General features: G+C 35.8%; 2 protein-coding genes across 7 annotated transcripts in view; both read left to right on the forward strand.

Moving 5' to 3' along the window:
• The first annotated feature begins 6,193 nt into the window (after positions 1-6,193).
• On the forward strand, positions 6,194-92,286 carry Hsf (Heat shock factor). Of its 6 annotated transcripts, none has more exons than XM_081761700.1 (11): positions 6,194-6,443; positions 15,205-15,313; positions 29,007-29,131; positions 35,685-35,885; positions 37,116-37,262; positions 41,772-42,019; positions 61,601-62,167; positions 63,185-63,344; positions 76,518-76,605; positions 81,039-81,298; positions 90,911-92,286. In XM_081761700.1, the coding sequence occupies exons 1-10, from the start codon at positions 6,339-6,341 to the stop codon at positions 81,272-81,274; spliced, it is 1,986 nt and encodes a 661-aa protein (XP_081617826.1). In that variant the 5' UTR covers positions 6,194-6,338; the 3' UTR covers positions 81,275-81,298; positions 90,911-92,286. The 6 variants fall into 6 exon arrangements, with proteins under 6 accessions (XP_081617826.1, XP_081617845.1, XP_081617855.1 ...); XM_081761719.1 differs by having other exon boundaries at positions 6,195-6,443; positions 81,054-81,298; XM_081761729.1 differs by having other exon boundaries at positions 6,195-6,443; positions 63,185-63,302.
• A 26,482-nt stretch (positions 92,287-118,768) lies between these two features.
• Positions 118,769-144,179, forward strand: part of LOC145688048 (intraflagellar transport protein 74 homolog) — a 46,081-nt gene continuing 20,670 nt past the window's right edge. The window contains exons 1-7 of the mRNA XM_081761757.1: positions 118,769-118,950; positions 123,735-123,896; positions 127,026-127,217; positions 138,028-138,268; positions 140,981-141,177; positions 141,466-141,642; positions 143,872-144,099. Coding sequence (XP_081617883.1) covers positions 123,819-123,896; positions 127,026-127,217; positions 138,028-138,268; positions 140,981-141,177; positions 141,466-141,642; positions 143,872-144,099 — 1,113 coding nt within the window. The 5' untranslated portion in view covers positions 118,769-118,950; positions 123,735-123,818. The remainder of the gene's footprint in view (positions 118,951-123,734; positions 123,897-127,025; positions 127,218-138,027; positions 138,269-140,980; positions 141,178-141,465; positions 141,643-143,871; positions 144,100-144,179) is intronic.

A 144,179-nucleotide genomic window follows, 5' to 3' on the forward strand; every position in this document is an offset into this window, starting at 1 on the left:
AATTCTCGTATTGACTGACCAACATGAATGTTTAAATATTTCTTTGTTCTTCAGAAATAAACCAACACAATAGCAGTAGTTTGTGTATATGTGTATGTGTTCAAAGTAGCATAATTTGCACCCATTTGTTGTCTGAGTGTATTTGTGTATATTTTGTTGTTGTTGTTGTTAAAAATAAGAATCGTTCAGTTTTACGTCCCACGATTATGCTGCTTAGGCTAAACGAGACGGCAATGACGAGAAATGAATGCAATAGTGGAATGAATAAAATGGTAAGAAATGGGAGAACCCCATGAAAACCCAACAACACGTTGTTTATCCACCACAAGGTCCAGTTAGCGCGAACTGGGATCGAACCAGGGAGTAGCGATGAACGCTCTATCACTGAGCCACCGTGCCCCTTGTTAAAAATAAGGGAAGGAAAAAGCAAAAAGAAGAAGAAGAAGAAGAAGAAGAAGAAGAAGAAGGAAAAACCAAATGAATAAAACATATGGTTGGTACTTCCTTTAATATAGCTAAATTAATCTTATCACATAACTTCTCTCATAGAAATTGTACACTCAACGAACTAGGGAAAATTTGAAAAAGGAAAATTTTGTGTCAGAAGAGAGAAATTTTCTTACGGAAACCTACGAACACTGTTCAGCAGTTGGCTAGTATGTCTCCAGAGTGAAATACATGCAAGTACATTTATTTGATACCCAGAAAATTAAAAACAATTAGGTTTAGTATGGGAAACTGCAAGGTATCTATAAATAGTTACTTCGTGTCCCAAGCCTTATTTTAAGGTATTAGTTACTTCGTATCCTAAAGGGTAAACACAAAACAACTCATTTTGCTTGAAGAAAATTTATAAACGATTCATTTATCAACATCACGCGATACATTTTCCTTCTGTAAAATTTTAAACTTACCAAACATGTAATAAATATCTTGAATAATGGCTCTGTAAGATACTCCCAATGTGATGTTTCCGTAAAAATACATGAAATTGCTTCAAAGATTCTCCTCTTATTTTTTCCGAAGAAACTACCGAAACAGCTTTTATTATTATTATTATTATTATTATTATTATTATTATTATTATTATTATTATTATTATTATTATTATTATTATTATTATCAAACAGGTTTCCACTTGATAGGTAAGTACGAATTGGCTGGCTTCTCAGAATACTATTTATAAACATCCAGGTCTACATATAATGTAAAAAAGTAACTATATTTTTCCGACCAAAGGGTTCCTTATCTACTATGCATGCACATGTAGACCCTTACATATAGTGCGTGTGTGGGTAGGGATAGTTTGCAAAACAAACTAATTTATTTTATAAAATACTTCCTACCAAATAGTCCGGTAAAGGAAAAAGAGAATTGGGTTTAGAGAAGGGAAAATCTTTTCCAGATTTTTCAGCTTTTCGTGAAATTCCCTTACTTTTCCAAGATATTTTACGAATAAGCTGAATTCCGTCATTTTTCCACATTTTCCAGGTCAGTGGGAACCTGTCACATTCATTTTGTTGTCATTGTGACCAAGTAAGAAAGCGAAATTTAATTCACTTTCAGTTGAAAATTACTCCATATAGCCTTCTCAGGATAAAAGGCTGAGCCAGCAGTTTAACCCTTTCCGGATCCTGGCTTTTTGGGCTATTTTTAGACTTTCAGTCAAGCAGCTACTGTATCGTCACTATTTATCCTAGGATCATGGTTCATACCTCATTCTCTTCAGAATAGAGTTGGCTTTCGAATGGTACCACTTGCATGCTCATACCATATACCAGAAGCGGGAAAAAATCTCAAAGTGAAAATTTCGGAGGGAAAAAATTTTTTCTCGAACTTTGGCCCCCCCTGGACCCCTCCTGTGTGATCGTAGCCATCAAAAAAATCTGATAAATAGTACTTGGTATACTGAATGTGTGTGCCAAATTTCAAGTTTCTATCTTGAATAGTAAGGGCGGGATAATTTTTATCAAAAATTCCTACAATGCCCCAAAGTACCATAAAACACTATGATCTCAGGGAAAAAAATTCCTGAGACATCCCTAATTACCCTAGGACTATAATCCGCCAATCATTCTCTTCAGAATAGAACTGTCTTTCAGGCGCTACCATTCACATGTCTCCATCATGTATCTAAGGCGGGAAATTCCTGAAAAAAGGTATTTTTTGGGGCAAATTTTCCCTTTTTTCAACTTTTGCCCCTCTGGACCCCCCCTGTTTTTACGAAGAAATCAGAAAAAAACTTCTGGTAAATACTACTCGGTGGACTGAATGTTTGTGCAAAATTTCAATCTTCTACGTGAAAAAATAGGCCCGCCAGAAAAAATTTCCCTACCATGCCCCACTTTTACCCTATACAGAAGTATATTTGGATAAAAATTCACTGAGACGGCCCTAATTACCCTAGAATAATAATTCGACCGTCGTTCTCTTCAGAATGGAACTGCCTTTCAGACGGTATGACTCACGTGGTCCTATCATGTATGTAAGGCGGGAAAATGACGAAAAACGGGATTTTTGGGGTAAAAATCCCTATTTTTACCCTTTTGGCCCTCTGGTTCCCCCCTGTTTTAGCATTGACATCGGAACAAAAAATCTGGTACATACTACTCCGTGGACTGAATGTTTGTGCAAAATTTCAATCTTCTACGTAGAAAAATAAGCCCGCCAAAAAATAATGAACATACGCTTAGAAAATGAGAAAAGAAATTTTTGACTTATGACGTCATCACCTCCTATGTCTGGACGCAGGACGGTCTGAAACCATACGTAATGTCTTCTGCAAGACCTCTGGACTTGAAAAAAAAAACCGGACGAAAAAGCTCAAATAGAAGAGAAATAACGCAATGTACCATGAAAAGTGAATATGGTACAAATTGTACCATAGGATCCCGAAGGGGTTAAACCTCCGTAGCTCGGTTTCTAATTAACGCAGAGAGATTATTTAGGTGTATATCTCTTCAGGAAGAATGAAACTTTCCAACGGTGTGCATTTCATCTACCTTAGTTGTCCCTCAGCGGAAAGGTAGGGGGAAAGTTAGATATTTATAGTTCCCCCTCTTCCTCAACATTAGGGATAGCAAACTTCCCCAAAGGAGCTAAAACATAAAAGTGGTATCAATAGAGATAAATGAACATATTAACTAGTGATACTCTGTGTATGGCTGTTGGGCTTGCTAGAGGTGATTGGAAGGGGTATTGAGTTTACCCTTTACTTGCAAATTGTGAGACGCTGGCAACACTGTTATTTGCCGTATGCCGAAAACAACAATGTCACATGCACGCCAGACATTCGGAACAAACATATAAAAAATGAAAGGCGAACAATAGCAAGGTAGAAAAATTCGGTACATACGAGAAAATTATTCTGTATATATATCAGGGATGCAAATAAGCAACAAAATTTCACTAGCTCAAGAAAAAAAGCCACTAACCCACATCCCATAATAGAAATCATTTACTTACCTTTAGGGATGCGCACGAAACAAGATTTGTGGTTGTCTCGTCTCGAAAATGTGCTGTAAAAGTGATGTCTCGACTCGTCTCGTGCGCATCCCTACTTACCTTCGGTATGATATTAAATACTCGCCCGCACCGATGAACCACTTGCCATGGGTGAGTGGTTATTTGCATCCCTGATATATATATATATATATATATATATATATATATATATATATATATATATATATATATATATATATATATATATATATATATATATATATATATATATATATATATATATATATATATATATATATATAGTCGTTTGCCCTGACGCTGGAAGCCCTAGCGACGCCCATAATTGTCACAAAGACATGAACTATATCTCGTTAAAAAGCTTATGAGACACAGATTTCAACAAGGTACCTTTTGTGCCACCGGTATCCAACCCGTAAAAGAAGAAAGCCAAAAAGTCGGGAAAAAATAACACTTTTTCGAAGGTTGTGGGGCTCTGGAAACACTGTTATTTCTCGTACGCATGGGAGGCGCAAAAGCTACCTCTTCGGAATCTCTGCTTCATAAGCTTTCCAACGAGGTATAGCTTATATCTCTGTGCCAATTAGGGACGACGCTAGAGCTGCCAACTTCAGAGTAGATCAAAATATTTCGAAAAATATGTACAGGGTGATTCTCTTAGGAACCACGTTGGGAATTTTTTCTCACTCGGTATTGAACTTTGGCCCTTCATGTTTTACATGATTGCACCTAATGTCTGGCGTACACGTGAAAATATATATTTTTTTTCGTGCGTACGACAAGTAATAGTATTGCCAGCCTGTCACCCCCCCCCCAAATCTCAATTTAAAAAAAAAACCTTCTTCTTCTTCTACGAGTTCGGCAGGGGGCACAAAATTTAGCTTGTAGGAATCTGTGTTTCATAGGCTTTACAACGAGGTATCGTTAAAGTCTCTCTGACAATTAGGGGCGTCGGTAGGGCTTCCAACGTCAGTGCAAACGACATTATAGTATATGTACAGGATAATTTTCGTATTATGACCCTGTCGGTCCTGAAAAAGGATAGTAAAATCCTTTATGTTTATTATTCCAGCCAGTAAGGAGAAGGCGCATCAGCGATTGTGAGTATGCGCGTAAGCGAGGGTACTGAAAAGAAATGGGTTTTGACAATGATACGAGTTTTAATAGGACTTATCATGGTTTCAAACTAGTAAAGCTCAGGGTCGGATTTCCATATTTTGCACCCATGGGTCCTAGCGAAATTGCCTCACCGATCGCATCACTCTGCAAAACTTCCATTCCACTTCTTAAAATATTGCTTTTACGTTTGCTACTAAATTGTAGTTATTACTATTCGTATTTTTTATATTACTCATTTAATGTAATACATTTTAATTCCTATATCTGATGAGCATTTATAATACATTCATTAAAACTCACTTGTCTTCTGCCTAACCTATTCAACATAACATGGTGTGAAAGATGGCAAAATATAAAATAATTTTGAATGACGTAAAGAGTTAAATCATTGTACCTAAAAATTTTCCAAACGATATTTCTGATATTTTTGTGTATCAAAACTGCTTACGTCTTGCTTTGAGATCGGCAAAATCATTAATAACGTCATCAAAATGAAGTTTAACAGTCAAGTCATCTTAGATGGTTTAAACAGGTTGATGAACCAGTCTCTTCTGAGGAAAAGTACACATCAAATAGTTTTTTTCCTTTTTTTAATTCTTGACAATTAAAATGATTTTTCCAGCGCACAGTTAGTTGCTGGTGTACATAAAAACACTTTAAGGCAAATACTTATGATAGAATATAAGTCTTCGATTTTTTTCGATATGAGAAATTGGTTAAGTTGCGATAGTGACATTTCTTCAGCACTTCCCAACTTCCCTTGAGCTAAAAGTCTTTTAAATGAAGGCACTCAACAACAAGTGAAGATTCCTAGATGCCAACTGTATACACTTCTTGCAGAGAAGTCGCTGCTGTGGTGATTTCTTTGTCACTCAAGTTGCATAGATTTGTTAAGAAGGAAAATCTGTTCAGAAATTCATTGTAGACTGAGATTCTCTTGTTCAATTCGGAGAGAAGGCTGTTAATGACTACTACAAGGCTTCTTGAAGACGATGATCTGGCTTTTCCATCTCCTTTTCCTCTTCTGATGCAAATGATTTTGATTCATCAAAGAATTTCTTTCTTTATCTCAATCTTTTAGGCTTGTGTTCTATGCATATTTTTTCTCACCGGCAATCTTATGACCTTAAATACACGTTTCAGTTCATTCACAAATGTAATGAGAGATGTGTATAGACACAACTGTAGCTGCAGTCATATTATGATATTGTATCTGTTTACTCCCAGAATTAAATCTACTGAGAATGTCTCCCCTCTCCCCATAAGGCTGCCATAAACGAAGTTTCAGGAGAAACAAGTTTTCTTAAATATTTACCGCCCTAGTAATTTTTACTAAATGTGGTGCGCCAAATTACACCCGTACCGAAATTAATATTTGTTTGCTGTTTTGGATATTCGTGAGTCCAATTGCATTATATATTCCAAACCTTTTACTTTCAAACCTACCACTATCAAATGTATGTGCTCTAATTTTGACGAACAAAGATGGCGCATATATTTACGCGCAGAATTTCCTAGTTAATGCTAGAAAATAAAATGTTGCTTTCGATTCTGCCCCTATCGATATCTCGAAAGATATAACAGAGACATGTGAGTCATCTATAGGTACCATTGCGCATGATTGTAACGCATTTACTACATCGTCATGGCTGCTTGTAACTTGCCATGTATGGCATTTTGATAACGAGTTTAGTTATTTGTGTTTGAGATATTGTTTATAATTTCACTGTTCAAAAATGCATTCTGTTGCGGAAATTGGGGCAAATGTCCCTGCTTTTCTTGCCAAGCTATGGAAGATGGTCACGGATCCTACAACAAATGACCTAATTTGTTGGAGTCCGGTACGTACAAATAAATCATGATAAGCGATATTAGTGTATTTGTAGAGGTTAATACATTTTGTATGCCAAATTGTGGCAATACTATATAGATATTTAGAAGATCGTATTTTATCTATCATTTGTGTACCGTTTCGTAGTATACATTATTGCATATTACACAAATTCAGGAGTTCTGAGTATTTGAAATATCCGTTCACTTTAGAATGACATTGAGATATAAAATATTTAAGGTCAGTGGCTTGTGTGATCAGGCAACTGACAAATTTCAGAGGTCAATATTATAGTATTTGATGTCGATGTGAAAGTAAACATTCAGTGAAAATGTCAAAATAAAATCAAATGCTTTATACTAGTTTGCTTGCTCATTTATTAAATACAAAGGTAAATGAATATATTGATTACAGTACATGACTAGCTCAGCACTTAAAGTAATTTAACACTGTACAAGTGTATGAGGAGTTGGCTTTGTTTGAATTTGTTTTAAGTGTGAAGTCTAGATCCAAAATTAAAGTGCAGACTGACACTACACCAGCATACATATTGCTTACCGTATGTATGTGGTATAGCTTTCATCGGGGGTTGTGTCCTAATTTTAAAATCTCCCTTGTTAATAAGGGTGAACTGTACAATGCCAGGGTTAAGTTTAGAGTTACCCCTCCGCTTTGTATAAAAATCAGGAAAATTTACAGGAGGAATGAGTTAAGAAATTATAATTTGAAGTTTTTATTTGATGTTTAGGAATGTAAGTTCAGCATGAGAGTTATATTTAATACGAGAAAAGATAGGTGGAAGTTAGTACTATTTGCCGGATGCGGAAGCAGCATGGTAGTTGTAAAATATGGCGAATATGGCGAACAGGTGTAACGGATGCTCAAAAATAATGAAGAAAACCTTTTAAATTTTTGTGTAGCCCACGGAGTACTAAAATTAAGTGAAATGTAACAATTTTTAATACTTTAAGCACTTTTTTTTTTGTATGTTGCAAAGTCCAAGGGCACCTTCAGACTGGAGGGGCAACTCTAAACTTAAGCCCAATGCCAGCTTGTGTTTGTATCCGTACGTAGACACTAAAAATTACAATCGATTAATTTTAACAAAATTACTTAAACTTCCTAAACTAGCTTGCCCTATCGTACCCTATTCTCCTATACTATTTTAAAGCGGGTGTACTTACCGATGTTCAAGTTTAGCGTGTATTTTGAAGTTTACCCCTTTGTACTTTTAATTGAGTATGCTTGCGTAACAGGCATAGAAATCCTAACTCACTGGAGAATGTTGAGTCCGAAACGATCAGCGAGTATCATAGAGATTTAAAGCACCAGGGGGTAATTGTTTACAAAGCTGGTGTGGCTATTCTATCATATGTGGAGATCCCATATCGTTGTGGTATATGTATTATCGGTACCTTATTATGAAAAAGTGGTAACATGACATGTTGGCAATCAACAATGTACCAAGTTACCCCCTTCCACAAAATAAAGAACCAAGAATACAAATAGTACAACGATATAGTATCTCCATACATACATAATCATACTACTACTACTACTACTATTACTCATACTTATGTCGAGAACAGAACCCAAGCAACCCCTGCGGGGCTTATAACCCGTTCCTACTACTGCTACTACTACTACTACTACTACTACTAATGTTGAGAACAGAACCCTACCAACCCCTGCGGGGCTTCTAACCCGTTCCTACTACTACTATTACTACTACTTACACTAAAGCAACCTTACTCTACACTAAGCATTATAATGCTTAACTTACCTTACATTGTATGTAGGTATAGTCTACCGACCTCCACAAGACTATACTCACTGATTTCGCCCGCCACCAACTGGAATACGCATAAGAATCCTGCGTGCAATTTTCGATCTCAATCTAACCACGCCTACTCGTCACACTAAATAGTTCTCGAATGTTCTTTCCTAGTTAAAACACTTCGGGTTAATACACTGATAAGCTCGATCAGTGGCCATATATACATATAACAGGGCCACTCCCAAGTATTGAATGTAATTACACTTTAAAAATCATTTTAATGAAATAAGGATCTCATACTTCACAACACGCACTACCATTTAATATTTAAAAATTGAACGAAAAATAATCAATGAATTATAATTTTCTGCATGAAGCAACGAACTACTTACCAGTTTAAGTGTTCCGCCACACTCCAGAAATAAAACTTCTGCTACATGCGCGCGCACCCCCCCTCTACAATGTAAACAATCAACATGGCTTCCAGCCGTCAAATTTTATTACACAACATCTTTTATAATTTTTAAATTAAATTTAAAGCTACTTATAGATAATCTGCAATCTTTGTTACCACCCATATTAAATCGACAAAAGATCTACATAAAAATAAAGCAGAAAGTGCACTTCTACCTACTCGGGAAGTACCACACCAGCGTCGTAATATATTAATCACCAGTGGCTCCTGCTAATACACTGTTAGAGTAGAGTAAGCAGTTTCAGAGTGGTGGATGACTCTTTCATAAACATTGTTTGGTTCTATCCTATTTTAGGGTACCATAGGTTCTCGAAGTTTACAGAAGAAATATCTAATGTTACTTCAAAAGAGGAATCGGAATATAGAATAGAATATTTATTGTCATTAAACAACATTTGTTGCAATAGACAAGTTAAGATTCCCTGTTGTAAAGTAATAATATCAAACTATAACATATTACAGGGTATCTATCGGTCACGAAAAAGTTACGAAATCAGAAAACGGTCATGAAAGTCACGAAAAAGTCACGAAGTTTAGCTTTTGGGTCACGATTTTTTTTAACTGCAAATGTAAGTACAGATTGGAAAATTTTGTTCTATAAAACGTCAAAATTCACCATCAAAAATGTCTATGGCCGGCTTTAGACGCCACCAAATCGCAAGTAAAATACGTTTCTATAGCATGGATGAAAATTCGGCCTAATTCGCACCCAAATTCGTTCTTGAAAATATTAGGAAATCTTATGATTTGGTAAAGAAAAGGTTACGAAATTTTATTTTGGAATTTTAGTAGACACCCTGTATTAAGAAAGCAGGTAACCGTAAGTTTCGATAACATTTACGCATTATTCTTAAATTAAAATAAAATTTGATGAGAAAAGATTTAAACCATTGCATGACTGAAGATGAGTGGCCGAGTTACACTCGAAATATTGGACGAAAAATTGACTTAGTAGTAACATTACTAGAAGAGTTAATTTAAAATGCTTGTTTCTTATGAAACTAATAGCTTCACATTGCTGTTTTAAGAGGTTTATCAAAAGTTTGGAGTTGGTTTTCCTCGCACAATTTTGGCAACACGACATTATAAATATTTGGCGATGTAGTTACTTCTAAATCCTTAATTTGTGAGGATCTTTCACTGGTACCCAAGTTCGATTATCTGTAGATTTATCAAGGATATTCGAAATTAGTCAATGTAGAGAAGTTTGTTTATAACTTTTGAAGCACATTGAACACATCTTAATATAATAAATTACTCACAGACTTGCTTCTTATGTCAATTACATCCAATATTTCGAATGCTTAATTTGATCACTCGCCGTGAGGAACAACCACAGGCTGAAGCCGTTTTTTACAATTTCATGTGCAATACATGGGTGTATCAGCACAGTGGAAATTTACTACATAAATATCAATACGTGGTAGCAGTTCACAACTTCCAGTAAAATTGAAAGTAAATGCTGTTTTCTGGCTAATTCTTTAATAATTTCTAATGTCTGAAAATCTTCAAGGGTAAAAGATAACATATGATTGAACATGCACATTAGAGCCACAGATCTCACAGAAGAATTTGAGGGAAATGTCGATATACGTCTCGCTAATCGTTACGGTTTAATGACTGAATATGTGGGAACAACATGCCCACCATATTTTTAGAAGTTAATTATTGGGGAACCCAGAAATTATAGTCAGATAATGTGTACCAGTGGGTATCCTATCCCAATATCCATGTTTATCGCTTAGGCTTCTAAAAATAGGGGGTCAGCCTTAAAAACCCTCCGAATATGAAAAAGTTATAGAATATGAGTTAAAGGAATAATAGTACTAGGTTAAAAGATCATCTCCGAGTCCCGACAGGGCAGAAGCCATTTCGGGTCTACCAAAACACCTTCAGTCAAGCAGATCACATATGAGTGTTCTACATTGAGGTACCTCTAATATTAAAACAAACGTGTTTCAGGCATATTAATTAAGGAAAAAAAAACTAAGCACTGAAATGAGACTTAGAGGGATATTGTTAGGTCATAATTACAATTTCACCAACAAAAATCAGTTATCAGCTTAACGATCTTTAATACATTTTACTTTCGACACTATAGTTTATGGGAACGTTCACTTTAACTCAAACAGAAGAAGAAAGTATCGTTGTACCATCATCATCTCCGATTTTGTTCAGACTTTTTTTTAATGAACACTATTCGTTCTTTTAAGGGGCCCATATTTTTGTTTTGTAGAAAAACAGTTCAGCGAAACAATTGGTCATCAAAGGCGGTAAGTATAATCAGGGTTTGCCCAAGTGGGCCCAGCCCGAAAAAACTTTTTTTTTAATCTTTTTGTTAGTATATTATTGGTATAACTAAAGTGATCACATTGAGAGTTATTTTTATCAGGTTTTGAACTTTCTTTGGGCGAATTATATGCTTTCACGTTAAGGTAGACAACAACATTCAACATAACACCTTTAAAGTTCTGAATGCACTGAATGAATGGATAGAAGAAAAAAAACTCAGCTTGAGATAATTATAGAACAAACTAATGTGGATTATGCGTATAGCCTATTTGAAGTAAAATAAGCAATTTTATATTTTAGAAAATACTTTCCGTGAACAGTGTGCTTCCTTACTCGGCGCCGCCGAGGGACGTTATGACTCATATGTTGACGGGTTTAAGGTCATAGGTGCCGGTACTAACAGTAAATATGTAAATACATTAGTATTATTTCTTACCTTTGATGGTAACAAAAGTGTTCAGTAAAATTTGGTTTTCCAACAATACCAGTTTACTTCAGTCATTTGTTGCTACCCTTCAAATAAGCATTCTGTAGAATCAAGACCAGCAATAGCGTAAAAATTCTTGTCAAAATTAAGAAGCTTAATGCTCGGAGCTTCCAAGACTACGTAACGCCTACTATTTTTAGTGTTGAATTCAAACTTTAGTATTAATGAAAGTTTCGATATACAGTAAAGCAAGCTGCATTTTCAGGGAAAACCCGTCGTGAAAGAACTGTTCGGGAAGTTCCCACAAAGCATCGGAACTGAATACTTCAACAGTAATACTAATTATTACGCTGGAAGATATTTAATTTCATATATGACACCTTGAAACATTTACTTTATAAAATATGAATGAAAATATCTTTGTTAATTGTTTTAATTTTCAAAAAAGAACCGTCTTGCAACAAGTGCTCGGGAAATTCCCGTAATTGAACGCACAAAGCTTCGAAAGTGAACTTCAGCAATAAAACCATTTATTTTACGTTGAAAAATATTTATTTCACATAAGACATTTTGATGAAATTATGTCTTTGTTTTAAATTAATATAGCTATTTGCTGTTCATATTTGGCGAACGTCACTGTGGCTCCTGGGAGGACTCGATCTACATTTGTTTGTTTGTCTACCTATACCACACAGTGTTCAACTTTCGGTCTTATAAATTTTCAGGATACAAGCTGGAGACACTCTAAATTTTCTGTGTAGATTTTGGTGGCATACCAACGAAAAATGACAAAATGGCGTCTTTTTTTTTTTTTTTTTTTCCAAAGTAGCGGATATCCACGCTACAAAGGACAGTTTTTGGTCTTTCAAGTTGAAATTTTCAGAGTAGAAACACGAGAGACTAAATTAGCTGTATATATTTTGACGGCATAAAATAGCGGGTATCAATGCTGCAGGGTGCAATTTTCGGATTTTTTAAGTTGAAATTTTGAGGGTAGAAACACAGGGCATTCTGAATTTGCTGTGTAGATTTTCTCGGCTTTCCAATGTAAAATTTCAAAATACTGCCCATTTTTTCAAAACTGCAGTAAATAGAAAATTGTTGCAAGTTGTGACAGTGACAATCTTGAAATGTAAATCAAATTTTAACATTTTTACCCCAAAGACATTGAAATATTTAGGGAAAAAAAAACTGAAAATACCCGAAAAAACCCACTGGGCCCAGGTGGGTTGGGGGTTTTCAAAAATACCGGGGTTTTTTCAAAGCCTGAGTATAATACTACTTACCATCTTTACTATCTCTACTAGTTTCTACACTGAATGGTGATCCGAAGTTGACCATCAGGAATTTTCACAATGATGAAATGATCTACATTGTAACAGGGTGTATTATATACAAGGCCAAAATTTGACATACTCCCAAAGACAGGAAGCAGAATTTCATATTAGGTTCCACACAAGAAATAAATTTCCTCTAAATTTAATCCAGCTCACATAAAATGAAATAAAAAGCAGCAAATATTTGTGTAGAATAAACTTAATTCTAAGAGTTAGTGATTGATATTTAGAGTGATAATGTACTTCGATAATTACATTTTATTTACTAGTCTCTATTACATATATACAGTGCAAACAGATGCTACCGTTACAAATTTTTATTGTTTACAAAATTATGTGTGCTGAACCAGGTGTTGCTGTGTATACTATGAAAAATAAGTGTGTTACTTAAGGGAAGTCGAAAACGATAAAACTATTTATTAACTTCAGAACTAATTGTTTTTAACCAGTAAGTAGGAGAAAATAATGACAAAGTCAGGTCTTGTGGGTTTCTTCCATAGTATTTTCTTCTGAATCGAAACATCTATCTCGTTTGGTATTCAAATTACAGGTCTGCTATCCTGTCCATGGGCGCCCGAAGGAGGAGGGTAGGATGGGACCTCTCTGGCTCACGAAAATGTATATTAAATACCAGACGTAATATAGCAACCATGGAATGGGCTCTCCTAGAAAATATTCTTCGGGCGCCCATGATCCTGACTGGGGACCTTTGGCTTTTCTTCACCACTATTTTGACATCGAGGGACTAAGAATGTCAGTTAAGTAGGAGTAGTGCAAATCAAAGGCGTACGCATGCATAAAGAAATCAGTTGTACAATTTAGGTCAACTTTAAGTCCAAAAGAAACCGTTGAAATATAAATGTCACTGTTAATATTAAACAAATTGAAAATAGTTCGGAAAATGTATCGGTGTCCAAATATTGGTGTCCATTTGCCGACACCGATACTCCCAGAAGTAGCCGATATCACCAATGGCGATATATCGGTACATCCCTAGCTTATTCTTGTAAACTCCCAGCCACTTTAGTCTGTGAATTGTGTGATCACTTAAATGACGTCTCAGGGTGAGGAGAGCACACAAACTTGGCGCTTTCGCACAACTGTAGGTTTGAGATTTCTAATTCGGAGTTATCTAAGGGAGTCTATGTGGCAGTGCATAAGTATTGCCTCTTTCAAAACAAGAAAGTCATATCCCACATCACTGTTTCTAGCTCAGTCTTCATTAAGAAGGGAAGTGTAGAAAGTTCATAAACCAATAAAAGCCGCCTCGGATTTCGCACAACTTAGAATGAGTGGGAAGGCAGTGTGGGTGTTACAAGAATTTCCCTGTATAAAAACACCTATGATTTTTATTATATACATCTATGTAATATTAAGAAACTGCACATATCTGTAAACGATCATAGTATAGAGTTATAATTTTCATGCTGTAGAATTTATCAGGGAAAGTTCATCCTATATTTAAATATAGGAAGGACTGTAGTAATGTACTATAATTGAGTTTCCAATTTATTAAAAAAAACATTCCGCTTTAAAAATTTATTCAAGATACATAATTGACTGATGGTGCCGATCTCCATTATTTTCCGATGTTTCTGCACATTTTAAACGGTCATACTCTGTTCTCCATGGAATATACAAATTTAGTTTTTCCTTATTTGTATCTGCTATATTGAGCTTAAAACAGTATGAGTTTAAATTTTTATTATTCTTTCTTATCTCGGAGGTCAGCTTGGCGAGTTGTGGTTCAGTTCATACGCTTTGAATTGCTAAGCATCGACCTCAAGTGTGGAAACTGGTCAGGGAGGGAGCTTACTGGGTAGTATAATGGTTAGTACATTGGCATGGAAGGTCAGAGACCCAAGATGAGTAGTGTAGCCATACTTTTGCATACTTTGAATTTTTACGGAATTCGCAGGTACAAAGCATGCACACCCTGTAAATAAAACCCGATTAATTCGTATTTCAGAGTATATACGCAGTTCAAACCTAATGGTTTCTCGTTAATATTGTACGCTATATTATGCAAACACAAGACGAGTTCATGTGATATAAATAGCTGTACAGTCCTCAAGAGTGGAAATATAGGCTGGTGAGGGAACTGACTGGGTACCATTCAGTTAGTGCACCGGCAGAGTAAACCAGCTGGGGTTCGATTTCTAGTGAGCATTGAATTTTCATCGAATTCCCACCTTTACATAATAAATTATCAAGTTCGATAGTATATCAAGTTTCTTAAAAGAGCTGAAGATTTATTATGTAAGATTACAAATCAATACTCCTCAATAACCACGTGCAGATAGTGTTGATAAGCAGTTAGCGGAAGGTATACAAATATATTAATAAATACGAGTGCTTAAATGTAGTTCAAAATTAGTGCTGCGTTCAAAATCAGCCATCATATTCGTAACGTTTACTGTTTTACACAACAGGGTATTAATGAACATTAATTTCATTTTTCAGACTGGCACCAGCTTCCTAATACGAAACCAGTCACAATTCGCCAGGGAACTACTTCCATTATATTACAAACACAATAATATGGCAAGTTTTGTGCGTCAACTGAATATGTGTAAGTATTGTTTTCTTCTTTTATTATTTAACATAGCGGGTTATATTCATTTTGATTAAACATTAAAGGGTCATTCCATACGAATTCAGCAGATGCATGTTGCTTCATAGTCACAGATTTTTTTTTTTTTAAATATAGAAAGGTAGTGTGGTCTAGGTAGCAGAAATGCAATATGAGAGTTTTTTAATAGTTACTGCAGAAAATACAGGATGTTCAAAAAGTGAATTTCCATATCTCAAAAACTATTTGACCAATTGTAATGATTTTGGCCTTGTTTGCAAGTGGAAGGTCTGTACAAACTGAAAATGTCATTTTTGCATGTGTAACCCCAAAAAATCTCAGAAAAAAATCTTGTGAAATAGACAAAAATACTAACCAAAATAACACCCGAAATGACAGTTTTTTAAATGGTGAATTCCAGCTGGTAAATCAAAATAATTTGGTATATCACATTATCATCACATACACAATAACATAAAAAATTAAAAGTGTATTATTTCTGACAATAAAATTATCAGCTTTATTATACCCTTACCTGGTTGCTGTCTCACGCTTTAGAAGAGTCCGTATTTCTGCTAACAACACATTTGTCACAAATTGAACAGTTGTAGCACACCAGAAGATATGTAGAAGTACGTCAATACTGTGTAAGAATTAACATTCACATAATAGAAGGCAAATGTTCCAATTATACATCGTTATTAACAAGAATATAATATGGTAATCACAGTATGTCCAAAAAAGACGATGGTATAAAGGTACAGCATGTAGAAGCTCCCACCGAGAAATACTTACAAATACTGATTCTGAAAGAGGGACAGGATATTGTTAGTATCTTCTGCACTGATGTAATATGTTTGTCTTGTTGATGTGATGGGAACATTGAGGATCTTCAAGACATGGCCTGTGAGGATCCAGCATATGTCAGGAGTTAAAGGCCAGATGTAAGACGGATAGACCATTAGGATGCATGAACTGTACTTTTAAATCACCATTTTCTTGTGAAACATCAATGATCTATCCCAACCACCATTTTCCACAATAAACACAAGCTATGTACTGCTCTGCTTGTAACTCATTAACTTGTGGCTGTACATGTTCCCTTTTACCCAAGTGTACATTGTGTGAATGAAGAGAACCAGAAACTCTGCGCACTTGAATTGTTTGAATTCGGTATGGGGATGAAACTATGATAGTACCTGATACCACGAATTGGCTGTGTATTAGTGTACCTTTTCTCCAGAGCAATGGAAGAAGCAGATATTTCTAACGATAAACATACAACACTTTGATGCCTGCCAGTGATATTTTTGTCTGCATAATTCAAGAGATCTTCAGGATTAATATCATATTATCTTTTGGGTGTTTAAGACTGTTGTGAGTAGCCATTCGTTTCACAGTTGCACTAATACCATCACATGCCGTTTTACGATGGCTTGTGCCAAAGAAATGCCACTCCGCCATTGTGCCATGATTTTCCAGATGGTAGCACATTTTTGTGAGGTTTTTGTAATTTTTAAACTGTGCAGCTGAGCAATCACTGAAATACAAAATATGGGCCACTTCCGGATCAACATTTCTAATATGAATAACAATGTGTTTCTGAAATGACCAAAATGTATTTGTATCATGCTGCAAGCAGTCACATTACACACATACAGAGGTGACAGACCGACCCAGAAGCATCTCTGAAATAGTCCAGAAACGGATGAACCGTAGCTTGACAAGTACTCCAATGGAAACTCTGAATGGCATCCTGAATTACAACGGAGTAATTTTCAGAGAAATCAGCAATAATGATAATTGTTTCTTGCGTTATGTTCCCCCTTGATATTTGAAAAAAAAAAAAAAAAAAAAAAAAGTGCTCTGGCATTTAAAATTGAAGTGATGAGCTGTAAGTTTTGAAAGATTGGTAACCAGTTTGTCAATAAAGTCATCCCATGGCTGTTCTGTGCATGCAGTAGTTGATCTGTCCGTTTCTTCCCACTGGTAGTACTTTATAGTATCTACAAGGATAAACATTTCAAATTGCAGCAGTTCTGACTTGACAAACTCTTCAGGTGGATGCAGCGATGAATCGTGCATTCCTCATTCTCTGATGTACAAACCAATTTTTGGAGCATACCCTTATAATCTAGTATGGCTTGTAGCATCAGCTTTACATTTTGATGATACATGCACAGACAGAATGTATTCCACAGCTTACAGTGGTCACACTCCTTGGGACGTAACTGGCAAAATTTAGAAAATTCAGCTTTTTTCTGTTGGATGTTTTTTCTTAAAATATGTAAAGATTTCCTTCAAGTTGAATAATAACCTCTTCTGCTTCAACTCCCTCCCATTCTCAGTCGACACAGAGACACAATCCTTTTTACCAGCACAAACTCGACTTACATAATCATATAGGTAAAATTCTTGAAAACATTTTATAGTATCGTTGCTTATACTTGCACCTTTTCTTTTGCCAGGTTTGGATAGAATACTTTTGTGTCTGATCGTACGTGCTTGTCTAACCATGTACTCATGTGTTTGAAAATATTCCATAGTCTGTGGTATAGTCATGAGTTAGGAACTAGCCAGTATTTGCACCTTATCTGGGATGGTATTTGGTCTAGGAATTAATTCGTGCGGGTGGACAAGAGATGGCGCAACGAACGGAGCGTCCCACAGTTCCGTGTATCCACACATGTGTTGCAAACCCCTGTCATCGCGTATCGTTCGTAGTATAGGGCAGTGGATTAAAGCGTCAACAACACCAGTTTGTAGTTAAGTGAACATGGCGCAATTTGTGCCTGATAAAGTGTTTTTGCGGGGTGTCCTGCTGCATTACTTTAACATGCAGAAAAGTGCGACTGAAAGTCATCGTATTTTGGTGGAAGTGTATGGTGACCATGCTCTAGCTGAGCGAACGTGTCAGAAGTGGTTTGCACGGTTTAGAAGTGGTGATTTCGGCTTGGCAGACCAAGAGCGAGCTGGACAGCCAAAAAAATTTCAAGACGAAGAATTGACAGCATTGCTCGAGCAGGATTCGTGTCAAACGCAGGAACAACTTGCAGCAGCATTAGGCGTTGATCAAACAACAGTCTCCAAACGCTTGAAAGCCATGGGAATGATTCAAAAGATGTCACATTGGGTTCCACATGAATTGAAAGACAGAGACGTTGAAAGACGAAAAACCATTTGCGAATTGCTGCTTCAACGACAGAGCAGAAAGGGGTTTCTGCATCGTATTATTACGGGTGATGAGAAGTGGATCCATTACGAGAACCCTAAACGAAAAAAGGCCTGGGTGAAACCAGGTGAACCAGGTCCATCACAACCAAAACGAGATATTCACTGTGCAAAGGTTATGCTGTGCATATGGTGGGATATGAAAGGTGTGGTGTACTATGAGCTGCTGCAACCGTGTGAAACTATGAATGGAGAACATTATCGACGACAGTTAATGCGTTTGAAGCAAGCTCTGGCCAGAACACGACCAGAATGGGAGAACAGACATGATAAACTTATTGTTCAACATGATAACGCTCGCCCACATGTCGCAAAACCGGTCAAAACCTATTTAGAAAATGTCGGATGGGAAGTTTTACCCCACCCGCCGTATTCACCAGACGTTGCTCCTTCGGACTACTACTTGTTCGATTGCATGAACAACGATTTGATTGGACAGCGGTTTACTTCTTCAGAAGATATCGAAACATGGGTCTCTGACTGGATCGCTTCCAAGGATGAGGACTTCTTTCGCCACGGAATCCGTACATTGCCTGACAGATGGGCGAAAGTGGTGGCTAGCGATGGACAATATTTTTCTTAAGGTATTTATGTATTTTGTGTTTGTACTACAGCTTCAATGTGTGCGTACCAACCGCACGAATAATAATGAAAACGAAGGATAACCAGTTCTCCACTCTTTATTTTTTTGGAATGTTTTGCTCAATGAACACCATATATCACTGACATTATAATTACTTGTGTATGTAGTATGTTTGCTTGCAAGAAGAAAGAAAACACTGATCATACATGAATTAAAAAACTCCAACCGGAAGTAGGCTCAAATCTTGCAAACGGTGCGAGATTTGAAAAAGTAATCGAAAAAAATCTCCCCTTTATGGTATCTCTTGCCAATTTTTATCAAGAATTCTTTCACTTGTGTTTGTAAAGGGACACTCACAGATGTGAGGAATAACAAGGAGATTCATGCTCATATGTGAATGATGCGCTGCGTAGAGAGCGCAGGTTCAGCTAGTCTATAAATTAAAATGCTAGGATTATATGTTTGTCTCCAATCCTTTCGACAGTGAGATCTCGAAAACCACAAGTACTAGAAACGTGCTGTTTTAACTGGTCGATTCCAAATTTTATGTAGATTGTCCAGTTCTCATTCAAATTTTCAAAATTCGTGTCGTTATTGTTTTATTTAACATTTTAGGGGCCCGTTTTGAACCCATAAGATTAACATTGTTTCAGGCCAAAACTACGATATTAGGCAACCATTAGAGAAGTTACGTATGGTGGGTTGACGGACATTGCAGGAACTTTGCTCAAATCTGAATGTCAAAACCTATTTATTGCATGCTGGCAACTTCAAAGGCTTCAAAAGACGCAATGAGGCGTACTCGGACGGATATGGATTTACTAGAAAAAAATATTTCCACTTTATATCATGTTACTTCTACAAATTTGCTACAAACTCACTCCCAACATCTATACATAGCAATTTACTTTCTTTGAGAGTCTTCTATCCTTTACTTGTATGAGTAAGGAGAGATGCACAGTGGGAAGTAGATCATGGTCATAACAGAATTATGCGCTGAGTAGATAGCGCAGGTTCAGCTACTTGTTTATTGTTTAAGAGTAATCCCTTTTAAAAAAATAAGATGCTTAGGAAAAAAAGTGTTCAGGAAGTTTCTTGTATCCATTGCCGTTGATATTACCATGAATATAAAAAAAAGACCAGCGAAAGTTACTTAGGGTATCTACTGATGCTTGAATACTGCAAATTTCAAGAAATGTTTGTATCGATACTGGAAATACTGAAAGAAATGTAAAAATTTTCTGAGACCACTCGAGATGGCAGCCTCATCATCTGGGTGAATGTTGTGATAGAGTTAACTGGCCAACCACTGGAGTTTGAAATTTTATATGTAGTTCGTTTGTTTATTTTAAATGTAGTTTGTATTCATTTAATATTTGTCAAGTGTCAAGTCAATACCATTTCTATGTAAGCTTAAACATTAAACGTGTTACCTTTTGATATTTGTAATTAATTTGTCTTCTACAATAGGAATGTTAAAAAAAAAAATAATACAGTGAATGAGGCGAGGAAAGGGTTAGCTGTGAGGAATAAGTGAAGAAAAATAATAATAATAGCGTACTTATTCTCTCTGTGTTAGGACATGGATTCTGTGAGAAATAATGTCCAAAAAACGCTTTTTTTTTTTTCCTGTTTTCTTTCGTTCTTCCTTGGATTTTAATCCGCCAGTTTCTGTGCCTTCTTGCCATTAGATTATTGAAGAAGACTTTGCTTTTTCAGGTTGTTAAAATATCACAGCATACAGTTGTATGTGGCACCCACCTTTTTCTTTCAGTTCACTGGAATATAGTGGAAATTTTTCTGGCAAGACAGGAAATATTCAAGTCAATTCCAGTAGACATCCTCTTGTTGCTTATGTGCCACGTAAAATTTACTATAATATTGATAATTTAATCTTGCAGTTTACGTCCCACTTTTATGCCGACTAGGATTAAGGAGATGATGATAATGATGATAAACGAATGCAATGGAGGAATTAATACAGTAGAAGGGAATGGGAGAACCTCAAGAAAACTCACGCACAGGATATTTGTCCACCAAGTCCACGTGGCGCGAACCGGGATTGAACCAGGAACCTCACGCACCATAAGTAAACGCTCTACCTCTGAGCCACCGCAGCCGACTTGGTAATTTAAAATTGGAAAAGCTTGGTCCTGGTCGATGCGACTATGCTTCATTCGTGCTCATTCACAGAAATCTAGGTAATAGTACAGGTGTTTCAACATCTGAATAATATACGAGGGCTATCCAGAAAGTAGATTACGTTTTGGAATAAAAAATCAACAAAGTATAGGAAACAAATTTTATTATATACAGATGAAAGCCACACACAAATACTACTTTTCGACATAGTCACCATTCAAATTAAGGCATTTATCGTAGCAATGTACGAGCTTGGAAATTCCTTCGTCGAAAAATTCGGCCGCCTGCGACTTCAACCACTTCGTTACCTCTTCTTGCAGCTGTTCGTCGTCATCAAAACGCTGCATAGCCAGCCACTTCTTCATTGCTGGGAATAGGTGGAAGTCGCTCGGTGCCAGGTCGGGACTGTACGGCGGATGAGGAAACAACTCCCACTGAAAAGATTCAAGAACTTCACGCGTGACATTTGCCGTGTGGGGCCGGGCGTTGTCGTGAATCAACAAGATCTTAGAGCTCAACATTCCTCTGCGCTTGTTTTGAATTGCTCTTCTGAGGTTTTGCAGAGTTTGGCAATACCTTTGAGCGTTTATTGTAGTGCCTCTTTCCAGGAAGTCCACCAAAATCACACCTTTTCTGTCCCAAAAAACAGTCGCAATCATCTTCCTTGCCGACATTGTTTGCATGCATTTCTTGGGTTTTTGGGGAGAACCTGTGTGCCCCCACTGCATTGATTGCAATTTCGTTTCACAGTTCACGTGTTTCACCCATGTTTCGTCACCAGTAACGATGCGATCGAGTAAAGAGTCACCATCCTTATTGTAGGCGTCCAAAAAGTGCAACGCTGCAGCCATTCGCTGATTTTTGTGGTCCTCTGTCAAGATTTTTGGAATCCATCTTGCACAAAACTTGTGGTAACCAAGCTTTTCGCTGATGATTTCGTGCAACAAACTTCGCGAAATTTGTGGAAAACTCAAAGAAAGTTCCGTTATTGTGAACTTTCGATTTTCACGGACTTTAACATCGACTTTTTCGACAAGTTCGGCAGTCACTTTGCTGGGTCTCCCACTTCGATCTTCGTCGTGAACATTGGTTCGGCCATTTTTAAATCTTATGACCCACTGTCGCACTCCACCTTCAGTGATAATGTTGTCCCCATACACTTCACACAGCTGCCGATAGATTTCTATCGGTTTACAGTTTTTTGCTGTCAGAAACCTTATTACTGCACGCACCTCGCAGCTCGCGGGATTTTCAATTAACGCAGACATTTCAAACCATCACAGTATCTTAACGGAGCACAGCACGAACCTCTCACTAGCACGGCTAGATGCCGACTGAGCTGCGCAACGCTCTGACCCCAAGATGGCCGCGCTAGCCCCGCCCCTAGCGGACACAGACGAAAACGTAATCTACTTTCTGGATAGCCCTCGTATAAATGCTAACGGTAGAAGGTTATCCTTAAGTTCCGCAGTGCGAATGGTATGTAAAAGATAGAGCAATGTAATTTTTTCGTATTAGATGTAAGAGCCATATAAAACTGTAGATAAGGAGGAATCAAGCCATAATTCCGTTATTTCTTCAAGCTATGAGTGTTACGTAATGGAGGGTCCTTTAGTTATGGCATGGAGTTTTTACTAGAAGCATTTCAAGTTTTGAATGGTTTTTCGTGTTTGTTTGGGTGACAAAGATTGCTATACGTGGTTGCGGTGAACCGTCGGCTATAATACACGTGTAGAGATTTTGGTAGTAGAATGAATTTCCACGGAGACAAATATTTCAATGAGATTGAAGCGTGTGAAGAAAGATGAACCGTGTGTAACAACGTCGAATAATGTTCTGTGTAACAAAATGTGGTTTCCAGAGATTGAAGATTTATTTATGTGATGATAAAAGAAGCATTAGGAGCTCCCTCGTGGTTGTATGGATAGCGTACGGATCTTTGGCATGGGAGACCCGGTTCAATTCTCGACGGAAGCTCACGTGGTTTGGGTCCCATGTTAAGCTGTGGATCCATGTCTCATATAACCTTGCTGCTCAATGGGACACTAAAGTCAAATCCAATCCAAGAGGCATTAGATATTGGATCCTTGTCAGTTTATGCAGTATTACAGGAACTAAAATTGAAGATGGTTTTGTCATGGGAACCCCATTAGTAATAGTCAGTTTAAAATTATTTGTGAAACCTTAAACATGCTGAACGAAGGTAAATAATATATAATTTCGAAGATCGTTTCTGGTGATGATACTACAGACAGTTTTATGACTTACCTGCTCCCCATTGCAACTATGTATGGAATCATGAAAATGATCAAACACCACTATATATTTCCTGCATTTTAGAAAATTCTAGGTTTATTTTTCAATCAGCGATACTGAAAAGGAAAGAATAGAGTTTCTAGAGGCTAACAACAGACTGTCTCTAATATAACCTGTTTGCGTGCGTGACTTTTGTCTGCTTTTTAACCTTACATGCATTTGAGAAGAAATCAGTTTCATTCAGAAGACTAAATTAAAACTACAATGATTCAAATGTTCAACTTCACTTCGAGAAAGATTGGTGTTGGGTTTTGACTTGTGGAAAGAAAAGTTACGCAGGTGTATTGTTGCTGAAAATACTTAACTTTGAATACTTATAAAAAAAGACGGTAAAAAAAATGTTTTCAAGAGACCCATAGGTACTTAATATTGTAAAACGTTTGGAGTGACAGCCCTCACATAGTGCAGCTGATTCTGGAGAAATTTAGAATGTTGAAATCTGGAACTCCGTCCTCCGTAGCTTTAGATGTTTGAACAGCTATAATCTTTTCATGTTCTCGGATAATCATATGAGGAACAGACTATTCAAAAACAAGAACGATCTGGAGAACGACACATCTGCCTTCTAGCCTTCCTTCTATCGGAAGGAATTGAAATGCATGTTTCGTTGATAGTAGATTGTAAACTGCAAAGCCAATTACTTACAGTAAATAAATCCTTGAAACATTTTAGAATAGATTAGATTTTTCTTAAGAATTTTAACAATATCTGCATGTTTGTATCAGGAGGTGTTTTTTTTTTTTTATTTTTTTGGGGGGGAGGGAGGGTTGAACCAGGTTTCACTTGGTTTAAATAATTTGCTCTATGTATTTATATTACATTTGGACAGAAATAGGTTTGTTTCGCCTTGGTGTTATTATGCAACAACGGAGTTATGCTGGAAGTAGTCACATAAACTTAAAGAGGATCCAAACCGCTTCTCGGCTTACATCCGAAAGAAATTGTCCTCCATTTGGACTCGAAACCGGGACTAATTGGCCACAAATGCGATGAGTCTGCCGACTCACTCACGAAGGAATCCTGATAAAAATACGTTGTACTGATCTGTACATACTTGTTAATATAATTGTCAAGAGTCATTTCAGAGTGAAACCATTATACAGAATTATATATAAATCGGGAAGCTCTCGCCATGGTGAAAATCCTGTTATTACTTGAAATGCAAAGCAATAACGGGATATGTAAAAATTTTAAGGTCAACGTATCATAATCAGTACTCTAAAACTGAGGTATTAAATTACAAATTTAATATGTAGATATTATTCAATAAAATTAAAACAAAATCCAATCCAAGCTAATGTTGGAAACTACATAGGACAATAAATTTTGCCAGTTTCTATCAATATGTTGAAGCAGCCTTCGCTACTTTATAAAACAGGCATTCAGACAAGCAGAAATATAGAAATATACAATTTGGTTTAGTTTCATATATTTAGGCTTAACATCCTTATGTAATACCGAGGTTATCAAGAAGAAGACTTGCTTAAAATTACATCCGAACCGCTACTTTGTTTACACTTGAAAGGGAAGTTGTGGTTCGAACAAGAATTGAACATGGGACGACTTTATTAAAATGTGAAAAGGAGATAAAACTAATGCAGATGGTTTGATATGTGGAAATGTCAGCATGAAATTCACACGATTTAAAGCTTTTTGCTCAAACCAGCCAACCCTGGTTTGTATATAGTAGTGAACTTAACCGTTCGTACCATTTGGCACCTATATATTATGGTTTTTATGTACCGTATGTGTATTTGTACTTTTGTCTGGACATAGTTTGAAAAATGATTAATTCGTTGTTTATTGCATATCACTAAATATTTTACGGACAATAGAATCGAGATTGTAAGATAGGCGGAATTCAGTTGACATAATATAGAAACAGGAGACTAGTTTTTTTTTGGAGTTATCGTCCTCTTTCAGTATCGCCGTTGTAAACAACGTAAACACCTTGACTCGGATAAACAAACTGAGGTAAAGAACGAAGCTGTTACGTAACTGGTAAAACGCCAGATTCTGGACGCTTACTCACCCTGACCCAGCGAGCGGTATTTATTTATTTATTTATTTATTTTTGTTTTGTAAGAGAATGTATTGTATGCGGAAGTCAGTATCGTATTTTTCTCGTTAATAACCACTCACATTTCTATAAAGTCAAAGATTTATAAATTACTGATCCACACGAACATTAATGTTAGCTGCCAAAGTGGGCGTAACTTATAGACATCATCATGATTGGTTAAAAAAAAAAAAAGAAAAAATAAAAAAAGAAACAATGACATTAAGTAAAATGTTAAGAAAGATTGTATTAGGATATTCCTGAAATAGTGAAACACATTCCGAACAGAGTACAAAATTGCAATAGATGTTTCGTGTTACTTCATACAACACGTTTCGTAAATATTATGTAATACGGTGTAATAAGATATTTTTGTTTCTAAAGTGTTCGGAAAGGAATTTTTTTCAGTGTGTCATACCGGGGAGTTGGCATTCGGTTTGTTTATTGCATATCACTAAATATTGTGAATTCGTGTCTGACTGTAATTCTGTTAGACGGAATTTATTATTCTTTTTTAGAATATTTATGTATATGAGTCATCAGTTCGTAAACTTAAAGACTTTCTTTATCATAGTTGAAGGCTTAGCAGTGTGATTGATTACTAACGTATGGTGAAAAAAAAAAAGTTGCAACACTGCAAACCCTGGCAACAGTGGACCATGGCAAACATGAGCTATGCAGGAAGATTAATGTATCTGTCGTGCATTAGCAAGCGCAGGAGATGAATGACGCACAACGAAATGAGTTTGGCGTTAAATGAGGAACAGTAAAATAATCGTGCAATATTGGAAAGACAATCCGAATGTTAAAAAGTCAGACTTTGTGAAACACTTCCAGAGTGTGGGATATTCAAGACGAACGGTGTATAATATTGTGTCGAAAGCAGAGAAGGGTATGAACGTGGAAAAGAAGGTCGGCAGAGGACGGAAATCGACTTTAAGTGATCCCAAAGTGTTGAGAACTTCGAGAAGCTACTGCAGGTAAGGTGGCAAAATCATACCGAGAACTGGGTAGGAAATTTCACTGTGATAAAAATACAGTGAAGGATGCTTTACAGAAAATGGGAATTACCAGACGTAAGCGGAAAACTATGCCGAAGGTTACGGAACAACAAATTGTGATTCAGAAACAATGTTTAAGAACTGGTCACCAAAACGTTCACCGCTACAAATGATGTACTGTGCATCATGGACGATGAGACCTATTTTACATTAGACGGTCACGAGTGGCAGCCTAAATCGTACTACGATCTAGGAACTGGTGATGTTCCTAAATCAGTGCGTTTTTCTCCTAAATCAAAATATCCACAAAAGGTGTTGCTATGACTTGCGATAAATGAAAAGGGACTCTCTAAACCGCAGCTTTTCACCATCGGTCTTGCGCTAAACACTGAACGTTATGTGAAGTTCTGTCTGCCGAAAGTTAAACAGTTTATCAACACGTATCATCGTTGAGACAATGTAGTGTTTTGGCCAGATATAGTCAGCTGCTACTACGCTACAGCAAGTCTTTCAGCCATGGCACACTATGGTATACGCTACATACCCAAAGATCAAAATCCTCCGAATGTTCCTCAACTTCGGCCTATTGAGGACGTTTGGGCAAATTTAGAGACAAGTGTATGCTAATAATTATCAGCCAACATCCGTTGCAGGTCTTATCCGGCGGATCCGTAGATGCTTGAAAGAAATTTCGCGTCATCCATGCAAAAAAAGTTCCCCGCAATTGTCGCAAGGTCAGCAGATATGGCGTAAATGTGTTTGTACATTAAAGTTAACAGATGTCATTCTTGTTTAACAATCAGAGAACACATTGCGGATGTTCCGTGTGGCAAACGGATCATAATTTTGTGCATTTTTTTCACCATACGTTATTCGTTGTTTCAACGCTGAATGTTCTAGTAGGAAACATCGGAATGTGGTGATTAGTAAAATTTTACGCTTATTATTCATTATAGTCGAAGACTAATGCATAATAAAAACAAATATTGGTTAAATACATTAGAGGAAATGGGAGAATTTCGAAGAGACATGAAAGTTGTTAAGTATGTTGAGAATCGCAAGGGATCGAACCATAAACCGTAATTACAGATAATAACTACCACTGGACAACCATGAACATTGTCATGATTAGTGGGGGCACGGTGGCTCAGTGGTAGAGTACTTACCTCTGATGCGTGGGGTCCCTGTTTAAATATACATATTCCTTTCGGTTTGACACACAAACATAGTCAACGTCTTGCGAATGAAATCAGAAAAATAAACACACTGCTGAACAAGACTGCAATTATTTAATATAAAAACACATTGACTAAAATGTAAACTAAAATGTGTTTTTATATTAAATAATTGCAGTCTTGTTCAGCAGTGTGTTTATTTTTCCTTTCGGTTTAAAATATTTTTAGCACTTCAGCTTCCTATATAGGAAATTATCAATGCAATTTCAGACGAAAAAATCTTATACTTTAAAATAGTACTTGAAAGTTTTTAATTTCACTTCTAGTAAATTGATTGGCCTTGTGACATGTCTTGGTTCTTCATTGTTGCTTACACATGCTTCTTTCGGCCGATCCCTCATACATAGCCGAAAATGTAGTATATAGTATATTATCAAATTTTTATGTTTTAATTTTATAGCCGGCAACTATTTATACATGGAGCAAGATTAAAAATGAATTGACAGTTCAAAAGCACGTGTGTTCGGAGGTTGCGTTATGGGGTTTTAAAATTACCAAGAGAGTGGTCAATGATAAACATCGTGGTGGTAGTTACTTGTGGATGATTTCTATAGGAAGGGGCAATATCAATACAATGTTGCCTCTGTGTAACACATATTTAGAAGTCTTTGACAACTGAGATGAAAGGAGCGAGCGCAGCGGGATATTCACGATGTGGCACAAGGACAAATGTACTACTCCAGATGTCAATTAGTTTCTTATTTCGATCTGAGTGTAGTTGTACACTTTGGCTTACATTAGTTTCAGTATTCATTGTTTGTTACATGTATTGTTTTATAGATAAAGGTTGATTCAGTCACCTCCTTCTCGGTATGTTCTGCATATTAAAAATAGAAGTATAAAAGAAGTTTTCTGGTACTGTTGTCCATCCATGTTGAACATTAATACAAGAAATTTTGAAGTATTGTTCCCTAACTTATACATAATAGAAGATAATTTTAAAATATAATACCACAATTTGAATTTGGGAGGGGGGGGGTTAAGAAGAAAACCATCAGTTGTGTAATTTTACAAGAGTATAGATACAGTATTCTCAAAATCTAAGTGGGAATTGTTATTTTTTTAATAATACTGAACATACGAAAGCTTTTTTGATATTACAAGATTTTTTCTATATTTTGTTTAGATGGATTTCATAAGGTTGTATCTGTTGAATCTGGCGGTTTAAAAGTTGAAAAGGATGAAATGGAATTTGCTCATCAATACTTCATTCAAGGCCATCCATATCTTCTTGATCATATTAAAAGAAAGGTAAGTGTTAGTTCCTAGTGTTATAACTTTTCATGTGTTCTTTTCTGTAGAAGAATACGTTTAAGTGTTCAAGTTTAATCTTTGTTTTAGAGTAGTAGAATCCTTGAAATTGTCATAAACTTTAAATGATCCCAAATAAATTATTTCGTCAGGTAATCTGTATTGTGGTTATTCTCATGTAGCGAAATAGTTAAAAGCGTGGTGCTCCGTTCGATTCTGATGGGGACAATTTTTCTGTACGGACCTAGGATTGTTGGGTATACTATCGATATTGTACTTAAGAAATATTGAACTCCACTTGGAAAGTCAGTAATAATGATATTGGAATTCGATACGCTGATCTTGTGGCAACGAACTGAACATACTCTCATGTGACAGGAGCTGAAGCGCTAGGGAGTTCAGTTGTTACTCATATCATACGTTTTAATTGTAAAGATTATTCTTATAGTAGAGATTTGAAATGTTTGTGGATATCTCTTCTTATCTAAATTCACAATTATGGATTTTTTTCTCGCCTCTCTTGAGTGTAATGTTGTTCCGAAAATCAATCTTGAGATGCTCCTTGTAGGTCTTTCTTCCATAGAGGCTAAATCATCACACGGCTTATATTTGACTTTTTACTACATAGACTATTCCAACGCCTGTTATGCGTTTGCTGCCTAGTATATATGATTATGTATATTAAAATAATGAAAATACTTGGAAAAAAATGCAACTTACTTGCATAATACGGCAACTGACCACTGTTAGCCTGCAGAACAATTCTGATTCGTCGTGGAATTAAGGTATGTGAATCACGGATTGTTTCGAAAGGAATATTGTACCATTCTTCGTGCAGTACAGCACTCAGCGGGAAGGTTTCACAAGTTGTCGCTCCGATCTGATTGCCACATAGCACATCTCATACAGCATCATGTGAAATGAAAATGAGTAAAATTTAAGGTGCTGTGGTCTAGTAGAACAGGACCTACGGGGCTTCAACATTTTGAATGAATATATATATATATATATATATATATATATATATATATATAGAGAGAGAGAGAGAGAGAGAGAGAGAGAGAGAGAGAGAGAGAGAGAGAGAGAGAGAGGGTGTCCGGGTAATAGGGACGAATAAAGTGCTATAAAACTAATATAAAATATATTGATTTTTTTTATGAACACATTGAGTAACTTCTCCCATTTATGTATACATACACATTAGGTAATTTTCTCACATTTATGTATGAAAAATTGTATCCGGCGTATGACCACCCAAGGCTGAACGGCAATGAGCAATGCGTTCATTGAAATTTGCGATGACGCGTTCACAAACGTCTGGTGTAATGCCATTAATACCCTCGTAATTTCATCCTTCAGTTGTTGTATTGTCTGTGGTTTGTTCACGTACACTTTAGATGTCACGAATTCCCACAAAAAAGTCACAAGGGGTAAGATCGCATGATCTGGCAGGCCATTCCTGATTTCCTCGCAAGGAGATAATTTTTTGAGGAAACTTTTCATTCAGCAGACCAATTGTTTCACGAGATGTGTGACAGGTCGCACCATCTTGCTGAAACCAAAAATCGTCATTTTCAATTTCCAATTCATCCAAAACTGGGAAAAACAATCTGAAAGCATGTATCTGTAACGGTCGCCGTTCACAGTGACGCCAGCTCCCTCATAGTCTTCTAAAAAGTACGGCCCAATCACTCCTCCTGCCCAGAATCCACACCACACAGTCGTGCGTTGAGGATGCATCTGTTCTTCCACAGTCACTTGCGGATTTTCTGTACCCCAAATTCTGCAGTTCTGCTTATTGACGTACCCACTGAGATGGAAGTGTGCCTCATCTGAGAAAATTATTCTTGTGAAGTTCTCGTTCTCCACTTGTCGAGCCAATACCCATTGAGCAAATCGATGTCGCTTTCCATGATCTGTAGGCTTCAACTCTTGTGTAAGTTAAATCTTGTATACATGCATTCTCAGATCTTTCGACAGGGTTTCATGCAGTGAACTTGGTGATAAATTCAATTGTTGAGCTCGTCGGCGAACTGATTTCATGGGGCTTACGGTCACACTGTCACACACGACAGTAATGCTTTCTTCTGTTCGAACAGAACGCGGTCTTCCAGTTTGCTTAACATTTAACACTGACCCCGTGGGCTCAAACTTCAGGACCAACTTCCGAACTGATGATTCAGTAGGAGCAATATTGCGTCCAAGTGTCACACGCAAATCTCGAACATTTGCCGTGGGACTTTTCGTGTTTTTGTAATAACTTTTAACCACTTTGATGCGTTGCTTTGTTGTCAAACGCTCCATGCCGAAATAAACACCAAGTAACAATGCTCACCACACAGGCTACTAATCGGAAGGATAGAGGATAACAAACATGGTAAAACTGCGTCTGCCAACCGTCATATGACAAAATGGTGCGAAATTCAAATTCGTTCTTATTTCCCGGCACCCTCTCTCTCTCTCTCTATATATATATAATGGAATTATATACGTTTTAAGTAAATATCTTGAAAACCGTTAAATCAATCAAAACAAAAGGTGCACAATATGAGAACAAAATGCTGTATCAAAAACCATAAATAGTGATGCCATAGATAAAGTGGTGTTGCCAACTCAGCATAAGAGTATTTTGTTTGAAATAGCACCTTATACAAATGTGCACAGATTTAAAATAAACTATTATTACTAAACATAACAGTAAAATGTAGTGGCACAGTGTTGCACACTGTTGGAGCTACGTGTGCTGAAAATGTGCAATGGAGAAGTCTGATATATGGCTACAGAGGGTAGTAAAGGAATGCATTAAAAAAGTGAGGGATCTGCATTAGCCCCGGTGAATAATCAGACATCTCGCGAAAACAAAATGTTACACGCAAGGAAACAAACCCTTGTTTTCTAAGTCTCTGTAATCTGCTTTTCCAGATTATCTTATCCAGATTTGATAAAGTACTTTCTTGGTTTATGTCCTTCGTGTTAAGTGACATATTCTTTTACTTTCTGAGATCCTCCGTGGCTAAGCGGTTAGCGTACGCGCCTTTGGCGTGGGAGGCCCGGGTTCGATTCCCGGCGGGAGCTCATGTGGTTCGGATTCCACGTTAATCAGTAGGTCCACGTCTCATATAGCCTCGTTGCTGAACGGGACGTTAAACTCAGAATCAACTCAACTCTTTTACTTTCTCCCCCACACATGATAATGATTGTTACTGTACACCATATCAGTACATTATATGATGATATACTATAATATTACCATATTCACACTGGAAATATAATTATTTCATTACTACCTCATTTCGCTTTTAATCGGCCTGAATAACCATGTGGTCTAGAAGGCTAGGCCACCGACTTTTTTGGAATCGCGGGTTCCAATCCCGCCTCAGACATGGAGGTTTTTGCTTATCACCTTTCGTCTTTCGTAATGGTTCGGATCCCACCTTACACTGTAGGTCCCTTCGTATATAGCTTCGGTGCTGACACAGGACGTAAAAATGACATCACTCAATTTCGTTTTACAATTCCGCCAAGTGAACTTTGTGGTGGACAAACACCGTGTGCGTGGGTTTTCTCGGGGTTCTCCCGTTTCCTCCCACTTTCTTCATTCCACCATTTCATTCATCACGCATCATCACCGTCTCCTTTAGCCTAACCGGCATAACCGTGGGACGTAAAACTCAAAGATTTCATTTCATTTTCATTTTTCGTTTTACAATTGCATCAATCTTTTGTGACACTGCTGACATTTTGCTGTGTTATCCTATCGGTGTTATTCTGGATTTGAATTGAATTCATAATATAAGACCCAAATTCCTTTATTACCCTTTGTTGCCACATATCATACTTCTCCACTGTACACGTAGCACACGTAGCTCAAACAGTGTTCAACACTGTACCACTAGACTTTACTTCCATGGTTAGTGATAATAGTGCATTTTAAATCTGTGCACATTTGTATATGGTGCTATTTCAAGCAAAACATTTTTATGTAGAGTTGACAACACTGCTTCATCTATGACAACATTGTTTATGATTTTCGATACGGCGTTTGTTCTCATTATATTGTGCATCTTTTGTTTTGATCGCTTTAACGGTTTTCAAGATATTTACTTAAAACGTATATAATTCCATAATATATATATTCAAAATGTTGAAGCTCCGTAGGTTCTATCCTTCCCGTTCATAGCATCTTAAATTTTACTCATGTTCATTTCTCATCAGGGTGTCTATAGGTCACGAAAGTCACGAATATTACGAAATTTAGCTTTTGGGTCACGATTATATATCTATATCTGTACAAATATAAGAAGTAGAGACTGGAAAATTTTGTTCTACATCAAAGTTCACCACAAACACCATAAAACATCAAAGTTCACCACCAAAAATGTGTATGGTCGGCTTTTGATGCTACCAAATCGCAAGCAAAGCACTCTTCTATCGCTTGCATACAAATTCGGCCTAATTCGCACCCAAATTAGCTCTCGAAAATAATACGAAATTTTATGATTTGGTTAAAAAAAAAAAAGTCACGAAATTTCATGTTGGAATTTTAGTAGACACCCTGCTCATGATGCTGTATCAGATGTGCTATGTGGCAATCAGATTTGAGCGACAACTTGTGGAACCTTCCCTTGTCAGTTCTGTTAGTGAAAATGGAGGTGTAAGCTCCAGAAGAGGTATTCAGTGTTGAGGTCTGGAGATTGTGAGAGCCAAGAAAAGCGTTGTAGTTCATCCGGATGTTCATGAACGCCTTAGCAGTTGCAGCAGTGTGAATTGGCGCTTGAAATTGTGATATTGGCAGGAAACAACATATGGATCACACTTCACAAATGATGATCTAAAATTTCTCATAATCAGTGGCAGTGATGTGTTCTGTAAGCGTAAACATAGGATCCACAGAATACAAGGAATTGCGGTCCACAGCATCTTAATCTGACGTTGTATTTACGTAGGGAAGAGACGGTTTGGAGCATAGCTTTGGGCATCCGCCATACATAAACATGGCCTGTTGTTGGAAATATAGTGCAACAGATCTCATCGGACTAGATTACACGTTTCCAATAATTGGTGGTCCATGTTCTTGGTTGCACTAAATATCAAGAATGGCATGCAATTAATTTTTTGCGCGAAAAGATTAATTGTGGTGATAATCTGTTAGCTTAAGTCGGACTGGGTTGCAATAAACTGTTCCAGGTTCTGATTGAATTCTGCCGTCATTTTTGCCGTATTAGCTCTGTGGTCTTGGTGACTCCTTTTGAATGCTTAGTGATCTCCTTTACTGAGACTTCTTTTCTGTCCGCTATTACGCTCTTCCGATGTTGTTTTTGTGAGAAGTTATATAGACAGCATCGCCTTAGACACCATTTCTCACGACACACCAAACACACTTGCAATTTTAGTCACATCTACACCAACTAATCACGCACCCATAATTTGGCTTTGTTAAAACTCAGAGGTCTTACCTGCTGCCCACTTCAGCACGTCTCTGTTCTACCTCCACCTCACTACTCAGATAACTAACGCTGGAAACGGCCTATGCCAATCCGGACGTAAACTCTGCCCCGGAGGTAAAAAATCAAGAATTGCCATACAAAGTTTTTGCAGACAGAATGTGTCGCGGATTTGCCGGCCGAGGATAAGTGAAGGAAGAGACAGTTGACCGAGGAGTCCAAGAAATTCGAATCTGTGAACTTCTTGGGAGTTACATGTGCCGCAATCATGATATTTAGAATCTTCTGGATCGAATTCACGCTAAATACAAGCTGAGGATTATGCAAAATCTGAATGAGGACGGTCAGAATATCAGTCTGGAATTCTGTGAGTTGATCTTCAACTAGCTACAGTGTGATTGATGCTGCAATACGGACGAACATCACGTTCTCAGGAGGTTCAACTTTCCACATGTTCAGGATGGTGAACTGACATAACTGTCGAGTCTGAATATCGACGATCAAGGAGAGGAATAGCTCAAAAGTGAACGTGTAAAGCCTTTTGCCTGTAGACCATCAAATCGAATCTTATTTCTTTAAAGAAAGTACGCACGCGTCTTCGACGCGGAAAGCCGGATTCGATTTCCAGCGAGAGCTCATGTGGTTCGTAACCCACGTTACGGGTAAATCTACGTCTTATATAGCCTCGGTGCTGAAAGACAGACTAATATCCAAACAACCAACATCGAAGATGATACTGGGAAGGACGTTATCTTCCTTAACATGCAGACATTCCACCTTTCCCAAATGGTTGCACTAAATATCAAGAATGGCATGCGTTTTCAGCTAATCTTGGGAAAGATAGTACATTTCTAATGTTATCATTTTTGTATAGGAATGGATGTTTTTCATTTCCTATTTTTTTTTTCTTTAAATTTAATGATTCACGACGAGACTGTCATTGTACTCCGTGGGGAAGTGCAGCGTTCTTAAACAAGGGAACTGATATTTGTCATGTAGATCACTTGACACATTGAGGAAATATAACCATGGATAATATGTTTATCGTGATTGGTAGACTTATTTGTTAATTTTGTTTTGAAGAAGAGTTTTTTTTTCTTTCTTTTTAGATTCCAACCAGCAAAATTGAAGATGGTCGTATCAAGTCCGAACTGGTGACTAAAGTCCTTTTAGATGTGAAACAAATGAAAGGACGTCAAGAAACTATGGATACAAAGCTTAGTGCCATGAAGAGAGAAAATGAAGCGTTGTGGCGGGAGTTGGCTGTTCTCAGACAGAAACATTTGAAACAACAAACAATAATTAATAAAGTAAGTAATCATTTTCTTAGGATATGTGAATTTACTGTATGAAATAATACATGTAATTAAAGGGAAACTGTTTGACAAATATGTTTCATATTATAAAAGTACTGAACCACAAGCTTGCTGTCCCATCCTATTGCTGAAATGAACGATGTAACTAAAATAATCGAATTTACGGTAATTCCAGTGTTTGCATTGTTGTCAAGAATAAAGGTAAGAATTGAGATTTAGATAAGAAAAAATCAGGTAATATTGATCTCATTAAACTTCAATTCTGTCACATTCAGTCTCCCGGGGTCAGAATTTAATAGAAAGAGAACCTTGATTTCTCTGGAAACAGGGAAAATGAGCTCGAATTTTGGTCACGTCTGCATTATTTAATTACTTAATGACGCAACGATCTTGGTGACATTGGTCTTGGTTATCCTTCCCGCTGGGCTAGTGGCCAGCGCGCGTGCCTTTGATTCAGGTATTCCCGGTAGGAGAGCATTGATCATGTTACACGATGGTTTTACCTTAAACTGTAATCCTGGTTTACTGGTGATGCTGAAAACGGACACTAACTTCAACAAATAAACAAATGATTATTTGACAAAATAACAGTTATTTCAAAATTATACAGATAACCAAATACACGTGAATACTACATATATATAGTTTCATAGTAAATTTTACAAGTAACTCACTAAAGTACAACTAACATTCGAAGTTCCATATTTTAATTAAAGATAAATCCTGTAACAAACAGTTGAGCAATATTGCAAATCCCTCGAAAATTGTAGGTGAATCCCCGAATAACTAAGAAACACAGAAAACTAGATATGTTACTGCTGACGCAGAACTCAGTATCGGTAATAGAGTACTACAGGCGTAGTGAAAGACCAGAGTCGATTTTCATCACACCTTCTTCTGAAAGACTGATAGAAATAATTAGCCAAAACTCTTAAAACAATAGCAGAACGTTTTCTTTTTTCTTTCTTTTTTTTTTCCTTTTTTTTTGTTTTTTGTCTTTTGTTTTTCTTCCTGACGGGAAATAACTTGGATACAGTTAAATGTTTATAGTAATGTAAAAGTTTTCACAGATAACTAAGGAAAAAGAAAGGGAAAAAACTGACTGATATTGTTTACATTATTTAATTTGTTCCAATACTGTATTTCGTTAACTTGAGAAAATGGAACTTTACTTTTTAAGTAAGGTATTTATATACTAAATAAGTTAATGATCTTCTCTTCCAGCTTATTCAGTTTCTTGTTAGTTTGGTGCAACCAAATCGGGGCTTAGGCTTGAAGCGTAGATATCCTTTGATGTTAAATGATTCTGCACATCAAGCATCAAAAATAGCCAAGTTAAATGAGGATGGATCTGAGCCAGTTCCAATTCCTGTAAGTACCTTTTAGCTTCAGGCTTTCTGTTGTAGTTAGTATACATATATACTTGTTCTGTAGAGAAATTCAGAAAAATAATGAATGTTGGGGAAAAGGAGGGAGAGGTGTCTTCTGTCAGCGATTCTGGTTATAAGACATTATCAAGAATATAGTAAGTATAAATTATTCTTAGAAAGTGAAATCATCATTTTGTGAATTATGATACAGTAATTCATATAATCTTTTATAAATTGAATACTTAAATCTTTCATTAATTATCCTCAGGTAATAAGAAAAGTGGCTTACTTCTGCCTCTCTGTGTGTTACGTAAAGTTGAACATTACCTTTATCCGAGTAGCTGGAGCATCCTACTTTCGATTTGTTATACAATGAAATGGGAGTCATTAGAAGTATTTACAACAGATTTTCATTTCCTACCATTTAACCCTTTAATTGGCAAGCATTGAGAGCATTACCATTATAATATTTAGTTTGCTTTTATGGTTGAACCATGTCTTCCTGATCATAATTTCGTAATTTTTAAAGTATTTTTGTACTTTGGTTACAAAATACAGGATGTTTATTTCAAAACGACATTGCCATAAAATAGTCGTGTGTGTAGCTACTGAGCAGCATTGCCCTATTATGGTCAAATATCATAAGAATACTCTCAGTAATTAGCAACAGTTTCGTTGAAATATTTCCCTACAGAACTAGAAACCACAAATAAAATAATATAATAATAATGATAATAAACAATAAAAAGAAAACAAGGGAACTTTCGTGGAACGTAGGAGATAAAGCTTCTACAATACTAAATTTACTGTCCCCTGTTGACGAAGATTAGAAGTATCTAAAGAAGCGACTCGCAAATCATGTATATGAATATTCTATGAAAACAATAATGCCAATTAAATGATCACTGAAGTTCTAATTCATGCGGATAACGCAATAGAATGCGACGTTGAGAGCAACAGTGCCAAATAAAGGGTTGAATGTTTGCAATCTTAAGGGAATCGGCAAAAAAAAAAAAAAAAAAAAAAAAAAAAAAAAAAAAAAAAAAAAAAAGTATTTTAAATCATTCCATGGTGAACTAGAGGTCAATAATGGAGTCAGTTAATTGTGATAGTACCCTGTACAGTCCGCAGCAAAAAAACCTGCACAATTGTACCTGTACAACTGTACAATTGTATATAGGATTCTGGAAATGCGTAAACATAACACAATACTAAGGCCTATCACATCAAATCACTGCATTACTATCGTACGTATTTATTATTTAAAAAAAAAAAATGCATAGTTACGCCCATTCCAATATATTGCTGAAGTAGTAAATATGCATTCTTTTTAAATAGTTCGATTCGTACAAGAACTTTTGAAACGAGGTAAAATTTGTACGGCTAATTTCTATCAGTGAAATGAAGTTGTAATACTAATAGATTTGCTTGTATTTAACACTCAGGTATGCTCCATCGTGGCTACGTGGATTATACACGTATTTTCTGTATGGTTCTGGGTTCATTTATCTGGAGGGTTTGTGTGCCTTAGATAAAACCCCGAAAAATGGTTAGTATTCCACTTTAAAATCAGTATGCCTAGTTTCTTAGCTACGGTACTGGAAAGGGACGTTAAAACTCGATTGGTTGATTTGGAATTTAGCTAGCGTCCCTTTCATCATTGAGGCTTTATGAGATGTAAACCTACAGTTTAACGTGGTATCCGAACCATGACCTTCCACTGGGAATCGAGCCTGGTCTCCCACGCTGAACACTCGTACGCTAACCATATAACCACGAGAATCAAATTATAAGACACAGTTGATCGTGTAGCAATTGATACTTTTTCCCCCTCTATAATTATTAAAAGTAAGTATAAATATGTATCAGACCCTAGAAAAATAATTTTATTTCTCACAGTACATTACCTATCCCTACATTTAAGCATTCATGTCTACGAGCTTAAGACTCTCCGCTAACATTATTGGGCACCCAAATTTATATACTATACAAAAGGTCTTGAAAAATAATTTTTAGGTCATATAATAGCGTTCTGTAAATATTGTATGACTTACTTTCTACATTCGTGATAGTCTCAATTGTCTTTGAGTTATTTACTGAGGTTCAGGAAAGTGGGGGTGAGCTTAATGAAGAGACTTAACTATCCCCATGCTTTATTTCGTTGACGCTAGTTCATTAACTCGTAATTATCATCAAAACGTTGTCTAATCATATTTGAATGAAACGCCTATAATTCGAAAGAGCCGTGGCCAGGGGAAGCCACATTGATAATTTGCAAACTGAATATTTGATGGGGGGGCGCGGTGGCTCAGTGGTAGAGCGTTCACCTCCGGTGCTTGGGGTCCCTGCTCCGATCCCAGCTTGCACCGTGTGGACTTTGTGGTGGACGAACACCGTGCTCGTGGATTTTCTTGGGGTTCTCCCGTTTCGTCCCACTTTCTTCATTTCATTCATTTCTCATAATCACCGTCTCCTTTAGCCTAACCGGCATAAGCGTGGGACGTAAAGATAAAAGATTTCATTTCATTTTGAATATTTGATGTAACTACAGTTATTTTATTTTATTTTTACATTTTGTAGCAAGTTTATTTTTAAAAAAGAAGCCAGTACATCATCGTTATGAACTTAATATATGTGTGTGAACTTTAACATTCCCTCTTTCGAACACTGGACTGTTAATTCAAATTATGGTTACCGTTTTCAAGATATAACATTTTGAAATCGGATGAAGACTTGAGATATATACCTTGTGTATCAAATATCAAGATAAAAGCATTTTGCGTAAATCCGATTCTAATCATAATGTAGCATTTAAGAGTATTAAACTGGAATTTAGTCATATATCAGTCACTCCGTCGTTCGGGTATGACAGCCAGTCAATAGGGAAGAAAAAAATGTTTACAAAACTAAAAGATCGTCGTAAATCATAAACAGTTGAAATAGTAATAACTTTGCTATAGTAACTTATAGATGCTCCAGGATGCATATTTAAATAATATCAATTCACATGTTGCTGTTGAGTACACTTCCTTACCTGTCTTGAAAATGCTGATAGCTGCACAAATTCGACATTTAATATAATTTTCTAAAGAATCTTAAAATTTGGAGGTACAGAGGGTACCTTTTGATTTTATTGATCACTTTGGCTCACCTTTCATCTGGTGCTTTTATATTCTTGTTAAAATTTAGTATTTTCTATAGTTTGACCCGCACTGAGACCATGGACTCGAACGCTACTACTGCAAAAATGGAGCATAGCATATAGAAAGTACGAAGTTTTAACAGGTATACAATAGCACCGGATGCAAGGTGAGTTCGTTCGTATGAATTACTAGGTTATTTGGAATTTCTTCATCTAATTTGAACTTTCCGGGTGTCTTTTATTCAAGAATCTTCATGCACTGCGTATTGTGAATTTTACAGGGATTGTAATGTAAAAGACTTGAAGAGCGATCTTATCAGTAAACTCAAGAGGTACTCCTGTTCCTCCAAATTATCAATCTTATTTAGAAAATTATATTAAACGTCTAATTTGCGCTGACAGCTATCAGCATTTTCGAGACATAGGTAGGAAAATGTATTCAGTAGGAAAATAAAATCGAAATTAAATGTTTGCACTTACAAACAAAAAGCATCTAGCTGCTCCATAGAACACGCCTTAAATCTTTCTGCTACTTCTTCAGTGATTGGTGATGCCGGTGAAGATATCAATGATGTTATCCTAACTTCTGTCCATGTCCAAATTTAATTTCGATCCACTCGTTTGTATGAAAAAAGTCTCATACCTATCTTTCTATAAATGAAGGTTTTTGATCTTTCACTTTATCGATTTTATGCTTTGGATCTTTTTAAGTATTTTGATAGACCCAGTGTTGGGGCATCGCTGTGTTTGGGATGATCGTCTTCAATGTAATGCGAGTGTTGCTCCTTTTCCCATGCCAATATAAGTGTCTTGGCATGTGCATGGTACTTCATAGATTTGTTCAAGCTGATTAATGAAGAAACTTTTATAACCTGTTGAGTTTTTCTGGGGCACTGGTCCAGTGTTAAAATTACACTTCCTTAGAACTTTTTGTATTTTGTTTAAAGCGAATAATATATATATATAAACCATGATATTTTGTAAGAGCAAAAACTACTATCTTTGGAGTTTATTGCACAAAGATTGGTTTTCACAACTTGCATAATCTGAACATTTTGTCTATGTTGAGAGATAACGGAATTCAAATACGACATTAAGTTCGTCATACTAACTGAGAGAAAGTAACAAAATCTGACCGAAGCTCTAAGTAACATTAATTATTATGTACTAATAATAAACTGCATTACAGTTCGAACAATTTATATTGCCTTCGTGATGGGTATACTTGATGAAGGCAATGAAAATTACCAAAACTGTAGTAGTAAGTTCTTTGCTCAGACGTTAAATTGATTTCATAGTTTTTCATAAGTTGTGCTACAGTGTTAATGTTACAAAATGTGACATTTCAAGTTTCGTATTCAATTTTAGGGCAGCCTGAGATCACCAACGGGACCTGTTATTCATGAATTAGAATCAGAAACAATTGTTCCTGACTCAGAATTTTTGCAAGACCAAGAGACGGAAACTGTCAGCAAAGAGGAAAATGCAGCGGCCAGTAATGTAATGCTAACTAGTGATCCAGCAGGTGAAGCTGTAATATTAACTAATGACCCATCAAATGGTAGTGAAATATTAACTACTGACACAGCAGATGGAAGCGAAGTACTAGCGGGAGAGTAAGTATTAAATTCATTATTTCATATATTGGTCTGAGATGAGTTATGCTAATAATTCTGTTAGTTACATGTAATGACTGGTGGTTGAATTTGGTTCAGATTCAAAGCACAAAGCCCCAGAAAAACAGGCTGCGTGTGCTGGTAGCCAGTTGTTTAAAATGGACCCCGCCAAACAGACAGTTGATATTTGAATCCCTCCAGTATAGCGTCCGAATTTTAATAGAATTATATCTTGATTGAACTTCTTATTTTTTCCGTAATATTAACATAATACTTCGAAAACTGAATAAAGCAATGAAATGAGACTAATAGTTTATAAGTCCCACGATTATGCATTAAGGCTAAAGGAGACGGTGATAATAATGTGTAAAATGGTGAAATGAAGAAAATGGTTGGAAACGACAGAACCTCCGAATAGAGATGCAAAAAAAACAGCTTTTTTGAATCGATGGTTTTATGCACATAAAAAGACGGCTTTTTTGGGAAAAAATACGAGAGTTTTGGAAATTTTTACTTTTTTTATTTTCATGATTTTTCTATTTAAATAGCTTTCTTATAGTATACTTACTCTAAAGTTAAATAAGATATCGTGACCTAAATGCTATATTTCGCTCTGGAATTCACCATCATGATGGATGGAACACATGTTTTATGAATTAAAGCAAACATAAAGTACGTAGTATTTGAGGGCAACTGTAAAGATATTTAACTTTATTTTAACTTCTGAGTTATCGACATTATTTTCTTTTCTACATCATTTCTTTTTAGTCATCCGTGTTCCTACTCTAGCTTCTAGCACATTAGTTAAACTTTTGTTTTTTAATATATGCGTCAGAGCGTACGTTTGTCAGTATGTAGCTGTGCAATGATTTAACAATAATCTTCCGAATACAAACTTGAATACCATTTTATACAAATAATCAGTAGCGGATTCAGAAAAGTATTTTGGGAGATGTTTCTCTGCTTAATGTTTGTTATTTCTAAAATTTCCTGATTTTTATTTGGGAGTTTATGAGTACAAGCATAACTAATATTTCGTTTTGTTTGTATATTCAGCAATAACCTTCCGGATACAACCTTAAAGACCATTTTATACTGATAGTCAGTGGCGGATTTAGAAAAGTATTTTGGGAGGGGTTTTTCTTATTAATGTTTAGTTTTTCTAAAAATACCTAATTTTTATTGGTTTTCTAAAAATACCTATTATACCTAAGGCATAACAAATATTTCGTTTGTTCTAGAAATTCTGTAATTTCGGTGTACAAGCTTCACCCGTAAAACATCCCCACCCTAACCCCCTTCGCAAGTGCGTCACTGCTGATAATTAGTAATAACAACGATTTAAAAACGAAAAGAAAGGAAGTCGGCCAGAACTCACAGTATACGCCTTATCTCTACATTCACAGATACAATTAAGAAACACGTTTGTCAAAATGGTCGAGTGCGCGGTTGAATCCCGGACTTCCCGATAGAAACGCAAAGCTAACCACTCACTCATGTTTGTTGTGCAGTTGTGCTTAACTTAAATATATTCTCTCTCTCTATGGCCTATGGAATCCGAAGGTTCAATGCCGCGTTCACAAAAGCTTTCCACTGACTTCAATCCTTAGCCAACTGGATCCAGTTTTTACTTTGTATTCCTATTTCTGCGAGATCCATTTTAATATTGTCCTCCCATCTGCGCCTAAGTCTTCCTAATGGACGTTGTCCGATTGGATTTCCAGTTAAAACTTTGAAAGCGTTCCTACCTTCTTCCATTCTGGCTGCATGACCTGCCCACCTGAGCCTCCTAGACTTGATGACCGTAGCGATGTTTGGTAAACCGTATAAATTATGCAGTTCTTCGTTATGAAGTTTCCCTCATTCCCGTTCCTCTTACATCCGAATATTCGTCTCAGGATTTTATTTTCAAATACTTTCAGTCTGCGTTCTTCCCTCAAGCGACCATGTTTCACAAATCTTAAAACACAACAGGCATGATTATCGTTTTATATATTTTAAGCTTTAAATTCCTCGACAGAATTCGCGACGACAAAATACTTTGGACTAAATAATAACACGAATTTCCTGATTTCAGTCGACATTTAATTTCTTTGTGGATATTGATCCCAGATATTTGAAAGTATCCACTTTGTCAAAAGTATTATTTGATATTTTAACGCATCCATAATTTTCCATTTTCCGTTGAACTTCCATGTACAGGTATTTAGTTTCCTCTGCATTTACTTCTAAACCAATGTCGCTGCAAGCGTTTAATAAGGACTCTGCATTTCTTTCTATTGTTTTCCGGTGAATACAATTCAGCTTTAGGGCCTGGTTGCTATCTTTAATCTTCCTTATAGCGTACTCCGGAACAAAGCTGAACAATAATAGCATAACGCATCTTCATGTTTCAGGCCATTCTCGACTTGGAAGCTCATAAACAAGAATTTTTCTGCTCGGACTTTACTTTGGGATTCATTTAAACACATTTTAATTAATCTAACTAGCTTTTTCGGTATTCCGAATTCTGTAAGAATGTTGTACAATGTTTCCCTCCTATCCGAGTCGTAAGCCTTTTTAAAACCAATAAACAGCTGATGTACTGGGCAATATATTCCCATTTCTTTTCGAATATTTACCGAACAGTAAATATCTGGTCGATAGTTGATCGATTTCCCTAAATCCATACTGATAATCTCCAAGTTTCATCTGCGTATGGAACCATTCTTGTTAATAGAATGTTAAGAGAAATGCCTCGATAATTATTATATTCAGTTTTGTCGCCTTTCTTGTGAATTGGAACAGTGATTGATTCTTTCCACTCTTAAATATATTCCATAGTTTTTTTCTTTTTAAGTTTCGTAATGATATGTTAAATTCCTGTCGTTAAAAATTCAGAAACCTTCAGGACCAGGTAAACCGTGATGGTAGTTATAAGTCTAGGAAACCGCATGATCAGATAAGCAGTCTATTACGCATATGATCCATCAACAGAAAATTTAGTACTTTCCTGATTCTGAACAAGCTTAAGAAACATTCAGTGCAGTATAGAATTCGGAATTTTACCGGTTTTGCAGATTCCAAGCACCTGATAGGTGGTAACATTATTACGTATGTGATCAATGAATGAAAAATTTGTTCGAAAAAATTTCAAGAATGTACAGAACCACCCAAAACCAAGCTCTTGATGTGCAGCTTTTAAGATTATCATATAAATGTATTTCTCTTACGTTTTATTTTTTGTTTCAAAAAGAGGGTGTGTGATATTTTGAAGTAAAAATACTACATAAAATTTTGCTAGTTATTTGTGTCTCTCTCTCTATTTTTTTAAAGTACTTATTTTTGTGTATAAGAAGTTAAAAAATTATTATATATATATTGGTTAATCCTTTGGAATTCATAATGTAAATATGTTAAGAATTTTAAAAAAATCTTTTCCAAATTCATGGTTTATTTTTGAGGTTCTATATTATTATCTACATCAACCACTAATCAAATGAGTTCCTGTGCTGTAGAGGAGCGAAACAAAAGTCTTCTTTATCAATTTAAAGCAAAATTTTGAAAAAAGCCCAAAATTTTCCAAGCAAAAAAGTGAAGCAGAAAAAAAAGTTTTTTTTTTTTTCAAAAAAGCATTTTTTTCCGAGCCCTTGCATCTCTACCTCCGAGTAAACCCACGCGCAGTGTTGTCCACCATAAAGCCCACTTGGCATGAGCTGGGGTCCAACCAAGGATCTTACGCACCAGAGGTGAGTACTCTACCACTGAGCCTCCGCGCCCTTCATCTGAATCAAGATTAGATAAGAAAATACATATATCATATGTAGGTGTAGTGCTTAGCAGCGTGCTGTGAAGCAGTTCCTTAAGTTGTTGGGGCATTAGTTCTCACACAGAAATTCCTACTTCATTTATGACGTTAAAATAAAGTGTTATGCAAATTATTCAGAAGTAAACATTGTTCCGAAGATACTGCTCATTATAATTCATAGTTTAGTGTAAATCAAGCATGTCAAACACGGTATCTCAAGTGGACCAAATAGTCACTTTTTGTGACTAGTCAAGTGAATAATAATCGGGCCACTTTCATACTTAATGGGTATTTAAAAAGTCCGTAAATACATAAAATCTTACCTAACACCGTTGTTCTTTATGAAATAGAAGGAACATACAAAATCTGGATAATTGAAGGATACAAGTTGTTTATTTATCGACACATTAGCACTTTTTTCCGCTTTCGAATGTCTATAGAAACGTGCTGCTTGCACCACCGATTTTCAGAACAGAGGTCAAATGACAGTCGAATAACCTGAATCTTGGTAGGGATTTTTCCTTTTCATAAATGAGAAAAGTTGTTCATACTAATACATTGTTGCATACATGAGGAATTCACCGGTTCTGTTAAATGTAATGCGCAAACGCGTTTTGTAAAATAACTGAACTTATTTTTCCTCGCAACTAAAGAGCATAAAGGTTTAATGTTGCCAGCTGTCTTATATGCCAGTTGCCAGCTGTCTTTATAACATTTATAAGCTTTTAAAGCTGCAAAAGAAAGCTGTCAGATTGTTATGTAGTCTTCCTTCTCGTAGTCACTGCAAACCTAGTTTCAAGCTGCTCAAAATAATGACTCTTCCTGCTATTTTTGTTTTTCAATGTTTAATGTATGTAAAAGAGAATAGAGATAACTTCCCTGAACATTCCAGGTATCATTCATATAACACAAGATACAAAGATAATATAATGGCAGTGTATTACAATTATACCAAAACACAAAAGAGTTTTATTGGCACGTCCGCAAAATTATTCAACTCTCTCCCAAAAGCACTGAGAGATACCGAAGTGGGTACTTTTAAAAGTAAACTCAAATCACTCTTATTAGATAATCCAATATATGATATAGAAGAGTTTTACGAAATTACAAAGCAATTAAAGTGAAAAATTGAAGAACTATGAGAGAAATAAATAGACATGTATAGTACGAGTAGTTATCTATTGTATTGTGTTGTGATCGTTATTCTTTGTATTGGAATTACAATTGATATGTATTACAGTTATATCTTTATATATTTTTTCTTTCTTTCTTTTCTGTATCCATATTTGTAAATATTATGTATCCAATTTTTTCCTTTTGTAAATATTGTATATGCATTTTAATCTGTAACTTTAAGATCTGACGATTGTAATGCTTTAGATGTCCTCTGAAGTTTCTGCAATAAAGACGATATGAATATGAATATGAATATGCATATTTCAAGACCTAAACGCGGAAAATGCAATTTATCCTGGAAAAGAAAAACACAAGAAAATATCCAATAGCTTCCACACATAACTTTCACTTATGTGCACTGCACAATTTAACCTTATCTAATAAAAAGAGTAGAAATTTCTTGAAATAATCAAAAGGACATTTAAATTTCAAACAATTTATTATCATTTATCAAAGTTATTATTTTGCAGGAGAGAAGTCTTCTAGTAAAGTAAATTATCTTAAACAAACTTTTAATGTAGTAATATATCAAATTGCAAGATGGTAAAGTTCAACTGTTGCCGTTGCTTGAAATTCCAAAAATATCAACTTTAACAATCTTTAGTTCGGAATTCATTCACTCAGTTTTTATTTTTAAGGTACATTTATAATTTAATTCATTATCACTCTCATTCAACATTCAGTGTAGTGTACATCCAACTAATATCTACAAATTTTTTTTAAAAAATCAATACTTACCAAAACTCAGCAGTTACGTCCTTACTTCCGTTTTATAGGAGAAAGGGGTTGCCGATTTGACTCAACTCTTTCACGCAATTATTTAAGTATATATTTTAAATCAGAAGTGTCAAAAGCCATTAATAAATTTTAAGGATCTATTGTGCACGACTCATTTTAATTAAAGTCAAATGAACTGGTTTTAATTCGCATAGCAATAAAGGATTTCATTTTCAATGAATTTAATTCAAGTAATTTAAAGTTTTTTCAACAAGTTCCTAAATTCTTAAACAACAAAACCTAAATTTTAATTCCCCCTTTATTTGAAGAAATTACTTCTTGTATTTTATAACCGTTTTAAGTACATTCAATTACTCCCCTTTTTACCATTTTTATCGTTTTTGAAGTTTTATCGTTCTATATTTTATATGGTTTAATCAATAAACATATTAGTTTTAAGGAATGATAATTCACTTTTAAGAATCTTAAACGGATTTTAGAAATTTCACGCACAAAAATGCAAAAAGAGAGAATTAAAACAACTAGTTTCAACAAGAAAAAACAGTTCCTCACCGTGAGTTAAATAACATTACATATGCCTTTATCTTTCTATTATCAGTTTTATATAATAGTTTATAACAACAAATTTAAGCACCAGATTTTTTAATCTTGAATATTTAAGTTGCATTATATTCACTAAGCAAGTTTAATTGTAAGACAAAATTATTATTATTATTATTATTTTAAATCTGGACAATTTAATCCCTTTGTTTAACCTATTTTAGTAAATCTTTAAGGATTATTTTTTTAAAGAAATAATTTCAACGTATTCACTTTCAAGCTAATTTAGATTTTTAGTTACGTGTTACAACTTTTATGCACTCCATTTTTCTTCTTTTCCGTTTTAATTTAACACAGCATGACGGAAGCCAAAATTGAACTTCGTGTAACCATAAACACTCAACAGAAGTCCCATCTGCTCTTATCCGATGTTACTTTCCCTTATGAACAAACAACAGGTGCGGCGCTCGACAGCCGCGGGGAAGAGAAGGCGTGGTCAAGCACACAAAGCAGTAAGACTACTACTGCTGCCATCTCTTATTGAATAAGCAAAACATTACCACTTGCAATAAGATTCACAATAAACTTTTTTTTAAATATGTGACTACACGTCACAACATACTACCAAACTCGGAAATCCTGTACGATACAAAAAAACATTTACGGATTTCCAGATTTGCGGGTTTCTGGAAATCGTGCATACAAATTTTTGTTGGTAAATTTTGAGGATACTCACATCAGTGGATTTTTGTTTGAGAGTTCAGTCGCACTGAATTTCTATTATAAAAGTAACCAAGAAAGTTCTTTCGCTTTTTCACCCACCACATTCAAACATTGATATGTCACCTAAGACGTACCTAGATCAAAAATAGTTCCCATCAGCATCGGCGATCTGTCAACGTTCTGGAAGGCCATGGATTCCATCGCGGTAGAACTTGATGGGCCGTGAAGCGAAGAAGGTATCAAGTGCATTTTGCACCTCTACTAGGGATTTGAACTGGCGTCTTCGAAAGTGATTGTCAAAGGAATGGAACAGGTGATAGTCGGACGGTGCAATGTCCTGGGAGTATGGCGGATGCAAGTGTTCTCCATCCAAGGCGTAGAATGGTGTCCCGGGTCATCCTAGCCACGTGGGGCTTAGCGTTGTCCTGTAACAGAAGGACCCTTTGCGATTCAGAAGTGCTGGCTCCAGAGTTTTGAGTTTTTGTTGAACACGGCTCAACTGTTTACAATACACAGTTTCATTATGGTGAGACTAGCTGGTAGCAGTTCCCGATGCACGATGCCGCAAGCAGGAGGACCTACTTCAAGTGCAGTGCTGATTTCAGCTGTTTTGGAACCGGTTCATGGGATGCTAACCAATGATGACGGCGCCGGGGAGCTTCGTACAGGACCCACTGCTCATCACATGTCAACACCCTGTCCATAAATGTCTCCTTCCTCAGACGAGACAGCAAAGAAAGAAAGATGCCTGCTCTCGTCGCCTTCTGGCCCGGAGTCAAATTATGTGGGACCCATCAATTCCCAAGTTTGAGATGCTGCCGAATGGTTTCTTCAATCACACTGAATTGTAGTCCCAGTTCCTCACATGTCTGGCCACTGTTTGCCTCAATTGCTGCCTGAAGATCTTCATTTTGTACACGTCTTGGACTTCCAGCACGTGGTGCGTCTTCGAGTGTTTCGTCACCGTCCTTAAACTTGTTAAACCACCGTTGCACTGTCCGCGTCGATACGGCACCCTCACCAAAGGTCTTGCATATCTTCTGCCCCGCTGCAGCAGCGTTTGACCCCAGTTTGAACTCGCCCTTATGACGCTCTGTGGAGGTCCCATGTTCACTCTGTTCTTACGCAAGTTCACGGTGTAACAGAACTGCCACAACCAGGTAGTATGTTGGATATACCCACACCAACTGACCTTTGCCTTACCCCATTGGCATTCAACTCATGGTGTGAGGGAGGGGGGACGCGGTGCCTCAGTGGTAGGGCTTTCACCTCCGGTGCTTGGGGTCCCTGGTTCGATCCCAGCTCGCGCCATGTGGACTTCGTGGTGGACAAACACCGTTTGCGTGGGTTTCCTCGGGGTTCTCTCGTTTCCTCCCACTTTCTTCATTCCGCCATTTCATTCATTCTCATCATCACCGTCTCCTTTAGTCTAACCGGCATAACCATGGGACGTTAAACAAAGATTTCATTTCATTTTTCATGGTGTGAGGGTTAATTGAACACAGACCTCCACAGAAAGCGACAGAACTTTCTTGGTTACCTTTATAATTGTATCTGTGAATGGACTGGGACTTCTTCAACGTTGGTTGAAAAAAAGTGACAGAAAACAGAAGTCATCTTCGATAGATTTAATCTCGCCGAACCTTTGTTTGGATTCAGTCGTAAAAAAGACGAAGTTTGTCGGCAAATGTTGTTTACAAAACAGGCTCCCTTAAGGTTAGTCTAAAGGGATGAAATAGTGTCGTCAGAAAGAAGTACAATTTTACGTTCGCAGGGGGCATAGCTTTCAGTTTTTACGAAATTTACAAAAATAGATGGCAGTGTTGTCGAACCCGATTTGGAAGATTGAGTTAGAAGTTTACCTCCCCTTCTTTATTTTTTTTCCTCGCGCAGGATGGGGCAGAGGGTGTGGGATGTCGTTTGTCTGCGACCTTCGTAGGAATTTTCTTTTTCGATACTTCCATCCCTCTAAGTAACCTGACACCACTGACCACTGTCTAGTAATCTGCAGCTTGTACGGAAGAGGAGTTTGAAGCTAATCGTTCCATTTCTGGTAAAGAACGCTGAATAGCGAAAATGCCGATTGCTGAGAACACTTTTTTTTTTCGGTATTTGCAGTATATTGCTTGTCTTTTTTCACGTGATACTGGACTTGCAATGAAATACATTTGCTCAGCACAGATTTAATAAAAGATTTCAGAAATGACAACTCAAATTGAACACAAGAACCCCCAGTGGCGTATACACAACGTTATAAAGAGGAGTTCAGGCACACAAGTTCATATCGTATACCTTTGATCTGTACAATGTATTAACGGGTAAAGTACAAAAATTTGAATTCTTTATCCAGCATAGGAATTTTGAAATGCGTTACTCCTTTAAACCTTCATGTACTATCGGTGTGGAGTCATAACGCTATTTAGCGATGAAGACAATATAAATTTTCCGGAAATTTTTCATCACTGATTCCACATTTCAATGCAATTATGGAAAAAACACAAAGAATTTCATTTCTCACATTAGTGATCCCACAGATTTGAGAACGTTGTTTATCAAGTGAATTCCCTTTTTTAAAAAAATGATTTTTAGTCTTGAAACTTACTGTATTTTCAATTGAAATATCCTTCACTAGGAAACAATCATGTATCTTTAGAATAAATTACTTATTGCATAAATTTTCTGAATCTTTTTCTTGTCAGTAATAATTCTAATTAGTATATTTTAATAGCATGTGAAATTTCAAATTAGCATTACAAGGGGGTCCGCAGATCACTTCCAGAATGAACAGGGGGTCCGCGTTATCGGAAAGTTTAAGATTCTGGGCTAGTGCATAAATCAACATGAAAGATCGATCCTCACAGTGTATTCCATTACCCAACATAATGTCACGTCCAGGAAATATAAGGGAAACGAGAGCCGTACTTTTTATTTCTTTTTCGGATGAAGAAAACAAGTATAGTGAGATTTCTTGCTAAGTTTATTGTTATATATAAAAACTATACTCTTACATGTTAAAGAGTATATTTTTATATATGAACTCCCTCCCTATGCGTTATGAGATGCAGAAAAAGATGAAAGGTGTAAATTCGATTTTTTTGTTTGTTTATTAAGAAAGCATGTAACGTAAATACATGCATGAAGCAACAGCGGTGGGCGTCAGTGTTGTTTTTATGGAGAAAGGAGCTGTTACAGTGTATCCATTTTTTTTCAAAGTAGTAATTTAGATACTATATGTCTACGCTATGTAAACACAAAATAGTCTATAAGCTATTGCTTATATGCTTAGCATAAGCGTCTTCGGCGCAGGAGACTCGAATTTGATTCCCGGTGGGAGCTCATATGGTTTGGATTCCACTTAAGCCGTAGATTAACGCCCCCTTAAAAAAACTATGAGAAACCTCTTCCAAAATATGTACCTACATCAACCACTGCGAGTAACTTTTGACTCAAGCATCGGTATACATCATACGATTCACCTAATTGCGTAAAATGGAGTAATTTTTCATATTACTCGCAATTTTGAATATATGTATGCACAGAATGATAATGCTGTTGCACGACTGTGTAAAAATAAATGCATCAAAAACAATATATCGGTATTTTCATATGTGTATGGAGCCTCTCCCTTTTTAAATTTCGATTCAAAACCAAAATCAATCCTTTGTTATTGACAGCTTTGAAAAAAATAGTTCGTTTCGAAACAATTCAATATATATTTACAAAATTAATTTGGCCAACTTCACACTGATCCCTCTTTTAGACTTCCAAACTATGCTGTGCATAAGGGGCGCTGTCGATCTCTTGACAAGTATCAGAGCAAAAACAGCAAGAGATATCGTGATGCGAATTTTTGCAATCCATTCAGAATACTAAGGATAGTTGCCATCTCCTCCGTTAACTCTCTATTCAAACCGGAAGTGGTTAAAATGAGACACTTCCCGTTTCAACGTTTATCGCCATAGAACGAAAACGGTAACATACCGGTATATAGAAAAGCGGTATTTTGAAAACTATTTATCGTTTTAAGAGTAAGTTCCACTTGCTTCGTTAATTCTCTTTTAGTACTGGGAGTGATTCAAATTAGCTATTTCCGGTTTAGGTTTCAACTTTTTCACCATAGAACGAAAATGGTAACAGATAGCAAGAAACAGTTTTTACAAACAATTCAGTATCTCAAGACAACATAATATGACTATCCACAACACTACCAAAACAAGAAGTGGTTCAAATTTACTATTATTTCCGGTTTCATTGTTTATGACCATTAACTTATGTCGGTAATAGATAGCCAAAAGCCTTTTTTTTTTTTTTTTTTTTTTTTTTTTTTTTTTTGTAAACGATTGAGCGTCTCAAGACGACATGTTATGACTATCCACAAACTCTACCGAAACCGAAATTGACTAAAATATACTATTACTTCCGGTTTCAGCACTGATTTCCGTAAAGCGAAAACTGTAAATGCTATCAAGATGTGGTTTTTAGCAATTAATTCAGTGTCCCCAAAATAGGTTTGATTTTCTTCCTTAGGCCTCTATTCAATCCGAAAGTGGTTGAAATAAACGATTTTTAGTTTCAACCTTTATCGACATAGAATAAAAACGATAAGTAACAGCGACTAATGGCTTTTTGATATGAATTCAGCGTCCGAGTAACAGGTTCTATCTTTGATCTTATTACTCTATTGCAACAAGTACTTACAGATGCACTACTTCATGTTTGAGTATTCAATTCACATAGTTTGGAAGTCTTAGTTCCACACTGTGAAACGATATTCACTTATTTTCAAAATTTCGATTCAAGGCCCAAGCATATCTTTATAATGTAAATATAAATAATGTGTGTGTGTGTGTATAAAGTATCTATATACATATGTATTATGTAAAAATTTATTTTTATATTTTTCAAACAAACGATGGCTTTAGATTTTGAATTCGCCGAGTCGAGACGGCATTTTCTTCATATGAGTAGAGACAGACTTAAATTTCGACTTGTCTTGTGCGCGTTCCTAGTTTTGAATCAAATTTTGAAAATTGAGGATAGGGTGAAGTATGAGCTTTATTTTTTAAATATTTCGTTTTTGTTGGTGAAATAAATTATTTCTTCAAAAGAATCAATCACAAATAGAATACAAATGATTGATTTTGGCTTTGAATCGAAATTTATTAGGGGACAATTTCACACATGTGCATCTGACGTATTTCTAATTGTTTTGAGTGCTCTAACATATTTTAATGTGTTATAAAATTTGCTAGGGATGCGCACGAGACAAGATTTCTGGCTGTTTCATCTCGAAAATGTGCTGTAAAAGCGATGTCTCGACTCGAAAAATGTATATTTGTCAATTGGAAGAGCCGTGTCTCGACTCGAATTTTGTCAGGAAAATCCTTTCTCGACTCGTCTTGTGCTCATCCCTAGAATTTGCACTGCCTGTTGATTTTTGCCAGTCATCAACCGTTGCCAAACCACTTCTGTTAACTACCGAAAGTTAGTTTCGACAATGCTGTATAACAGCGTTTCCCAACCTTTTTCAACTTGCGGCACACTACGGGTCTAACTTGAATTCTCACGGCACACTCATAGGTATTATTATTATTATTATTATTATTATTATTATTATTATTATTATTATCATTATTATTATTATTACTTGTAAATAGAAAATACCGTCGTATTTGTTTTCTTTGATTACTGACCTCCTTCTCACAAAGAATAAAGCTCAATCACTGGTTTTCCTCCATCGTAAATCATTATACTTACTTTTCATTCAAATTAAAAAAATAGAAAACAATTCCAATGAAATATAGAACTCAGTCTTTTAAAAAATACGCTTTCTTTTTCGAAGAATGTATCCAACCTGTCACAAGGATGATCACTAAATTACGAACGAACAAACAAATCTCTTGTACTTTTAAAACAGAATTGCGGTAATTTGTATGAGTGTTTGCTTTGTCGAAAGGATATAATGAGATTTTAAAATTTCAAGTTACGAAATAATCTGAAACAATAAAGAAACAATAATGATCATAACAGTGATAATTAATACTTTTTTCAACATTAAAAATGAACAGATAAGTAACACAGTGTGAAACTTATAATTTATTAACATGGTTAATATACGTCAGAATTTTAAATATTAATAAAATTCTGTTTTCGAAATACAATCTATGTAGTAATAATGTATCTATAATAATATAGTACAATTACAGTATTTTTTCATTGTAGAGGTTCATAGTAATGTGAAATTTAAATGCACATATTTCCTGTCTTGCAATTAGGTTCCTATATAATTAATAATTTTGTTTTCATTTCCTCGCGGCACACCAGCGGCCCATTCGCGGCACACTAGTGTGCCGCGGCACACCGGTTGGGAAACGCTGCTGTATAATATGGCTAGTTTCTACAATGCTGTTGTATAATCGTTATTCCAAAATGATGAATCAACTTTCTTGAAGCAGCATATGATATGAAGAAGTGTCATAATTTTAGTAAGGTCGGGAACATATAACGCACTCTAATTTTTCAGAATTGAGATGATAACAAAATGTTGGGCTTATATTACGGCCAATACGAGCCGTAATATCATAATGCGAGCTTGAGTTGTATATGATGAAAAAAGCAAAGATCAGGTAGAGAACGTCACTTGTTTTCTATATTTAATAACAAAGGTAATTATTGACAGCACACAAATTATCGCGGGTTCAGAAACCACAATAATTCTGTGGTAGAAATTCTACTTTGAAGACCAAGCCAAATAACGAGTTTGATACTAGACAGTGTATTTAAACATCGTTTGTTTGGATAATGCGAGAACGAGTCTATATGAGACGTGTGGCTACATGCTTATCTGCATCCTAACTAGTGCTGTGCGATATTTCGCTATATTGATCCATTCATAAGATATCTTCGAATATCTAAACATCAATACCGAAATATTTACGAATCGATGTTTTCGGTATTTCATATTTTCAATATTCAATTTTTTTTTTTTTTTTTTTTTTTTTTTGATATTTCAATATCTTTCCATATTTCTGTTTTTCGTTTTTCTTATAACATGTTTGATGTTGCCATATAGATAGTCTACCACTGATGGAATAAGTCACGAATTTCGTGTAACATGACTCGGAAGAGACATTGCAATCAGACCCAGAAAAACCCATGACTGAGAAACCATGACCAATCATCCGGAGTGACCCGATGATTCGATAGAACCCAGAGATGGAATGTTGTCATATACATGAGAAGTTTGTGTGAGGCTACTAATGCAGTTCTAACAAACCTGATTCTCTCCTCTTTCATCGCCTTTCCACTAAATATAATTTTATTTTACGCTTGCTTGCTTCCTTGTGTCAAGTGTTACACTGAAAGATAACTACAACGCTTATAAGGGTACCAACATTCAAAATCACAAAGAAAAGATAAGTCACATGTTTGTCATATGAGAGATCGTTAATGTTTAATCGATCTGTAAAGCTTCTTGTTTAGAACATAAAAAATACCGCTGAGGTTAATCAGTTTTTGTTAATTCTTTTTTGTATAGGCTATAATCAAAAACCACATGCTTGAATACGAATAAACATGAAATTATATTTGAAATATTCAAAACATGAAATGTTGATTAAGAAATGTCACATCAAGTATCGGGTGCCTAGCTCAAGCAGTGAACACCATTAATGAAGTATAAATAAAATTTTTGCAGTAATTCTACAGAGCTATTTCGGTTGCTTCTCAGTCACCAGGTGTATCTGAGTTTCCGGATATGATTTGGTGTCCGGGTTCGTTCAGTCACCGAATCAGACCGAGTCTGAGAAGCGAACCCGGACCCGAATGACTCGGACAAAAGTCGAGACCCAAGTGACCCATGTCCCATTCCATCACTGTTATATGCGTAATCGAATAGTCCGATTTCTCAGTACTGCTTTAATTCAACAACACTTTTGGTTGCTTTCTGGATATTTTTTACTTTCCAGTAACGATAAGAGAAGAAAACATGGTGACTGTAATGGAAGTGAATGATCATGATAGAATTGGCGGAATGAGAATGTTTTTGGAAATGAAAAAGCCCCGAGAAAACTGCGGCTACAGTGTTTCCCCCCCACAAATTTGCGTTGGCGGGATCAAACCAGGGATGCCTGAAACTAGACGTGAGCGCTCTACCAGTGACCCATCGTATCGTCCTCCAAGCGACAAAGATTGATTGAAATTGGAAGTGATTACTTATCTTATTAAAATTTTATGATCTCAGTCTCTAAGCGTCTATATAGTTGGGAAAGTGTACAGATTCTTATACGAACAATACTCGAACAAAGAAAGGGCTTGGAAATTCAAAAGTGGAGAAGAGTAAAACATTTATTTTAGTTTGTCTTTTGATAATAATTGCACAAATTTGACATGTGTCCTCAAAGGAGCACATATAGCGCACAAAGGGACTACGATAAAAAGAGACGATTTAAAAAAAGTTGATGAGGCTAAGTACACTTCGAGAAATAAATGCATTTCATTCATTGTCAATTGCGAGTAATCTTGTGAAGATTAATAAATTAACTGATGATGCTTTTGAATACAAATAATCGTGCTTGAGGAAATTTCAGAAATATAATTAATAACTTTTTTAATTAAAGATAACAAGCAAGTGTAAACAATCCTTGGTTTAGTTTTATTTATTTATTTAGTTAAATATTTTTACATAATTTCATAAGATCAGTATAGCGGTGTAAAGACAAAGTAACTCGAATGTTTTTTGCTATCAGAGGTGAGCGGTTTATCCAATCTAATCCAGTCCATTTACACGAGTTTTATGGATGCAGTAATAAGACATTGAAACAATATTGTTTCCCCTCAACAACACGCGGTGAGTTGTCATAGCATATAGCTGCATTTGCTCGCTTGAAAACCGTATTGATTGTATTTATCAAATTTGAAACCAAAATTTTCTAATCGCAGTTTCAGTTACATAATTATTCTAAATTGTTCATAAATGTTCCTGAGAAACCTTTGAGTGATTGGTATTTGTTTCCACATATAATGTGTAACAGAAAGGTGCGTGTGAATGTATAGTTATATTGTGTGTGTTTCGTGTTTTAGAGAGAAACTCACAAGCCGGTCGTGTCCAGTGTATTCAAAAGGATGTTGTCCCTCCCCTCAAGGACAGTGAAACGAATTGGAGGGAGAAACGAAATTGGACACTTGGAAAGAAAACAGATGTGAAAGAACGCGGGGGAAAACTGTGGGTTCGGTTAAACTGAACATGTACATTATTATAATACCCAGAATAACCAAAACATTTTGCATAAATTAAGTTGGTTCACAACAATGGTTGGTTTACAAACTTACAACAATGGAAAGAATAAATTGTAGTAAAATTTTTATATAAAAATTCATAGATCACTTGGTCCTGTACTAAATGACAGAATTTCAGAGACCTAGAACAAGCGATGACGCGAGAGGTATCTAATTCCTTTACAACAATTAAAAGCTTACAACAATGGAAAGAACAAAATATCGAAAAATTATTACGTTATGAATCATACACTACATTATGGTATGCCAAATGCCGAAATTTCAGAATCTATATATATAAAAGAGAACGCACAAATCCTTTGTTCCCTCATCACGCTAATACGGCTGAACCAATTTATTTCATTTTTGGGGGGTTATTAGGATTTGGACCCTAGATGGTTTTTATCATATTACTTTAATTTTTAATTACCAGTGTCTTGAGATAATTGACCATTCAAGTGTCCATAACGTACAAATCCTTTGTTAGTTCATCATAGGTAAAAATAAACGTATTTATATGCAACCCGCATGACCGTGTCACTCGGCGGGTTAACATAAATGACAGGCGATATAATGTTAACATTTACTGCAATCTACTATGGTTTTTATCATATCACTTGAAAGCGAAAACTTCCGGGATGACCGCAGCGAAGCGGGGCGGGTTAACATAAATGACAGGCGATATAATGTTAAGATTTACTGCAATCTTCTATGGTTTTTATCATATCACTTGAAAGCGAAAAAGTAAAAATTATCTAAGTAACAAAGTTTATTGCGTTCCGGGGTGACCGCAGCGAAGCGGGGTGAACGCTGCTAGTCTTAGAATAAATGATAACGGGAAAAGCATTGGATTCCTTCAACAATCAAAAGCTTACAACAATGGAAAGAACAAAATGCTGTAAAATTTTCGCCTTGAGTTTCATATATTACTTCATTTTATACTCAGTGACAGAATTTCATCGTCCTTGTGCGAACAATAACGGGAAAGGGATCAGATTTCTCCACAACAATTAAAAGGTTACAACAATGGGAACGAAAATACATAATAAAATTTTCGCCTTCATATTTATACATTACTACATTCTTTGCTAAATGCTAGAATTTCAAAGTCTTAGAACAAGCAGTAACGCGAGAAGCATTGGATTACTCTCCAACAATTAAAAGCTTACAACAATGGAAAGAACAAAATTACGAAAAAATTTCAACTTGTGATTCATATATTAGATCACGCTATACTAAATGCCAGAATTTCAGTGTCCTAGAACAAATGATAACGGGAGAAGTATAGGATTTCTCTGCAACAATTACAAGCTTGCAACAATGGAAAGAACAAAATTTCGAAAAATTGTCACCTTGGAACCTATAGACTACATCATGCTGTACTAAATACCAAAATTCCAAAGTCCTAGAACAAATGGTAAGGGGAGAGGCATTGAATTCCTCTGCAACAATTAGTTGAACTCAACAATGAACGAGTCAACAATTCGAAAATCTGCACGGAACAATTGCTGCGTATAGTCATTATCTTCAAACAGACTGACAGTGAAGAACATAGTTCAGTATTTGTAAAAGTTATTAGTCATTTTTGTGAATATTAATTAACATTGAAAAGATAGGGCGATAGCAACGCCATCTCTTATCACAGAAACAAACTTTTTGTGGCTTTAGACCATCCTTAAACTTGTTTTGTGCTTAGCATAAGTTGAGCAGTGTGTCACCTATTATTTTATTTATTTATTTATTTATTTATTTATTTTTAACTGTCCAGAACAGCAACTGACATTCGAATGTTTTAACATATCATTCATGTTCGTAGTACGTAATTATATCTTTTCCTTGCAATTTCAAATTCAAATCTGACAGTTCATAAGAAAAAGATCTTACAACCACAAACGATTCACTAGTAAACTGATTTGTTCTTTGATTTCCAAAAAAGTGTGAATTTCGTCTCCCTCAAGTTCACAATCTTAGGAAAACCGTAGATCAGGATAACCGGTGCACTCCTGTGTAATAAGAAACCAGAATACTTACTGAATCTTCCGAGAAAGAAAAAAATACTTGTTTAAATCATGAGATCTTATAAAGTAAATTATATATCTTGTTCGTTATTTCCACTGAAAGAATCAATGGTTGCAGAAAGATTAGTAAAGGGCTGCATGTTTGACATGCCTGATGTAAGTGTAATGAGTTTCTTAAACTCAAAATTGTAATTGTAAAAATTGTAACCTGTAATAAATTGTAGGGTCCGGATGACCTCTAAACGGACGCCTCTGTCTAGCGGCAATCATATAAAACTCTAGATTACACCGTGTCACGTAGTTTTTTTTTCTTTCTTTCTTTCTTTCTTTCATTTCGGATTCTTTCTTTCTCTAAAGTATGTATGTATGAAGACTGAGAACCAACATGTACTGTATCAACGAATGCCTGCGATATTTCAGAAGCACAATTTAGCAAAGAACCCTTTGTTTGTTTTCTGAATACAACACAAGAACTTGTTTCCATGATAATTCTTTTATTTATTTTTTAATATCAGTTCTATAAGAAGTCCAACCTTCGACTACGACACTTTCTCGCAAGTTAACTGATAAGCATTTAAACAATATAATAAACGTTAAAAACAAGGGAAAAAATATACAAAAGAAATTGTAGATCAACACATTGACCTGCTGTAGCCACGAGAAATCAAAACATTCACATGGCAAGAAAATAGTCTTTTGAATGAGAAGCACTTTTTGACCATTTTCTTTCTCGGGCAGATTTTTACAAAAATAAAATAAAATAAAAATAAACATGTTTAAAACAAGTCTTAAAAAATACACGTGTTTAAAAGAAAATGTTTATAACGTATATAAAATTTGTTTAAAAGAAAATCAATTGTTTAAAACAAGTTTTAATCATTTGTTTTAAACAAAACAACCCTGGTTAGAGTAACATGTTAAACTAGATCCACGTCTCGTATATTCTTGTTGTCGAAAAGCGGTTATACTACAATCAATAAAAATAATTCAGATTATGTATTCAAACGTATTTCTTTCATTGTAACCTGCACCAGCAATGTATGAAAGGATGTCATTACCTAATGAGCGTTCAGTGAAGGATGACATAGATAAGAGACTAGCTCAGATTTTTGTCTGTCAAAGTACGCATAAATTCACTTTTTATGTGTTGAATGAAGTTTGTAATGTGTGAATAGTAATTTGTATATTAATACTAACCGCATGCTAATATACCGTTATGGCATTGAAAGATAATTTTGAATGTTGTTGAGTAAAGGCGTTATTGTTGTTAGTTATTACTGGTGTAAGGTTCATAACTTAGAGGTTAAGTGTTATTTCTTTCAGATTACTCGTAACACCTCAGGTCCATAGCCCAGCAAGTCCTCAGATTCAGGTCCAGACTACGAGCTGTTTAGAAGAAGTGTGTCCTTTGAGTCCGGAGATTTTGATCACAGTTGATCCTAGTGCCGTGAATCCAGCAATTATAGTACCTAAGCTGAAAACTAAATCAGGCAGTACCAAAAAGCATGAGTCATCAGCTTCACACATAGTAACAACAGCGGCAGCACCAACAGCAACAGGTTCTGAATCGGCTTCAGCATTATCAGATACAAATGAATTAGAGAATCAAATTCTGCAAGAAATTACTATTGATCCTAGTCTGTTGAGTAAAAACGTCGAAACTTCGCTTCAAAAATCAAAAACTGTGCCGAGTACATCGCCTACTAACAGAATTTCGAGTCCTACCCTTTCGTTGTCGAAGACAGAAAATCTCACATCAGTTCCAATCTCCGATAGTAACGTAGTATCCAAAGCTAAGAAGAAACCGAAACCAGTGGCTGGAGAACCGAAAGCTTCAACCAGTGAACCAGAAAATATGTCAGTAGCAGTCATAGATGACATCAATCTAAAGTAAGTACATTGAGTTGTAAAACCAGTGCTTTTTTTCTGACTGTACGCAACGATGCTTGGTAACGATACCTTTCCTTGAAGTCCTTTAAAAAAATGAATTTCCCAAACCATTTTAATATTCTATATATATTCTACATTCTGCAGATGTGTGCATAAACATTTTCCATAATAATTTCGCATACTAAATGAAAAAAGAACGAAATAAGGTGTCGGAGGACATACCTATAAATGAGTAAGTTGCTTCATGGTGAGGACGGCAACTTTTTTCTCAGGAAAAAAGCACTGTGTAAAACTAACGTATTTTTTTCTTTCTTTTTAGATTATAGAATTAGCTGTTTTTTTTATGTATTTATATTTTTTTACGTCTTAACTAATAAAATAAGTAAATTCTATCTGTTCCAGAATCAAATTGAAGAGTGATGATATTCACCATCGTTCAGATTTGGATAATAAGTACAAATTGATTTAATTAACATAAGTATTTAGTAAATTTTCAGTGTCTAATTTAATTATATATATACATGATGATATAAAGGTGGCAGATTTTCGTGGTGATGAATCCTTAGGGTGTGTACGCAATAAATGTAATTAATACACTAAAGGTCATTTCATCAATTTGCAAACCATATACATAACCACCGGAAACAGATCCTTCTTTTTTTCTCTCTCTCTCCCTAATAGATTCTTTCATAACTGAACAACTGTTCAATTTACCAAAATATCGTGCAACTTAGTTTGCGGATCTCTTAACTTTTGTTTCCTGGAAGACTTACATCAGCCTCATCAAGTAAATATCTAAATTGTTGATTGAGTATAGCAACTTCATTTTATTTTCCGGTTAGTGTTCTTGCTCAATTCTTTCCCGTCAGTGTCAAATTAAGGCTGGAAATCTCTGATAATTTTCATCAATAATTTGAAAACAGTTATTTGCCTCTAACATTTTTTTTTTTTTTTCAGAACCATGTACACACGTGTGGTACAAATGCATATATAGCTATAACGAGCCTTTTAATGCAGTTCTTCTTTCAGAGACGAATTGGATTCTCATCTGGAGTCAATGCAAACGAACCTTGACAACCTGCGAGATGTACTTCACGGCGAAGGCTATAATTTAGATGCCAGCACACTTTTGGGGGTATGTGCACCGTTCCTTGGACTTGATGACCAATTTGCAAAGGTAGATAATTATAGTCCAGTAATACGTAAAAGGTAGTAAGTTGCCGCTCCAATCATGGTCGCTTTATCAATTTAACAACTTGTGGCAAACGTATGGAGAGAACATTAGGATAAATAAAGTTATTGAGACATTAGGTGAGGTCATGGTGGCTCAGTGATAGAGTGCTCACCTCTGATACGAGGAGTCCCTTGTTCTATTCCAGGCCATGTCAGTTTGTGGTGAGCAACATCATGTCAGGGTTCTCTCGTTTCCTCCCATATCATTCCATCAATTATTTTATAGCCATTCACTTTCATTAATCCTCTATTCGTTTTAGCCTGAAGGGCATTAAATGTAGGACGTAAAAGTAGAAATTCCATTTTTTTTATTTCATTAAGACATTAGGGGTTCTTTTAGAGTTATCCGAAACAGAAATGCGTATATAGAAGCACAGAGTTTGCATCCGCGTTGCATTGCGGATGGTTACAGATGCAGCCGAAAAACTTTTTTTTTTTTTTTGAAAAAAAGAAAAATGTGAAACATTGGAAAAAGTGCGTTGAAGTGCAGGGAGAATATGTAGAAAAATAATGTATGTTTCAGTTTTCTATTATTAGAACAAATGTACCTTTTCGCAGAAGTCTGTTTACTTTTGGCTTTCCCTCGTGTATTATATATATATATATATATATATATATATATATATATATATATCTTCACACAATCTTAGAAAAAATATTCAGTTACTCCGTCGCAATAACCTGATGGTCAACATTGTCTTTGCTGGTATAGTTAGGATGTACTACATTTTGTTACAGTAACGTTTGCAAAACTATATATACATATTCAATCGTTTTACATTGCAAATTTGATTCTCTTTTGTATTTGAAACGAAAGGCTGCAGAAATGCCCATCTTTGGACTGTTACAGGAGCTATTTTGAGAATGGAAAGTTGCCTTGTCAGCAAGATATGAACCTTGTAAAGGCACCATTCTCTACAATTTCCTAAGATTTACCCTTTAGAAGATATTTTATATTCTGTTACTTTTATATACTAGAAGTCCTACGCACTAGTTCTTAGGTAAACTGGCATAACAAACAAACAATGAGACAAACGAACAAATTTTTTTTTTGGGGGGGAGGGGGAAGAATCTATTTTCAAGGTTAACTGGTACAGTATAAAGTTTGGAAATGATAGCTAATACTATAATCACGTACTTGTTTTAACTGTCATAATATAAGCCTTGTAACAATTTTCAGTAATACCCCAATTTTTAGCTTCTTGGTTATATATATATATATAGCCAGAAAGTATTAGTATAGGACCGTTTTAATATTTTTGCCCCTCCGTTTGTTTTTAAAAGTACCGCCTCCGATTTCCCTGGGCCCAAGATAATTTTGTTTTCTTTCCCTTTGTATTTGTTAGTATTAGGCCATATAAAACAAAACCTGAAGAAAAACAGTGTGTTATAGTTTTACGCTAGTAGCCAATATGCAATACCCTCAGTTTATTCTAGCACCAGAAGCCTCAAAACGAGAACTCGGTCGCGCTGTTGTACCAACAGGGTTTTCAACATAAATCTCCCTTAAATTTCACGCTCATAGACAATCTATTTTTTTCTGCATATCATGCTTCAATCTTGATTAACCAAATTATTTTTAGATTTAGTATTTAAAATAAACATACAAACATGAAGGAAGAATCTTCAAAGCTATGAAATTTTATAAAACAATAATTTGTTGATTACTTCTGTCTTTAGTGTGTATAGTACCTTGTTTGATTCCAGATCCCGAAAACAGAACTTTCTGTTGGACGAACACGGTGAGCGTGGGTTTTCTCGGAATTGTTTCGTTTCCTCCCACTTTCATCATTCCACTGTTATCATTCGACTCGTTATCACCGTATCACCGTTTTCTTTAGCCTCAGTGTATAATCGTGGGACGTTAAACTAAAAAAAATATATTCCTCTGTTTTAGATTAGACCAAGAAAAAAACTATTTTGAGCTAAATTTAACAGCAATTTTATCTTTTACCGGGAAGGGAAATTTGAATTTTTAGAATGCAAGAATAATGCTAATTTTCTAAAAGCATTCCTTCTTAGAATTTCAATAGCTTATATGTGTTGCTTTGTGGCAGAATGAAGGGAAAATAGATTTTTCTGTAAGCACAGATCCGAGAAATGTAAGGCTCTAGGTTCATTTTTCGGACAGCCTCTGGAAGGCAGTGTAGCTTTTTGTGAACAGAAGTATTACATGAGTTCAAATAAAGTTCATTTTCTATTTAATGTAATCATTTTTTGAGCAAAATTTGTGTGCCTTTTCAATGGCAATATGTTAAAATCGTTATAAAACAAGACGTGTAAAAATATTTTGTAACTGGAGTGCAGCTTTTGAGAGATAAAAACTGTTCTACGGATCGGAGGGTGTGCCATGGATCACCCCTGCTAGCACCCCTACAGAAATAAGTAACAAAGACTCAATTTATTTATTTAGTAATCCACAATGAAATGAAAGAAAAGGGAACAGTTAGAGTTTGCGATTCAAGTTATCGTAAAATAATAATAGTTTGTTTCCAGTAGTATGAAATGATGTACAATTTCTGCTTTAATGTTATCTTCATGATTTTACTGTTATCTTGTTTTTCGCCAAAATCCTTGAATTTTGGAACTAGGGAAGCAAACAGGTTTCTTCTTGCAGATGGTTTATCACGTGCTACATTGAATGAAAGAAACGATCCAAGGGATCGAGCATGTTTCAGTATGCGAGTTTGAGACATTCTGCACGTTCATACAAAAACACAAATTCGGTAGCGTAGCCTCTAGAGCGTTCATCTTCGGTGTTAAAGTACGTGCGTTCAAATCATAGGAGCACGATATTGGTTTCATTGTAAACACCGAATAGGAGTAGTTCTCGAGATTCTCCCATTCCTTTCGTTTGTACATCATTTCTCAGTCTCGTGTGGGTGACGTTAAACTAATGACTTAATGTGAAGTGTAAACGTTAAGCAACGAGCATTTGTTTGTCAGTAATCGTAAGGTCCCTCTGGAAATTGTGAAACTACGAATTTGCAATGATTGGCTTCTTTCACCCGTATAAATAAGACAAGATTTTTTATTTTTCTCAGAAATAAGCATTCATTGCTCGCTCTCTGGCGTGTGAATTTAGTTCATTTTCGCTATAGTTTTTGTTGCTAGAAAATAAAATCTTGTAAGTACCCAAAAGTGCGAAACTAATAGTTAATACAAAGTAATAAACACATTATTACAGGAAATTCCAAATGTATAAATTGCAACCTGAGAATGTATCTATGCTCTTTGTTATCGTGTATTTAAGAGCGCGATCGTGATTCATTGTTTACGTAATTTAGTTAATCTTCATTTCTTTCTAGTAGCTTAGTAATATTTAAATGCCTAGAATAAACACAAAACTGGCTGTCTCAAAAAGCAAAAAGACATTGCAGATGCAAGTTGATTTGATGCAGTGGAACGAGGCAGCGTACGTGACAAAAAGTATTTTATACAGTCATCGACAACACAGTTTTATTTACGATAGCATATTGTGTATAGAAAGACTGTTGAAAAGCGAGGAGGAATGAGGGAACATAATTAAAGCTTTCTGCTGGTTTAGTATGTTTGCTCAAGTTGCATACGCAGGATCGAAAGTGAAGAAGTGCAGTTGTAGTTTCCGGTATTCGTTGTATCAAGTGTTCCTGCACAGATAACAAGCATGTCAGTTTTCAATTATCCCAAGACTACGTTCAGTTCCCCCTGGGGATTAGGTAATTTTTTATCCAAGATTCTGGGAGTACCAGATGATAATTTTTCTCTTTCCAAACATTTACCGGAGCGTCTTTTCTCAAAGTAACATCGGACGGCAAACGGTAACAAGTTACATGAAAGGTAAACCGCATATGTACATGGCTGCGTTCATCTCAGTATTAGGAACAGGTAGTGCCTCTGTGAATTAAGAAAACAAGCCAATACCTTCTTGAAGTATCATCCAATTTGTATCTCATATGTAGAGAACTTAAGGCTTTCTGATGATGATGGTTCATACTCAAATGTGGATTCTACGATGCAAGTCGGTATGAGTTCTGGGACGAATCAGAGTAGTTTACGGGGATTCTTAGTAAAATGTAGCATTATAAAAGTAAAATTACGATGGTGTATTCAAAGTGTAATAACGTACATCATTGCTCACTTCTGCTAAAGATGTTGAAGTACCAGGAGCAGTCAAAAAGTTTCCGGAATTCTGTTGTAGCTCTTTATTACCACTACATAAGTACACATTTACTTAATCGCCTTCCAAATTGACACCTTCAAAACTCTTTTTTTCCATCGCTCCTGCGATTGGTAGAAACACCGACGAAAGGCCTGTTTTGGTGTCTTCGGAAGTTGAGCCGCCGCGTTGGTTTTGGTCTCTTCTACGTTGGCGAAACGGAAAAGGCCCATTTTTAGCTTTGGGAAGAGCCAAACATTCGTTGGAGCTAAATTGTTTTTAAGGCTATCAAAGTTTCAGAAGCAGATTTTCCCCAATTTGCACATGAACTCGACGTTTGTGCGTTGCTCGATCTGAGACATTTGCCAACTGATCACCACATACTCCTCCGTTCAGATACGTTGCTTGTACACTGCCTGTTATGAACCTGTTTACACTTGTCAGTTTCATAATTAGGAAACCTAAGGACTGCACTGTACAAGATTCATTGTGATAGCATTACAAATGTCAAAACTACATAATCATTTCGGGAACTTTTTGACTGCTCCTCGTATTCGAACTTATGTTCCCAGATAGTGAGATTGCCAGGAAAATGCAGCTTCAACGTGACGAAATAGCATACACTGTCGTTTATGGGTTATTATCACCATACTTTAGAAGTAAATTAATTCAGTTGTTGTAGGAGACATAAATGTACGATTCTGGACTACTAAAAAAGGGCAAATGCACGCGTAATTTGATATCGGCATTTTAAGGGAATTCTACAGCTTCTGATCCTTTAACCGCTTTTAAGAGACGCATTCACTATTGAACTTGAAAAAAATAAATAAATAAATTTCAGTGGATGGCCCAATGTAAACTTTACATGTCTGCATACCTTCAGGTAAAATATCAAATGACTCTGTAATACTTGATACAGGAAGCTGTTGGTTACTAACTTTGCATAGAGCATTTAGGACTACGATTGAGACAACGAACTGCATAACAACGAATTTCTGTGAGCTCTGCATAACTTATTTAAGAATGTTCCAGCACGCTATGCCAAATATACCTATAGAGGCTCAGAAAAATTTTCCAGTGAAGTTTGTTCTGTGTTGTCTTGGAAATAGTAGTGTTGCTCAGCGAGCCATTGACATTTATCCCTATCATCAGTTTTATATTCAAGATGTTAGGGAGGATAAGAAAAGTCCCAGCTCTTTGAGCTGTCAGTTGTCATGTGTGTTGGAAGAAGACAAAATGCTTACTTTTAAACTTTTTAAAAGAATTTGCTTTAGAAAGACAACCTTTCCTGACTGAATTTCGGACTGATGCTTCTCTCAGTCCACTTTTTACGATACTTCAAAGTGATAAAAGCAGAAGTTTGTAAAACCAGAAGATTTTAGTTCTTCAAGCTTCATGTATGCAAATTGATGTGGAAAATGAAGAAAATCTTCTTCCTGTAAAAAAGTCATTGCTTTTGCTACACATACTGCTTTTAAGAAATGTCAACCAATAACGGATTTGGACATTTTGAATTTTCGCCATAATTGCAGACAGTGTTCACAAAATTTTTTTCTTAAACTTTTCGAGAAGTTACCTCAAAACTATAAATTGATTCGAGCTCTTTCATGTTGTTTAGATCTTATTGTTTCTTCAGGATCTGATGTTGAAGTGAATCGCATGAAGTCTCTTTTAGCTGAACTAGTTGAAAATACTTGGTTAGATGATAATAGGGTAAATGGAGTTGTGAGGCTTTGTTCAAATCCCAATTGTAAAATAATTGAGTCGCTATTCTAGAACTGCTCAGACTATTGGATGGATTTTGGCTAAGTAATTTGGATCCTTCAAAATGCAATCATTTAAGAGATTCTGTTAAAATAATCTTGATTTCTGTCGTGAAAATTCAAATCTAGAAAGAGGATTTTCAATTAAAGCGCAATGTGTAGCAGATTATTTTAGAGTAGGACACAGACTTGTGTACGATACATTAACTTCTTCTTGTGACCTTGAGAAACTATTCGTAAGGAAATCCATGATGCGAAATGCACGTAGTCGTTTTGCAGAATCAGCAAGTTAATGATGAACGAGAAGATAATAATAAATTTAATGATGAAGGAGAAGATAATAATAAATTTAAAAAAAAAAAATGAGGACAGGAAAATAAAGGTCATTCTGAACGAGCTTAAAGCTAATAATGTTAAAATAGTAAAAGATAATTTGCAATATTGATGAGGAAATAAAGCGTTTGGAAAAGAGAAATGAATTACATAATCTATTTTTTTTTAAAGATACGTTGTTAACATAGAACAGCCAGTCTTACGTACACACACACACCCTTTTTCTGTGAGTGTCTTACTGGGACTTTCTTCCTTTCACATGTGAGGGAGCTTTTTCGTGTGATTAACGTTACAGAAGTTTTAGAGATGTTTAATTCCTAGTTTATGCAGGAATTCTTAATTGGTAAGTGTTTAATAATTTCGTAATAAAATACTTTGTATTTGTATTTACATTATTCATGGTTCTAGTTGAGTAGGGGATTGCTTTTTTACCATCGTTATGACTTCTTGATCATGTATTTCCATAAGTCTGTGTGTCTAATTAGATATCAGGGAAAATCTCACAAAAATGTTCTGAAAAACCGGGAAAAGTCAGGGAATTATTTCCCGTAAATTTTGTCTCCACGATGCTTCTGAAAATGACCGCATGTTCATGAAATGTGTCGAGCACTTTCTTGAGGCTTCCTAATGCAACCAGTTACTTGGACTTGGAATCCGTCATATCTAAAAGGACGAATTCAATCTGTTGTAAGTGAACGTTAAACCTGGAATTGAAAAGTCTCAGTAACTTTTTAAGTAAGTTTCGGTAATGTTAACCTTAAAACTGTCCATGGATCACCCGCTTGATCCATGACGGACGAAGTTCTAAATTGTCCGTGGATCATACGGGGAATCCATAAAAAATCAATATAGAAGAAAATAGTTTGTGTTTTGTGGTTGTGTTAATTAGAACCCGAGATACAAAAAGATATATGTCAAACCCCATAAATTTTGCTAAAATGTCTGTTTTGTTCCATATTTTTCCATCCATTTCAACGGATGGTTTAAAGGTTAAGGAGTGGATTTCCTAACGTTAAAAATAAATGAAAACTCACTTCTACGGAGTGCACAGTACCACTAGTGTGTACTAAAGTATTACGCAGAGAAATCAAAGAATTCTTCATTGAAAAATACTGAAAACGTTAAAAATGGATAGTGATAAGCGAGCACTTGTAAATTGATCAGTTTTGGACGTGATAAGATACCGTCTCACAAAAAAAAATACCATTTGGTTATTGACAAATGTTGATTTCAATTTCTGTGTTTAACCCTTTGCAACTTGTACAGTAGGCATATACATACTCCCTGTCAACTAGAAATGCTAGTTCTTTCCATACGTAGCCACAAGTTTTCTAAGAAGTCCGCACAAAATCCTAGCAACTGCTTATAATTTGATATGAGAGTATTGCTGGACGTGCTTTTGTATCAAAAGTGAAAAAGCATGATGTGCTCACCAAAGGTAACTTACTTAGTGTAACTGTTTGTTGTCTTTGTGTACTTAACCTACTAATGGGGAAGAGGAAGAATATGCATGTGGAAATTGTGATCTGACCAGTAAATCTAAAGGTTTCACTTGAAAATATTGATATGTTCATACTATAGAATTGTTATGGATTTCATAATAGATATTTTATATACTGAATTCGAAAGAGTCATTTTTACATTTTAGGAAATTATTTGTACTTTCTACGCTTCGCGTATAATAGTGCAGGTTTAGTAATGCTCACCTGAGCGTGACAGTTGCTTATTGCTATCTCAAATATACATATACAGGTTTTTTTTTTTATTATTTATTTATTTTATTAATTCGAAGTTCATGGAAACACAAAGCGGGTTGAATTATCCAAAATTATGCATTATTAAACACCTAAAATCAAGCGAAGGAAACTACTGTTTCAACAGTTAAAGGAAAAAATTAATGTACAATAGACCTTTTATTTTAGGGAACATACCAAACAAGAAATGGATTTTTACTCTCACATAAATACCACGGAAATCATACTTAAGTACAGTAGCACATACTGAATTAACTTATGAAACCACAAGAGTAACAACCTTGAGAGTTAGAATTATCTGTTCTCACTTAAAGAAATTTTTAATCCTCGTTTGGCGTGATTGGATTGTTTTTATACGTTCAACAAAATCCTCATTTATTGCGTGAAATATGGTACGGTATTAGTTACATTTGATTTCAAATTCAATAGACCTTCTTTAAATTTTCAACCATTTCGGAAGCTTGAGATGAGGCTGCCACAGTCTTTTTTTTTTTTTTTTTTTTTTTTTTTAATTATTATACTTTGCCTATCTCGTCTTCATCTTTATCATCACCAGATGGACCTGTTTTTGTGTTACTTGTCCCTGTGTCTGCCTCTAGGTCTCCATTCTTCTGTTTGCACTGCCCAACCCTAAAAATTCTTCTACTATACTACTTCGAATTATCCAAACAAAATACAGTCTATCTTTTTTATTTATTTATTTATTTATTTTATGTCAATTCTCTTTCAGTCTTCATGCAGTTAATGAATTCCCTTGAAAAGCTGGACTTTTACTTTACGTATCTGTTAAGTTCTCAAGAATATAATCTACTACGTACTGTTACCAAATTACTGGATTTTCTCGGTGTACTCCCGTTTCCTTTTACATTCTCATTCCATCAATTCTTCCATCATCATTCATTTGCCTTAATCATTGTCTCCTTATCCTAAAGGGCATAATCGTGGTACGTTAAACGGAAAGAGTTCATCGTCCGTCTTTATATCTTTCCATGGTTATGTCATAGCAATTATCCCAGAAATGTAATTCATTTTGCTACGATCTCGTGTTGCGCATTGAAATAACGAAAGAAAATTAGTTCTCGGTTTGAAACGCTTAAAAAAAAAATGGAAAACTAACTGAATCTGGGTAGCAATTGGGTACAATGTAAGTTAGGAAATTAACACTTGTGTGAAATTAAGCAAGTTTGTTTTTATCGTAAAAATGAAGGTTCACTTCGTGGACTGCGTCATTCTGATTTCCCGTTTCTTGAAGTTGTTACGGATTCCAAAGTTAATAATAATAATAAAATTCATTTGGATGCATTCAAAACCAGCTTAGACAAATTGTAGAATGATAAAATTAGAACGTTTTAAAATATAATTATTACGTACTGGTTTGTGATACATAAAAATGTTAATTATTTCAATCTATGTAAAAGAATAAAATAAATATATTTATTAATAAATAATAATAATATTTTCCTTCACTGCCGGAAATGCGATACAAAACTCATAAATTGCGATGTAAATTTAAATTTGTTGCGCTGTTTGCTACGCAAAAAGGAAAATCTTAATTTAAAGAAAAGAAAAAAAAGCATATACTGTATATAATGTACATAATAAATACAGGTGTTCTAATGTTTTTGTAGTAAATTCCAAGCATGCTGCTACTAATATTTGTCGTTTTTTTCCCCGAGGATTCTCGGTTTTGTATTGGGTAACTTAACTTTGAAAAGAAATCACTAAACAGATACTGGGATACTTGGTAAAGGGTGATGGTGCTGTAAAGGTCATAATTAATCAACAAATAATGACGCTTAGAACTTTAACAGGCAGAGTCAAAGATTACGGCTGTTCCATTTTCGAAAGAACATGAGAAGAACCAAAAGCAAATGTTTCTTGTAAGAAATAGCTAACAAATATATGTATCTTATGTTAATTTATTTCAGAAACTTGCAATAATTTTGAATCTTGAATTAGATATTGGAAAAAAAAAAAATGTAGCTCTCGTTAGATAGTTTTTCGTTACAAGAGTTGCTGAAAACGTTTCTGCAAACTACTACTAACAGTGGCGGTAATGTTCCGCTATTCTAAAATTTGGAAGAATAGACATATCTATGTTTAAATTGTCTTCGATTGTTTTCTTTTAAAAGTCTGCTCGTTTATTTTTCACCGTAGTTTTGTGTGAGAAATGAAAACTTCTCGAGAGTATTTTCGGGCAGTGATTTTTTTTTTTTATTTCAAATGTAGTTTAATACCTAATCAACCGGAGATGAAGCGCTTCCTGTAGGACTGTGTACAATTGGGTTTTAGAATTTTAGCGTGGTCGCACATTTTTCAGTCATGAATTTCGAAGGTCGTCCTTCCACCATGCAGTTGAATCTCTGAGGTTGAAGGTTGTGCTCAGTGATTCAGAGAGATAAGCTTGTAACGTACCGTGAAATCCAGCCATCCTTGCACCTTGAAATGAAAGCAATACATACGATTTTGCAATGTCACCTGAACGTACGAAAACTTCCATGGCGTTGGATCTCATACAACTTAACCGAAGCTTAAAAACAGGCCTAGCCCTTTGGTGTAAACAAATGCTCGAAAAAATTCGACTGAGGTAAGTCAGATTCGGTGTACTACAGCGTTACAGGGGATGAAACTTGGATCTATTTATACAGACCCGAAACTAAATTATCGATCCACTGTGTGAGTGTTTCAAAATGAATAGAAACCAACAAAAATTGTTCATTCGAGGGGTACTGCTAAGCAAATGATTGCTTGTTTCTTCGGTTATATTGGACATGTGGCAACCGTAGCTTTAGAAGATCGAAGGTCTATAAATTGAATTGTACAACAAATTGTTTGCCAGAGGTTGTAAATAAATCGCATAAAGTAAACTCAGTCGCATCATTTTTCACTGCGACAAGACTCGTTACTAAGCACACCTAACAGTTGATTTTTTCCAGTAAAAATGTCGAATTAATGACTCATTGTCCGTACTCACCTGATTTATCACCTAATGACTTATTTTATTCCCTTACATAAAGACGCGTGGTGAGCGATTTGTGCCGCTTGAAGCAGCAGTTTATATATTTGCCAAACAGCGGTTTCTGGGGAAGCAACCTCAGAGTGGAAAAAATGGTTCCAAAATTGGTTTGAACGTATGCAAAAGTATATCGACCTCAAAGCCATAAAAATAAAGCCATTTCCTGAATTTAAGATTTATTTTTTCATGTTGACTGCAGAAACTTTTCCTGCTGCCCTCGTATACGTTCCTCGTACGTCACTTAATAACCGAAATCATCTATAGACCTAAATTATGCAGAACTATATTCAGTGTATGAACTATGCCAACTTATTCCTTCCCTAATTGTATCGTTACTAAGGCTGTTCGTCATTTTATTACACTTGTTATTTTATTCTATTTCGTCATAAACATCCTGATTCTCTGCATTATCCTCCATTTTTCGCTTTCCACACACTACTTTGTTTTACCATATTTATCTCATTCTGTTCATTGTTTTTGCATATCTGTAATTTTCACTTATTCTTTTCATCTTACGAACATTTATATGTTAAAACTTCTATTTACTTGCCTGCATTGCATCACTGTTAGATTTATATTCGTCACTATTAGGAGAGTGTGTGTGTGTGTGTGTTTGTGTCATAGTTAAGTTTTACATAGTAATACTTAAATAAATAGTGTGTTTTAACAGAGTAAGAACTATTTACTATTATTGGCAACAGACGGCATATGGGAAATTTCAAAACATTAGAACCTTGTATCACACCACTGCTAAAAGAGCAACCCAACCCTTGTTAGGACGGTGATTGGTGGTTGTTGTCAGATGTACAATGTCATTAGGTAGAAGAAGAAACAAGAAAGGAAAGGAAAACAAGTGAAAAATAAAGACATAATGTTAATACATCTTGTGATAAATAAAAGAAATCTGGAGAAAAGGGGACGTTCGGAAACGTCTTTTCCTCTCTCTAATCGACGTTTACCTACTGTTTCCTGAGATTTATGGCCTGTTGACAAGGGACAGAGCCGTGTGGGTGTTCCTTCCATTTCCAAGAACTGGGGTTTTTCTTGTTCTGAAACCGTCTATACTTTTCAGCAGCATAAAAAGTAGTTTTCTCGTGAAAACTTCACATGAGAATTCGGCCTCAAGCATGTCATTTTGTTAAGTTCGAAATCATCTATCGATTGATATCTCGTCTTTGGATAATATAATTGAAGTTAAATGGTTAATCTTAATTTTGGGCTATATCTCTTTAACCATACTGTATACTGTTGTCTTCCTAATGTCATAATGAAATGGTTAATGAGGGAGGAGGCGTAGTTGTCTATTTTTAAATAAATAAAAAAAAAAATGTCGATTTTTGAAAAATTACGCATAAAGATTCACACCAAATTATTTTGTTAGGTCAGTGAGGTCTACCAATTGGCACGTCTCACCTTTAGACAAAAGTTTATATTAAACTCTAAAAATAGTATAAAATTCGAAATATATATTATGAACGTACGTCTTTAAACCAATGAATTTTATATCATTTTATCTAAAGTTACAAGATGTGCAATCAAACTTACCTAGTTCTTACAGTGTAGAAAGTTATAAATAACGGCAATGATACATCTCTCCAGTTAGCAAATAGTCATATAGCTCAGATCCGTTTGTGTCTGTGTTTCTCTCCTTTAAAGGAAGACTACATTTGAAATCCTATTCTGCCAAAATATGCATGGCTTGTAGTGGTGAATGGTAGAAAGGAAGAAACGGAATTTAGTTAAATTATACTATAGAACTATAATTATACATAAATAATTACTTAAAAGAAGAGTTTTAAAGTTAGTTTGTTTCACAACTGAAGTTTGCACCGAAATTCATAATATTTCTTTCAAGAATTTTATAATCAGAAAGCAAAATCGTAAATAACTACGGTTGATGGAATGGTAGTGTATATGTATATATGTATGTATATGTATGATGTTTATGTTGGCTAGAATTGTGGTGTCAGCGGCATAAATACTGTTACTCTGTTCGTAAGTTATTGTGTAGCTATAAATATGTTTGTGAAAGGCAAACTAACTTTTTTCGTATTTTTGAACTGACGTACACTAAGACTTTTTTTTTCTTTTTTTTATTTTATTTTAAATATAGCTGTTTGGTTCAGATGATACCTTGCCGACTACGCTTTCAACTCTTGATGACGGTGATACTTCAGCAAAGAGTAGTAGTAATATATCAGGTAAGAATAAGATGGTCTAATTTTTACACTCAAGGTAAATGATGTATATTATAGAACGACAACAATGGGATTATTAAAGTCTTGTGCGTGTACTGATTTTTTTTTTTTTTTTTTTTTAATGATACTTCGTATAATAACAAATATTTGAAAACGGGAGCACAAATTGGGATTCTAAAGCTCTTCACTTCATTTTCCACATTGTTGGAGTCTGCTTCAAATCGCAATATGAGTTTCTGTGACATCGTACTGGAAGATTTCAGTATCGCATTTTATACATTGTTTGAGATAGTTCAACGTTACATAATATACCCATTGAAATAGTCCTGAGGGAGAAATGCCAGCTGAATGAGAAGACCAATTCACATAGCAGGAACAGCGTTCTGTATCGTTCAAGCTAAATCTGCCTAATGGTAGTGCTTCACTTGCTAACTGATTATAATTCTTTTAATTCTATCTGCTGAAGCCACACGTTTAAGTATTAGATTTTGTCCTTTATGAATTTTGTAGGAATTCGATACACACTTGAGAATAGAGATGTGAGATACTGCATTGGATCGATTGAAGTGGGTCTTGGTTGCGGGGATATACTTCGTTAAAGTAAATAGCTCCACGTCACCAACACTTAATTATAAACTTGTAATGTACTGCTGTTCGTGAAAATTCTAGCACCAAGAGATACTTGAGTGGATGAAATTCATGTAACAGATTCGTTACATGATTACATAGAAATAATTTTATGATTGTACAGCATCCCTAACAGTGATGAATAAATAGGACGTGAAGCCTCTACATTCTGTGCTCGTAACCTCCATACGTCGTGGCATTGAATCAAACTGGCGGTTGATGTGTTGCTGAGAAATATTCTGGCACTTCGCTTGTATGCGAGTCTACAAGACATTGACACTGTGAAAGGTCGTTGTGAATAAAGTGAACAAAGTGCTAACATCATACGACTACGTATATCAAGGAAGCGCCTGTACCATTGTTCTTCCACATTCCGGGACACTCATTGCCGGATATTGTCCCACAGAAATATGATGTTTGGAGTTGTCTGAAGAGAAGCTATATCCTCTGCCTGTAAAACTCTTCAGATGTAGCAATCGGTGGTGAGCTTACCATCAGTGTGAGCCGCGAAAATCGCATCTTCTATCCAGTGGGGCTCTACACCATCACACCTGCCGTTCGGCCGCTTTGACACTCGAGTTCACGCTGGTAGATTGCGCTTACTAAGTGATAACGTCTAACGCGTGAACTGTTATCATTGTAGGACAAGTTGAAGTGGGGCTTGTCCGAAAATACGGCCGTTTTCTACTCAGCTCGCCAACGTTGATATTTACTTTTGATTGTAGCCTCAGACATTTATGGTTTTGACTCAGTGAACAGCGCTTGGGTGTCATTAATCCAGTGTATGACTGAATGGCGCTGTATAATCCGTCATTGTCATGTGGACCAGATATCTGACTTCCTGGGTGGTGTGGTTCCATTCCACCATCCACTGCCCGATCTTGCTTCGTACAGTTCTCTTGTCCATTGCTTCTACTCACGCATAACTCTTGGCGGTATCAATTTCGTGGTACGAGAAGCCAAATATACAGGCCTGTCACAATGTAGTTGTCTGTTTATATTAAGCTCTTTGACATCGACGATGCGTAGTGAAGACAGCCCACACGTTTCCTGTTCGCTTGTTCCAAGTGGTTGCATGAAATGCTATTTCGAGATACTAGTCCTTGCAGCAAACAAGGTGCTCCTGGATTCATGCATACGTTATGTGGCTGAAATTGTAACTGATTTTTCGTCATACCCTGCTGTACGAAACCTGAGAGTTCGGACACATTCGAATCATCCTTCCTGATGGTGAAATTTTCAGAAACAACAGTGTATGATACCGTTTGAAAATAACATTAAAAAGAGAAAAGACGAAAGGAATGATTAAGTTGTGTGTTTTGTGATCTTATACAACACTATGGTTATGAGGGACGGGATTTCATACAAACGTGGGATCAGAACCACGACCAGAGCTTTGAATCCGGTGCAGTTCGTGGGTGCATAGACCACTATGCAGGATCAGTCATCACAGAAAGCTGGTTGCAACCACAATATCTCGCGTCTAAGAGGAGTAAATTATAAAGTAATGCCACCAGCCCCTGCTACAAAGAAAATAATGAAACAAAGGAAACCGTATGAAGTATAGAAGTTGGAACTGGGAGAGTAGGTGATTGAATGTTTCAGATAGCATTAATGGTGAATAGTTAAAATGTGAGCGGGGAATTGAAATAAGGTTAAGAATAGCAGAAGTCTTCAGAAAGAAATTATAATAATAAATACTTATTTTGTAGGTAATTAAATAAGAATTACTCGAAACACCAAAGTGTCTTGTGTTAGGTTTTCTACTGTGTCAAGCAGAAACCTGGACATCATGAAAGCAATGAAAATTTACTGGCAACATTCCAAATGTTCTAGGGAATAATAGAGAAAATTGCCTGTGTTGTACGAGAAACAAATGAAGAAGCGTTACCGGAAGTTCCAAAGAGGAGAAGGTTTTTTCGTTGTGGAACAATTACATTTACGTGCATTTTGGTCATTTATGGTTTTTCATTGATTTAAAAAAAAAAATGAAGACAAGATTGTGTTGTTAAAAATAGCTGTCACTCACTACAACCTATCGCATAAAAGAAAAGACTGCGCTGCCAGGTCAGTCAGGTTATAACTGCGCTCGTGTGTCGAGATTATAATTATTTGTTGGAAGTTTAGAATCCTGTTTCTGCACCAAGAGTAGATTAGACGTGGACCTAAAGTTTAAGGTGGAATTGGAATCGCATATGTTTAAATTGCAAGGCTCTTGCACCGGGTCCATGTGCATCAAACGCGCATACGCCAGCCACTAAACCAGCGCGTAGGGCTCGGGGTTGTAACTTAGATGAAAAATGAAATAAAATTTAATTTAACGCTTCTCGGTTGTGCCCTTCAGGCTAAAGGAGACAGTTAAGTACCGAAAGCAAATGATGGTGAAGATCGTGATTTTAGATAAGATTTTAGGTGAAAATTAATACTAAGAAAATCGTATTAATTTTTTTGTTCTTAGCGGAAATCGAACTCGGGACCACGTGCACCAAAGACGCACGCGCTAGCCACTAGACCAGCGGAAAGGGCTTATGTTAACATTCCAATTATTTAAGTTACATACATTACATATGTGGAGCATTCCGAAAGTTCGTGTACTGATCAGCTTGCATGCTAATGACATAGAGTAATGTTTTCACTATTGTTTTTCCATGCAATCTTCCTGGACATCAACACACTTTTATCATCTGTGTTGAAAGCTGAATGCCACTAGCGAATGTTTCCTTCTCTATTCTGCTGCTGTAACTATTGGTCAACAACATTTGTGACGGACTCTGCATGCCGAATGGGTGCTTCCGCTACAAAAGATATGTGGCTTCTTAAGAGGATAACACACTAGCAGTTTTGCACATCTCTCTGATGTAGTGACCTCGCGATTTTTTGATGTAAGTTCGACAATGTAGAACGCTTGGTAAATAATAAAGGGAACACTATCAACAATACAGAAGACAGAAGCAGCCATCTTAGCGGTGACCAGTATACGTGTTTTTTTAGTGTTGGCGGGATTGGATGCTTTCATAAATGGTGTTTCGTCTGAGGCCAAAGTGATGGACCTAAGTTTTATCCATTTTAAGGCCCTAAAGCTCGAGAATACTGTTCGAAAAGAGCCAAATTTACTGTTGCAACTCTTGGGCACTGTGTAATATGAGCTTAACTTAACTATAGCGCATATTTCATGAAACCCAAATGAAATCAATGCTGCCACGTGATATGCCAACTAATGTTGTCCTATCAATCTGTCACACTGAATTCATTCTAAAGAAATGGATCTTAGTGGATCATATGAATGTCTTCCAATAGGAATACTTAATACAGTATCATAAGGGAGTATGTAAGGCCATAATGTCTCTATCGTGCTCGTAGCGCAATTTTCTCCATTTTACTGTGTGATGTTACTATGAAAACAGAGAGAAAACAGTTGAGTAAACCTGCCTTTAGATACACTGCATTCAAAACATTAACCTTTAAACTACAGGAATTTTAAGGTTTGGGGATCACTGGGAGATGGTTTGGACACAAATTTTATGGATATCCTCTTGTAATGGTCTTCACGTACACAGTTACTTAATGATTTTAATAAATTGCATGATTTTAATGTAAAAGTTAAAATGTACTCAACTGAAGCATACAAAATATGAAAACGGAAAACTGACGCTACGTTTCAGTGACCATCATAAATAAGATAACAAATGGCCATTGAAATGTGCCGTCTGTTTCCCGTTTTCACATTTTCGATGCTTTAGTAAGTAAATTTTAATTTTTACATTGAGTGTAAACAGTGTTCATTCTTGCTGATTGTTTTTTTGTTATAGATGATCTTGTTTCAGGAACCGAACTCATAACTTACAATCCGACACTTTTCGATTTGATGGAGGACGCAGACTCGCACCTATTGTTGGATGAAGACAGTGTTGGGGGAGACACCTCTGAAAATGAAGTAAGATCAGCGCTTCTGCAAATGAAGTCAGAACAAGATTATAGTGATTTAAATACACCCCAAATGGTTATTATTGACCCTAGCTTTCCATCAGGAAGAAAAAGAAAATGAATAAGGGCATTCATTAATCAATAGGTAAGCATTTTTCTCATTAACACAAGTAGATACATGTGATCATAATGAGGGAGATACTTTAGCTACTAAAATTTGTGACTTTCTCGGATCTTCTGTGAAGTGAACTAGGAACTGTTCTTGCGTGGCTCTTTTGAGCTTGATTGTTAAGTTGACCCGACATTAGATGAATGTTGTAGGAGTATTTCTGTTGGAGGACTAGTACACCTGAGAATAAGGTTAGACTAAAAGCACTAAAAAAATAAATAAAAAGCAAAATACACAACACACTTGTTGGTAAGTACATTTTAAAAAGAAAAAAATTGACAGCAGTTTCGCCGTAACTCTCGTTATATTGTGCGCACTCACTTTTGCCATCACATGTTATGAAGTTATACTGTTATAGTAATACTTTAAAAATTTGATCTTAATTGCTCGATTTTTCTTTCTTCTATTGCAAAGAGAATAATGGTCGCTCCGCTGGTATTATACACCAAGGAAGAACAGAAGACAGTGACTCAATTTCTATGATCTGAAAGTGTGAGAGACTAAAATTTATCTGAAACATTCAACACAATGCGAGAACAGTACTCTATCGCGTAGAAGAGTGTATGAGTGGGTAGAGAAGTTTAAAAGTGTCCGAACAATTTGATATACGAAGAAGGAGCAGGAAGTGCGTTAACTTTCACCACTTTACTCGAATACTATAGCAGTCTAGGCGACGAAGTTTTGAGCAGAATAGTCACAGGAGATTGAAACGTGGATCTCTCATCATCAGCCCAGAATCTAAAGAAAAAGAAGAAGTGCAAAAACACAGGATCAATAATGAAAAACAAATTGAAGACTGACTTGGGTGGCAAAGGTGATACTGAACATGTTTGGAACTGGAAAGGACTTGTACTGAAAGATTACTAGAAAAGGAGTTGCAAAGTTAATAGTGCAAGGTACAGTGATTTCCTTTGCCAAAAATCTGAAGCCAGTATAGTATTTTTGTCGCCATGATCACTGGTCTCTATTCTTTCTTGGTTGCACACTGCCACCAGAGTGACTGTTCTCTTTGCAATAGAAAAAACAAAAATGGAGCAATTACGATCAAACTTTTGTGCCATTACCACAATAACATAAGCTTACAACTTGCAAAGGTAGTGCATACAATAGAACTGAGACGTCATTGACAGTGAGAACAATGTGAATCCATATCCACAAACAAAACATTTAGTCAGATATTTCTAACCTTTGTTACTCCATATAAGTAAAGCAAACAATGGAAATTATCTGTCAAAAGGGACGAATTAGAACACGATCATAAAAAATCATGGCTTGTAGTAGAACAGACGTATAGCGTGTAAGAAATCTGCAGCGCAGTTGATAGCACGAGAGCTAAAATCAGTCAATAAATGGGATTGCAGATGGTTCGAACCTTGTACGCAAATTTTTTTTCTATTATATATATATGTATATAGGGTGTCCGGTGAGGAAAATCAAAGATTTTGGGAGGTGATAGGGGAGGTCATTTTAAGCAAAAATGCTTATGTGAACATAGGGTATATTTCCCCTCGTTCCAGAGATAGGGGTGGGAGTAACTTTTTGCCTCTTGATCTTGCCAATTTTCGTTTGAAACATTCTAGCACGCCCTGTAGTTGGGGTTATGTTACATATTATACCTCGTTGAAATCTAATGAAACAGGTTTGCAGATGGTATACAGATTGTCCCAGTATTGCATACGAGAGGGAAGTAACGGAGGGAAATTTTTCGAATTTCCCTATAAAATTCCCTTTTTAAAACAATTTTGCACTGTTCTTGTGTGGAAACACTGTCGCTAGAGGAATAGTATCTGATTGGGCGAAAATGATATTGTATACCAAAGATCCAGGTGAGGTGTCAAGTTTTTAGCTTCATTGGAAGCCGTATGGAAATACAATGCTATTCCCTAACGTACCAGAGCTCTATATTTTTATGCGGGAACACTAATTAGAGTTCTGAACAACAGGTGACAGTTAATCAAAACTATCTTGAATTAAAGCTTTCCTACAACATACTACACCAGAATGTCCATTGCAATAGGGTTGTCGAAATCATAAATAATTACTTCAAATACATAAACAATAATTACTTCTAATGCTACAGATAGTAGTACAGATAGAGACGTAGCCCTACTAGCATCAACCTTCAACGTAATTATTTTGCTCGTGCAGCATATGTTCAAAGACATCACCATACTCCTCAATGCACTTTGCAGTGCGCGTCAGTACATGCAGTGTTGCCCAATGGATGCCTTCTCAGCGTTCATTGACGATGTTGAATGTTTCTAGAATGATCGGAATTGAATCTTCTCTTGAGTTGGCCTTTCGTCTGTACACAAGGTCCTTCAACCACCCCCAAAAGCAAAAATCCAAAGAAGTAAGATCCGGGGAGGGACGGCCAGTAAATAATTGCCCTCCGTTCTCCGCGACCCATCTACCGATGTGGAAACTTGGAGTCAAGATATTGACATACAGCTTGAGTTGCATGAGAGGGAGCGCCGTCGTGCTGGAAGTACATGGACGCCCGAGTTTGAAGAGTCATATCTTCCAGTAGTACTGGTAATTCATAGCGCAGGAAATGCAAATAATATTCACTGGTCAAACGCTGGGCAGAAAAAAAGATATCAATGATCTGATCACAGATAATCGCGCCCAAACATTTACAGAAAATCGTTCGATATTGTCTTACTGTGATAGCCCTAGGATTTTCGGCACTCCAACGATGCCAGTTGCGGGTGTTGTTTATCCCATTCCTTTTTGAAAGTGGCCTCATCGGCGAATAAGATAAATGGCAAAACATTAGGATGCTCCTGTTCCCATTGTTAGAAGCCAACATGTAGTTCACTGTCCCCTGGATGGAGATGCCGCACTCTTTGGACATGGAATGGATTATGCCCTTCTTCTCGCAGTACATCATGTATATACGTACGTGGAAATGCAAGTTGATTAGAAAGTCTCCTAATGCTGATGGTTGGACTCCGCTGTACAACCTGAATAACGTTTCTTCTTGTTGAGGGGTGTATTTTAAAGCTAGTTAAGATGTCAGCTTTACGCTGGGAAGCTCACCAATTTTTCGCAGTTTAGTATACATGTGTGTAAAGTGCAGTAGGGACTCTGCGGCGAAGAACTCTTTGCTGGTATTCTTCCACTGCACCTTTGGCATTGCATCACAAAACTCGTAGACGCACATCATATCTGAATATTCAGCTGGGTGTACTGGAACGGCATTCTGCTGCAATACTGTTGAACTTCTTTCACAATCTACACACAATCACTTTGCACTTCACGTTGCTGAAACTCCTGCTATCACTTGCACACACGAAACACAAAATAACGATTAAAGGACCTTTTCAAGTTAATAAGTTGCGATGCGCCGTTTACAGAGTAAAAATCCAAAACCATTTCGAGGGAATTGGACATAACAGTGACAACGTCTCTGTTGGGTTACGTGAGACAAACAAAATATTTGTGTGCATTAGAAGTAATTATTTATGGTTTCGCCAACCCTATTGCAATGGCCATTCTGGCGTGTTTTACGAAAATTTTAAGTTGGTTTTCTTTCGCTGCCATCTGGTGTTCAGAACTGTAATTAGTGTTCCCGCATAGAAATGTGGAGCTCTCGTATATCAGGGAATAGTATTGTATTTCCAATTTTGCATAAACATTTGTTTATTAATATTTGTAACCATTGTCATCTATGGAAAGTTTGAACATCGTTATGTTATTAGAGTAAAGAGTTAGGAAGAATGCTTTTATTACGGCTTCTAATGAAGCTAAAAACTTGACACCTCACCTAGATCTTTGGTATACAATATCATTTTCGCCTAATCAGATACTATTCCTCTAGAGACAGTGTTTCCACTCAAGAACAGTGCAAATTGGTTTAAAAAGAGAATTTTATAGGGAAATTCGAAAAATTTCCCCTCCGTTACTTCCCTCTAGTGTGCAATACTGGGACAATCTGTATACCATCTGCAAACCTGTTTCATTAGGTTTCAAACGAGGTATAATATGTAACATAACCCCAACTACAGGGTGTGCTGGAATGTTTCAAATGAAAATCGGCAAGTGCAAGAGGCAAAAAGTTACCCCCACCTCTATCTCCGGAACGAGGGGGAATAGACCCTATCTTCACATAAGCATTTTTGCTTAGAATGACCTTCCCTATCATCTTCCAAAATCTTTGACTTTCCTCACCGGAGACCCTGTATATATATATATATATATATATATATATATATATATATATATATATATATATATATATATATATATATATATAATATTATATGAGGAACAATTAAACTATTACTTATGTTTAAAACTCGTCACGATATTAAAGCAAGAAAAAATGCCATTCTTGCACTTATATTACTATGCTTTATTTTTGTTTGCAGAGGTTTCGTAAGTATTGTCTGTGTGGTCATTGGTGCATAAATAATGCTGTCCTATAGATTCTATTTCTTAAAAGCTGTAATTGAGGGATTTATACAATCAATTTCAAATTACTTGATATTAAACTGTTCGCAATCTGTTTGGTAACAGTTTTTTTTTTTTCCTATTAAATGTTTAATGCTCGCTGTAAACGTTTATTTACGAAAAACATTAAGCAGTGCATTTAGTATTTTTTCTAAGTAAAACTTTAAATGTCAGTAACCAGTAGCGGTTTCTGACGTAGGGCTACCGGGCTACAGCACGCTTCCTATGTTTGTGTATTTGTGTTAGAGTAATTTTAGTTCAAAAAATTTTCATCTATTCATTTGTTTAAACTGTTAATCAATTAACAAAATACAGAACTTTCCCATGACGATCTTTCTCGAGCGTGGAGCGCGATTATCAGCGCCTTCAGCAGTGTGGAAGTTGTACTAACGAACCGAGCGGGCTCTACTGAATGGAGCCCGCTTGCACTATACAAGCCTATATCTCTAGCATGGAGCAAAGATCTCAATATGCCTTGTCCACTTTCCTTTTTTTACACCCAGAATAGCTTCCACCGTGCTGTGTTAAGTTGAGCCCGAAGACATTCTGCGCAAGCGCCAAGTATTCCTCTTTCTCGCTTTCTTTTGCTTACTGGCGGCGCTCGCCGCTCGGTTCTGTCTTTTCTACTCTTTTTTATTTTCTTTAATCCTAAAGGTCCGGGAGCCCAGAATTGTCGGGAGTGTATATTAAATGAATTGAACATTTTTGACACAGATTCAGATCGTAGTAGAATTATAGCGCACACATTTAATGGGGCATCGGTAATAAGGGATCAATTAATGGCGTACAATCTAAAATTAAAGAACACTTTCCTTTGGCACACTACGTCCATTGTTAACCAATTAAATTTGATAATGGGAAGAACTGCACCTCAAAATCAATCGACAAGGGCTTTTTTCCTGTAGTCTTTCAGGATTTTCCACATTTTTCCTCCTGCTCCCCACAGCGTGAATCTGTTTTGAAAAAAGTGCCTGTACGACGTATTCCGAATGGGTCAGCTACTCGATGAATTTCAAGTCACGAATCGTCAATTCTATCTATGAAAATTAAAATGTTTCGAAAGAGTGCTTTTCAGTACTAGAGAAATCCAGCACAGGGAATTCATGTTTTGGTTAGAATTCTTTCACAAAATAATGCCGCATGTGAATATTTTCTATAATCATATTCAGTGCAGGCCTACCATTAAAGTACAAACAGCACTTAAATATTTCATTGAAGCCATTGAGAAAATTCGGAATGACACAGACAATATTAGGAGAAGTGATATTTTTCTTCCAACAGTTGGTAAAACAAATATGGGCGGATTATATCTTGCAGAGTACCCAATGGCAAAGAAGTATGTGATCACATTTCTGCGGATGCGCGAAATAGATGTGAGAAAACAAGCCATTTGGATGCCGCCAAACTTCTGGATTCTGCAAATTTTAGTGATTTTTCCGGAACATTTCTGGACACTGCGGTTGAAAGCTACCCAATGTTAGGTAATCAGTGACTTCGCACTGAGCTTTTGGTTCTGTCAGCTTATCTTTAAAAACAATTTACAGAACAATTTTCGCGAAATAACAACCCTTTTGGAAATAATAGTGACCATACCAATGTCCACAGCAGAACCTGAGAGATGCTTTTCGTCTCTAAAGAGAATTAAGACATTCGTAAGGAATTTCCATAGGTCAGGAAGGTTAACTGCCCTTGCCATGCTCTCGATAGAAAAAATTTGATCAACAACATGCTAGATTTCAACTCCAGGGTGATAGAAAAGTTTGCCAGCATTACAAATCGAAGGATGGATATTAACTTCCGCCTTCAGTAGGTAAATACACGTATATATATATATTGTAGCACGCTTTGTTAATGACAGTACGAGCCGCCACTGTCAGTAACCATCGAAAACGTGTGATGAACTTAATAGTTTGTGAATTACTAACATTTGTTCTAAAATTTTGAAATCAGTAAGTATCGTTTTCGTGTATCATCTTTATTGTATGACTGAACAACTAGAATTTTGTTTCAAATGTGAAACATTTATAATAAAAATTCAAACCGAGAAGTCATTTATCCGTACACTCATCTCGGCTGATAATTGCACGTCTCTTAGAACATAAGATTTTGTTAATATTTTCCTGTTTAGTGAACATAAACATTTTACTTGTATGAAAGCATTTGAACGTTTAGATGCATTTACGTATATGTTTAAACGTGTGCTAAAATATAAAAGATAGGTTGTTTTTAAACCTTTATTTAAATCTCTAACGATAAAATCGCTTTTTGTTCTAAACTCTACTTCTATCGTCTGCATAGACAACTCGCTTGTCGCGAAGTAAATACAAGCAGTGATATTTTCTACTTCGCTTTTAAAGTCTTGCTTACGAAGCGACATTTTTGTTACTTAACAAATTTTAATGTGATTAAAAAAAAAAAAAAAAAAAAAAAAACGGGGAAAATGGTATAACGACGATATCTGCTTCACGTAGTGTCGACAAAACAAGTCACCCTTTATGAACAGTTAAATATGGGTGTTTTGTTGTAACTGTAAATACAGCTCTATCAAGGAGTGATTCCTTTTTTCTGGAGATCGCTATCACTTGTTTATATCGTTAGCAGAAAATTTCTACAGAGTTGCCAACGGCCAAGAACGTTAGGAAACTAGACGTACTAGAGACAAGAACAGAAAGTAATAGGGAGAAGCAGTATCGGTAGCAAATAGTGTTTGTTGGTAGTGCTCAATATCTTCTTAAACGATCGGGATGGGAACAACAGAGATAATGATTATTTCAGAAATAATAAAAACTTCTGGTCTCTTCTGTTACTCCATATTAAACAAGACGGTACGATATTACGATTCTTTGCAAATAATAATAATAACCTATAATCAGTTTTCTTCTTCCTACAACATTTCTAAATAATAATAGTAGTGTAAAAATTGTTCAGTGTGTTTAAAGAAACAATTCTAGTGACTGAATGTAACAATAATATGAGGACATTGTGTTGAAGTATTTAATTTGTCATGTTAGAGCCTGAGACTGTAAGGATACCTCGGTACGAAATTAGACGTAAACGATTTAAATAAAACCAAAAACATCCATTGTATAAACTGTCTCCTGCAATACAAAAGAAACATGCATACAAAAGAAGCACTATGCAAGCGATTTACTGAACGAAAACATCCATTGACATATTGGAAAATACCACTAGAAAAACTTCAGGTCTTTCCCTCTTACTTATTCACAGATGTATCCCAAGACGGAAATAGGAATGCACTGGATTACTTATCTGATCTCTAGTACCGGCATTTATCTGTCAAGTTTGAATAGAAAATGTCGTACAACGCTCGGATATTGTTACCTGTAAGCACGAGAGGACAGATCGCTATCCTGAGCAATCAAAATTATTTTCCGTTGAAAGTAGATATTAGTTTGTGAGGAACATATTGAATTGTTTTAATTGGAAGGAAAGTATTGGACCTAAAATGGCGAACAAATAATACTTTATTTTAAATTAACAAAAACTGAAACGCGTGCCTTTTCTTTTGCACTATGTAGATAAATTTAGAAAAAACAACGGCTTGACGCAAGATGTGCTAAGATAGATCTTTGTGGTCAAAGACCGAAATGCTTGCTTGAACAACTGTTTTCAAATTACTCTAAATATCTTAGTAAAGTAAGAAATGGAAATGTCGTTAAAGTAAGCTTAATGAAAACTGTTTTAAAAATATTGGAGATAAATGGCGCAAAATGCATGATACTACAACTTCAGTGTCCTTTATTTACATCAGGGATGGCCCATGTTTCGATCGCGATCTACTAGTAGACCGTAAGTCCTGACAGGTAGACCTTGGTGCTGTGTGTCATACTGGCTAAATCAATCAGCATACCTATTTCGATGGACTAGTTGCTTCTTTCTGGAATTAACGTTTTCGATAATACAAAATAAGGAATTATTTTTTTTAATATATAAATTTAAATTTTATTCTGTTTTATGGTATTGACCTTTATTGTTTGCTTTTCATAATTTATTAATTTATGTAAGTGATTTTCAATCTACTTAATGTTATGATCACCCTTTATCACGTTTTGTTGCCAACGACTCTCATATGTAGTTTCCGGTGTAGAGTTTCACGTGTTTATGTAGGGTTTCACGTCCACATATTACGATATATCACGATATCTATATACCCAACTATAGATACGATCCATTTCCGTATAAGTGAATGGATTAAAACAAAAATTTAGTGACGTCACTCAGGCTTAAAATATCTTGGATGAATTATTTAGCCATATTATTCACCATATTGTATCAAAATGGAGGCCATTTGAAAATTTGGAAACTATACGTAACTCCCTTAAATTTTGGTCCTAAGACAGACAAAAGTAGATAAATGCCTTTTTTAATGGGGGAGGGAGAATTCCAGAACTTACATGTTTGAACTAGGGATGGGCAAAACCGGTTTTTATAAAAACCGAAAACCGGTTTCTATAAAAAACCGAAACCCGAAAAACCGACATTTCGGTTTTCTCCAAAACCGGTTTCGGTTTTCACCGAAACTGGTTTCGGTGAAAACTTTTCGAAAACACATAAGACTATTTCTGTGGAAATGGATTCGGTTTCCGGAGAACAACGAAACACCATTCTGGTCAGAAATAGAAGAAATTTTGAAAAAAAACCGGAATCGGTTTTGAAGAAAACCGAAACCGGATCAGGTGAAAACCGAATCGGTTTTGAAGAAAACCGAACCGGTTTTGAAGAAAACCGAAACCGGTTTCGGTGAAAAACCGGTTTTTGTGCCCACCACTAGTTTGAACATGCCTTGGCGTTATTCCTGAGCCTTTATTTTTCTGTTAATGTTCTCGGGTAAAGTAGACGCATTTTTAAGATGGTTAGACTATAAAAGTGAAGGATGGAAATAGAAAATAAGGTACGCTAGTCCCAGAATATTAGCGCTAATTTGGAAACAAGACGTTTGTTTATTGTGTATATGATCAAAGATGAGTTTTGAAATGTTGGGACCACGTAACTTCAGTAAATCACACTAGCTGTAAGTTTTCTTGCCTTCTCTCTTTATCTGGTTTATAATCTTTAAGTTGATTTTGCTATGTGAGTGTAAGTAATTCATTTTTACTTATAAATTCTTTTCAGAGCTGATAGAAGACTGACGACATCTGAGAGGAAACATTTGCAAAGTATCATTATTTACATGAAGATATCAGAGGAATTAACATGATACATAATATTCAGCACATGTATCTTCAAAAAGTGATTGCAGTGCTATTCTGTTTTTGTGTATATGTGTGGATATCCACTGCTGCAAGTGTTGTCCAAGTTAACAGAATATTAATGCCACCGCTTAAATAATTCGACAATTACATAGAATGGCGTTCTATATTGCTCTTTTGAGATCACAAGTTATGCAGCCAGTACTAGAAAGCTGCTTCATATCAAAATGGATTGTACTTTTAGGTTAAACTTGTTCCAGTATAAAAACTGTAGTTACGTGATAACTCCGTGCCTGCTATAGGTGACATATTCACTTGGTGGCATTGCATTTATATTAACACATGTATATATTCGTTATATCAGGTAAACAGGGATGTACTGTATGAGTGAAGGCAAGAGTGTGAAGTGGGAGTCTATGTTAGGTCCTATGCGTGTAGGACTAGTGTGTTTTGCGTACGGATGTGTAAACACTACCATTATTTTACATATGAAAAAGAAAAAAAAAAGTGTAAATATTACTTAATGATCAACTCTTCATACAAAGTTATAATGTATCAATTTTGTTGAACAATTTATGACGAAAGAACATCATCACTGTTATACCAGGTTCCTGTGTAATTATGTATTTCTTTTTTAAATATTGTTTATTTATTTAATAGAGAAAAGATGGTGAAAGCACCATTGCTGATGGTGCTAGATATGAGTAGTAAAAAGAATGTAATAGGGATGGACCTATTAATTGTTGCTAATGTTTAAGTATGAAATTATATCAGATGTGTATCTTACAACACATGCAGCAGTTCAATTATAATGTAAGGAAAAAATAATGTTAATAAATTCTTCTTGAGGAGGCATGAATTAGACACAAGTAAACGAGTGCTTACGAAAGTTTTACCTGAGAGACGTAAACATTTCTGTATTAACTTTATTATTGTAACTTTTACTAAGTTATTTGGATGAGTAACAGCATAGTTACATACTAGATGCTGTAAAGATTTTTTTAAAGACTTAGTTGCTGCTATACACTGTAAGTGAATGTATACAGGCATCAAAACATGTCTTCAATTCACCAGATATTTTGTTGATGATGCACATTTAAGCCATAAAAATTTTCAGTATTTCCATTCAATTTGTTCCACGTAGAATATGTCAAAGTAAAATAATCTGTAATTGATATTTCATTTACTTCGTCTGTCGTTAGGAATTATATGCCATTTACAAAAAGTAAGTTTTTCTTTCGGTTGAATTGTATGAAGATCGGAGTGATCAATAAAAATTTCAATAAAAGGCTGAAACACAATGATATTTATATATTTATTTCAATTTGTGATATTCTTTTTACCTAGACAGTTTATAGTGTGTTGGTATTTCTCTAATGTATGGTTCACGTATATTTTAGAGTGAATTTCATTATATATTTACAACAGTGTTTACATTTAATATCAGAGAAATATCATGATATAAATTTCAAATGTAAACATATCACACAACGTTGCTGAGAGTTCTACCGGATGTGGCATTCATCTGGTCAGCAATTTAATTAACTGAATACTTCGGTGATTTTAGTTACTTGAACTACCTTTCCTCTTCTGCTCATAGAAGCTATAACGGACATCTCATAGAAGTTATAGCGGACATATTCATAAGAAGTGACTTAAAGTATGGAAAACTCATTAGCACCAGTTTTATTCCATCAGTGTACGTATATCTATCTTTACATTTAATGTACTAGTAGTTTCCTTACAAAAAACAATTTCCACAGTGTGTTCCGTATATTTACTTTCTGTTTTTGATTGCCTCTTATTATTATCCCTGTATTTAACAGTTTAGTCGATGTTTTTGTGAATCTGGGGAGCGTGAAGAGCAAGCAAGGGAGGTGCAAGCTACTGACAGTTCGTTTCATTAAAAATCTTTACTACCCGTACCGTGGTTAAATATCACCATGTGAAGTGTCTGAAGAAAATAGAGTAAAAAAAAAAAAAAAAAAAAATTAAGTTACTTGTTTTGTGTATATCAAGTAAATCATATTCAAAAAGTAAATCTATAAGGGGCAATCAACTGAAACCCGTTCAGTAGTTATAATTCATGAAATAAATTTTATTTCAAGCGGAAACTTGTACACTATCTAGATGGGTCTATGGTTAGCGTGCAGTAAAAATATTGTTCAGAAGTAGTCACCATGAGCGTTGAAACACTTGTCCCACTGTGTCACTAAATTACAAATGCCGTTCATGTAAAATTTGGACGACTGATTATCAAACCAATTACGCATAACGTCCTGAACCTCAACGTCAGACTGAAATCTCTGACCTTTCAATGCCTTCTTTAGAGGCCCAAAGATGTGAAAGTCACAAGGTGAAAGGTCAGGGCTGTAGGGCGGTTGTCGCAACATTTCCTACTTGAATCGTTGACACAATTCCTGCACTTAGTTTGCAACGTGTGGATGCGTGTTGTCATGCAACACAGTGACTCCAACGGTCAATATACTAGGCCTTTTGTTTTTGATGGTTCTCCGTAACTGTGTCAAGGTCTGACAGTAGCATGCGGCGTTGATGGACTGTCCTGGTTCCTTGAAGTCGAGCAATAATAGTCCATGGCAATCGAAGAACACAGACACCATAACTTTCCCCGCAGACGGTTGCGTCTTGAACGTTTTTGGGACGGGGAGATGAGGGGTGTTTCCACTGCATACTTGAAGACTTTGAACTCCGTTCAAAATGATGGCACAAAGTTTCATCCTCAGCAACAATGCGCAGCAAGTAGTCATTACCTTCCAAATGGTAACGTAACAAATGTTCAATGGCGCAACCCATACGCTTCAACTTTTGGTCTTCCGTCAACACCCTGGGGATCCACTGCGCGCACACTTTATGATACCCCCAGATCTTTCACAATTTTCTGAGCAATACCATAACTCATGTTTAATCCGTTCGCTATGGATTGAATACTAATGCGTCTATCCACAGCTATAGCCGCATTCACCTTTTCACGCATGTCTTCTGTGGCAACAACAGGCTTGATCAGGACGGATAATCAGTGGTTTATTCACGCCGCTTTCGAAACATTCTGACCCACTACTGTTGTTTTGAAGACGCATGCATCACCATACACGTCTTTCATACGCCGGAACACTTCAGATGGTTGACAACCTTCGGCACTCAGAAACTGGATGACGGCACTCTGGTCCTGTTTGGACGAATTGGGGATCTTGAACGCCATCTTTCACTTGTTATACTTGCAAAACGTATCAACATGCCTACACCCAACACACAGGGACATTAGCTATTACACACTATTAAATAAACAATAACTTCCTACATACTCTACCAATAATACATGGAACGAACGTATTTCAGTTGATCGCCCCTTATAAGTGGAATCTGCAAACGATAACTGATCGATTTTATCATCCCCTGTTTCGCAAGGTTTTCAAGATTCTGAACACACTAGTATTTAAGAAGTGAGGAATAGTACATTCTGTTCAAATTAATCTGTGTAATGAAGTGAAAATTATTCAGTTCTTGAACTCCTAACCACAATTCTGAAGCATTCCTTCTCTCCAGCTCTTTATTGGTGATTCTGCTTAGTGCATAGGCTAGAAACACTGTATGAACAGATATGATTTTATCGATTGTAGATTTCCGTGATAATTGTTGTCTTTTGAGTTTTATGTCGCACATCTGTCCTTTAAGCTAAATGAGACGATGGAAAATAAATGATAAAGAAATTAATGGCAAAAGAATAATATACAACCCCCATCCTCTGAGCGGGATTCGATCCCCCGACAGTTACATTGTCTTGATCACCAGTTAATGACTTAGACCGGTTGACCATGCCAACCGGCTTCTGCGGTAACTATCTACTATAATTTCCTGTTCTGTTAAGGATATTTCGAAATACTCCAAGACGTTCGACACACCTGAAATATTTACGTTGACCTGGTTATATTTTTGCAAATACGAGAATCCAGTTTTGGATCCAGTGACTGTCAACCTGTCAGATTTTCCGGAGTTTACTTTCATTTACACTAGGCGAATACCAGGATGGTACTTGTTAGAGGCTCAAACCAACATCCTTTCCACTTCTACTCATAGAAGCTATAGGGGACATATTCATAAGAAAATTGACAATTTATGGGAACCTCATTAGCACCAATTTTATTGTGCAATCTACTGACAGAAACGAACTATAAAGAGGTATTAATTAATTCTACATACACGTTATATATATAAAAAAAAAGAAACTATAGTGCACTAGAATGAAATTAAGAAGTTTTGCTGCAAATAAATATAAATGGCTGAGATAAAGGTAATATTATTATTACGTGAAATACCGTTCTTCGCATGCGAAGAATAGGCTTATGGAAAGCATTTGAATCCCTTCCTCCGTTACGGTACATATTCCAATGAAATATAAGAAATATCCTTACGATAATTTACTTGTGGAATAAATAGTTAAAACACGCTTATCTACTTAGGATACACCCTTTAATCAAAGGGACATGATAAGAATCCAGCTTGAGGTAGGTACTATGTTCTAAATTTCATTTCGATCGGGTTAGTCGTTTCCCCGTGGTGCGATAACAACAAATAAAATTGATTTTGAATATCTTATTTTTTATCTGTTCTCTCCCTATACCGATGGGGCTGAACTTGGACTTAATCGAATGTCGATATTCCTCTCAGCAACCTTGAAAATTAGGGATACGATACTAATCTGTCATTTTCGAATACTTTTACATGTCACTACCTCTCTAAAAAAAACCCACAGTAATTTTCCAGATTGTAAATCCTAAGTGCACTAAATTCGGTTGAAATTGCTGTAGGTGTTCAAGGGTTATGCTGGAACATTCATCCATCCACTATTATTATTAAAGATTAGAGAATGCAATGCTCACCTGCAATCGAAAAAGGGTGAGACCAACGACAACGGATATCGCTTTATTAATTGCAGCAATGTCGAAACTTTAACAATCAATGTGCCTTAATAAAGATCCTGTTAAATATTGGTTAGTTAGCTAAGTTGTAGTTTAGAGTCCTTTCAGCACTGAGACTTCATGAGACCTGGACATTCAGCTTAACGTGGGATCTGAACCACATGAATTCCCATGGGAACCGAACCTCTCTCTCCTAAGCCGAGGGCAAGTACACCTACAATTGGCCACGAGAGAACTCTACTTCCTCAAGAGATAACTTGCGAGCTACAAAGTAGCTTTTTGTGGGGAGCCAGCTCGTTCATACATGCGAACTAAGCCAAGTTCAGTAACGACGTCCTGGGTGAGTTTTGCTTTGCGAAGTTTGTATTAATAGGGTAAACATTTATTACAAGCTATATAAAAACATTGAAACAAGCTACTATATGTGGTAGCAAGCTTCACTCCGAAACTTGATCGAAATCGAAATTATATTAACATATGTTCTGGCCAGGGAAGTAGTGGAGGGCATTTTTAGTTTAGGTAAAGGCGAGGGTAATCCCAGGAGTAACCGATCTCACGTATAGCTGGTGGTGGTTATTTGAAAAGCATTACTCTGGTCGAAAGTACTAACCTTATAAAGTGTAAGTTTGAAGATGCTACGTTGTTAAGTATTTGTTTGGTAGCCATCGATAGTGAACGCTCTTAGTGAATCGTAAACTTAAAAAAAAAAAAAAAAAAAAAATTCATTGTAGCTTCGGAAAATTCAAGATTACTAATAAAATTCCAACTGACCAAAGCAGTATTTAATAGTATATATATAAGGGTGGATGCAAGGGGAACTATAGCTATAGCCCCCCTTCAAGCTCAGGTATACACTGGATAAAATGGGCTTCAATCCTGCTTTACACTGGATGAAGCGGCAAACTATGCTTTAGCCCCTCCCTTAATATTATCCTGGATCCGCCACTGTATATATATATATATATATATATATATATATATATATATATATATATATATATATATATAGGGTGTTTCATATAAAACGTCCAGTGCTTATAAATCCGAAATGAAAAAGATGAAACAAAAACTGAGATAGAAAAATGTCATAGGGCGCATCACATGGTGTTGTTGTGGTGACCCCCAGGGCCCTCTTTCAAGGGGGCCCAGGGGCCAACTTCAAATTTTCAAATGGGAACATGTATTGATTCATACCTCATTCAATAGTACTTGAAAAACGAAACAACTTTTGTAGGAAACAATTTTCGATTTGGGCCACCGTTTTTAAATGCCCGCAAAAAGTGGGTCCTATATCAGATAAAACGTCCAGTGCTTATAAATCCGAAATGGCTGAGAATAAAAAGATGAAACAAAAACTGAGATAGGAAAATGTCATAGGGCGCATCGCATGGTGTTGTTGTGGAGACCCCCAGGGCCCTCCTTCAAGGGGGCCCAGGGGCCAACATCAAATTTTCAAACGGGAACACGTATTGAATCATACCTCATTCAATAGTACTTGAAAAACGAAACAACTTTTGTAGGAAACCATTTTCGATTTGGGCCACTGTTTTCAAAATGGCCGCAAAAAGTGGGTTCTGTATCAGATAAAACGTCCAGTGCTTATAGGCCTAAATCAAAAACGGCTGATAATAGAGAGATGAAACAGAAACTGAGATAGAAACGATGATAAAGCACATCAAGTGGTGTTGTTGTGGTGACCTTCAGGAAACTCAGTGAAGGGGGCCTAGGTGCCAACTTCAAACTGATACAGGACGTTTTGCGGCCATTTTGAAAACGGTGTTAGAAATCGAAAATTGTTTCCTACAAAAGTTGTTTCGTATTTCAAGGACTATTGAATGAGGTATGATTCAATACATGTTCCCATTTGAAAATTTGAAGTTGGCCCCTGGGCCCCCTTGAAGGAGGGCCCTGTGGGTCACCACGACAAAACCGTGTCATGCGCCCTATGACATTTTCCTATCTCAGTTTTTATCTTTTTATTCTCAGCCATTTCGGATTTATAAGCACTGGACGTTTTATCTGATATAGGACCCACTTTTTGCAGGCATTTAAAAACGGTGGCCCAAATCGAAAATTGTTTCCTACAAAAGTTGTTTCGTTTTTCAAGTACTATTGAATGAGGTATGAATCAATACATGTTCCCATTTGAAAATTTGAAGTTGGCCCCTGGGCTCCCTTGAAGGAGGGCCCTGGGGGTCACCACAACAACACCATGCGATGCGCCCTATGACATTTTCCTATCTCAGTTTTTGTTTCATCTTTTTATTCTCAGCCGTTTCGGATTTATAAGCACTGGACGTTTTATCTGAAACACCCTGTATATATATATACAGCTGTGGTCAATTGAAGTTTTATTAACAAAAAATAAAAATAAACAAGAGGGTCATCGTTGTCATACAAGATTTTTATTTGAAATATGTCAGTCCAACCAGTATCAAAACCGAGCTAAATTATACTCTGGGGGAGTTTGCTTCTTCGTTTACAGCAGTAAATAGGGATTGTATCGAGACGAGACTCGATCTCGGTCTCGTCTCGAAATAATGTGAAATTAAAATTGTGAAAGTATTATAACCATACAGTCTGTTGTTTCCGCTTCTTATTTGCCTTCATTGTTGACTTACAATTATGGTATGGTTTACGTCTTCATAGCTAACTTGCTAGCGTTAATGCTTTCCATGTGTGTGTTCCAGCTTCAGTCATCAGTGGATATATTATACCTGGGATATAACCCTAATACAAAGGTTGTTCAGTCTACATTTGGCCAATTTCGACTTACCTAAAAATTTAGAAGAATCCATGGCGCCAGGTCCGTAAGTGCTCGATGTGTTTCCCTTGGTTCTTAACAATAGCCCGACAGCGTAATTTCCACTGTAATAGGCTTCTCTGAAGAACTGGGAGGGGAATCTTGTCCCATTCCCTTTGCACAGCTTTCCAAAGTCCTTCCACAGTTGTCACACGCCGTTTTCCCAAAGCTCGCTTCAGCAATCCAAATCCACAATAGTCCATAGGACTTGCATCTGGAGAATTAACAGTTACCTCATTGAAAGGTATCACTTGTATACACTTCCCTCCTCCATCTCCCTGTAGAATGCGAGGGACGATCGTGAGGTATGTGATGAGGTCTTGTCCATATGAATGCGCATTAGATTGGCGTCATTTACGTACATTGTTGGAATCTCATGCTCGTAGATCGGCCGCATGATCTGCTACTGAAAATACTGCGAATTTATTTTGCAGTTCTTCGCCACCCTACGAATCTTCAGTTTACCTCGGTAACAGTAGCCAGTAACGACCATGAACCCTTTTGGGAAGGATTCTTTACAGACACGGACCCACCTTCTGAAGTTCTTGGCGCCTTTCTCTCGGTACATGATGGCTCTCGGTTTACCGCAGTCGAAAAGATAAATCCATGCTTCATCGAGCGTTACGACGTACATCCACCTTTGTTTTGCCAGATGCCGTTCGTACAGCTTCCGGGCGTTACACTTTCGTTCCTTTTGGTGGGCATCCGTGAGAAGATAGCCGCGAGCTTTCATGACTTTTTCCAGCTTGAGTTGATGGTGTAACGTCCGGCTCACAGTCCCCAAAGACACGTCAAGAGGATTATCCATACACCTTTGTGTTGGCGGATTTTTTTGCATTGCCATTTGGCGAAGTTTCCTCTGCATGGTGTAGGTGGCCTTGGTGCATTCCTGCTTCCTAGGCAACTTCATTGGTGATCCAAATGGTGGAGCTTCGTTGCCCTTGTACTTTTTAATATTTTTTATTCCACTTAAACTGATGTTGCAACCATTCTTCTTGCACTGTTTTCTAATGACAGAAACACTAGTGGGCGTCATAAAGAGCCGCAACATAGCCTTCCCCAAACCGGCTTAGTTTAGGCGGCATTTTGGTCACAGAGCGGAAACCCACACACTTGGAAACAAATTTAACACAACACTCACAGCAATGGTTCTGTTTCGGAGCGCCATTCTGCGTGCCATTGATTGACAAAGCAGGTCGTAAGTCATGAATTAAACAAAAATATAGGTTAATGAGTTGATCCCGAAGATCAATGAGCGCTGACTTACTATTTTCTTACAGCTCGAAGTATGCGGGATCGCCAACCTTCCCGACGATGTGTAACCATACAGTTCAGCTTAGTCAATTTTTAAGAAGAAATTATTAACTTTTCAAATGAACCTCGCATAATAGTGCTTCCAAGAATTTTTCTCTCAGCCAACAAACGAATGTGCATATATGTTTGTGCGTCTCAATTGCCACAGAGATCGCAGACTTCCTCTCTCCTTCCCATATTAGGAGCTAAAATTCAGCACAATGGACAATCGTCGTCTCAAAACATTCCTGTCTATGGGCTGTCATAGCTATTTTTAGCTTCTGACATTACCAAACTGCGTAGCAAACTGATTCTTTTGCCTAGCAACACGACGAGACGGAGAGAAAAGGTGCAGTAGTCTGACTTACACTTACGGGGAAGCAACCACGTTGAGTATGGTGCGCATAACTGAAATGAAGAAATAACTTAAACAACATTGAATTTTGTCAAGTGTGAAACGTAATAAATTCAAAATGTAATAATATCGAACTAGTGCTATTGTTATGGAGATTTGAAATGTTTTAAAACGTTTGTTTAGAAGAGTAAATCAAAGTTCTTCCGATAAGGAGCTGGAGAACGGCATGCAATTCAATTCGCCTCAAGGAAGATGACAGGAGAGCAACCCGCAACTTACAGGACATCACCCCTGAATATCCAATACAGTTCCCCTTTTAGTGTCGAAGTAAGTGAACAGTGCCTGTGAAAGTGAAATAATTAGCAATGTGACGAAACCTAACAATAATTCGTGTCAACCGCGACATCCGCGTCTTTCGTATTAAATGGGCTTAAATATTGGTTATATAAAGTGAAGTGCTACCGTTTATGTAATTTTTATTCATGAAGTTTTAGTGTTAATTAAAAGCAAAAATCTAAGAGTTGAGTATCCTTTCAAAATAACAAATTTAATCTAAATTTACGTATATTAATTTTAAGAAATAATGTAATTTATTCTTCTTTTACAGCACGAGTGATTAGCGCCCATTCAACTTAATAATACGTGTATTAATAAATTGCATCAGCGCTAAATGTACAATTAGAATCTATTTTATGTTGGTTCTCTAAAACGTTCTGGTTCGAATCCCTAAGATGTGTGTCCAGTGGCTATATGGAAGGCTAAAATGGATGATCCGAATCGATGATAAATATTAGAGGAGACATATCAGTAGCAAAGGATCGAGACCCGGACCATGGTAGATGTCCGACCCCACCTAGGGATCTGTAGGATCTATGTATTGCAATTAAAGTCTTTACTCTGGCAACGGACACATGAGGATCGAACCCAGTACTATCACAATAAAAGGCGTACCGAACAAGATACGGACCCACGCAGGTCACAACAATGGCTTATCCCGAATAGGGACCAACGAGAGTCGAACCCTGTGGGTCACAAGAATGGCGCCCGAACAGGGACAGAACTCCTGAACCGCTAAATCGAAACTAGCAATTTATGTACTGGAACGTTTGATAAAACCACATAAAAGTGACGCTAATTGTATTTTTAATCAAGGTAAATTGTAGTGCCTTCTTAGTACTTTTTAATTTTGTTGTTTGAATTTCGTAAATCAGTCATCATGTATGTGAATGGAGAAATGGTACCTGTCATGAAGGAAATGCGAAAATTTCTAAAAGAAAGAGAGTATGTAATGGTAGAAATGCAATTTAGATATAGAATAGAACCATTTACATTGTGAGATGTTGAAAATGCTTTGAAGATAGATCAGGAAGTATCCAAAATTCGTAAAAGAGCTAAACAGGAAGCTGCAAAATTTCTCTTAGAAAGCAATATAGAATATAGAGCAGGAGTTGAAGATAAAATTGTGTCTCAAATGCATGAAATACGCGAACCTGAGCTTTATCGTAGAGTTAAAAATGAATGTGTTTATAAATCAAAATCTGTCTCATTGTCAGACATCAAACGTAAGTTAAACATTGACTTTGAAATTTCAGAGATAGTACGTATTGCGAAAGAAAGGGTAGCCGAAAGGATATATAAAAAGTACTTAAGACATCATAAGATTAGTTGTAATAAGGATTCCAGCGATGAAAAGAAGGTAAACTGTAAAACAACATCACAAAAACGGGTTAGGTTTCCTGATTCTCCTGTAAATGTTAATAAGTTAGAAAATGTTCAAAATTACGAAAGTTGTAGAAGGAAAACTGTACCATTAGAAAGAAAATTTGCTAAAAATAGCTTGGAATTTATTGAATATGAGTCTGTAGGTACTTTGTGGGACATTGCCCCCGTAGCTCAGAAAGCATACGCACGAACAGTGAAAAATGAGTGTGTTGAAACTTGTACTATTTTGCCATGTGTTAAGTCCCAGTCACCTCCTATCGTTGTAAATCAAGCAAATGTTGAATTTCTTGATAATGAATTTGAACAGGTTGAAGAAATATCTGAGAGTGAATTAAAGGTAGAAAATGAAAGCATTTCTGTTGTCAGTCACGTTAACATTGAGTTAGGGCAAGCCAAAGAGTTTGTTTTGTCTCTGTCGAATAGTTTTGTAGGAAGAAAAAAGAAAAACAACCCAGCTGTCTTGCAAACCCTACCAACCAAGTCAATCACGTCTAGCGTAGCTCTGTGTGTGAGCGAGCGATCAGCTGTTCCAGCTGTCATTTGTTTGTTTTGTAAAGGAACAAAAAAAAGCATTCATGGATGCAATGCGTGCTTCACTACAGAAAGGTTTATTAGAGTTGTAATAAATTGTGTTGAAGATGAAGGCAAAAGCGGCCTGCCCACGCAGTCTTGTAGTGTATGTTTATTAGAGGAAAATTGCCTCTATGGCACCTTGCTAACCAGTAAATTGGAATGCGTTCCGTTTCACAAAACTTGTTTATTTTTTGTGTCTGTTAGGGTTGTAGAGATTTGTCAAGAGAACAGTAGTTCTTTAAGCTGTGAGTTAAAAGTTAAAAATATACAGATAGGACAAATGAATTATGTCACCTTTTGCATAGTTACTTGCACTTTAATTGTGTATTTAAAATATAGTACAAACGGCTTTACGCCAGGTAGGCCTAATGGTAATGAACATAACTCAATAACGTGGGAAAAGAAACTAAAAACCTGTCAAGAATATTTTAGTAAATTACAAAATGTTGTTTGTCAAAGGGCAAGAAAATATAGTTTACAGGTTCAATGTGGCAAAAGGCACCGGCAACATAAAAAGAAAGTACGTAAAGTCAGACAAAAACTAAAAAGAGTTAAACGTATGCTGTATTGTTTTTCAAAATTTTCCAAGTATGTTCGTAAATGTTCTTCCAGAAATAAATGTAACAGTCGCACCAATGCTCAGACAAGTGACCGAAGTTTAAAATTGAATCACATTAGTAACTTAGCGATCCATGACGTAGTAAAGGGGTCAGGTGCTGACCACTCATCACCTGCAGATAAAAATTACGAACCTTTTCAGGAAGAATGTGGTAATCAGGTGAATGTATTCTTTACGTCTAACACCAGCCATACACTGACGTATTTTTCAGTCGTAGCCATAAAATTTCATACGCTAGTCTTGTTAGCAGCTGTCAATACGTTAGTGTATGGGACCTGGCGTACGTTTACGTACCGAATTTTTATACGCTTGAAAAGTCTGGCTGCTTTTAACTTCGAGCGTAAATACGGCGCGTAAAAACGGCTCAGATGAAAGGGTTTTCGAGCAGCAGGTGGTCTCTTGCCCTTTCCACGGCCTTCTCCCTGGTCTGGTCTTATTGTTTTCAGAAGAGAAAACCTGTTCTTGAGTTGTCCTCGCGAATCGTTGCTGAGGTTTGCTGGTAGACTCACCAGAAATCTTCATTCCAATCTAGTTTCAGTCTTTCTATACAATACATGATTTCGGCTAAATTAATATTTTCTATTGCACAAAACGAGACATTATTTCCTAATTAAAATTCATAATTAATTTTCAGTACATAGAGGAAAAGGTATTTAAATCCAATACTTTCTAATTAGAATTCGCAAATGATGAGAGCTCCTCCCTGGCTATATGGTCAGCTAAGCTTCTCCGGCGCAGGACATCCTGTTCGATTCTTGACAGAAGCTCACGCAGTTTGAATCTCACTTCTCATATAGCCTCGCTGTCTGAGAGGTCGCTAAATTCAAACCCAATCCAATCGAACATGATGTCTTTCGACTACGAATTTAACATTAAATTTAATATTTGACAATTAGTCCCCCCCCCACACACAGAGAGGTCAAGATGGTTATAAAAATGAAGTCACACCTTTAGAGTTGCTCATATTCTGATATTAAAAAAAGAAGTATAACATGACTTTTAATAGCATGTGACCAATTCCCGCCAAACTAAAAATGTCATGCTATTTAGAAAAGAGAGAGAAAGCAAGAGAAGGGAAAGAAGGTTAGGGCAACCAACAGTAGAGTACGCAGGAATTTATTTCGGGAGCAATCCAAACTCAATTTGAGGGTATTTTATATTAAAATTCCTAAAATTGTCCCTAAAATTAGGCTAAATTTACACAAAAGTCGAAATTTGGAGGGTCCGGACCCACCCCCTGCGTACGTCTCTGGCAACCAACATAAAATGTTACTTCCAGACATGCTTTCTCGTTCACTTGGTTCTCTCCGGTTGAATATGAATAAAAATGTCCCCAGTAGCAAAGATAAATTACATTTCACTCTTATGAAGAACACTCCTTTACCAAACAATGTTCAAATTCAGCTTTCTGATATTTTGTTTTGTCCCACGCAACCCGTACAATATTTTTGAAAGAAATCACTACCAGCATAGAGGCTACAGGTACTTACTAGGTATATTTAAGAATAAAAAGTAATAATCCTGACCTTCAACAAGATACTGTATTATCTCGATATCTGCCTGATAAAACAGCAAAAAATTGCGTTTGACTATCGAAATTCGGTTAAATATTTTTGCTATTTCGACCACCTGCTGCTTGTTATTTTAAGTACCTTCTCAATTTTACAAGAACTTGTAACAAAATAGGTTCAGAAAGTCACTATTTTTTCCCCGTGATCTTAACATTACTCGTGAAAAAGAAAATGTGTGAAACCGCAATACATGGCCTAATGTTTCTTTCTTTGTGAATTATTTCAAACCTCAGATTGTACATATATTTAAATTTAATAGACCTAATAATCCTATTTCACCATTAATGCTGACATACTAAGTCTAAATAACACAATCATTGTACTGCTCGCTTTAGTGTGCTTGCTTTTCAGCCTAAAAGTTCTAGTTCAATCCAGGGTACCAGCTATGTTGAATATTTTTCAACATTTTATTATATCTCGTCATGGTGGGGACTGTACCAACACTTATTTGAAAAGCTTAAGTAGACTCAAAACAGAACATACCTAACACCAAAATTGAAATTACACCCATTTGCAGGAAACAGGATTACACTCATAATAATTCATGTTAACTTGTAGTATGCCATTAAAGCATTTCTCAACTTTTGTGGTGTGGTTACTATCAATTCTTCCCAGATAAACGCTAACTTAAGGTCTATTACCACAAAATATTAAATAACAATGAATATCTGACACTTAAATAATTTCTTTCACGAACAACTCAATCATTTTACTGAGCTCCTCTGTGGCTAAACGGTTAGCGTGCGTGTCTTTGGCGTGGGAGACCCAGGTTCGCTTCCCGGTGGGAGCTCATGTGGTGTGGATTCCATGTTAATCAGTAGGTCTCGTCTCATATAGCCTCGCTGCTGAAAGGGACGTTAAATTCAAAATCAACTCAACTTAATCGTTTTATTATGTTTATAAGTAGCATGTCCATCAGTGTCAGGAGAATTTATATAATAATTGACACAACTTCTTACTTAATAGTGTTATTTTAGTGTCATTTTTACTACTAGAGCTTCGAAATTATTTGATATTTAATTGTTTTCAGTTTCGTATAACATACAAGTTTGTTTACATTTTTCTTTTTACTTTCTGTTTAATTCCTTATAACTACGCTTTCTTACAGTGAAATATGTCTTATTCAATGAATACAAGAACTATGAGTATTAAAAACATACAATTCGACGGATCTTTACACTGAGAAAAATGAAAATTTAAAATAAAACAAATCTGTTTATTTTCTGAACCAGTAAATGGAAACTCTTCCGACATAGATTGCTTCAAATCATTGGTTCATAAGTTGTGAAACAAATGTAATAATAATAATAATAATAATAATAATAATAATAATAATAATAATAATAATAATAATAATAATAATAATAATAATAATAATAATAATAATAATAAATTTAAACGAACGAATGGATTTGGTTCAAAGTGTCTTTAATGAGTTAACAGTTTAAACTTCATTTGAAAACGAAATCTGAACTAAGATTGGGTAGCTCAGTTAATTTTAATAAGCAGTTGGATGTTTGTACCAACATGTAGTGAAATTTAAACAAACCAGTCGTTCAGAATAGTTTAACTTTGAAAAAAACCTAATCTGAGTTGAATTGGAGAATAGAGTGTTGTGAATAGCTAATGTTTGGACCGAATTTGACTAAGTTCGAAATTAAATAAATTAAGGTCTATATTGTGGTAAAGCTTCGTGATATGCCAAATATCATAGCTACGCCAAATTCATGAAACAGCTATAATCATTTGTAACAACTCCACATTTTATTATTTGCAGTTTCTTATGTTCCCATATAACATACACGTGCAAACCTTTTTTTAAAGACAAATTTAATATTTAGTATACTAAATAACTATAATAATTTTAATCAAGCGTTAAATTTATCTTACTTTCCGTAATCAATTGTAGTTGCGCAAAAACACAGATCTATTCGCTTGCAATAGAAAGTACCAGTGACGGCAATTGGGTATGAACACTAAAAAGGGGGACAAAACACTACTAATAGTAAGGGGCATGTAATTAGGTTATAGTGTAAAGCCAAAAAAGTGGGGGCAGCAATTACCTTCACGCCCCTAATCGCCGATGGACAGCACATTTGTTAATAATATTCCTAATTTAAGTGAATTTTAAGACTTTGTTGAGGAATAATTTTAATAGTATTTAATTAGATCTATACGCTTTTATTTGAATCACTTCATTTCAGATTTACAATTAGTTTCAGTATATTTTCATTAACTGTTAATCATCCAACGATGCGTTCAAACGTAGAATATTCACTAATAGTCATTACATTGGCCAAAAACTTAAATTAATTTGTTTACAATTAACTAAATTATTAAAAAAAAAACACCAAATTTGTTATATTTAATTTGAACATGTGGTTTGGTCCAGTCATTTGAATCAATCATTTTTTAATTTAAAAGTTGGTTTACACCGATCAAAAGTGTCTGCTTACTGTCAAAAGCTTTTCAGTAGACCTTACATTGAATGCTGTAAATTTCTTATATCTTATACACTAACATGAGAGGCGGACATAGGGCGTATTGTGAAATTATATACTCAGAAAAAATGTATGTGGCGTACTTAAAAACGTAGGTTACATGTGTAAATCATGTAGTTTTATGACTTAACGTACAGCAAATGTATAACTGAAAAAAGTACATTTTATACATACTTTCCGCATACGTGTTTCGAATAAACGTACTTTCTGTACGAACGAAAGAACTGTATATAGGTGGTCAGGATCTCACATACCGATATACGCATGTAACATACAACTGGCGTATGTAACATACGTATACGTATGTGATATATGGAAGACTGTTAGATGTCATACATCCTGCAACGGCATGATGTAACATCTAAGCGGGGAAAGTCTGTAGCATATGGATAACGTATACTCCGTGCAGGTTTCTGTAGTAAACATAATGATTCCGTATAATTGTACAATATACCGCTATCCGGATAACGGACTTTTCTCAGTGTATTAATTAATAAGAATTTGCATCCGATGTAGGAGAATATTAAAAGTTCGAAAAATTATATATATATATATATATATATATATTACAATAATGAGGAATATCACAGTCGAATCGATAAGTGTTAGTAAACAATACAAATGTTTAGAAGGTGGATGAAAAACAGAGCCGTAGCTAGAGATTTCGGCGCCAGGGGCGAAGTAGAATTCGGCGCCCCTACACTCACCTTATCAAGCTTCCTTCCTTTATTTATTTATTTACAAATAAGAGAAACAGCTGTTCTTGTTATGCTACGTTGAATTTTTATCATGCTGCTTGCACAGACTATTGCAACAACTGAAAGTGATCATTCTCTATTCTTTTACAAATAAAAGCTGTTTTCAAGAGGCTTATTTTCGACTTTTTGTTAAACTTACCAAATTGCCTTTGCTGTACACAAATCCACTTTGAGAAAAGTTATAAAAATTTACAACTTTTTACGTTTCATACTATATATAAGAAATGAAATTTTAATACGTTAGAAACTATGTGATTTAAAAATGCTCGAAATGGGTAACAGCATCAATTTCCAGTAATAATTGTAAACTTTTGTAATTTTATTCTGTATGTGACCACATAAAGAAGATTTTAATTTTAATCGTTTTACGGTCAAAAATATTTTGTGAAATGTAACGGAAACTCTGAAGAGACAGTATTTGCGAATTTCTTAATATTGATCGATGGAGGTAAAGAATATGTTTAATGTTCGTACTTGAAATCCAAAATGTAGTTTGGCTACTACATACACTATGTGATCAAAAGTATCCGGACACCCAAAAAACATACGTTTTTCATATTAGGTACATTGTGCTGCCACCTACTGCCAGGTACTCATTATCAGCGACCTCAGTAGTCATTAGACATCGTGAGAAAGGAGAATGGAGCGCTCCGCGGAACTCACGGACTTCGAACGTGGTCATGTGATTGGGTGTCACTTGTTTCAGAAGTCTGTACGCGAAATTTCCACACTCCTAAACATCCCTAGGTCCACTGTGTCAGATGTGATAGTGAAGTAGAAACGTGAAGGGACGCGTACAGCACAAAAACGTACAGGCCGTCCTCGTCTGTTGACTGACAGAGACCGTCGACTGTTGAAGAGAGTCGTAAAGTGTAATAGACATACATCTATCCAGACCATCACACAGGAATTCCAAACTGCATCAGGATCCACTCCAAGTACTATGACAGTTAGGCGTGAGGTGAGAAAACTTGGATTTCATGGTCGAGAGGTTGCTCATAAGCCACACATCACGCAGGTAAATACCTCGCTTGGTGTAAGGAGTAAACATTAGACGATTGAACAGTGGAAAAACGTTGTGTGGAGTGACGAATCACGGTATACTATGTGGCCATCCGATGGCAGGGTGTGGGTATGGCGAATGCCCGGTAAACGTCATCTGTCAGCACGTGTAGTGCCAAAAGTAAAATTCGGAGGTGATGATGTTATTGTGTGGTCGTGTTTTTCTTGGAGGGGGCTTGCACCCCTTGTTGTTTTGCGTGACACTCTCACAGCGCAGACCTACATTGATGTTTTAAGCACCTTCTTGCTTCCCACTGTTGAAGAGCAATTCGGGGATGGCGATTGCATCTTTCAACACGATCGAGCACCTGTTCATACTGCATAGCCTGCGACGGAGTGGTTACACAACCACAACATCCCTGTGATGGACTGGCCTGCACAGAGTCCTGACTTGAATCCTATAGAACACCTTTGGGAGTTTTGGAACGCCGACTGTGCCAGGCCTCACCAACCTACATCGATACCTCTCCTCAGTTCAGTACTCCGTGAAGAATGGGCTGCCATTCCCCAAGAAACCTTCCAGCACTGATTGAAAGTATGCCTGCAAGGGTGGAATCTGTTATCAAGGCTAAGGGTGGGCCAACACCATATTGAATTCCAGCAGTACCGATGGAGGACGCCACGAACTTCTAAGTCATTTTCAGCCGGGTGTCCGGATATTTTTGATCACATGGTGCATGTTTAAAATTATAGTACTTACTTAATTTCTTAATGATTGAAAATTCTGAATTTAAGGTTACTTTTATTAATAAAAATATTAAAATACACACACACACACACACACACATATATATATATATATATATATATATATATATATATATATATATATATATATATATATATATATATATATATATATATATATATATATGTGTGTGTGTGTATTTTGTATGTATGTAGATAAATAAAAAAATCACACAATTAGATACGTAAGCACAGAAAAGAATCCTGGCGATACAAGTAATTAATGGAGAAATGATCCCAATAAATTTCTTTAAATTGGAAACATTTCATGTCAATGAAAAAAAAAAACACTGGTAGCGATCAGTCTTTGAAAAAGACGAAATTCGTGGAGTAAAGTTCTGACCCACCCTATTCTACAACTGTTTCAAATTCAAGAACGTTATTATTCTCCTTGTTTACCTTCATTTTTAATATTCCCGCGCAAACAACAAATTGTGTGTCTCTTCACTCCTTTCATTTTTTATACCTTTATTCTCACCGTCATGATTAAAACGATTGGTTAGAAAAACGTGATTAACTAACCAAACTCATCATCATCAAAATGCCGAATACGTACGTATTTAAGACTGTGACCGTTTCTGATTTTGAAAACGCTCTTGTTTACACTGTAAGTCATTACTTGGCAGCATGTATGTCACATCGTCATTAAGAAATCATATATAATAGCTTTTTTTTTTTTTAAGTAATAAGTAAAAACTTGTTCTAACTGTTATTGAAACATTTGGATTGCAGGCGTAGCGAGCAAGAAAATTTTTAACAAATCTATTTTCATTTCCAATACTTTCCTTTCTTGCTTCTTCGGCACCCTCTTGCTATCAGCGCCCGGGGCAACCGCCCCGCTGGCCCCCCAACTTAGCTACGACTCTGATGAGAACTATTCTAAATATAAAGCAATCTATTCTGCAGTTGCTAAATGGATAAGGGATAACACAAGCACTTATATATTTAAACATTAGTTGTATTAAAAAGATATATTTTAACTTCCAAAAACTTCTTATTATGAGCAAATGTACTATCCAATGTAATGTAGCATGGTGCATTAATATCGTCACTGTTAGAACAAATGCTATGCTTCAAAGATTGTGAAAGAAAACAGGAGAGTGAATTAATTGCCGCATTTCATATTAGTAAAGTACAACAATACAATTGATATTGTTTTCATTTGGTTATGTTATATCCCAGATTGTGTTAATTCGTTTTCTAAATATAAAATTTTAATAATTCTAGATATTCTTTGTAACTTTTAAATAGCTTGTCAAGTCACACTTCGAAATTAAAACTTGGTTTGTTTGTACTTGGAGACGGTTGACTTTCCTTCTTTTTGTTGACCCTTTCATTAAGGACTAGATTCTACAAGAGCAGCAGATGTGCTGAGCATATATTACCCAATAGCAGTGCGCGAATTAGGTTGTGTATATTTGAAGGGGGATAAAATAGTTCCTAACAGGAGATAGTTGATTCCTTTGTGAGGGACCAATGTTTCAATTTGTTGCTTTTGGAAGGGATTAAAACAAAATAGAAGGAAATTCCGCCCCGGGATTCGCACCCTGCCCTAAAGGCATGAGTGGCACAAGCTGGATGGTAGGTCCTGGTTCCACGAAATATGTTACGCCACAGAGGGTAGATTTATTTATTTATTTATTTATTCGAGAAATCTAACAAATTTAGTGAGAAAATTTATTAAATTGAATTACTGCTTTCGCAAAATCATGGATTTAGCTTTTGTTTTTCTTTCGTTCTTTCTTTATTTTTTCTTTTTTAAATCTGTCTGATTTAACTTTGTTAAAACATTCTATGGGAATTTTCACATTCCGATACTATGAAAAGAAATAAAAAGTACTCCTACATTGAATATCACTTGCTAGTCCAAATATTTCTATTGTTTTGTTCTTTCTTTTTATTCGTTTCCTTAATAGCATAATGTTTATAGGACCTGCATTTAAAACATAGATCTGACCTGTTCAAACAACTTGAGCAAACTGGAAAACGACTGCGTGCTGAAACAACAGGCAAAAGGAAGAGCGAAAACTGACCGCTTCTTTTTCTTCTTCTTTTACGCGCCTATTTTTACGCTAGGTGTATGGGCCAACTTACGGACCGAAATTTACGACATCATTTTACGGACCGAAAATGCGCGCTGAAAATACGCTAGTGTATGTTGGCCTTAAGCGATTTGAAAGTGAACGTAATAGGAAAATTAAATGCCAATCGCCAATTGTTGTCAGTGATGTGCTATCAGCTGATCGTGACGTCATAACAAAAGCTAAGCATACAGGTAAATGGAAAAACCTAGTGAAAAGAAAAAAGCAATCTAGTGTTCAACATAAATATAATAAAATTGGTGCACGTCGAAAATTATCACAAATGAAAGGTAATTGCAACTCAAGTAGTGATAAGTTAGTCAATTTCTTGCGTTATGCACCAGTCATACATGTTAAGAAACCATTCACGCTATTTGTTTATTGGCAAGTAAAACCTTTGAAAATTGTTTTTGTGTTGAAAAAGCCTCGAGTAGGTGTAGGATAAACGAAACTTCGTTAAGCCGGACTGCTTGTATTGCACGAAACCGACACTTGCAATGGCTTTGATATTTTAACAAAAAAAAAAAAAAAAAAAAAAAAAAGAGGTTGGATTAGAGATACCATTTTTCAAATTTTGATATTTGAGATATACATAATATGAAATCACTTGTAATCGCATATTTTTTTTTTTGTTAATGTATTCACAACAAAGTCTTAGTTTTTGAATCATAGAAAATATAGTGTTTCTTTTCGAAGTGCAAGAGTGCATTTGCGTAGTGAAAAGTATCAAATATAGTGAAAAGAAATAAATTTAAATGGTGAAGATGTAGAAAATTTATATTAAATATTTCGTCACAGTGTTGCAATTTTTCAAAATTAAAATGTTTTGAATCACAAATTTAAATATTTTGGTGAGAAACCATTCGGTAATAAATCTGAATGATCATTTTTGAAACTAACTAGTGAAATTTCTTAATTTCCAAATAATAAACGTGTCCATTAATAGTAATGTATACTTACGATGTGTAATATCAATTTATTTGTTTTAACCAATCAGTATGCCTCTGGGATTACTAATCAGCTGAGGATACTTGAATTTTGATGTGGTAAGTTATAGTAGTCACCTGTACCCACCTTCATGACGCGTCGATTAATGAAAAGAAAATGTAATGAGACATCTTATTATGAATGAATATCAAGTAAGTGGTGTACATGCCAATTGTTAGCAACCATTGTTGCATTCACTTTGCATTAATCTTTTCGTTGAATACGAAAACATTTTAAGTCTTAACTCGAAGACATGGAAGCAAAGGTCCCTCCAATTATGGGTTATCCATATTATGTAATGCCCGGAGTAGGCAATTTTCTTATTAGTCCCCTTCTATATTATTTTTGAATTTTACCCAAATATCCTATCTTTTCACTTTGCTTCGGGGATGGAAATAAATGACATTTTAATGTGGGTAGGTATCTTCAAAATTTAGGAGAGCAGACATTTTAAAAAGTGTAATGGTGTGACAAACCATCCACTGCTCAGTCCATTCTTGGTCAAGTTTTAACCAGAATGTAATAAATGTAAAATATTATGGTAAATTAGTATTGTTGTAGATTTAAGTAAAAATTTTCATATCGTAACCAATATTTTGAAAATATTTACATGTGCTGATACTTGAATTTAATTTGTATGCTATATATTTGATTCATAGAAGTAATGGTAATTGAAATAAGACTACTACTAATAAAAATATATGAAAATGAATATATATTTGTTGTGTTAATTTTCAAGAATGTTGGAAGTTGTTTTTAATGAAAGTAAATATTGAAAATGAAGGTTTTTGAAAATAGTAAGAAAATAAATTTATGTTATATTTAAGAGTACAAGGCACTACATTAGTAAATATTTTAGGTTACAATGATTACTTAATATACTTGTAATATTTTTGTGTTCAATGGTAAACAATGCCAGTAATTAGTTGTTCAATTATTAAACATGTTATTTTAAAGGAAAATAACAATAACTTTGTTTATGTTTTGATGTGTTTGAAATTGTGGCACTTAAATATTTTGAAATAACAAATAATAAGATAATGAAAGACATTGATAAACTTTATTGAAATTATGGCCCAACCGTAATCCGAATTTCGTTTCGTATGGCCCACGTGTTCGTTACCGTACTTCCGAATGAACTTTAAAAATTTTTTCGTTACATCATCACAAGAAGACTTAAGTGATGTTAACCCTTTGAAGACCAATGGATGAAATTTTGTGACACTAGTGAAGTGATCAGTGTTGCAGGGTTCTGTTTGTTTTTCTTCTTCGATCAAAAAACAAACGTCCTGTCGAGCGCCTTTGTAACCATACAGTTCAGCTTAGTCAATTTTTAAGAAGAAATTATTAACTTTTCAAATGAACCTCGCATAATAGTGCTTCCAAGAATTTTTCTCTCAGCCAACAAACGAATGTGCATATATGTTTGTGCGTCTCAATTGCCACAGAGATCGCAGACTTCCTCTCTCCTTCCCATATTAGGAGCTAAAATTCAGCACAATGGACAATCGTCGTCTCAAAACATTCCTGTCTATGGGCTGTCATAGCTATTTTTAGCTTCTGACATTACCAAACTGCGTAGCAAACTGATTCTTTTGCCTAGCAACACGACGAGACGGAGAGAAAAGGTGCAGTAGTCTGACTTACACTTACGGGGAAGCAACCACGTTGAGTATGGTGCGCATAACTGAAATGAAGAAATAACTTAAACAACATTGAATTTTGTCAAGTGTGAAACGTAATAAATTCAAAATGTAATAATATCGAACTAGTGCTATTGTTATGGAGATTTGAAATGTTTTAAAACGTTTGTTTAGAAGAGTAAATCAAAGTTCTTCCGATAAGGAGCTGGAGAACGGCATGCAATTCAATTCGCCTCAAGGAAGATGACAGGAGAGCAACCCGCAACTTACAGGACATCACCCCTGAATATCCAATACAGTTCCCCTTTTAGTGTCGAAGTAAGTGAACAGTGCCTGTGAAAGTGAAATAATTAGCAATGTGACGAAACCTAACAATAATTCGTGTCAACCGCGACATCCGCGTCTTTCGTATTAAATGGGCTTAAATATTGGTTATATAAAGTGAAGTGCTACCGTTTATGTAATTTTTATTCATGAAGTTTTAGTGTTAATTAAAAGCAAAAATCTAAGAGTTGAGTATCCTTTCAAAATAACAAATTTAATCTAAATTTACGTATATTAATTTTAAGAAATAATGTAATTTATTCTTCTTTTACAGCACGAGTGATTAGCGCCCATGCAACTTAATAATACGTGTATTAATAAATTGCATCAGCGCTAAATGTACAATTAGAATCTATTTTATGTTGGTTCTCTAAAACGTTCTGGTTCGAATCCCTAAGATGTGTGTCCAGTGGCTATATGGAAGGCTAAAATGGATGATCCGAATCGATGATAAATATTAGAGGAGACATATCAGTAGCAAAGGATCGAGACCCGGACCATGGTAGATGTCCGACCCCACCTAGGGATCTGTAGGATCTATGTATTGCAATTAAAGTCTTTACTCTGGCAACGCACACATGAGGATCGAACCCAGTACTATCACAATAAAAGGCGTACCGAACAAGATACGGACCCACGCAGGTCACAACAATGGCTTATCCCGAATAGGGACCAACGAGAATCGAACCCTGTGGGTCACATTTTGTGCGTTATTGTCGTCCGCGCGGAAAAACAACTCCGTTCCCAGGAAGCCACTGCACAACACTGCAGGACGCCACGAGCCAGGTCGGGTGAGTCCATTCTGCCCGGGAGGGGGAAGGAACGAAATCGGCCAAACGTAGGCTGAACAACCTCTGTAGTAACCCATATTTCATTTTCAGCAATAGACTTTGTCTCATATAGCCTCAGTGCTGCCTATACAATTAAACTCTATTAAATCAACTCCAGTACTATACAGTAGTTCATTACCTTCCTTTGAATCAGAATTGTTCAATACCTTCTAACGGATAACGCAACACATAGCAGGACGAATGAATTAAATCGTACCGAAATTGAAATTTTACAATTTCTCATTTATTATCCAATACATTTTGCTTCGACTGTCATTTTAAAAACAATATAATGTTCATTATCTTAACAAATAGGGTAAATTATTACTACAATATATTTTGTTTCAAATTGATCAAATGTTTTATTACTGTTTAATATTTCTGTGTTTAATTGACACTTTCTATAACACGAATTTCCTGAACCTTGTGGTGGGAGCTACGGTACTCATCTTTGCTATGTGTGATGTTGGGTTGGATCACCAAATAAGTTAGATTCAAAGTCCGATGTTTCGCATAGTTCGCATCTCACTCTAAGTACATTCCTTTTTTTATATACAAGTTTATAAGGTCGTAATGCATTACATAAGCATATATCCAGTACCGTAACTAGGCAGGAGCAACTCCCGCCGGACAGTGCCCCGGGGTCCTCACCCATAAGGGCCTCGAAAAAACCAGTCAGGCATACAAAATTTCTACAAAAAAAACTGAATAAAAGATAATACCTTAGAAATTGAATAATTTAGTGCTATAATTTGAATAAATTGTCATTGATACTGCAGACCAATCTGTTTGTACGCCAGGAAATATGTCGCCATTCGATGGCAACGAAATCGGCTTTGGGGGCCCACAGAGTTATTGCTACTCAACTAAGTAGGACAAAACAATAATTTGTTTCCTATCGGAAATATCTTATTTTACTTTTCACACAATTGTTCTCAGTACTTTATGTGAAGTGCAAAGAAGTAGTGACGAGCAAATGCAAGACCACGCACATTCAGTCTTGGTTTCGGTCTTGCAAGTCTTGCTTTTAAGAAATCTTATGCCTTTCATACGTAAATTTTACACTGGATAAATTCTACAATGCGCCAATAGTAACGTAAATACCATGTATGTTTCTAAATGAAATATAGTTTACCTTCGCGTAAGTATGATGGTAGTATACAACATAAGGGATAACCTTTATTTTTTCAATGGGTTCCCATGCTTCACTACTTATAAGTAATGTCCGGATTTATATGTAATTACACATTTTTTTTCCTTCATATGAAGGTTCGTCAAATCCTTAAATGTTTGTGATTCACGCCTGTAGGGTGCTTCAACTCAAGTTTCATATTACATATTTTGACCAATATTACATATTTTTACATAAAACTGTCTTAAAATTTTGCGTTTACTGAAATTTCAATTTAAAATAAAAATAATAAACTCTCCAACTGTGCAAGGCTTGCATCCAGATTCAATTTTGTCATGTTTATCTTTTCGTTTCTTTACCGAAAGAGAAATATCTCTCTCTTTTTTTTATTTGTCAAACCATGTTTCGCAGATAACAAAAGAAATATAAGAAGAAACAAGTAAAAAATTCTCCCTTCGGGGTACATTAGCAGCGCCCTTTATTCTCAACTCTGGAGGAAGACAGATCACGTGCCTGACAGGCGACTGGCCAGGAAATTCCTAAAATGAAGTTTGTTTGATTGTTATCGGATGTCGGACGGGAAAAAAGATGAAAGCAAATCCTGCAATTCAAGTTAAAACTGTATGCTAGTGTGCTTCCAGAAATTTACTGCAAGAGTTCGTTCCAAGAAGCTGGCGACAATGGCAATATCATAGCAGGTAACCTAAGCTTTCAAAGAACTTCGCTTGTTCAACTGAATGACAGGAGGACAGTACTCTAGTATTGCAGTTGCAAAACACACGTGTACTGTATTGACCGTCGAAGTTAGAAATGGCTCCGGTTGCCTCAACTTTATCCGCGAAATTGCGGTCGTGGGTAACTATCGATGATGCGCTTACCACGGACGGTAAAGTGGTGTTGTGCCAAGTGTGTAATAAAAGAATTGGATGTTCAATGAAATCTCAGTTAGAACATGTACGAAGTGCACTCCATGCAAGAAATAAAAATTTTCGAACTGTCTGGGTGCCGTCTGTTGTAGTCAGCTGCTATTGTTCGGTAGCTGCGTTCCCCTAATATAAGGATGATTTCGATCTTCTGTTCACGTGTTAGATCCATTTTAGATCACCTGGAACAAAGAGAGAACTGGGCAGTATCAAGGTAATTTCCCACCTTTGAACATTAATAACTTCTAAACTGTACAAGATAGAAAAAATAAAACAAATTACACCACTGAATTCCTAAGGTCAAGCTAGTGTTATTTAATGTGTCATACACCCCCTTCCCATTTTAAAAAAAATGACTTGAATCCAAAATGGCGATGGTGGCCATGAATGATATACACTCCAAAAGTTGCGGCCCTTCATCAAACCTCTGTTCGCATCATCACTTTTTACTTTTCCCGTCGATTTTCAAACTTATGCAGGTGTCCAAGGACTTTTGACTCACCCTGTATAGCGCAGGGTCGTTTACGTTGTGTGGAGCTTAAAGGACTTTTTCAAAATTTAATAATAATAATACTAATAATAATAATAATAATAATACTAATAATAATAATAATAATAATAATAATAATAATACATAGATACATACATACATACATATATACTTACATACATATCAGAAATTAGCGATGATTTTGTAGCGGCGCCTTATTACGTAATGGTCTTCAGAAGATTAGCGGATCGCAATGGAACGCAAACAATACTACAAATAATTGTATTTGTTACCTTTATTGTCGCAAAATAAAACGCAAGTCTTGCGTTGTGTTGACGCTGTTACGGAATGAGTCGTTTGGTCCTTAGTTCAGTGTATTATTTTTTTCACAATGTTGTGGATGAACATTATTACATTTATAGCAACTATGAATAACGTCAGCAAGCAGAAGGGATAAACAAAATATTTCCCTTTGCACTGCATTGCATTCCAGAGTAAAGAAAAAGGGTATTATTGAAAGCAGAAAATTGAGTTTAACTGAACTGCAATTAAGATACTGTATAATTGTGGAATCAAACTTCTGTAATGGATTATGAGAAGATAAGTTAATAAGTACGTATTTTGAAAATTCGAATATCTTAGTTTAAACAATAGTTACGCGTTTTAGTGCCAGTATGCTTTTTGAATTAAGTAGGTAGTGTCATTTACGTAGGTTAGTCTTGAAAATAGAGAACTCATGTAACAGGGCGGCTTTAGGATTTTAATTTTGGATAAGCCCGCTCCCTCGCTTATGGATACATATACATATTTGATTGATTAATGACAATAGGAAATAACTTTTATCGTAGTGGTTGATGCTATTTGTTATGTAATTATCTACCATCCATACAAATAGTAGAAAATATATTGGTAATAGTTAAGAACAGCTACTTCTCATTTCCCGTGCACGAGGATACATCTTACTGTTGCACTACCTAAACACCCTAAGTACAAGGGCAAGAACTCAGTCTATTACCTACTTTTTAACATCCTAGATAGTCATTGAATAATTCCTGAAAGTATGGCGTTTCTCGTCCTTCCCTAAATGGGAAGTACGGCTCCTTAACTATAACCAATATATTTACTCTCGTGCAGTTTTACTATACGTATCCATAGTATAAATAGCAGTAGTAGGAGGAACGGGTTATAAGCCCCTCAGGGGTTTGTTGGATTCTGTTCTCAAGATAAAATGGGCAAATTAAATACCGCCATTTTTCCGTACACTTTACAATCCGGATCCGTATAGCAAAGCTGCACCACTACTCTTTATTGTATCTTTTAACGTTTATATATTTTTCAAAATTTTCGGGTAGGCTCGTGCCTATCCGCTAACGCCGCCGCTGTCATGCAACTCTTTCGTTTCTAGGCGCTCATCATTAGGGTTATTTATGTAAAGTATATGATGTTATATTTTATATGTTCTGCTCAATTATATGCTATGTAATAATCAGGGTGGAAAAAATCATGATTTTTTTTTAAAAAAATCATTTTTGTTGATTTTTTTGATTTAAATCAAATCTTTCTCCTCGTATAATGCAAGTCGCGAACTGAAGAAAAAGCATTAGGAATTAGTATTAAATGCTAATTATGCCATTTAAGTGAAAGTATTGGGGTTGAATTTTGAATTATCCCCAATCGTTAACTTATATCAATCCCAAACAATGTTTCTTAACCCTTTTAAATTATGGCTCCTTTTAAACGTAAATTATAGACTTTCAGTCAAGCAGCTACAGCATCATCCCTATTTATCCTAGGATCATGGTACATACATCACTCCCTTTAGAATGGAACAGCTTTTGAAACGGTAACATTACATTTCCCTATCATGTCTCTAAAGCGGGAAATTTTGAGAGTAATCGGCTTTTTTTTTTTTTTTTACTTTTTTTAAAAAATTTTGATCCCCTCTGGATTCCCCTGTGTTAACACACAGATCTCAAAATCAACTGGGAAATACTAAGGGGTGTACTAAGCGTGTGTACAAAGTTTCAACTTCTATCTTGAGTAGTAAGGGTGAGGAAATTATTTAACAATGAGCTAAGAACATTCCCACGATGACCCGGATGTAATATAAAAAATTTCTCAGACATCCCTATTTATCCTAGGATCATGATTTGTTCATTATTCTCTTAAGAATAAAACAAATTTTCAAACGGGTCCCTTCAAATGTCCCCATCATGTATCTGGGGCGAGTAAATCATGAAAAAAAAGGAATTTTCTGTTAAAAATATCTTTTAAAAAAAAAATTACCTTTGTGGACCCCTCCCCTGTTTTAAAGCAGAGATCTGAAACAAATCTGAAAAATACTGAGGGGTGCACTGAGTAAATGTGCAAAATTTCAATCTTGTAGGTGCAAAAGTAAGCCCGCGAAAAATAATATTCCCCAAATACCCCAGATTCCCGTATAAAACAGGATCTCAGATAACAGTTTCCTGAGACATCCCTATTTATCCTAGGAGCATAGTACCCATCATTTTCTTCAGAATAGAACAGCCTTTGAAACCGTACCATTCATATGTTTCCATCTGAGGCGGGAAAATCACGAAAAAATCTGTTTTTGTTAAAAATCTTTTTTTAATCATTTTTGCCCCTCTGGACCCCGCTGTTTCCACACAGAGATCTGAAAACATCTGAAAATTATTAAGGGGTGCACTGAACGAGTGTGCAAAATTTCAGTCTTCTGAATGCAAAATATAACCCGCCAAATAATAATAATAATAATACGCATAACAAAAAATATCATCTTTTTAAATTCATGACGTCATCACACACTATGCCTCAACGCAGAAAGGCGTGAAAGCATATGTAACGTGTTCTAGAATGCCTCCAGTCTTGAAGAAAACGAAGTAAAAAGCCTTATTGGTACTTTTTAATAGAATAATGAAGATTCTACCCTATCACCTAAAAATATAATATAATTTAAATATAATAATTTAATTATATAATTTAAAAGGTTAAGCATTAAGGAAAAAGTACAGCAACGTTTATCAAAATGACACTTTTTTTCACAAAAGTTACTTATATTTGGCAGGAGCCTATTAAAAAAAAAAAAAAAAAAAAAAAAAAAACAGAGCTAGCTTGCAGCATGAAATACATAAATTTCTCCTAAAGTTATAAAACAAAAAACAAAAATGGAGAGGGGATAGGACCTCTCTAAATACACCCTATTATCTAGGAACAGACAGACACACACAAAAAAGAATTTTCGTCTTAAATGTCGATAGTGATTTCCCCGTTTGAATAGTTAACGATCTTAAAACCCAAACCCAATGTTACGAAAAGAAGGAAGCAGGATTGCTCCGTTACCTGTCCAAAACGGGATTTTCCCTAATCATCCTCTGCATGACATTTGTTTTCATACTATACTGTATATTTGAGTCTCATTGTATTATGATTATTAATTTCCATAATCGAAATAACAAAACAGAAACGGGATTTTACTTATTTTCACTTTAAATTAATTTATTTCGGAATTCGATTTAAATCAATGATTTTTATTAAAAAAATCAAGTGATTTAAATCTTGATTTAAATCGTGATTTAAATCAATCCACCCTGGTAATAATAGACTTTAACGGTGCTGATTCAGAATAGAGGCCCACATAATTAGTCATTGCATGCGTTCTATTGGCAAAAGTGCACTTTGAGCAGAACATTCATAGGAACCAATTCACAGTAAATAGCAGTACGGTACGAGAAATTACACTCTTCATTTTAACAAATGAGTCTAAACTTCCCTAACCCGACCCTACTTTACCTGATGTGAACAATAGCACATCCTGTGACAAAATCACTTGTTCTGCTCAAAGTGCACTCTTACCGTTCTGTTTTATAGGCTGAGTTGCATTTCTTGATGCAGTTTAACTTTAAGAGAGTATTATGTTATGCTTATAAATACAGCGTTTTCTCAGCAAATTTCAACGTAAGGTGGAATATGGGACCATGAATTTGTAACATTTCCGGATAACGTTATATATATATATATATATAAAATTAATATATAAGTAATCAAAATATATGGGGATGTTACGTCTGACATGCGTAAGAAGATAGAAATACATAAAAAAAACACCTATGCTTCTAACCCCTTAATATTGCATGAGGAAGCCTTGATGAAGTGAAATGCTATGTGAAGGCAGTATGTTGAACCATGACTCGTAATGATAAATGTGTTTCACATGTTTTTTTATGATCTTCGTTTACACTCATACACACCATTGCTAACGTGCCAATTCCTTACGGACACGCTGGTGGATTTGCATCTTAGATACAACTCCCGCTTTTAGTGGCCACTTATAACAGGTACCCATTGTTACTTTTATGGGACATACCTGCACGCCGTATTTATACTCATAACGGTTAAGCACTCGTAAAATAAATCTGCTCCCAGGAATGCAATTCCTCTCATAGGAAACAATGTTTAATTGTACTGAGAGTAGATTTGCTGAAGAAAGAAGTAAATATAACTAATTCATGTGTAGTTCCAGTTTGTAAACCTGCAGCCGTGATTTGTATATCTAGGAGAGTTGGTAACCAGTCTCGATAAAGGGTACTATCTTATCTCCAAGACATTGCTCTTTAGTTTTTCGTTGGTGAGAACTCTAACACCACCAGTTCTACCTCAATTTAACTTTTTGTAAAATACGCTTCTTCGCGCGTTTGGAATGGGAGACCCTGGTTCAATTCCCGGCGGGAGCTCATGTGGTTATGATCCCACGTTAAGCTGTAAGTCCACGTCTCATATAGCCTCGCCACTGAAAGGGTCACTAAACTAAAAGTCAAATCTATTTCACTCAGTTCTCCTTTTCTTATTATTTACTCGATTGTTTTCTGTGGTTCTTCCACTTCATAGAATGTTGCTTCTGAAATCCCGCATTATACGTCGTAATGACCTGTTCTAAGTAACAACTTAATCCTTAATTCCGGATATTCTTAATACCCTCTGCTTTATACTATTCTGAGCGTTGCTTAGCCAGGTTCAAGTCGTCTTGTGGCAAGTAAGAACCGAGATTCTTTTTGTCCTCTGACATAAATATATTAGAATGCAGTAGTAGACAATATGTGTCGTTCAAATCATGCTATTTTGTCATAAATTTCGTGTACTTAATTTCATTTAAAGATAAGTAGATTTAAGCGTTACATAATGAATAGTTTCTGATGGCTAGTAAGATACATTTAGTTGCAGTAAACAACTTTAATCGTCGTTGATTGTATGTTAAAAACAAACTTTTAAACAAACGTTACTTTAGTTCAAATGTAAAGTATTCCCGAAATATTATTCACTTTGGGAATACATAACGTTCAGATGTCTGTACATTTAAAGATTGTCTGTTTTTCATGTTTTTCTTTTTGTAACCTCAGGATTATGGTATTGAAATGATAAGAACATCGTCAAATTACTACAATTAAGTGTGTACAAAGATTTCGACAGTTCAATAACACAAAATGTCACCTGTTCAACGAGATGATAGACCTCAGTCTCGGCGAGGTGTAAAAGAAGATAACAGGCCTGCGACACAACAGGTACGTTTCTTTCAAATAACTAACGCCTTCAGTAATTCATATACATTTCAGTCAAGTGTAATTCGTGTACACTTCTGATGCAACTGAAGTTTTATTGCGGTAGTTATTGTACTTACTCGGATACAATCTTCTGTAATTTAAAGACAATATACTTCTTTAAGACATCTCATTTGGAAGAAATTAGTAAGAGATATTTTATATGTAGTTTTCAGTTTTAAAGTAGACTGTATATTAAGAGTAATTACCAGTGATTGATATCGCTTTTTGCAGCGGATCCTTGTGTTTTCTCCGCAATCCCAGACTAAAATGATCATTCTGGTGCCTCCTTATAAACATTTTTCGCCGACCTTCGCTGCCAGATAAGTCAATTTTGGGCAACATCACATATAGCTAACCGCCCATACGAAGAGCGTGGTGTTAATAAATCGATCGCTGCACCGTTAATTGATTGATCTTAAGTTTTTTTTTATCATGATGAAACTTTTAGGTAAACGACAGCCTAAAACAACTCTCAAAATCAACAATGAGGAGAGCATTTTTTTTACATTTTGGCACCAATGTAGGTATTCTGTCTGCGGCCATTTTCCGTTTAATTTCATCAAGTTTAATTGTATAAAGTTTAATTTCATCAAAATCAGGTCAATCGTTTTTCCCCCTCCCCTTCCCCCTCAAAATTTGTCTTTTTACGAAAAAACCTCCATTCCAATTGGATTTCTTGAATCAGCATAGGGGCAGTGTGGGTAATTATGAGACACCTCTCATTGATCTTCATCCACTGTATGTAAATATAAATTAAGAGCACAAGCATTTAGTAACATCCTTCGCAATGCTCTATCTATATTTGTAAGTTTCAGTTTACAAAAGTGTGTATGTACCAATTGCTTTAACAAACTCATTCAAAAAAAAAAAAAAAAAAAAGTTTTGAAATTTGAAATCCTATCATTAACTTTGATATTTACTCGTGCAGTAATATCACTGTTGTAAAACAAATGGGTGTTGGTGGAAGCCTGGTAGGTCAGCAGTTATAGGTTAAGCTGAATTTGTCCCTTGGGCATTCGTTTCATAGTTACAATTTTTTGTTGTTGTTGTATCTCATTTTGCTTATATGGAGGGTAATTATGAGACGCATGCTAGATTAATGTATTCGAGAAATAACTGGAATCTGTCTCTGTATCCTAGTATGTTAAGTTTCAAAAATGCTGTACTCTGTAGTTTAGGCAGTCCTGTGATCTTGTTTCTTAGTAACTTTCAAAATTGTAGACCTGCATTTCCAGGCCTTGAAAAATCCACTCGCCTGCTCCCAGTGGCGAGTACTTTTTTACATTGTCAAGTAAAGACACTGTGACTGCAAAATGGTCTGCCTAGTAAATTGTTTTGGCCGGCTAGTACTCACAGGCAAGAGTTTTCAAGCCCTGTACATTATTTTGTTGAAAATAGCCTAGGCTGCTTATCAATATACTAAAACATAAAGAAATAGCAGCAGCCTAAGTCGTCTTTCAGTGAACAGCCTAGAACTTGTTCTAAATTTGTTTCATAAGCCAGTTTTGTAACCTGAAACTATCTAATATAGGCTATTAGCCTACAGGCCTATTATAGTCAACTCACAAAAATGTTAGAATAGCATCAGTAGCTATTTCCACTTTCTTAGTTATTCTTAGTTCTAATTCAGTCAAATATTTGTATATCTTTATGTAATAAACACAAAATGACGAAGACTTCTTTCACTCACAATTGGACTCCTTCATACCTCAATATCACATACAGAAAGCTGGGGACAACAGGTGTCTTATAATTACCCACCCGGTGTCTCATAATTATCCTCTTGAAGAGAAATTATGAGACAGCACAAATTTGACATTTACTCATCAACTTATGAGATGACAGGAAATTTCTTAGCAGCAGACGTTGAATAAACGTTGCTAGTCTTTTATTACGACTCTATTAGCACTGTAAACTGCTGCCTTGGTTAACTGCTTTCAAAACTAATGTAAGCTGAGTGACGTGGAGAAGTTGTGAAATCTGTCTCATAGGTACCATCACTAACCCTATATGGCAAAAACCATGAATATTTTTTTTTTTTTTTTTTATCTCTTCTGCAAATCACAGGATTAATCGGGTTGATTTGCTTGCTAACATCAACCTGTTCATCAAGTGTGCTTTTGGTTATTTATCTGCCTTAACTCTTGTTCTATTCAAAGTTGCATCATTCTGCAGGAAATTGTTGCACACAACGTGGTTTATCTTCTACAGACCATTTCCCTCCCTAAAAGGAGAATAGCAACAAATGCTTCAAGTCTTTGTACTTGTTTCCCTTTTTTATAATAAATTTTTTATCACAGTTGTTTCTTCCATTGCAGCACTTCTTACGCATTCAAACAGTTATATTTTATTGGCTGTTACACGAAGATCGCTGCGCCATTGAACCAACTGATGATCTGTTTCATTATGTTTTGCACAATGTGTGTGCGTGTGTATGTCTTTTATTACGACTCGTCATTCATCTGTTTGCAGAACTATGAAAGTACTGACAGACTCCCTTCTGTCATTCTCTGTGGCTTTGGGAAATTAAAGGCATTAATTTAGCTTACACTAAAAATACAAATCTCTGAGCAAAACATGTTTATTTTAAAAATAATAAAATAATTACACTGTCTCGTGTCTGATGAAGCCAATATGTTCAGTTAGTTGGCGAAACTGTCATACTTTTATTATTATTTTTAAAATAAACGCTGCTTTGCTCAGCGATTTGTATTTTTAGTGTAAGTTATTTAAGATATCAAAACTAATATGGACTAGTTAGTCATTAATTTAGATATGAAAATAGATATAGAAAAGGGGAAGAGAATTTCTTAGAGAAAGAAAGAAAATTACAAAAGAGATATTATGAATTTTTTCAAAATGTAACATTTTTTCTGAAAGTAATTCTTTATCTTTTTTTTTTTTTTTTATATACATCTACCACAACAGAAAGAGTCAAAAGATATATAGTTCTGCAAATAAGTAAATTAAGACATTTTAAGAGGAAGTATTTACATTGATTCTCTTCATTTACGTAAGATTACAAATAATTCACGGCTTTAATCTTCGATGACAAGATACTATCTCAGTTTTTTCTTCTTTCTTTTTTAGTTGGCTCAATTTGGAGAGAGGCCACTCACTCAGCAAAGTATGGCGTTACTTCGTCCAGTTACTGGTGTTATTGGAGGCCGTCCCCAAAGCACTGGAATCCGTGGTGTGTCAGGAACAGCGTCCAGATTAACATCAGCAATGACGCAACAAACCATGGGGAGATTAGGAACAGGAACTAGTCTTGGTGCTCAGGTGATTTTTCATGCTATTCTTTTAAAACTCAGTGAACTATTAACAACGTCGGGCTAGCACTTAGCATTGAAAACATTAGAAGATTAGAAGTAACGGACTTTAAATATTTATGCAAATGATCAAAATAAAATCAGAAACAGACCAACTAAAACATAGATATCACTTCTTCTTTTGCCAGATTTGACTTCGAAAGGTAGCAGTATCAATTAAATCTCTCAAAATTCTGAAAAAAGTCATTTAGGGGTTATATAAAGGTAACCAAGAAAGTTCTGTCTCTTTTTCACACATCACCTTGAAACATCGATATGTCACCTGAGATATACCTGAAGACTAAGATCAAAAATAGTCCCCATCAGCATCAACGACCTTCTGCTAAAGTTCTGGAAGATCATGGATTCCATCGCGGTGGAACGTGGTGGGCCGTGAAGCGAAGAAGGTATCAAGTGCATTTTGCACCTCTACTAGGGATTTGAATCGGCGTCCTCTAACATTATTGTCCAATGAATGGAACAGGAAATAATCAGACGGTGCAGTGTCCGGGGAGTGTGGCGGATGCAATAGTGTTTCCCATCCAAAGCGTAGAATGATGTCCCGGATCATCCTAGCCACGTGGAGATTAGCGTTGTGGCTCAACTGCTGAGAGTACACAGTTGCATTGATACTCTGACCAGCTGGTAGTAGTTCCAGATGTACGATGCCTCGAGCAGTCCACCAAACACACAGGAGGGCCTCTTTCTGCAGTGCGGTGCTGGTTTCGGCTGTTTTGGAACCGGTTCGTGGGGGATGCTAACCAATGATGACGGGACCGTGGAACTTCGTAGAGGACCCACTTCTCATCACATGTGAACACCCTGTCCAGAAATGGCTTCTTCCTCAGACGAGATAGCAAAGAAACACAGGTGTCTGCTCGCGTTGCCTTCTGGCCTGGAATCAAATTATGTGGTACCCATCGACCCAACTTGTAATGTTTACCAAGTTGATGGACGTACTGCCGAATCGTTTCTCCACTCACACTGAATTGTAGTCAAAGTTCTTCACATATCTAGCCACTGTTCGCCTCAATTGCTACCTAAAATCTTCATTTTGTACATGTGTTGGTCTTCCGGCACGTGGTGCGTTCGTCACCGTCCTTAAACTTGTTAAACCACCGCTGCACTGTCCGCGTAGTCACGACTAGTGTTGTAAAAGCCTGGGAAAAAAACGGAAATTTTGGGTAAAAAAACAGTTTTTTACCGCTTTTTTCCCAAGCTTGGAAAAAAACGGAAAAATTGGGATAAATGGAAATTTTCGATTTTTTTTTTTTTTACATTATGCTTTTAAAATGAAAACTATTTTATATTTACTAGTTTACAATTAAGATCATTGAATAGTTATGTTTCTTGTATTAGAATAAGGAAATTTTGTGGCAACAAATATATTTGCACCACTCCTTTATAGTTAGCACTGTGATAGAATGGAGTTATGGGTACAAAAGATACTAAAATATAATGCTAGTTACATTAATTAATATGGGCGCATTTAAATCATCTTAAATAATCTTATAAAGTTACTATTTTATATCAAGGAAGTGTTAAAACAACCGGGCCAAAATCATTTTAGTTAATACCAGTATGTTAAAATCAAATATATATTTTATGGAGATACGCACCTTCCTTGTGCTTTGTAAAATTTCCGGAAATTTTGAACCCATTAGAAAAAAATATTTTGTTCGGAAATATTGGCAAAACTCAGAAAATATAATTAAAAAACTATTTCTTCGTCTGGTGCTAATCTTATTTGAGTGTAACGTGTCTGCAGCATATATACAACGTATTTCGCTAGCAGGAAGGATACTTAAAGCAACAGCTTTTAATTTTACTTTTTTTAGTTTTCTGATTTCTAATAAATTTCCTCTTTATTATTTGTATATTTTTCGAACAACTCAAAAAGAGAGATGATCTTATTTACATATACACACATACACCGCACAAGTGCGTAAATTTGAGCAGCGACAAATATATTAAAGAATTTAACATGTGAAACTTCTGTTCGTTATTATTAAATACTAGCAAAATACCCGTTCTTCGCACGGGGAGAATACGTTTCATTTTGGGTACAAAGAGCAATAAAACTGTCATCAATGAACTTAGGGACGACAAAAACTATGAATTCGACACTAGTATCAGTCATTTTCAATTACTTTTACATGCCACCCTCCCCTTTTACTAGTACTAATGGGGACTGAATTTGAATTTAAACATCATCGGAAGTGTCACTGTTCATCTCAGCCACCCCGAAAAGTATGGATTCGAGGAGAGAATTTTTTGTCTTTATCTTTTTTTCCTTTTTTCCCAGGGTGCGTATTTATTTTATTTATTTAACAATCACCAGATACAGCTCAGAGGTTATTTTATACTACATATCTTACAACAACAATAATAATAGAAAGGATTTGGGAAGGTACCGGCCAGGGCCTGTTTAGCAGATACTATCCCAGCATTTGCATGGTAGGACTGAGGAAAATCACAGTCAGGATGGTTGGCAGCGGGAATCGAGCCCACGACCTACCGAATGCGGAGCCACGCTCTACCACTTAAGCTGCTTCTCTCGGAAAGATTGTCGTGTGCGATTTTTAAAAATCGCTCCTGACGGGAAACCTAAACCTCGAATCGAAACAAATTATTGCCTAAAGTTTTAGATGGATATACTGATACTACCCGACTCTAATTTCGGCGCTGGTATCAGGGCTTACTTCAACCATAAAGTGGCCTCAAAAATGCTCTCCAACGTGCCTATTTTCCGTTTGGTCGAAGCGGCTCTTTTGAATCCCTTCTGATTAAAAAAAAAAAAAAAGAAAGAAAGAAAAAAACGTTTAATTGAAAAAAAACTTATCACATCAAGTTGCAAACACGAAAAATATTCGAACACAATGCCGCCGCAGGCATCATATGCTTAATTCGGTTTAAATTTGTCTTGAAATTGGCATAGATCCAATGTGACTTCTCTCAAGAGCCGCCCCTGTTTTCGACATCGTGACTGTATGAAATATTGTCCTGCATTTTAAGCTGGAATCCCGGAACCATCGTAATGCACTTAAAGCAGCAAAAGATAGCTTTGTGTCTGAAGATCGCAACAAAGACTAGATTGACAGTGGTATAACCTAAGTTTATTTCTGCTTTTCCGAGACATCTAAAATTCTAAGTTGTATTTGTGGTAGTTCATGAAAACAGTTTGTCTTCGTATTATTGTATTGTTTATTTGTCTATTCTTTATACTTAGCTATTAACGCTTCAAGTCATTAATTATTTGCTCATTGGGACATAGCTGTCATTGTTTTAATTGAATAGTTGAGTGACACAGTAGCCTAAGTACTAACAGCAATAAGGCTGATATTATTATTAATACGGATACTAATTTCGACATTATTGCTGTTGGTACTTAGGATACTGGGTCACTCCATCTATCAATTCTAAAACGGTCATGCGGCAACGAAACCAAAATTAAACTTTTTCTATTTTTATGCAATTATGATCCGACAAAAGAAAGCTAAATTTATTTTTCGAGCAAAAGAACAACTAAACATAATTTGGGAAAGAGAGAAAGATAGAGGTTGTGAGATGCAGGACGGACAACTACAGATTGAGGGCGATTAATCTCTTCTTGGTATGGTCCTGATTATGCAGCAGCCAGTAGGCTGTGGTTCGCGTCCGATTTACAACGTTAAAATTAAAAATTTCAATCGTAAATTACTTCAAATGTACTCAACATTTTAACTCAAACGAGATATGTGTATTTCTGTGTACATTAAATACATCCTTTGAAAGTGTCATAGTGATAGATAGGACCAAATGAATGAGCAAGGTGGCGGAAACAACATTGGTCCAAGTCATTTTTTCTTCTTACAGTTATCAGTCATACAAGTACAACCACTTCTACAGCCTGACCTATTTAAGACAGAGAGCTAAATAAGGTCTTAAATTAATCTATAACATTATAGGTAATCTTTTTCTTAGTCTCTTGTTGATAGCTTAAGTGGTTCGGTAACTGTTCTCCAAAACATAGCTCTCCATTCAGACTTCTCTTGTTACTTCATATACATATCCTGCTTGTTATGCAACCGATACGCGCAGAGAGCCGTGAGTTGCCTATAAGCAAGGATATTTCATCATAACTTATGAACTTTGAACTTTAAATCTTAATAGTGCAAAGACTAATAGTATTGAAACACCCTATATATATGGAGCATATACGCACAAGGGATATGGAGCGTATACCCACCTAAAAAATTAGCATTACATCGCTGCCTGTTCCCCGCTTCTTGACGGCATTGTGGATTCAGCACTTCATAAAAGGTTCCATGTAGACACATTCAAAACTAGAGATAGCCGGAACCGGTTTTCCGCTCTGAACGGATCCAGTTTCGGAATCAGGTCTTTCGGATCCTGGGCTGCAACCGGTTCTGAAAATCGAATCTCCAAGAACCGGTTTTCGGGAAACCGGTTCCGCCGGAACTGTTGTGGCCATCCCTATGCTGGCAGGCTGTAAACAGTGTGCTAGATGAAATGGTGGAAGCGACAGGCGGCGGCCGCTTGTCTCATTTGGCTAAACAAGCAAACTGGCAAACTCATTTGGCTAAACACCCGCTGGTGGACCAAAAAATTTTGGGGGGTGGCACAAACGGGTCTGGGCGGGGAGGGCACAAGCGCGTGGTCCACTTTGCAGTGTTTTGAAGGTGAACTTTGTGCCTCCTTTACGGGACTTTGGGGAGCTTTTGGATCCAGGTCTGGAATCGGGTTTTCGGATCCAGGTCTGAAACCGGTTCTGAAAACCAGATCTTCAAGAACCGGTTCCGCCGGAACCGGAACTTTGTGACCATCCCTATTCAAAACCAGATACATCTTTGTCCATCTGACGCACTTGTTATATAGAAAAAAAAGTTTATTACTTCTTGTCCATGTAAAACAGTAAAATAAATAAATGATTTTCATTTCCATTGCTGTCGAAAATTTATAAACTGCCATGCAGATTGAAACTTCTTTCACAAATCATTATACAGAAACCAACATCTAGAAAAATGCTGAGGTATACAGTGGTGGCGATTGGACGTTAAAAGTGAGGGGCAGGTCATAATCTGAATATTTGTATATCAATGTTAGTATTCCTGGTTGTTTCTAACACTTTGTATGACGAAAGGTTGTATAACTAATAAGATACTATCTTTTTCAGCTAAAATACCGTATGTGTATTTCATATTTTATTAAGTAAATTCAGGGCTGTATCCAGGATTTTTTTGGAGGGCGGGTCAGCACCGCACTCAGGATACTTAAAAAACATATCTACACTTTATGCAATAAGCTAAATAGATGAAACTAAGCGTGTCATTGGGATATTAGTTTGTGTGTACCCATCAATACTATACCGTTAGTGACATTTGGGGGTGGAGGTGGGGTGGGGTATGAACATGAGTAGATTAAACGAAAAATGTTCGGATCTCAAATCTAGGTTCAACTTTATACAACATAAACACAAATAACATGTAAAAAACAAGCAGAAATGTAATAAAATACACGAAGGTGTTACTCAGCTATAAAGTCAGCTGAAGACGCTGAGAATGTGACTGAGCAAAGAAGGTGATTACTTCATCGTTCGTTACGTTTACGTGGCGGTGTATATACAGGAGCGTTAAACCAGTGAGTCTGTCCTCGCTTGTTGTATTTCTTAAATACGTTTTCAGGAGTCTCAAAGTAGAGAAGCACCTCTCCACTGTTGCTGTGCTCACTTGTAAGACGGCTAGGATGTGAAGCATTGTAAAAATGTTTTTAAACTGTGATGCAGAACAAGCAGCTAGTCCGGCAATAGCTGTTGCTGGGCTGTCTGCACTCTCTCTCCACTTTCATCTCCATAGATCCCACTCCGCCATCATTAAATCTTCAAATGGATTATCAAGATCATCTTTGTAAACGTTAATACAGTCTCTGACTTTTCCAAATGGAACATCACAGGACCGATGAATGAAAAACTGCAGTGACGAAATGATTTCCCCATGATATAGGAATCGCTCTTCTAGTGAAGAAATTAGATTGTCAACGAACGGAATAAAAGTTGAAGCGCCGTAATAAATCTCTGGTTCAAAGTGGAAATGTTCGGCGCTTTTTTTTTTTTTTTTTTTTTTTAATTTGTTCACTCGTGGCATAGATATTTCAAGTTCTAGTTGGGATGCAAGGTCTGTAAGGTTTTCAAGAATATTTTGAAATTCTGATGTGGACTTTTCTTTTATAGGTTGCAAAGATTTTTTTGATAAGATTGATCTCACCGAAAGCATTCACTGATCAATGTTATTCTTCTGCAGCCGTTTTGAGAATGTGAATGTTACACACAGTAACTTACACAACACAAGCAAAGACACTAAAAATGGCGTGCTATAGATGCTGTGCGAAAATAAGGAAGCCTTCAATGATGCTTCGCCTACCCCTGGGCTACTTTTTATTACTTCAAGAACAGCAATAATAGACTTTAACATTTCTTTAAATAGTAGCACAGCTTCATGCCTCTCGCACTATCGAGTTTCACAAACTTTTTGTAGCCTACTTTTGTCACAGTTAGGCAGAAGCTCTTTAATTTTATCTTCCAGAATTCTTGTTCGTTTTGCACTTGCATGAATAAATGTGCAGCATTCAGATATAACTCCCATTGCATTACAAATATTTTGCATCTTCAAAGCATCAGAAAGTCACAGATTAAGGCAATGGGACATACAATGTGTGTACAAGGCCTTAGGATACAGTTTCTTGATTAGTGCATGAACTCCTTTACACTCTCCACTCATGGCTCCGGCGCCGTCGTAGCCTTGTCCTCTTAAATTGTTCATGTCCAAGCCGAGACTATTTTATTGTCTTCTATCACTGTTGATAAGCCCTTTCTGGTCACCTCATATACTGGCACAAAACACAGGAAGTTTTCTTTAAGCACACACTCATCGAGGTCCACATATCGCACACACACAGAGAGAATTGTTCTGTTTGAGAAACATCCATTGTTTCATCAGCGGAGAATACTGAAATATTGCTTTGTTTTACACTTTAGCATTTTGCACTTTAGCACTAGTGTACATGCTGTTTTTCGAACTACTTTTTAAATGTTCTTCAAGCACTGTGTCTCCAAACGACACGGTATCGCAAAGGACTCCTGAAGTTTTCATAATTTTGGTTTGGAGTTGACAACTCAATCCGACCCCAGTCCTGTGTTTCTCTAAGGGGTAGATTCTGTTGACCACACAAATGAATAGTTTCCACGATAGGTACGAGTTTTTTCCTATTTTCTTGTACTTTTTTTTCTTGCTGTCAATTTGTTGATCGATACTAACTGTTTTCCCCTCAATTAAATTGCATACTGTCACACTTTTCGCTGCTTCATATCTATGGTATTTGTTACTTTCATGCTGTTCGAAGGATTCTATTGCTTTCTTTAAATTGTAAAAAGCTTTCGTCACGAATGCACTTATACTCTGGTGACCTACCTTCTTATTTTCCATAAACAAAACACAAATCGCACAGAACAGACCTCTTTCTTTGTGGCAGTAGGCCAACCAACTAAAGTCTTTCAGCCATTTTCTCTGGAAAAAACGCTAACGGCGTTGTGCTTCCTCACAGGGAAAATTATATAGACTATCTGGTTTCCATACATTTAACAAGTTCACCTTTTCTAAACTATCCAATTTTATGCCAACGAAGGTCCCAATATCATTTGAGTCATATGAAGGCGGAGAGGAAAAGCTTGTCGATGCACTGCTGGTTTCTGCAGAAGTTGTACTCACGCGATGAACAGAGCACCCTGCTACGTTATGTTTAAGGAACCGTTGTATCTTCAGGGGCGTTTTTACTTTTTTTGACAAAAAAAAGTTGCGTATTCCTCTTTCCAATTCATTCACTAACCCGAAAACAAATTCAGAGTACACTTCACTAATAATAATAATAATAATAATAATAATAAACACCTCTCCCTGAAAGGGATGAACACGCACATTCAGCACTGAAAGACACAAACACACATACAGATACACACGCACTCCGCTAGCTTTCAACCATAGCACTGATGGGGACAGTTCTTTTTTCGCACTCTCACAGAAGAGATGAAGGAAAGACACCCTCGGAGCGCGAAAGGTGATAGAATCACTGACCTTAGGACTGCACCATGTTTGTTCTTTAATTTATTGCTACCTCCCAAGCTAGCTTTGTCGTATGTATTGAGCCACCGACTGATGTTCCTTCTATTGTGCAATACAAGAACCACTCCAATACCGAAGCACGAAGCTCAAAAACACCACACTTTTCCTACCAGTCTGTTAAAAATAAATAAAACTAAATAAAAATTATTAAGTTCTCCGAGCGCGAAATCCAGGTATTTAGAAGAGGTCAGAATGACAGACTTCGCCTATCTTCAAACGTTAGTCCACAGAACATTAATTTGTACAGTGAAAGTCCATTGTTGATATTTAATTTTCAGAAATCAAGAAATGTACGACATTTTCGGGTTCCTTCTAATTTCTTTCGTGTTTAACAGTAGATCTGCTACTTAAGTATCATGATTTTTAATGTTCAAAAATGTTGTTAGTATTATTTTTCTATAATCACAAATGTTTAAATTAACACACTAAGGTATAATAACGTACAGTACATATATACGATCAGAATTGGTTTTTTAACGAAGAAAGAGTATTAAAAAATGTGACAGTTGTCCTAACAAACAGTCGGGACGCTTTTAAATTTCGATTATAGTTTCAGTCAGCTGTCACAAGCTCTCGCCTTTGGTGCGAGCAGTCACAGGTACAATTCCCGGTGGGTTCACTCGGTCGAAAAGTGTAACAACTTTTTCTGGCCAGCCGCTTCAATTGAGATTTTTCCTGAGTTTTCCTCACTCACACCAGGTAAATGTCGGGTTGGATCCCAGACCGCTTCGTTCCTTCGCTATTATCTTAATCCTTCCCCCTAATCCTTCCCCCTTCCCATAATAGTGTGCATGACGAGGGACGTCACCCCTCATGCGTGACGGGCTTACAGTCCCATAGCTACGGGGGCCGGTCACCCCAAGTGACAAATCAACACAAATTGCTTAACATGTTTTAATAGTATATGTAAGGTTTTAGTAGGCCTTCCCAATGAAATAATCCTGACTACTGGCCTGCAGGCTTAAGGCCGTAGATGCCTGTAATGCCCATAAATACCTATAAAATAAAATATAAAGGAATTAAAATTTCAAAAGAAAGGACTCCCGGAAAATTAGGAATGTCTTCTATTAGCCTGAGACAGGTAGAGAATAAAATAGAATCTGTTAATTTCTTATGCTATTCATCGGTGTAGCTTTGTGGCGAATGTATTGCAAGAAAAAAAGGACAAACAACTAGTACTTAGTCTATAATTAAAACATTCAGCGTTAATACAGTTCCTTTTTTAATGTTTGCTTTCATATAAAGTGATTTAGTGCTTTAAAAAAAATGTAGCACGAATATTGGAACGCTGACCAGAATGTTTGATTAAATCCAAAAGTTTTTTTTTTTTTTTTTTAATAACTTAGCAACACAATGTTTTTATCTAGCTTGTGTAAAGCGAATTCGTCAAGAAAAATAGAAAGAGAGAAAAAAAGGAGGAGGTCACTTGTTCATTTCTGTTTCTTATTATAAACTTCCACTGAATAGAGTAACAATGAAGAACTAATTTCATTTCTCGTTTAATTTTTTACTCGTTTAAAATAAATCATTAGCTGATGAGGAGAGGGAGGCATGGCCCCCTTCCCCCCTTGGGTACTGCCGTGAGTAAATTGACAAGAGCAACACAAGTAGGTACTAGTCCTTTAACTCAAACAACGAAAGTGTAAGGAGAGATTTGATTTTTTGTTCATGAGCATCTTAAAATTCTGTCTGGAAAGTTGTGTGATCAGATTATTTAATACCAAATTTGCAAAACAAATAAATAGAAAGGATAATATTAATCATAGTAATGAATAATGAGGCTTGTTTTGTAGAAGTTATATTGAAACTGGGGTTAATGAACAAAATTCCACACATGCTATTAAATGTATATTATTGATCTTAGATAATGAAAGACAATAAATATTACAAGCATATGCTACGACATTTGAACAAGTACCCAATTGCAATATTAATTGTTTTGAATTGCAAATAAAACGCAATGCCTGTAGCTTTCTTAACTCCATGGAAGGACAAATAGCCAATACGTACTCACGCTACGGCAAATATTATATGGCACCATTTTTTTCTATGAACCAGTAATACATACAAAAACTTTACATTTCCAAATGAAACTATATACATTAAGGGGTCACTTCAAATAAATGGAGGCAACTGCCCCCTCTTGCCCCCGTAATCGCCGCTTCTGTATATATAAACTAATACGTAGATAATAATTAGTTATTTCACTACAAGCTGTTACATTACAGTCTATAATAGATTTTGCTTCAAAATACATTTATTTATTGTAAGTTGGCCATTTTCAATGGAATCGATAGTGACCAACATAGTTAGGTTTTACTGTACTGTGAATGGTATCGTTATAGTACTTCCTACTCATCTAAACAACCTTCAAATAGTGTTTAGGTTAAGCGTTATCTGGAAAGGCATTTCATTTGTAATTAATTATCCGTAAAATTGATCCTGTTCTTAATCTGGTCAGCTTGTAAATCTTCAAACCAAGAAGGGAACGAAATATATATATATATATAAAATAAAATAAAAAAGATCCAGTACACCGAAATGCCATTGATTCTTTTTATGTGAATTTATTTGTTTATTTGCATATCTGCTTTTTACTTACGACAGGTAAGCGTAGTTGACCGTCCAATCACTCAGCAAGGATTAAGCGGACTGAAAACGGGAGTAAAAGGTCCTCAGAGACAAGTCCAAGATAAAAGTTACTTCATGGGAGTACTACGGATGAAGATATCAGAACTTAACGCAGAGATTGGGAAATTAACTAAAGAGAAGGAAGGTTATGCTCAAGAGCAATCTACTTTTCTTGTGTATGATAAAAGAGTGAAAGAAATGGCCTCTGAATTAACAGGTAATCCTACCATTGGTTATTTTTAATTAGAATTGTACTGTAACGAGTTTACTTACTTAGACAACGCATAGGACACTTGTAGTTCTTCAAGTATCATATTTTAATTGCTATTTAGTTAAATACGAAACCAATGGAGCTAGTACCTTCACTTTAGTTTTTCCAAGAAAAAGTTTGAAAATGTAAGACATTAATAGCTTAACAGAAAAGTTCAAATAATTTGTTACCTCAGAAAGTACATCATATATTGGAACATGTTTAGTAACTTTTATGTTTTTAAGTAACAAACAGAGCATTTCTTTTGTTAACGTATTAATTACCGAAATTTCCCGGAAACTGCTGAGATGAAGGTAGCGAAAATTAAGTAGGAAACAAGATATACGGATTTTCAGTATACGTTGGTACGATAATTATGTCATACCAATAGCAAATTATCTTTCAAGAAAGGGGCGGTTTAGATATTTGGGAGAGAGAATTTGACTTAGACAAAATTATTTTTGCTGTATTTGTAGCCAAGTTTAGGATTTGTGATGAATGTTAAAATAATTGTGATATAAGAAATAATAGTTATAATTTTCCATCAACAATATTGTTTTATTTCATTTGTGACGTTTTAGAAACAACTTTCTGCCTGTAGTTGAATTGAGAGCCAGAGCAGATAGTTCTTTGAATCTTGAACAGAAAACCGAAAGTATTATTACTTACAAATTGATGAATTATTTTGTGTTTATCTAGTTGATTTTATGTGTATCAGCGTACCATTTGATAAAACATTCAAAAAAATACTTTATAAGTTCTTCAAATTCGAAGTTTTATTGACACCAGAGACTTGCTAAGACGGAATGGTTATGAAATAAAAATGTAGAAATTGATCACAGGAAGAGTAGATGTGGCTTATAAGAAGATTAAAGATATCTCTCTCTCTCCTTTTTTTTCACAGATTCTATAATAAAATAATAATTTGGTCATCTTAATATTGCGTTTTTGTTTTCAAACAAATAAAACACCCTACAGGTAATGAAGTCAATTAGTTTTAGAATTAAAATGCAAACCAATTGAGTTAGAAATAAAATGTTCTATCATTTAACTTTTATCTAGACAATATTTTCAGCTTTAGTGTATGTACTTAAATTTGCATCGATTAATAGGTTTACTTTTTTTGTGATGTAGAAGTTTCTAAAAAAGTGCTATTTATGCGGAACTCAGATGCATTGCGTAAGACTCCAACTGCATCCCAAACTAATACAAAATATAGCGTATTTTCGTTAATAAGTATTATTATTATATGTCAATGTATGGGTTCGGTATCATTTATGATCAAAGTTTGTCATTTGTTTAGTTGGAACTATACTTACTTTCTTTTGTAAATTCAGCGTACGAAAATAATATTAAGTCTTACATGTTTTATCTGTTCGGCTGAATTATGTCCTGTTGTAGCAATTTTAATATTTGCAACAACAAAATCTTATTTATAGATCTCATAACATTATATGTTTAAAAATCAGTTGTTGGAAAATATAATATTATAGTAAAGGTTTCTTTATTATGGTAAGAATAATGTTTCGTATACAGTATTGAGTTTTCCTATTGAATTGAGTGAGTACCAGTAATCTCATCTACCTTTAATTTTAATCCGTGTATAATTTGTACACTACCTCTTTCGGAAGTTTAAAAATAGGAGGAAAAAAATTAATATAAAAATACCAAGAGACTGAAACGGAACCTACTTCCCGGGGCAGACCAACGTGGTAGCACATTGTCTTATGTGAATGCTGAATTTCCGTTTGTCAAAACTGAAGGTGAAAGCTCGGAAGTATAAGGATTCTACAGGAATTATCTGAAAGCTAACGAAATGATTAGTATTCAAGTATAATAACAAATATCTCAAATACTTCATATGTATATACAGAGTGTTTCAAAACAACACCGACAAGTTTGGGAAGTGATTCCTGACAAGATAAGACGAAAAGTATAGACCAACCTGGGTGCACAAATGCTTCCTTTTGGAGTTATAGACTGCCGAACACATGAAAAAATGAACATTAAAGGTCCATAGCTCCAAAACTATGGGGTCTACAGTAGTCGGAAGTAATATGTGCGCTATCCAAAAATACATGTTTCAGAATCCTAAGGTACTCATGCAACAATTTTTATAGAGGGTGTTTTTCTACGGTCATGTTACTTGAAGTACTCATCAACTACCTATATAAAAATTGTTGCGAAAGTATCGCAGGATTCTGGAACACGTATTTTTGGATAGGGCACATACTAGTTCCTAAGTAAAGTCTTGACCCGACTACGGTAGGTCCCATAGTTTGAGAACTATAGATCTTTAAAGTTCATTTTTTTTTTCATGTTTTCGGCAGTCTGTAATTCCGAAAGGAAGCATTTGTGCTCCCAGGTTGGTCTATTTTTGTCTTATCTTGGTGTCAGGAATCACCTCCCAAACATTGTCGGTGTTGTTTTGAAACACCCTGTATGTGTATATATAAAGCTCGAAGGCTCCGTAGAGACCTTTATCAAACGACGAAGTAATTTAAATAATAATGTTTGAATATTTTAAATTTTATCAAACGATCCGCTGTCGCAAAGAATGAAATAGAAACATACAGAATATTTTTTTTCAATGTATAAGAAATAACGCTTTTGATTTGTACTGTCATCACATGACATTACATCAAATATATGTTTTACAACATTGTTGTATTTTTTTAGAACTACAAGGGAAGTTGGCGGACTATAATTTGCTGGTGGACAAACTGAATACAGACACAGAGAAAGCGGAAGTGGAAGCTGAATGCCGCGAGCTGCAGTCGCGTAATCAACAAGAAGCTCAGTTTCTTGAACAGCTGTTTGCTGAAAAGCAGCAACGAGAGAAGCAAATTCATCAGTTAGAGATGGAAATAGATCAGGTATTATTTTAGTTCTAAATATAAAGTTATAACAATTGAAAGCTACAGTCAGTAAAGTACCTGGATGTATTTCTTGACCGTAAATAATGAGAAATTGTATGAGTAAAGTAAAATACATCGTTTTAATGTTTCTGCACATTAAGATATACTGGATTTACATTTTTTCTTTCTTTTCCATGTATATATATATATATATATATATATATATATATATATATATATATATATATATATATATAGTTATAGTAGATATTTTTGAAGATAGTATTTGTAAATTTGTCATTGTAGGAAAAGCATATGACCAACAGTTTAGTAGCAGCAATGAATCCTAATCTTCGAGAACGATATATGGAACTTCAAAATGTAAATACGAGTCTTCAACACCAGTTGGAAGAATTACAGCAACAAATGGATTCCCAAAATTCAAAGAAAAGTGCTCTGGAGGATGAACTTTCCGTCTCTCAGGTAAGTTGAAATATTTGACCATTTAGTTTTTATTACATAGTGAAACCTGTTAACTTTGCTACCTCTCTAAGTTTGGCTCACTTTGGCTCACTTTTGTAGAATAATATATGCATTACATAACACTCTTCTATCTCTGTTTGTTGGACACCTGTGTGTTAAATTGTACATTCAACAATATACATATTCTTTCATTTCTTAGATGATCTTTCTTGTATCGGAATGTCAGTGAACATAAGGGAAGAAAGGGAATTTTTTTTTTCCATTATTTGTTCCACAATACAGGAGGTGTTGATACTGTTCTCTTTTTTTTATGTCTTTTGTCGGGGTGTATAAACAGAACGGCGCCATTCGTATTGTACAGTTTCAAGGTTATCCAATCGTAACGGATTTATTGATCTATGGATGCCCTTTGTTTTCTTCATTATTTGAAGCATTTCCTTCTGGTAACAGTCTATAGGACGATCACAGAGACAAATGATGATCGGCTTAATGTTGCAAAGCTTCAAAGAAGAGAAAAAGATAACGTCTCAATTCTGTATCTCATCCAGCTACTTGCTGGCCAACCCCTGTTCTCTCGGAATTATGACATGCTTATTAATTTACAACTATAAACCGCCTTAGGTGTTCTATTTGAAAAAGTAGTAGTAAGCAACTATTAAGTTTCATTAATGAATAAGACTTAATTTCGAAATCCCAGCATAGCTTATAAAAGGCAAATCCACAATTACTTGATAGAGAAGACAAGTAACATGAAAAGAGTAACATTTACCACAAGGGCATGGCGCTATATGAGGTCAAACAACCATACGAATAACGCCTAGAACGTTTCATTCCGTTATCCTTATTCGTCCTACCTTTCCTGGTAAGACGTACAACAATTCTTTTCACTTTTTTTTTATTTAATGAAGATATAGCCAAGATACTGCAGCTCACGAATTGCTGTAAATGATGAGATAATTTGTAAACTGGGTATGTGAGGTCAATATACCTTCTGCCATCGTCACATAGATTGGCTTTAGAATGGAGTTCGCTACCCGTAGTTCGAACCACTCTCCAAGTGCGAACCACTGTGCGAGTGAACATTCTGTGCTCGCAATGGAAACTAAAATCCGAACAGGAGCTCCTTCGTGGCTAAGCGGTTAGTGTACGCGCCTTTGGTGTGGGAGATCCGGGTTCGATTCCCAGCGGGAGCTCATGTTCGAATTCCACGTTAATCAGTAAGTCCCATCTCATATAGCCTCGCTGCTGAAAGGGGCGTTAAAACTCAAAATCAACTCAAATCCGAACAGAAAGATATTAAAAGAAAAAGGTCGTGCCAGAATGGCCCACAAGAAATTTTAAGATGATATAAACAAAATAAGTTGTAGCAAGGAATCCATTTTAAATTAACTGTACTATAGGAAGATCACAAGCTGCAGGGTGATTCCTCAAGATTGAAAGGGTTCTATTTTAAAATGTATAAAACATACAATAACGAATGACAGGCGAAAATATACAGAAACTGTCCAAGTTTCAGGCATAATGTTACAAATGATTGATGTGGCTTCCTTTCGTCACGCAACACACATCTATGCTGTAGTCTATTTTTACCCACACAAGCTCTATCATATCTCTGTTAATGGTCGGAAATGCACCTGTAATGCGATCCTGGATCTCATGAAAGTTGTTGGTAAGGAATGCGCATACACTGTCTTTCATATGTCCCCAGGAAAAAAAAAAAAACATCACAAACTTACTAATGAGGAGGTGTAGGTGGTCATGGGAAAAGCGCTAAGTCATGCTTTCTGCTGCAGAGGCGCCATTTTGGAAACTAGGCTTGTACAGCCATCTGTCGCCACGATCTGAGATTAATATGAGAAATTGAAATTTCAGATATGTTCTTTCTTTTCATTGTTAGCACAAACATATTGTATTAATAGTTTTCGACATATTTCATTTCAAAACACGATGAATCATTTACAATCACCCTGTATATTACATTTATGAACATCAGCATAAGGCGTCTGTATTTATTATTTATGTATAATCAATGCAACATACAATGTTAATATATCTTCGTAGTTATTGCTCTTTTATTTTGTATATTCTTCTTCTTCTTCTTCTTCTTCTTCTTCTTCTTCTTCTTCTTCTTCTTCTTATTATTATTATTATTATTATTATTATTATTATTATTATTATTATTATTATTATTATTATTATTATTATTATTATTATTATTTAATATTTCAGATAAAGCAAGAAGCCGTTCAGTTATACCAAAAATTGCATGAAGCTGAAGAGAAGCGCTCATCATTGCTCGAAGAAGAGCAAAGTCGAGGTACTCCTGCACAAGAAAGGGAACAGCTTCTGAAGAAAGTGAAAGATGACAATGCTGAAATAGCCACCATGGAAAGGCAGATCAGTGAAATTCAGGAACAAATCAGAAAAGTTCAAAATGATATGCAACAACTTGATCAGGTAGGATTTGATTTATGTATTATAATTTGGATATAAAAGTAAGAAATAATTGAACAGTTCATTACTGTTTTTTTTAACGA

This window comes from Thermobia domestica, chromosome 1 (genome assembly GCF_964235325.1).
Source record: "Thermobia domestica chromosome 1, izTheDome1.hap1.1, whole genome shotgun sequence".
NCBI lineage: Eukaryota > Metazoa > Arthropoda > Insecta > Zygentoma > Lepismatidae > Thermobia > Thermobia domestica.

What these genes read in the sequence shown, in the direction of transcription:
- Hsf (XM_081761700.1), top strand. Translation starts at nt 6,339, where the DNA reads ATGCATTCTGTTGCGGAAATTGGGGCAAATGTCCCTGCTTTTCTTGCC. An exon ending in TGTGCGTCAACTGAATATGT is followed by an intron (nt 15,314 to 29,006) that starts GTAAGTATTGTT and finishes TATTTTGTTTAG; the next exon opens with ATGGATTTCATAAGGTTGTA. An exon ending in TTGATCATATTAAAAGAAAG is followed by an intron (nt 29,132 to 35,684) that starts GTAAGTGTTAGT and finishes CTTTCTTTTTAG; the next exon opens with ATTCCAACCAGCAAAATTGA.